Source organism: Sciurus carolinensis, chromosome 7, assembly GCF_902686445.1.
Source record: "Sciurus carolinensis chromosome 7, mSciCar1.2, whole genome shotgun sequence".
NCBI lineage: Eukaryota > Metazoa > Chordata > Mammalia > Rodentia > Sciuridae > Sciurus > Sciurus carolinensis.
This window is the reverse complement of record NC_062219.1, coordinates 61,577,662-61,718,892: the sequence shown is the minus strand read 5'-3', so window position 1 is coordinate 61,718,892 and position 141,231 is coordinate 61,577,662. Positions and strand designations below refer to the sequence as shown.

Here is a 141,231-nt window from a genome sequence, read left to right as displayed (position 1 = left end):
TCCCTCTCTCTCTCTCTCCCTCTCTCTCTCCCTCTCTCTCTCCCTCTCTCTCTCTCTCTCTCTCCCTCTCTCTCTCTCTCTCCCCCTCTCTCTCTCTCTCCCTCTCTCTCTCTCTCCCCCCCCCCTCTCTCTCTCCCTCTCTCTCTCTCTCTCTCTCTCTCTCTCTCTCTCTCTCTCTCTCTCTCTCTCCTTGCTGGTACCATACTCCCAGCTGCTTTTCTTCACCACACTTTTCTGCCATGATGTTCTGCCTCCCCTCCAGCCTAGAGCAATGGAGTCAGCCATCTATGGACAGAGACCTCTGAAACCATAGGCCTCAAATAAATTTTTCCTCCTCTAAAGTTGTTGTTGTAAGGTCTTCTGGTCACAGTGAAAAAGTTCAAACATCTACTGATGCCCCTTCAATTTTCAAGAGAATGCTCACCTGGATCTTTCTTTTCTTTTTTCTTCTCTGGCTTCCACATATAAGAAAAAACAAGTGATTCTTGACCTGAATCAGGCTTATTTAACTTAGCATGATGTTCTCAAGTTCCATCCATTTTCATTTTTCTTTATGACTGAATAAAACTCAATTGTGTATATATACCATGTTTTCTTTATCAAGTCAAGCACTGATGGACATCTAGGCCAGTCCCACAGTTTGGCTACTGTGAATTGTGCTGCTGTAAACATGGGCATGCAGCTATCACTATGGTATGATGAATTTAATTCTTCAGGATCAATACAGAGGAGTAGTATAGCTGGATCATGTATACTGGTTCAGAAGTCAAACTTGAATTTGTCTTTTTCTCTTATAACGTTAATGTATGTCACATATTTTGTGTTTCCTTAAGTAGAAACGATGTGCCTGTGATACAGTTCTAGTCTCTTAAGTATGGTTAGTTATTCACTGTTGATAAGAGACATTTTGTTCCAAATTTTTCCAGGTGAAATATCAAATTTAGGAGTAACTTGTGGTCCTTATAATTGAAAATTTGATTGGAAATTTGCCTTGTAGAACAGAGGAGGTTTGTCTTCTTTTTTTGTTCACTTTTGAATTCCTACTAGTTATTCTGGACTGAATTATTTGATGGTGGAAGTACAGGCTAACTGGGAAACAAAAAACATCCAAATCTTTGGAGACTATGGCATTGAAGGTAATTTCTTGCTCATATGGCAAGCCAGTGGAGGGGGGTGACCGTAGGGATTTTCCTCCATATTTCTGAGACTTGTGACATCACTAGGGAAAATGAAATAAATGCTTGGTCTCAGGGTACTTTCACACATGCTTAGGATTCAATCAACAATAATAACAAAAAAAAAATCGTTTCTTACTATTTGGTCATAAGAAGTGCTAACAGGAAATTGTAGTTATTATCTAAGATCATTTCTTTTAGGGTTTGTATATCCATAAAACCAGCCATCCAGTTCAGTGGGCAATGTCTTCATTTGGTAATAAGGAGCAATCAAAATGTCTTAATGTTCTTCTGGATTTGGCTTTACAGTCATTTCCTCATGATTCCAGGCCATCCCTGCTTTTAGAGGCCAGAAGTTAAAAAAATTTGAAATGTAAATCATTTACAACTCAGGGCTATGTTTCCGAAAGGTCTGGGAATTATCCCTTTGAAGTGAAATCATCCAGAGAAAGACAGTGTCCCTGACTCCTATTCTCTGTGGGAAGTTAGGGAACTACTTCCAATTTAGCAATCAGATAGTTTAGTCCTATTGACCAGCTTTTCCCCTAATGTGCTCCAGTACTTCTCCACTACATTTAATGCCTGAAACCTTTTCTGCTTTGTTTTGGGAGAATTAAATTTGATCTCTCACCCAGTTTGCTTTAGTCTTTAACAAAATCTTGCTTACCTTTTTTTTTTTTTCTATTTTCTTTTTTTTTATTGTAAACAAATGGGATACATGTTGTTTCTCTGTTTGTAAAGGCATACCATTTCCAGTAAAGGCATACCATTTGTGTAATCATAAATTTACATACGGTAATGTTGTTTGATTCATTCTGTTATTTTTTTCCCTCCCCCCACCCCTCCCACCCCTCTTTTCCCTCTATACAGTCCTTCCTTCCTCCATTCTTGCCACCCTCCTTAACCCTAACCCTAACCCTTACCCTAACCCTAACACTAACCTCTCCCACCCCCCATTATGTGTCATCATCTGCTTATCATCGAGATCATTTTTTCCTTTGGTTTTTTGAGATTGGCTTATCTCACTTAGCATGATATTCTCCAGTTTCATCCATTTGCCTGCAAATGCCATAATTTAATCATTCTTTATGGCTGAGTAATATTCCATTGTATATATATACCACAGTTTCTTTATCTATTCATCAATTGAAGGACATCTAGGTTGGTCCCACAATCTGGCTATTGTGAATTGAGCAGCTATGAACATTGATGTGGCTGTATCTCTGTAGTATGCTGATTTTAATCCTTTGGGTATAGGCCAAGAGGTGGGATAGCTGGGTCAATGGTGGTTCCATTCCAAGTTTTCTAAGGAATCTCCACACTGCTTTCCAGAGTGGCTGCACTAATTTGCATCCCCACCAGCAATGTATGAGTGTACCTTTTTCCCCACATCCTCTCCAACACCTATTGTTGCTTGTATTATTGATAATCACCATTCTAATTGGGGTGAGGTGGAATCTTAGGGTAGTTTTGATTTGCATTTCTCTTATTACTAGAGATGTTGAAATTTTTTTCATATATCTGTTGATTGCTTATAGATCTTCTTCTGTGAAGTGTCTGTTCATTTCCTTTGCCCATTTGTTGATTGGATTATTTACATTCTTGGTGTAGAGTTTTTTGAGTTCTTTATATATTCTGGAAATTAGTGCTCTATCTGAAGTATGAGTGCAAAGATTTTCTTACACTCTGTAGGCTCTCTCTTCACATTACTGATAGTTTCCTTTGCTGAGAGAAAGCTTTTTAGTTTGAATCTATCCCAATTGTTGATTCTTGCTTTTATTTCTTGTGCTATGGGAGTCCTGTTAAGGAAGTCTGATCCTAAGGTGACATATTGCAGATTTGGACCTACTTTTTCTTCTATAAGATGAAGGGTCTCCAGTCTGATTCTGAGGTCCTTGATCCATTTTGAGTTGAGTTTTGTGCAGGGTGAGAGATAGGGGTTTAATTTCATTCTGTTGCATATGGGATACGAATAGGAAAAGAAGAACTTAAACTATGCCTGTTTGCTGATGACATGATTATATATTTAGAGGAACCGGGCAATTCCACCAGGAAACTTTTAGAACTCATAAGTGAATTCAGTAAAGTAGCAGGCTACAAGATCAATGCTCATAAATCCAATGCATTTTTATACATAAGCGATGAATCTTCAGAAAGAGAAGTTAGGAAAACTACCCCATTCACAATAGCCTCGAAGAAAATAAAGTATTTGGGAATCAATCTCACAAAAGAGGTGAAAGACCTCTACAATGAGAACTACAGAACACTAAAGAAAGAAATTAAAGAAAATCTTAGAAGATGGAAAGATCTCCCATGTTCTTAGATAGGCAGAATTAATATTGTCAAAATGGCCATACTACCAAAAGTGCTACACAGATTCAATGCAATTCCAATAAAAATCCCAATGAGGTACCTTACAGAAATAGAGCAAGCAATTATGAAATTCATCTGGAAGAATAAGAAACCCAGAATAGCTAAAGCAATCCTTGGCAGAAAGAGCGAAGCAGGGGGTATCGCAATACCAGAACTTCAACTCTACTACAAAGCAATAGTAACAAAAACGCCATGGTATTGGTACAAGGATAGACAGGTAGATCAATGGTACAGAATAGAGGACATGGACACAAACCCAAATAAATAAAATTTTCTCATACTAGACAAAGGGGTCAAAAATATGCAATGGAGAAAAGATAGCCTCTTCAACAAATGGTGCTGGGAAATTGCTTACCTTTGTTTATTGCAATTTTTCTTTGTCAAATCCAGCCAATTTAATTCAGAAAGATTTGTTTAAATAAAAGTGCTTTTTAATCACTGTTTTAATTACCCTATGAACTTCGTTCTTCTGGGGGATGTTTCGTATTTTTAGAATGTTTTATCACTTTTTCTATTAATTTCAAAATATAACATCACAGAACAAGTACTGTTTTTATATAATAGGATGAGACTTTTCTTTTGAAAACACAACTACCATGTGCATTAAATATCTATAAATGTTGATTTTCCTTCTCTTAGTATTACAACTCAGTCCTAAGGAGATTTTCAAAATGTAGACAAAGATTTAATCAAAAAGCTATTCACATTAATGGTATTATTTATAACAGCAAAATTATGATACATTTAAGTTGCAGGAAAATACTGCAAAGTAATGTTAAATAAGACAGTAATCAAATTGCATAATCAGTATAAAAATGTAAACAGTGACTATCTTTGGTTGGTTTATTATAGGTGAGTTTTTTCTTTGTGTTTTTCTGTAATTTAAAATTTAAAAATCTATTTAATAAAAATGAATATTGTTTAAAAATATGTCACCATATAACAATTTTAGTGACTGTCCTAAAAGGAGGGTATTCTACGAGGAAAATATTCAAGAACCTTGCCTTTCACGTCACAGGCTAAGAAAAATGAACAATGCATTTTAATAAAATTTTTCTCAGAATAAATTATTTTCCAAATGGATACTTGAAATGTTTCTATACATTAATATTCACAAACCAGCATTTGTTATAATTATCTACCTTTAAAATTTATATTACAGACTTTTAAGAACTTTGCTAGTTTTGTGTGTAAGAATTTTTTTTTTGTATAAGTCAGATTCCAATTTATAGCAAAAACACTTTAACTCCAAAATGAACAGTGCTAACCATGCTGAAGATTTGTTTATTGTTATGTTTGTTTCTTTAAAAACTTAATTACATCCTACAAACTAGAACATTGTATTTTCCAAGGTTCTAAGTGGAAAAAAATAAATGTCTTCTAAGGGGTTTTTTATTTTAATTGTGGCTTGAGTATTTTACCCTAAAGTATAACTTCTGACCACACAAAGGCCAGTCATGAACTTCCTTCTTACACCCAGGGGGTTATGTCTCTGTCATTTCCTTCAGTATCTGGGGTAACACCTTTTCTGAACACTGAGAATTTGCTGACTAGTCCTTTACCTCTGCCTTCCTCGTGAGACAAGGTCACGGTCAAGCAGATTAACTTGTTCTGGCTTTATAGGATTTGTTTTTCAAACTGGAATGGGCTCTCTCATTTCTTGCAGGTCTGTGACTTGTGAAAGAGAGTGAACTAACCAACACAAATAGGGTACTTAATCTTCATTTGTCAAAGTTGTGGGTGCTCTGCTTCTTTGATTTACATAATGAAAAGTTAAATAAATTTCTGCTAGATTCAATTTTTAAAAATATTCTATTTTTAAGGTGTACAAATATTGAGTTTTTATAACAGCTGGTAAGAATAATAAATAGGAAAAACAATTTAATATTTAGTTGAATCTGCTGTGTAATAACATTATTTGCCTTGCTTATGTATTATTTTCGTTTCCAATTTAGCTATAGTAATTACTAGAATATTATAGGATGGTCATATATAATTTTGAGAAAATCATACAAATTCATGAGGTGGAAAATGTGTTTTAATTAGATCCACCAGCTTAAGAAATCTTAAAAATACACATAAAATTAATTTGTATATTAAACATGACTAAATTCTGTCTATTAGTAAACGTATGCAGACTAGGCTTATATTTGATTAAAAATTGTAATTCCTTTTTTTTTTCTATACAGCTGCCTTATTTAATTTCACTGACTATTCCCAAAGGTAATCCAAGACATTTCAACAGTTTTTGAGTTTTGAAATTATTATGTGCTCTTTTCTATTTGATTGATGATATGAATTTTTTTGGCTAAATAATTTATTTTTTTGTTCCAACATTACTGAGGTAATTGAAATCATAAAACAATCAGTTATAGAAATTACTTATGTTAGGTTTTAGGTTTGAAATCAAGAGCCATTTACTGATTCCTAATAAATGCACATTTCTATACTCATTTGTATTAGAGGACTGTGATGCTTGATAAGTAGCAAGGAAATAGGATGCATAGTCTTTTATGCTTGAGAAATAAGGTTTCACCTCAAAAGAACCATTTCTCCTTCATAAAACAGAAATAACATATAAAGGGATAACTTAAATTTGAAAGAAAGAAAGAAAACAAAGAACATTTACAAAGGTAGTATTCTGCCTTGTTACTTATATCACTTAAAGTCCTGCAGGAAATGAAGGGGATGGAGTGGTTACTAGAAATTAGAGAGAATGGCAACTGAAGGGCAGCAGGACCAGTCAGGATCTATAAATTAAGGTCAAGGAATTTAGCTGTCACTGTCCTGCACCTGGAGGAGAGGAGGTCAAGGGAATGAATCCACATCTCTCCTTCCTTCCATTCTTCCTCTGCTGCTGGTATTTTTCATTGCCAAACCCAAGCAGAATGTAGACTTCAAGTCAGCCTCCTGGGCACAGAGCAGAGCACATGGAGAGAAACTTTAGAAGGCAAATGGAGGAGATTCACATGACATGTAGCATTTGACCTATCAGAGAAGAGTTTTGAAATAGTATGGATGTGTAACATGTCTCTTCAGTGATTCTATGATGTAGATAAGGCACACTTGATGTTATTAGCACATTTGAAATGCAAACGACTTAGTGTTAAATTACCCAACACAATATTGGAACTATTTTGGAACAAAGTCCAAAAGACAAAGCGTATTTTGCACATCCAATGGAATAGAACAAGATTTATTAGTGATCCTCAGTTGTCACGAATCACTATGCATGTGAACTTATGAACCACAGCATTTGGGATAGACTTACAGCAAACGCCTCAAGTTCAGTGGGCAGGGTAAGGTATATGGGACTATGTTAACACTAGCTAAGCAGAGGTTCTACAGTTACACGGTTTTCTCACCCTCCTGTACTATTCCCAAGGTCAATACTTTGTTTGCCATGTCTTTATCATTATGCAGTATTGTGAGAAAAATTATTTGTTTTTACTCATGTTTAGTTGATGGCAGTCTTAAGTTGAGCATGGCAAAACATGTTAAAGGAAAAAATCTTAATTTATAGAAATGAGTCAGTATTATGTTCCAGAAAACTAGAGTAATACAATTATTTTTAAAAGTTTCTTTAATTATTGAATATATCTTTTCCATATGTAATTTAATTTTAGAACTTCAAATTATGTTACTTTTGAATAATTAATTTATAGTGGTAAATGAATCTTTAACTTTTATGATCTCATTATGAATAATTAGTAATAATTTAATTACTAAAATATTCATAAAATAAAATATTAGACAAGCAATACTAAAGCAAAATTCAGGAGAAATTAATATCTAGCAACTTTTTAATTTCCTAGTATTTTCATGGACAAATTGATTTATCTGAATAGGAAAATATCATATATACCATAGAGATGTTCCAGGGAATAGCACATATGTTACATATTATGACATATGTTATATTATAAATTAAATGAACCTTCCTTTTTATTTTTTTAACTATAGCAGCTAGCAGTATAAAAACACTCTAAAATGCTTTTTTAAACTATCAAAAACATAATGTTATGTTTTTGGAGTTAATTAAATTTTGTTTTCTTTTTGCCTCAAACCACTATAACTCTCTCTCCTTAAAGATTCTATTTGGTTTTTCTTTACTTTCTCTTGAATACAATCTCTCTAGCTCTCTTATTGACACAAATTATACATATTTATAGGTCTATATGATGTTTTGATGTATGCATATATTGCTTAATGTTTGAATTAGTAGCATATTCTTCTTCTCGGTCTTTGTGGTGAAAACACTCAAACCCTTTCTTCTAGCATTTTTGAAATAGACAGCTATCTGTAATCACCCTACTGTTGAATAGAACATCAGAATTTCTTGCCCCTAACTGTAACTCAGTACCCATTGAATAACCTTTCTTCATCCTTTCCTCCACCCTACTCTTTCCAGCCTCTAGGAACTTGTATTCTGCTTTCAACTTCTATGAGATCAGCCTTTTTAGATTGTGCACGAGTATGATCACTCAGGTTTTGTCTTTTTCTGAGTGAATTATTTTCCTTACATAATATCCTCCAGTTTCATCTATATTTTCATAAATGATAGGATTTTTAGCCTTTTTAAAGGACTGAACAGTGTTCCAATTCTCTACCTACCACATTTTCTTTTTTTTTTTTTTAGGTTAAAAAAAAAAGGGGGTATATTTAGAATTAGACAGCTGGACTCTGTTTAGATGATCCCAATTTTGTTGGCAACATCCAAAGCATCATAATCAGGAGCCAGTGGAACGAACGCCTTCTTCTCTCCATCAGGCCTAATCAGGGTGTTAACCTTGGCCACATCAATGTCATAGAGCTTCTTTACAGCTTGTTTGGTCTGGTGTTTGTTGGCCTTGACATCCACAATGAACACAAGTGTGTTGTTGTCTTCAATCTTCTTCATGGCTGACTCAGTGGTCAGGGGGAACTTAATGATGGCATAGTGGTCAAGCTTGTTTCTCCTGGGGGTGCTCTTCCGAGGATATTTGGGCTGCCTACGGAGCCGCAACGTCTTGGGTCGCCGGAAGGTAGGTGATGTGTGGATCTTCTTCTTTTTATAGCTGTGGACACCCTTCAGCACTGCCTTCTTGGCCTTCAAAGCTTTTGCTTTTGCTTAAGCTTTGGGAGGGGCAGGAGCTTCCTTCTTAGCTTTCGGCGCCATCTTGGTGAAAAGGCTACCTACCACATTTTCTTTATCCATTTTTCAGTTGATGGACACTTAGGTTGGTTCCATTTACTGGCTATTATAAATAGTGTTGCAATACACTTGAGAGTGCAGAGGTCTCTTTGACATACTGATTAAGTTTCATTTCATTTACTCAGTAGTGGGATTACTGGATCATATGGTAGTTCTAGTTTTAATTTTTTGATGAACCTCCATACTGTTTCCCACAATAACTGTACTACTTCACATTTCTATCAACCATGTGTAAAGGTTCCCTTTTCTCCACTTCTTCCCAGCACCTGTCTTTTTATTTATATATATATATATATATTTTTTTTGGTTCTATCATATTCTTTTTTATTATTTATTTATTTATTTTTTTTTTTATTGTAAACAAATGGGATACATGTTGTTTCTCTGTCTGTACATGGCGTAAAGGCATACCATTTGTGTAATCATAAATTTACATAGGGTAATATTGTTTGATTCATTCTGCCATTTTTCCCTTCCCCTCTCCCCTCCCACCCCTCCCCTCCATCTATACAGTCCTTCCTTCCTCCATTCCTGCCCCCTCCCTAAACCCAACTCCAACCCCAACACTAACCCTTCCCACCCCCCGTTATGTGTCATCATCCACTTATTAGCGATATCATTCTTCCTTTGGTTTTTTGAGATTGGCTTATCTCACTTAGCATGATATTCTCCAGTTTCATCCATTTGCCTGCAAATGCCATAATTTAATCATTCTTTATGGCTGAGTAATATTCCATTGTATATATATACCACATTTTCTTTATCCATTCATCAATTGAAGGACATCTAGGTTGGTTCCACAATCTGGCTATTGTGAACTGAGCAGCTATGAACATTGATGTGGCTGTATCTCTGTAATATGCTGATTTTAAGTCCTTTGGGTATAGGCCAAGGTGTGGGATAGCTGGGTCAAATGGTGGTTCCATTCCAAGTTTTCTAAGGAATCTCCACACTGCTTTCCAGAGGAGCTGCACTAATTTGCAGCCCCACCAGCAATGTAAGAGTGTACCTTTCTCCCCACATCCTCACCAACACCTGTTGTTGCTTGTATTCTTGATAATCGCCATTCTAATTGGGGTGAGATGGAATCTTAGGGTAGTTTTGATTTGCATTTCTCTTATTACTAGAGATGTTGAACATTTTTCCATATGTTTGTTGATTGCTTGTAGATCTTCTTCTGTGAAGTGTCTATTCATTTCCTTAGCCCATTTGTTGATTGGATTATTTGCATTCTTGGTGTAGAGTTTTTTGAGTTCTTTATAGATTCCGGAGATTAGCGCTCTATCTGAAGTATGATTGGCAAAGATTTTCTCCCACTCTGTAGGCTCTTTCTTCGCATTGCTGATAGTTTCCTTTGCTGAGAGAAAGCTTTTTAGTTTGAATCTATCCCAGTTATTAATTCTTGCTTTTATTTCTTGTGCTATGGGAGTCCTGTTGAGGAAGTCTGGTCCTAAGCTGACATGTTGAAGCTCTGGACCTACTTTTTCTTCTATAAGATGCAAGGTCTCTGGTCTGATTCCGAGATCCTTAATCCATTTTGAGTTTAGTTTCGTGCATGGTGAGAGATATGGGTTTAGTTTCATTCTGTTGCATATGGATTTCCAATTTTCCCAGCACCATTTGTTGAAGAGGCTATCTTTTCTCCATTGCATGTTTTTGGCCCCTTTGTCTAGTATGAGAAAATTGTATTTATTTGGGTTTGTGTCCGTGTCCTCTATTCTGTATCATTGATCCACCTTTCTATTTTGGTACCAATACCATGCCGTTTTTGTTACTATTGCTTTGTAGTAGAGTTGAAGATCTGGTATTGCGATACCCCCTGCTTCACTCTTTCTGCCAAGGATTGCTTTAGCTATTCTGGGTTTTTTATTCTTCCAGATGAATTTCATAATTGCTTGCTCTATTTCTGTAACGTACATCATTGGGATTTTAATTGGAATTGCATTGAATCTGTATAGCACTTTTGGTAGTATGGCCATTTTGACAATATTAATTCTTCCTATCCAAGAACATGGGAGATCTTTCCATCTTCTAAGGTTTTCTTGAATTTCTTTCTTTAGTGTTCTGTAGTTCTCATTGTAGAGGTCTTTCACCTCTTTTGTGAGATTGATTCCCAAATACTTTATTTTTTTCGAAACTATTGTGAATGGGGTAGTTTTCCTAATTTCTCTTTCTGAAGATTCATCGCTTATGTATAAAAATGCCTTAGATTTATGTGCATTGATCTTATATCCCGCTACTTTACTGAATTCACTTATGAGATCTAAAAGTTTTCTGGTGGAATTTCCTGGTTCCTCTAAGTATACCATCATATCATCAGCAAATAGGGATAGTTTGAGTTCTTCTTTTCCTATTCGTATCCCTTTAATTTCTTTGGTCTGTCTAATTGCTCTGGCTAGAGTTTCAAGGATGATATTGAATAGAAGTGGTGAAAGAGGGCATCCCTGCCTTGTTCCAGTTTTTAGAGGGAATGCTTTCAGTTTTTCACCATTTAGAATGATATTAGCCATGGGTTTAGTGTAGATGGCCTTTACAATGTTAAGGAATGTTCCCACTATTCCTATTTTTTCTAGTGTTTTGAGCATGAAGGGGTGCTGTATTTTATCAAATGCTTTTTTCTGCATCTATCGAAATAATCATGTGATTCTTGACTTTAAGTCTATTGATATGGTGAATGACATTTATTGATTTCCTGATGTTGAACCAACCTTGCATCCCTGGGATGAAACCCACTTGATCATGGTGCACTATCTTTTTAATATGTTTTTGTATGCGATTTGCTAAAATTTTGTTTAGAATTTTTGCGTCGATGTTCATTAAGGATATTGGTCTGAAATTTTCTTTCCTCGATGTGTCTCTGTCTGGTTTAGGAATCAGGGTAATATTGGCTTCATAGAATGAGTTTGGGAGAGTTCCCTCCTCTTCTATTTTCTGGAATACTTTGAGAAGTATTGGAATGAGCTCTTCTTTAAAAGTTTTGTAGACCTCGGCTGAGAACCCATCTGGTTCTGGACTTTTCTTTGTTGGAAGACTTTTGATGACTTCTTCTATTTCATTACTTGAAATTGGTCTATTTAAATTGTGTATGTCCTCCTCGTTCAGTTTAGGCAATTCATATGTCTCTAGAAACTTGTTGATGTCTTCGAAATTTTCTACTTTGTTGGAGTATAGATTTTCAAAATAGCTTCTAATTATGTTTTGTATTTCTGTTGTGATATTTCCTTGTTCATTCCGAATTTTAGTGATTTGGGTTTTCTCTTGTCTTCTCTTTGTTAGTGTGGCTAAAGGTTTATCAATTTTGTTTATTTTTTCGAAGAACCAACTATTTATTTTGTCAATTTTTTGTATTGTTTCTTTTTTTTCAATTTCGTTGATTTCAGCTCTGAGTTTAACTATTTCCTGTCTTCTACTACTTTTGGTGTTGGTCTGTTCTTCTTTTTCTAGGGCTTTGAACTGTAGTGTTAGGTCATTTATTTTTTGAGTTTTACTTCTTTTATTAAATGCGCTCCATGAAATAAATCTTCCTCTAAGTACCGCTTTCATAGTGTCCCAGAGATTTTGATATGATGTTTCTTTGTTCTTGTTTACCTCTAAGAATTTTTTAATTTCCTTCCTAATATCTTCTGTTATCCATTCATCATATAGTAGCATATTGTTTAATCTCCAGGTGTTGGAGTAGTTTCTGTTTTTTACTCTTTCATTAATTTGTAACTTCAATCCATTATGATCTGATAGAATACAAGGTAGTGTCTCTATCTTCTTGTATTTGCTGACATTAGCTTTGTGGCATAATATATGGTCTACTTTAGAGAAGGATCCATGTGCTGCTGAGAAGAAAGTGTATTCACTCTTGGTTGGATGGTATATTCTATAAATGTCTGTTAAGTCTAAATTATTGATTGTGTTATTGAGATCTATGGTTTCTTTGTTCAATTTTTGTTTGGAAGATCTATGCAGTGGTGAAAGAGGCGTGTTAAAATCACCTAGTATTATTGTGTTATGGTCTATTTGGTTTTTAAAATTGAGAAGGATTTTTTTGACATACATGGATGAGCCACTGTTTGGGGCATAGATGTTTATGATTGTTATATCTTGCTGATTTATGCTTCCCTAAAGCAGTATGAAATGTCCTTCTTTATCCCTTCTGACTAACATTGGCTTGAAGTCCACATTATCTGAAATGAGGATGGCTACTCCAGCTTTTTTGCTGAGTCCATGTGCATGGTATGTTTTTCCCCATCCTTTCACCTTTAGTCTATGGGTATTTCTTTCTATGAGGTGAGTCTCTTGCAGGCAACATATTGTTGGATCTTTCTTTTTAATCCAATCTGCCAGTCTATGTCTTTTGATTGATGAATTCAGGCCATTAACATTCAGGGTTATTATTGAGATATGATTTGTATTCCCAGTCATTTGGTTCATATTTAAAATTTTTGACACATCTTGGTTCCTCCTTTATTTGACAGTTCCTTTAGGATAATTCCTCCCTTTGCTGATTTGCTTCTTTGTGTTTTATCTCTTCCTCATGAAATATTTTGCTGAGAATGTTCTGTAATGCTGGCTTTCTTTTTGTAAATTCCTTTAGCTTTTGTTTATCATGGAATGTTTTTATTTCATGGTCAAATTTGAAGGTAAGTTTTGCTGGGTATAAGATTCTTGGTTGGCATCCATTTTCTTTCAGAGCTTAAAAAATGTTGTTCCAGGCCCTTCTATCTTTTAGGGTCTGGATTGAAAAATCTGCTGATATCTGTATTGGCTTCCCCCTGAATGTAATTTGGTTCTTTTCTCTCACAGCCTTTAAAATTCTGTCTTTATTTTGTATGTTAGGTATTTTCATTATAATGTGCCTTGGTGTGGGTCTGTTGTAATTTTGTGTATTTGGAGTCCTATAAGCCTCTTGGACTTGATTTTCCATTTCATTCTTCAGATTTGGGAAATTTTCTGATATTATTTCTTCAAATAGATTGTTCATTCCTTTGGTTTGTTTCTCTGTGCCTTCCTCAATCCCAATAATTCTCAAATTTGGCCTTTTCATGATATCCCATAGTTCTTGGAGATTCTGTTCATGATTTCTCACCATCTTCTCTGTTTGTTCAACTTTGTTTTCGAGGTTAAATATTTTGTCTTCAATATCTGAAGTTCTGTCTTCCAGCAGTTCTATCCTATTGGTTATGCTTTCTATGGAGTTCTTAATTTGGTTTATTGTTTCCTTCATTTCAAGGATTTCTGTTTGGTTTTTTTTCAATATCTCTAACTCTTTATTGAAATGATCTTTTGCTTCCTGAATTTGCTCTGTTAACTGTCGATTGGTGCAATCGTTCAATGCCTGCATTTGCTCTGTCATCTCATTGTTTGCTTCCCTAATCATTTTAATTATGTACATTCTGAACTCCCTTTCTGTCATTTCTTCTGCCATGCTGTCATTGGATTTTATTGATGTAACATCTACATTTGTTTGGGGCATTTTCTTCCCTTGTTTTCTCATATTGTTCAGGAATCAGTGGGTCATTAAGATATTGCAGATTTCCTCTATCGACTTATAATGTCTCTGAAGATTGCTAGTATATCCCCTCTTATCCTTCAGTAGCCTGAAGTCTTGGAGGAGGTTGATAATGCAGAGCTCCACGAAGAAGCTGCCTCTCTAGGGGTGGTGACCCTCAGGTGGCGTATATTCCCTGCTAGTGGGCAGAGGTGCCTCCACTTGTTGACCAATGGTCATCCAATGGGGAACTAGGCTGCGGGCTGAGGCAAGGCCTGTTTGTGCCTGTGTCTCTGGTTTTACCGTCCCTGTGGGAAAACCTCACCCGGCCGGGAAGACTCACTCGGTGGGGACGTCTCGCTGGTCAGTTGCCCTCCTAGAGGTTCCCCTCAATCTACAACTACCACCTGGGCTGGGCTGTCTTCCTCTGCAACGATCCCAGGGGCCCGGAACTACGTCCTGGGCCTGGGAGCCTCACCCTTCGCAGGCGAGTCTCCTTAGGCTGCCTCTCCCAGAGAATCTGCCCGCCGCCCTGGAAACTTCGCTCCGCCCCTAGGCGTGTCTCTGTGCGGCTCTTCCAGCAAGAAGCCACCTAGCTCCTGGGACCCTGCTCTGCACCAATCGCCTGGCTATGCAGCCCCTCCTCTGAGCCACCACCTGGAGCCCCGTACAATAGCTCCCGATCCCCAGAGACCCGCCACACACCTCCTCCTCCGGACAGCCGCCCAGTTTCCAACGCAGTCACTAGGAGCCCAAGCAACTCACTTCACGTCTCCTCCTCCCGCCAACCGCCCATAGCCCTAGGCAGTCACTCCAAGTCCAAGTGACCCGCCCTGTTCCTCCTCCTCCTCCTCGGGGTAGCCCCCCGGGTGTTCAGGAGCGGTGGCTCCGAGACCAAGTGACTCACCACGCTCCTCCTCCAGGCAGGCCACCGGTGTTCAGGATCGGTCACTTTTAGTCCAATCAACTCACCACTCGCCTCCTCCTCTGGCAACCACCTGTGGCTCTGATGCTGTCACTCCTAGACCAAGCGTCCCACCGCTCTCCTCCTCCAGGCAGGCCACCAGTGTTCTGGAGCGGTTGTTCTGAGTTCAAACAGCTCGCCACACAGCTCCTCCTCTGGCAACTGCCTGTGGCTCTGATGCAGTCACTCCTAGGTCAAGCGACCCACCGGGCTTCTCCTCTTCCTCCGGACAACCCCGCGGTGTTCTGAAGCGTCGTTCTGGGTCTAAACAGCTCGCCACGCAGCTCCTCCTCAGGCAGCTGCCCGGAGCCCCAGTGGTTGCTCAAGTCCAAGCGCTATGCTGAGCCACCTCCTCTACGATGATCCCAGTTGTCCGTGTTTACCGCTCCAGCGGGGGGAGGGGCATCTCGCCGAGCAACTCCACTTCACAAATTCCCTGCGTTCCGGGGCTACCGCCCCATCCGGGACGCCTCCCCAACAGGAGAGACTCACCCGGCGGCTTTGAGTTGGTCCCAATTCTCTCACTATCTCCTCTTTTGAATCTTGCGTCCTGGAGCAACGTGAAATGCAGCCGCCCTCTAGTCCGCCATCTTGGCCCCCCTCTTTATTTATATTTTGATAATAGACTTCTTACTGGATTGAGGTGATATCTCATTGTGGTTTTGATGTGAAATTCAAATGATGATTAGTGGTGTTGTTGATCATTTTTTCATATACCTTTTGGCCATTTATATGTCTTCTTTGAAGAAGAATGGTCTATTGCCCATTTTTAAAGTAGCTTATTGACTTTTTGAGCTTCCTTATATTCTGGATATTGACTTCTTTTCAAAAGTATAGTCTGAAAATATTTTCTCCCATTCTGTAGGTTCTTCCTTCAGAACCTTCCTTGTTTGTTTTCCTGTGACACAAAAGGTTTTCCGTTTGATATAATCTCATTGGTCAATTTTGGCTTTGTTTCCTGTACTTTTGGGATCTTGTAAAAATAAAATCCTTATCCACCCAATGTCCTGAAGCATTTCCCTTGTTTACTTCTATTGATTTAATGGTTCCAAATCTTATATTTAAATCTTTATCCATTCTGAACTGATTTTGGCAACTAGTTACTGATAGGGCTCTAGTTTTCTTTTGCTAATGTACACTCAATTTTCACAGCATCATTTATTGTCAAGAACATCCTTTCTCCAATCCCTCCCTTAGCATCTTTGCTAGGGTTCAGTTGACTAGATTCTGAGTTAACCTCCAGCTCTGTATTCTGTTCCATTATGCACATTATGCAACAATTTTTTTTTTTTTTCTCACTGAAGTCAATTTGAACATTTTTTTGTTTGTTTGTTTGTTGTTGTTCCAGGGATTGAACCCTGGGGGCACTTAACCACCAAGGTATATCCCCAGTCCTTTTTTATTTTTTATTTAGAGACAGGTCTCACTGAGTTTCTTAGGACCTTGCTAAGTTGCTGAGGCTACCTTTGAACTTGTGATCTTCCTGCCTCAACCTACTGAGCTACTGGGATTACAGGCATGTGCCACTGTGCCTGGCTGAACATTGTACTTTTCTAACTTATTGTTTTGGTTTAATATTAAGTAGCCAAAATGATTTCAAACTTTTAAAAACAATCCGTTTTATATGAGGCAATTTCTAGTGAACTTGTCACTGCTATTGTTTGACAATGGCTATGTAAGATGAAGCTTCCAAATCCTGTGAAGAGAACTTTCTGCTGTTCTCTGATTTGAACATTCCATGACCCCCTTTACTTCAAACCTCCCAGTGCTCAGCAGCCTGATGCATGAAAAGTACTTGATTTCAAAGAGGTTTTGAGAGTGGGCAATGTAAAACAGAAAAACAGAAAAAAAAAAAAAAAAAAAAAAAAGAAAAGAGAAAAAATATGGAAAAAATAAAAAGAGAAGAGCCTTGAAGGAAAATTGAACAATCGTTTTTGTTGAAGATCAATATCTTTTCTACTTCCCATCCAGTAGGTGGGGTTTTCTGGAGTTTGCTGGTAACTCCACCCTCAGATTGGTGATAGCTAGTAAGGTGGGAGGATTAGACTTGGAGGCAGGACTCCTGGAGGCAGGGTATAGTAATTGCCAGTCCCACTGGAAGACTGCATCCCAGGATCTCCTTTGGGATCCACTTGTGTGACACAGGAGCCTGGTCTTAGCCCCTTACCTCACTTGTGGACCCCACAATTCCTGGCCTCTAATTTAGTCTCTAAATTATATCTCTCCTGCCCCAACCCTTTCAAATTCCCAATCAGGCAGCTCTCTCCCCGGAGGTCCTGGCGACTGAGCACTGGGATCTGTGCACCTATGGAGGGAAGTTGTTCCGTATAGGGCAGATCAGGACCAGGTGTTGAGAGCTGTGGACCAGCCGCATGGCTGAAAGCACTGGGTCTTTTTGGTGAGGGGTTAGTTGGGACATTGGGGATTGAGGGACTGGAAGGTCCTGTTGGTTGCCAAACCAGTCAGACCAGGTATTCGGTGGATGCTGTATTGGGGAGAAAGTCATGGACCAGGCTGATGTTAGGTCCCAGCAAGTGCTGCCCAAGTTGTCTCTGGGATCCTGGTGGGTGCCAGGCTGGGTGAACTGAGATCAAGATGTCCTCACACCCTCTTCCAAACAACGAGCCCCTTGCCAGTTTCCCTCTTGTTCCTGCAGTAAGATGATGGCTATTAGCACTCCTAGCAATGATACCTCAGATATAATCAAAACTGCAGGGACCTTGGTGATGTTCTTTCAGGTCCTGGCCATTATCCCTAGATGAAAATGGCCATGTCCTTGGTTGGTGGTGGTGGTGGGAGCTAACCTGTAGGTACCTGGATATTGGGTTCCTAGCATCTGACTAGTGTTCCAGTATGGACACTGCCCTAACTAAAGATGGTGGTGGTGGTAGCGGAGGTAATCCAAGATGGCAATGGAGGTGTCCCAAGATGGAGGTGACCACTTTCAGAGATGTGGCAGCAAGGGTGGGCCATGCAGTGGTGTTGGGCAGCTTGTTCGGAGATGAAGTGCTGTGGAGGGTAGTGCTACAGCTGTCTCTACACCCTGTTCAGTGTCTCAAGATGGAGGCTGCCACGTGAAGTGGGTGTATGGAAGGTTCTGCAGTGACCCAAGATGGAGGCTGCCATGCGTTGGTAGATGGGGGCCCGCAGTGCAATCCTGTGGGTGCAGCTGGATCCATGGGGGAACAGGCAGTAGCAGCATCTGTGGGGGCCAGGTCAAAATTATTCTTAATGCCTTTAGCTTGCATCTCCATGTTTTTATCCATCCCAATAATTCTCAGGTTTATTCTCTTGAAGCTGTCCCAAAGTTTTTGTAAATTCTGATCATGTTCTGTGTTTTCTCCTTTAATGCATTCTGTGTACTCAAGTGCATATACCCTGTCTTCAAGGGTTGAAGTTTTGCCTTCAAGGCCTGAAGTTCTATTATCTATGCAATCTAACCTGTTAGTGATGGTTTTAAGTGAATTTTTAATTTGATTGTGTCTTTTATTTGTAGGAGTTCTTACTGGTTTCTTTCAAATGTTTCTATTTCTTTATTGAAGTGGTCTTTCATCTCCTGTATTTGCTCTCTTAATTCCTTCCTTAAATCTTCCTTTTGTTCCTTGAATATTTTAATGATTAATTTTTGTATAATTTTTTTCTGGGATATTATTCTCTTCCATATCACTAGGATCCTTTGTCAGACTATGAATTTGGGAGGCATATCTGCTTGCCTGTTCCCTACATCTTGGATTTACACATTAGTTGAGATGGATTCCCTCCCTCTTTTTTTACGTATGTCCTTCTGTGTGCAATTATTTTATTTGCTTGAAACGTCTTCCCGTTTTTGATGTATAAGTAGATGTCAAGGGGTGTGACGTCAGGTCCCTCTCTAATTGTTCCCTCTTGGGTCCTTGTTATTGATTCATAGTTTTTGTCCTCTCAAATTTTTGAGTTGGGATAATGTTAAGGCTCAGGTGGGGCTAGAATATGTGTGGGAGATTCACTATTGCTTGGTTGATATTTGACTATTTCTTGGCAGGAGGATCTCTACTCTGTGACCTTGAAATGTCCCAATCTCTTTCCAGGTCCTCTTAGAGGGAGGGAGAGCCAGGAATGCTGCTAATATAGCAACATATTGACAGACTTAAGATAAATATCTGGTTATCTACTATTGCCACCTATATAGGAATGGTGGGGTTAGCATTTAGAAATAATACCAACAAAAAAATCATGTTCAGGCATTTGACAATAGATGTTTTCTATGTTGTCTTAGAAATAATCACAACAAACTGAATGGGGTAGGAATTAAATAAACTAAATAAGTACTATTATTTAGTGCGATTATAGTTTCTTGCATAAGAAAAAACATAGTAAGAAGGAAAGAAAAAATTTGAAGTGTTTGAAAAAATGATCAGAGGAGAGGCAGGAGGTAGGTAGCAGGTATCAGCTTTAAAGAAGGAATAAAAAGTTAACTGAAAGTAATGAAAACAAAGAAATAGAGGAGGAGGGAACAGGACATTTTGGTTTTTACTGGGGGAAGAGAGTAAAGAAGAGGAGATAGGAGAACCTAGAAATGAACTTATATAAGATCAAATATAAGCAAATATAAGATCAAACAACTCAAACCCTCATATAATTGTACCCCATCTAAGTCTAATCTAGGCTAAAAAATGAACACATGCAGGATAGAGCTATTAATGTTTAAGTCATGAGAATATATGTGTGTATATATTATGTATTTTAAAACCTATATGCACAGTAAGAATATACAAAACCACACATGCGTACTCACATACACACATAAACATCATGCATAAGGAAAAAAAGTGACTAATAATACAATATGATGAAATGATGTTTGAAAAATTGAAGAAATGTTAAAATTTAAAAATAGTAAAAATGTGGGGATATGGAGAATAAAAGAAATAAGATAATTGAAAAAAGAAAAATGGGGAAAAGCCCCCCCCCAAAAAAAAGAAAAAAAAAAGGAAAAGAAAAAAATTAGGAAAAATAGAGGGCTTGTTTCTGCTGTGGTGGTCAAATCTGTTGCCTGGGATGGATTTTCAGTCTTTACATTTATTTTCCTCTGTATTTTTGGTCACCACCTTTGCCTTCCTCACCTAGCTGCCAGTTAGGTGCCAGCTAGCTCTCAGTACCAATCCCAGTGTGGGTCAGATGGACTGGGGAGTGCTGACAAATTGTGAAATCCTGAAGAGGGGGTGACTGAGAGTTTTAGATAGGAGTTTCCAGTTGTTGGGGTTCACACATCCATGGGTTTTGGTGCTCTCTTGATAGTTATTTGAGATTTGGTCCACTCCCCATATTGGTGTAGAGTTGTTGATCTCTGCTGGGCTTCTGGGTTTCTGAGATTTCCAGAAAAAATCCACTTGTAGGGCATGGGGACTAAGCCTCCTCAGGTTTCACCTTCAACGCTATGAATGTGCAGATGTGCTTGCATGGTCACAGTAAGCTTCTCAGTTAAAGCCCTTATGTGGTGCCAGCAATTATGGAAGTTTCCTCTCTTGGGAGCTAGAGGCTGAATTGTCCAGGTCAAATTTTCTTTGTGCTTGTTTCTGTCTCTGGTTCCCACACCCTCTGGAAATTTTTTCATAGGCTGCTGGGTCCCCAATCACTTGTATCTGTTCGCAGCTGCACAAGTTGTGCGAGGGCAGCTTTCAGCGCCCCGGCAACATTCTCCTCACCTGCCAGCATGTGACCACCAGGGGCTTTCTGCACCTGGAGGACTCCCCACCCCACAAAAGACTCCCCCCACCGCCCACGCCAGACTGCTTTGGATTTGCTTTCACTGAGCCGTTTTTCCTATTAACTCCGCGTCCCTTCAAACGGGCCTTCCTCTGTAGACCAGAGCGGCTTGCCCAAGTCAATCTTTCTTGACTTTATAATTTCTTTATCCACCTGCCTCTGGTCTCTGTAGTCTGCACTCCCCGCTCCCCTCTGCTGACTGGCGCAGCTGGCGGCCAGAGGTGGCAGGTCTCTGAGGTATTCTTTATGTTCAAGTTGCTAACCTTCTGTGGCTGTATGAATTTTTGTTGTACGGTTCAGTATCAAGTTTCAGTGAGGTTCTACCTTGCGGAGGATCAGTCTTCCCGCTTTTTAATTCTGGTGCAGAGGAACTGCGGAGCTGTGCTTTCTTCTTTCTCTAGTCTGCCATCTTCTCTCTGCCCCTCCCCCTTCATTCTTTTTTTTTTTTTTTTTTTTTTTTTTTTTTTTTTTGATGGAAGGAAAGTTTGTCTGGAGCTCCCTGTAAATGGGTTCTGAGGTGGAAGAGTTGAGGAAATTCGCAGAGAGATGGTTTAGTTGGAGAGCTCTCTGGAGCTACCCCTCCAAGAAAGTGAAAAAAGACCTTCAGAATTTCTTTCCGGTTGAATAAAGAGGCCAAGTTTTGTCCCTGCATTAGCCAGTCATCAGCTAGCAGCCACGTCTGAGTGAGATAGTTCCTTGTGAAGGACATATGTAAGTGACCAGGCTTCTATGGACATCTATGAAGAGTCTGTAGTAGATAGCCCCAGTGGCCATGAGGGGTACCTCCAATCTAAAGATGGGGTCTAGGTAGAGCACCACAGAGTCCACCACACGTTTCCTTTCCTTACCTGACTCCAAGATGAAGTCTGAAGTGTAAATTGCCTTTACCTGTGAAAAGACAAAGAGGAGATTAGGGATATTTCCCAATGAAAAGAGAAGAAACCCATCTCTGTGCCATGTAGTCAGGGTTTTCTACAGTGAGTGTCACTGCCAAGTAGCTCTCTTTACACAATTTTGCTCTTTTATTTACCCGAGTTCCCAAATGCTGGTCATTATTGTGGAAAACATTTTCAGTGTAATTTCATTGTCATTAATACCTAATAGTGATCAAGTCATATAGTATCTTGCTATGTGAAAAGATGCAACTTCTAATGCAGTAAGTGTAGCATAATTCAAAATTTAGAAATATATTTATGTGTAATGTATATATTTAAATATATAAGAAAAGCTGGAAAATAACATGCTGAAATAGTAATGAATATTCCTAGATGGTAGAATTATCAGTGATTTTAATTTTTTGTTTACTTTTAAAATTAGAATTTGTATGCTTTATTTTCTGTGGCAAATGTTATTTATAAAATCACAGATAAACAAGAAATGTTTTTGAAAAATTATGTAATTCTTTTTAGTACACATTTTATATACATTACTATATATAATACATGTTTCTTCTTATGACATAGGATCGCTTGTCTTTTGGGATTCATTTTACAGATGTGAAAACTGATTTTTCAAAAAGTTCATAGACAAGATCACAGTGCTATTGTATTGTTGGGATCTGTCCTACAACTTGGGCCTTTTTGTGTGTGTAGGGGGGGCCATCCCAGGGATTGAACTCAAGGGCACTGGACCAACTGAGCCACATCCCCAGCCCTATTTTGTATTTTATGTAGAGACAGGGTCTCACTGAGTTGCTTAGAACCTCACTTTTGCTGAGGTTGGCTTTGAACTCCAGATCCTCCTTCCTCAGCCTCCTGAACTGCTGGGATTACAGGTATGCTCCACTTCACTGGGCACAACTTGGGTCTAATAAGCAAAATCCAGTACTTTTAAAAATATGTCTTTCTTTTCCTTAATTACATCACAGTAATTATGCTTATCATCTTGACAATTAATGACCATCTTCATTTATGCACAGGCTTTTGGGTTTGCTTCATATGTAACCTAGGCATCTTCTTGCTTCTTAAAAAATTAAAAGGAAAAGGGCCTATGATTACAGCAGTCAGTAGAAAATTATTCAGACACAAGTATTCATTAAATTCAACTGACTCTCCCTTTTCCTAGTAAGTTTCTCAGATTTGAGCCTAAGGAAAGTATAAAGTTAATTTTTGCCAAAAACCGTTAAGGTATATTTCATGCCTTACCTATTAGAATATTTTGGATTTTACTTCTTACCCATAATATAGCAATATTAAAGAACTTAAGAATCCCTACTTTAAAGTTTTCTGCATAAATTTTAGATCGCCTTAATATTTCTTATACTTACATTATAATTTTATACTAAAATGATGTTTTATATTAAAAGTTATGTATATACATGAGAAATTTGTCTAATCGACTCGGTTAGTTTTCCTTTAAGGACTGTGCATGAGGAAATAGTTCTCATTGAAAGCCAAAGTGTTCTCCTGAGGTGATATAAAATAATAGAATTTCTATAAATAATTTTAAGGCATAGTTTATAATACTCCGAATGATTGTTTTATCACAAGTTTAAAATTGGTGATAATAGTATTGAATACAAAAGAGCTAGATATTCTTTACTCTGAACACAGCATGAACAATTTATTTTTGTGGTCATAAATAAAAATTATCTAGTACATCATTGATGTATCATGACTTTCAGGAGAAGACCATAAGTTCTCTCTGTGTGTTGAAGCGTTTAGAAGAGCAACTGACGGATGACACGTTAGCAGTTTTGCTTGAGGTGATAGCAGGAAGTGAGCAGAGGCTTCAAGGAGTCAGAGCATCACAATACATGGAGCATCATGGAAATAGAGGTGAGGGAGTAATGTGAACTAAACGCACAGCTGTGGAACCGAACTCCAATTCTTTGGGTGGTGGTGCAAGTTGGGAAATAATATTAGATAAAAAGGATCAGACCAAATCACAGTGGAACAGGAACACCAAGCAGAAGTTGAAGTTTGGCATGTGGTAAAATGTCTAAAAGTACTTAAGTACTCACAGTACTTAAAAAAATCCAAACTTGTTTATTGATCAACATAGGGTATAAATCTCTATTCAGAATTTTCTCTCTAATTTACTTTCAACCTTTTCTTTTTAAAAATTTGTAAAAAAGGAAGAATTTATAACCAGAAGGACTGTAACGTGACTGTGCATTGTAGAGATGAGGAAACTGAATCCTGAGGGACATGAACTGATTGGTCCAGGGGTATTCAGGGATATAGGGCAAGAGTCTCCTTTTGGTTCCAACTTTGGACCTTACCCCTCACTAGCTTCGTGACATCAGGCAATGATTTTAATTTCTGGAAAGATAGATTTTCTTTTGTGCAGTGGTGGGGATAATAACACTTGCCCTACATTTGTGAAACTTCATGTGTGGCTTATGTGAGATTTAAGATGCTTTGTCAGTTGCACAGTATTATACAATCATAAGGCATGATCATGATCCATAGGCAAAGTGAACTATAGTTCAGCCCTCCACCCAATTTTCCCTGAAATTCAATCCTTTCACCAAATGTCACGGACTAAAAGGAAAATTGGTCCCCATAGCCTAAGGGGAGGCTGAAAAGGTAGGTGATTCAGTTATGAGACGTATAAAGATATTGAAGGAAAGAGTAATGCAAGTAATTGCATCCAATATCTTGTACTACAAAGGTCTTATGTTCTTTTTGGATAAGGTTACTTGCTTTGTAACTGATACTTTTCAGTTGCCACATTTTTATCATATTAATTGTACTTGTAGATATTTTATCTTTCTGCTTTTATTGAAAATGTGATCTTTATGTTTTTGACTAGTTTTTATTTTCTATGGTACACAAATGAATTATTTTGTATTTACTTACTAACCAGCCACCTCACTTAATTCTCTTATTAATTATAAAGATTTTGGCATTAACTTTTTTGAAGATATGAAAATAGACAATTATGACTTTTAAATAATGATATTGGTCTTTTATAATTCTAATACATATATAACTCATGATTTCATATTTTTCCCTTCAGAGGGACATTTCTATTTCACTCACTAGAATTTGTAGGAAAATGAAGGTTATGTTGATGCTGGTAGGCATGGTATTCTTATTCATGGCTTCCGTGAGAATGTCTCCATTGTTTCACCAAGTGCGACATTGGCTATTAATTGATCATATATCTTCTTAAATACCCTTCAATTTTTTTACTAGCATTCTGGAAGCTATTAATGTGCTGATAAAATTTTGCCCCTTTGACTTATTATTATTTTATTAATTGTGTTGAAATAAGTATGTTAACATGACTGTATTGATAGGTTTTTCTTATACTGAATCATCCTTACAATACTGGGCTTGGTTTCTAGAATATCTTTCTTTCCTGGCTTAGTTTCTGTATTATTTTTCTCTCCTCCTCAGTCTTCTTTGCTGGTTTTTCCCCCAGACCTTTTCACAAGGGAGCTCTTGAATTTTTTCTTCTAATTTAATTGAAATTATGTATCTTTTGACCAACATCGCCCCAATTCTTGTTACCCTCACCTTCAAGACTCCAGGGATCACTATTTTATTTTCTGTGTCTTTGAGTTCTATTTATTTTATACTCCACGTATAAGTAAGATTATATGGTATATTTGTCTTTCTGTGCCTTGTTTATTTCACTTAACATAATGTTCTTCAGGTTCATCCATGTTGTTCCAAGTGACAGGATTCCCTCTTTTTTAAAGGTTAAATAGTATTCTACTGTGCATGTGTACCACATTTTCTTCATTCATTCATCTGCTGATGGAACTTAGGTTAAATCCATATGTTGGCTAGTGGGAATACTGCTGCAATGAACATGGAAGTGCAGATTTCAACCTACTGATTTAATTTGATTTGGTACTCAGTGGTGGGATTGCTAGATCAAATGCTAGTACTGCTTTTGATTTTTTGAGTAATCTCCATACCAGTTTTTAAAATGGCTATGCCAATTAACGTTCCTGTCAAGTGTGTGAATTTTCCCTTTTCTTCACATCTTGACTAATACTGATTATATTATGCCTTTTTTGATAAAAGTTGTTTTGTCAAGTGTAAGGTGATATCTGATTGTGGTTTTAATTTGCATTTCTCTGATGATTAACAATGTTCAGCATTTTTCATATGTCTTTTGGCCCTTTGTGTGCCTTCTTCTCTCAGTTGGGTATGTCCTTTGCTATGTAGAAGTTGTTTAATGTGGTACAATCCCGTTTGCTTTTTGTTTTTATTGCTTGTACTTGGGGGTAATATTCACAAAGTCATTGCCCAGATCAATGTCATAGAGCTTTCCTCCTGTGTTTTTTTCTGGTAGTTTTATAGTTTCAGTCCTTGTTTTCAATCCACTTTGAGTTGTTTTTGAATATGGTATGAGATAAGGGTCTAATTTTATCTTTCTGCATGTGGCTACCTGTTGGGGGCTATGCCATGCAGACTACGCCAAGATAGCACCTGGCAGCCAGCCATAAATTGTTTTGATCACATCGCCGGTGAGGAAGTCAGTTAACATAAACACACTAAGGTGCTTATATATTCAAGTGAGTCCATGCACACAAGGTGTGCACATGTGTTCCTGAGTGCTTCTGCTCATGCCTGCTCGTTTTGACCTTTGCCGTGATTTGACAGCTGGCTCCTCAGCTGATCTTCGCTTAACTGGCATGGCCCTACCCTCCTCCTCCTGGAGGGAATATAAGCAGGCAGTAGGCAGAAGGCAGAAGGCAGAAAGCAGTAAGCAGTAGGCAGAAGGCAGAAGGCAGATGGCAGATCGCAGATCACAGATCACAGAGCGTAGGACTAAGAACATACCTCTAGGTGGCAGATCACAGATCGCAGTACGCGGGACGCACCACTAAGAAGCACCTCTGATGAACAGCACCTTTAGTATGCACCTCTAGCACACACCTTTAGTTCGCAGGAAGCAGGACGCACCTCTAAGAAGAAGCAGCAGAATTCTAAGAAGAAATACATCTCTGATAAGTGTAGCAAGCCTGTCTTTCTCTAAAACTCCCTCTCAAAGCCTCTCTTCTTCTAAAATCAAGCAAGCCTCTCTTCCTCTATAAGCTAGAGAATAAGCAAGCAAGCAAGGAAGCAGCTCAGGAATAGAAGTAGTTTATTTCCAGTTCACCTCCAATAAATACCCGCGAGATTGTTGCTGCAGGCGGTAACAAATATCCGCGGGATTGTTGCTGTGGGAGGCAACAGTTACCTAGTTTTCCCAATGACACCTATTGAAAAGGCTCTTTTTTACTGTTCTTGGCATCTTTTTAAAAAATCAACTGAGCATAAATACATGTATTTACTTCTGGGCTGTCTATTATGTTCTATGGTCTATATGTTGTTTTTTTACATTAGTACCATGCTGTTTTGATTATTGTAGCTTTTTAGTTTATTTTAAAGTCAGGTCTCATGATGCTCTATCTTTGTTCTTTTTGCTCAAGATTTCTTTGACTCTTTAGGGTCTTTATGGTTTCATAAAAAATTTACACCTTTTTTCCATTTCTGTGAAAAACACTAGTGGAACTTTGACAGGGACTGTTTTTGCTGGTTTCTTCTCTCTAGTGACTTATTGTTCTAGTGCCTCAAACTCAGACTTTATTTTTTTTTTCTTAAAATCTAGACTTATTGATCGAAACATTGTCTGTGTTGACAATATATCTCCAGTTCAGATATTTTATGAATTCTCTTAGTAGCATAAATTTGATTTAAATACAACATTTTCAGCATGTTTCTTGATCTTCCTCTTGTAAATTTTTTTAACCTGTAGACTTTCTACTTAGAGGTGATAGCAATTTCCTTCTTCCTATTGTTGGAAAACCATGGAGTCATCCTTTCTCCCTCTCTCTCCAAATTATTGACATTTCCTGTGGGCTTTCCTTTCAGAATGTGTCCAAACTCCCAACCACTTTTCACCACCATCAAAGGCACCATCCTGGTCCCTTGTCTGCCATGTGTAATACTCAATTTTCCCTCAGCTCATTCTTTCCCACTACAACCAACTACCCATTCTCAACACAGCAGCCAAAGGAATTAGTTTACCATATAGATCATATGATTGATCTATGCATTTATTGTATAGTTCTATATGCTTTTGCTCTGATCAATTTCCTGAGTGTTTTCATTTTACTGAATAAATGCTAAAGCCTTTATTATGTAGCCTTAGAGGATCTGGCTCCATTAGTTCTACCTATCTCCTTCTCCTTACCTGCTATGCTTTGTTCTTCCCTCTACTGGCCGCTTCGTTGTTCTTTGAACTTTCCAAACATAATCTGGCCTGAGGGCCTTTGTTCTGGCTGTATCCTTTGCCTAGACCACTTACCTCCAAGTATTTATGAGGATAACTCCCTCATCTTTTTCATGTTTTATTCAAATGCCAGCAAATTAGTGGAGGTCTATTCCTTATCTCTTTATTTAAAATTGCTACCCACCCTCTGTTTCATTATTCCTGGTCCTTTATCTTTTTCTAGTGTTTCTTGTCTGATAGCACTTGACAGTCTCTCTAACTTACTGCATTTACTTATTTATGACACCGATTATTTATTGTTTTATTCCCCTGTTATAGAATAATTTTCAAGAGGCAGAGATACTTGTTTTGTTTGCTGATATATCCCAGCTACTGAAAATTATGATTCACATTGTAGATGCTTAACAAGCGGTTGTTGAATGAATAGATGAGTGCATAGCACCCCAGTTAGTCATGCCAGATCTTTCCTCTGATTCACTACAGGATGTGCTTTACAAATGTTTTGTTTAGGATTTTTGCATTTATGTTAGTGAGATTGCTATTTTAATAACTTTTTCCTGTGAAAAAATTAGTCATGTTTTAGTAGTATAATTATGATAGCTTTTAAAAAAATCAACTTTTCAAGATTTTTCCTACATTGGGAAACTTAAGGTAGTGTTGGAATGGTCATTTTGAAGAATGAATTCTGCCATAAAGCTGAGGTTGGCATCTGGTGGACAACTTTTTCAATTTTTTACACAATTTTTTTCTGGATAGTTCTTTTCATCAATAATTCTGACTTTAATATTAGTCTAGTATTTACTTATAGCTGAAAAATATTCTTTGCATCTGAAGTTATATATGCTTTCCTATCCTTTAAGTTGTGTGTGTATTGTATTTTTTTCACAAACTCATAACTTTCTTTCTTGGATGTACATTGAGATTCCAAAGTATAAAGTTTTAATTCCTGGTTTCCTTGTATATAATTTTTTTCAATGCCTGAATGTAGCATTTTTTCAACTGGAAGTATTACAAGACCCAGGAAGTAAATTTAATGTATAAAATGTTTTATATTGTGAATAAAAAATAAAATTGTGGTTTCATGATATTTATTGATTTTTTTTTAACACTGAGAAGGATTCTAAATCACCTTGGTCAATGACTGAGGCTTGACGTATATGTGTACTTGTGTGCGTGTGTGTGTGTGTGTGTGTGTGTGTGTGTATGTCAAGGCCCCAGTAAATGATTTCCCTAAATTAACACACCTAGTTTTGTAGTTAAGATTTAAAAAGAGGGCATTTTAATTTGTTTTTAAAAGTCATAACTTTTTTTTCAATTAAGCATTCATCAAAATGTTGCATTGATAAAATGATGTTTGGTGTGACATGTGGCATTTTAGCAGATGGTTTTCTGACACAGTGTTTTAGGAAAGTAATGTGATGACATTCTGCATTTGCTAGAGCAGACAGACCGTTTTTAAGATGTTAAGGCAGTTTGTATGAAAGAAGACTGGAGAGCTGAAGTTGGGAATTATGACCATTGCTGAAGTTTACCATTCCTCCAATTCTCAAATTATATGTGTGTGTGTGTGTGTGTGTGTGTGTGTGTGTGTGTGTGTATATATATATATATATTTTTTTTTTTTTTTTAAACCAGTACTGGAGTTGTTGGCAACATCTGTGGACATTTTTGCTTGTGACATTGAGGGTGAGTTCTATAGGCATCTGGTGCTTAGAGGCCAAGGATGCTGCTAAACATTCAACGATGCACTGGGAAATGCCCCATAACAACAACAACAACAAAATTATCTGGCTTCAAATGTCAACAGTGCTGAGTGAGAAAGCTGAGGGAAGGTAATGACGACTTTCATTGTACCAGTACTATATTTGCATGCTTACCATCACTTCAAAATGAGTACTGCATTGTGTTTTTAATGCAACATATTTCAAAGTGTGTGCTGTGAAATATGAGTTCTTGTAGATACTTTGTGAGAAAGGATCAAATATGTTTGGAGAACAATGCATATTATATTCCTGTCTTGTAGATTCACAATGAAAACAGCACCAGAAAGGCTCTGATAAGTCCTGCAGTGAGAATGCACTTAACTTTGCTTAACCCTTTGTAGTCTACCTTTATTGTATTATGGAACATTTTTGATATAGCCTCTATGAACTTTTCTGAGAAGAAATATAGTCACTATGATTTGAAGTTATCAAAACCCTTTCACATTGGATATCATTGGATTCTAACAATTCTGAAAGACACAATTTTAAAATAAACCTCAGTCTTTCTTTTCAAAGAAATCCTCCTATCCTAATTTATTCTTTCTCCTTCATTTTCTAAACCCAATTGGAATTTTCCTGTCCATTAGGTTGAATTTTTAAAAATATTTCTTATAATAAATGAATTATTATTTTAGAAAATGCAAATAAGCAAAACAAAAATTTCCCTGAAGCTCCTTTACTGTCAGTCCTTACATTTCCAGATTTTTTTCTGTCAATATATTTTGAAATAAAATGTCACTCTAGAAATGATTTTTATGAACCTATAATATGATCCAATATCTCTAACATTTTAGCATTTTTATTTTAGTAGTTTTTTTATCTCCTAATTGTAACAGATTTTAATTAGGTAGTTGGGTATTTAATTCTGTGTGGCAATGTGAAGCTGTACTTAATTAGCCCTTTTTCTTTTGCAGAGGTTCTAATTTTCAGAAGACTCTTAATAAATAGCTTTGCACATTTGTATTTTTATAGATTCTTAATTATTTCTTTGGGAAAGTTCCTAGAAGTGGAATCGTTGCATTAATAGTTTTGGAAAGGCATATTGTCAGGGATGTGGTATTTGGTGGCCATGGATGTTTATTTTAAGGTTTTGGTACTAAAAATTGCTTTCTAGAGAAGATAACTTTAGAGTTACAGTGAGTGACATTAGGTCTTGTATTCTTACATCACTCAGATTTTTATCACTTTATTTCACTTTCTTGCAGTTTTCTTTTCTCTTTTTTTAGGCCTAAACTCTTGCTTTTGACTTTCTGCTTGTCACAGTGCTGCGCCTACCTCCATTTCTTTGCTCGCATGGGCTCAGTTAAAATGTTTTTCTAAAAAGTCATCTCATGTCAATCAGAACCAAATTTCATACTTCACAGTTTGACATGACCTTACATTGCATCTAATTGCATCATATATGCATGTCCTAGCTATTTATCCAACTTATAAACTCTACTGAAGCCCAGTTCTGAACATTTACTCTTCCTCAGTCACTGTGGTAGGCCTAAAGTCTACAAGAATAAAACATATCTGGTCTTTGCTACTGAGCTGCATATCGTTTGCAGAAATAGAAAAGCTAACTATGAAAAGTGCTGTGGCAGCAGTGAATAAGTGACTACAGGAGGGCACACCAGGGATTTGTGGAGCTAGGGACATCTTCCTGGATGAAGGCTCCTTTGAGGCAAGGATGAAAGAGTTCTGAGTAGTGAAGAATGAGCAGGTGAAGACGGGAAAGCTGGGTGTTGCCCATATTTTTGTGTGTGTATCACATCAAGGAACATATACTCATGTGAACTTGTAGGAACTACATGCATGTTGGAGGAGCAAGAAATGAATCTACAGAGAAGCAAGTTGCACAATGCCTGAAGGGCTGTATGAGTGATGCTAAGACATTTGAACTTTATCCTGCTGGTACTAAGATTATGGACAGTGGATTGACTGGGACAATGGATTCTGGGAGTCTGTGCTTACAATCCTTTGCGTACCCACAGCACCAAGCACAGGGCTAGCTCCAAACCTGTGTGTGTGTGTGTGTTTTAGATTATTAGTCTATAACTGATTTGTTAAGGATTATTGAACCTCTTATTTAATTTTCTTGGGCTTTAGTGTCCTAATTAATAAGAAAATGATATTTACAACTATACTCATAGTACAGGACTTAAAATAATAGGAATGGAACATGGAGCATATTATTTAGTAAACATGTGTCTTCAGTAGTAGAGATTTTTATATTTTCCCACTTCTACTTGGTCTGAGCATGTTTATGACATGCTTACACCCTGCTACTTCTACCTTGTGCTCATTTAATGAGATTGTGATCTGTAGGACTGATCTATTTAATCATTTGAGTTTCCTTGGGAGAATGTTCACTTCATTTTACACAAGAGAATGATGAATAGTGTCAGGTAGACAGGAAAGATCTTTCTCAGAGAAATATTTTTGTCAGGAATTGAGAATCATTTTTATTCTATAGAGAGAAAAGAAAGTTTTGTTTATGATATTTTAATTTTTAGAAATTTAATTATAGCTTATAATATCAAACTTTGGATTTTGAAAACAACATTGATAACAATAGACACCTTTAATTCTTTTTCTCATATGGGGATTTACACTCAATTGAAGAACTCATTGTTTAAAAACAAGGGCCAAGATTGCTTTTATTTGCTACTTTACTCATATTTCAATCAGTTAAAATACTTTACTATTTTATAGAGACAGCTTAATATTTTTGTGTGTGCAAAGTTAAGATGCCGGTAGCTAGCTCTGCCTAGCTGGCTAGCTCTGCCTAGTTACAGAATAATTACTACACTGACAAAGAGTACTCAGTAACTGAAATTACTCAGGAGAAAAAAATCTTTAAATTCAAACTGCTGTATTATAATTTCAAGCAAATTGTATTTACCTTCTTCAAAGGACTTTATGAAAAGCCTTTAGCAGTCTCATTCTCCCCATGAATTTGTTACTGCTCACTATATGGATGGAGAAACTGAAGTTAAATGATTTTCTCAGAGTCAAAAGAAATGGATATATGAGACCTGGTATTGAGAAAAGATATTATTTTGTAGAAAAGCATCTAGGTCTTTACTCAGACCACTGGTCCACACCCACCCATTCTTCCTGCAGTGAGAATGTACCACAGCACAGATGGGCTGACTGGGACAATCAGGCTAATTTCAAAGAATCTGTTTTTGTTGATCATTCTGAAGACTCTTTCAAGCAATCAGATATTGTGACAAATTCTACATGACTGGCCAGTCAGTGTTTTTAGAAGAGACAGTGACGTGTCTCCTGTTTGTCATATAAACATTCGGGGAGGCAGTAGATATCATCTCAAGGTTAACTACACTTACATACTTTCAAACTAGTGATTGCTATCTGACATAAGTTTTGGAAATGAGGGAAAGCGACAGTTATCTACTGGCATTTAAACATTAGAGATATTTGATGATTTATGTTTCCCTAAAGAACTAAAATGGTTCATTAGCAAAATGTATTTTCTGCTTATTAATAGGAGTACCAATTTATTGTTAAATCTTAGTAAAAGATAATTCCCCTTGAATGCACTTATTTTGAAATTTGCAGAGTTTTATTTACCTTGTATTCTTTGCCACCCCCAATGACTTATGTTGAAAAATATATTTTTCTGAATATTTTGGAAATATTGTTGTATATAGAGAAAAATGGAGAAAAATGAACCATTTAATGCTTCAGCTACATTAATAATCATTACCAGCAGAGCCCAACCTGGCAACTCTGACAGTAACAGTCTTCAGCGAGGATCTATATCTTGGATGAAATGTGCAAGTATACCTCTCATACCCCTTAATGATCCTTGCATGACTAATACGCAGTGACATTTAAGGAGCACTCATCTAAAACCGTTCATATTCATTTTGAAAATATTCATCTGCGGCACATTCACCAGCAAGAAATGCAGCTGAAAAATCATTAACCCCTTTTTCATTGATGTTCATAGAATGTTACAGGAATTTGTACCTTCTTATCACATTTTGCTCACATAACCACCAGGATACCATGTAGAATAGATTAAGGAGTTTAAGATACAATTAAAGACATTATTATAAATGCAATCTCTAAAATGAGGAAGAGCTTTTGGGAGGTCTAAGAAATGTGGAAAACAGAATAATAATAATAAAAGTACAATGGGAAATAGCCTGAAGAGGACATTTAGAAAAATGACTAGAATAATAGCATGACAAAGGCACTCAGACAAAGGAGTCTGTGGAACCAACTGGGTTGCTGTGTGATTCAGGTTGACACAGAATGATTGAAAGTGTTCAAATGCTTGTGTGTGTTAATATGGCAGCCACTAGTCTCATCCTGACAGGCTTCAAGTTATTTTAAAAGAGTGCATTTGGAAAAACATCAGGAGTGAAATTGTCCCGTTTGATTTCATTGATTTCACTAATAGTGATTCTCCTTTTAAAATTTCCAAGTCCATATTTTGTGTAGAGTTTGCCTGATCTGTCCTTCTCTACATATAGATGTAATATATGTACATGAAATATCTTCGTTTAGCTACCTGATTATGCTTTTAACTTTACATCCTGAATTCTAGGATTTCTGATGGGGGAAACATGTTATAAAGCTTTGTTTTTCACTCCTAGTGAAGAAATTTTCAATATTTCTGTCAGATGTGACCAGCTTCCTTCTGACAGGGAAAAAATTTATTACTTTTCAAAACATCCCACCATATTTTTTGATCAATTAATAAATGCAATGTTCTATAAATTTAGTTCTCTAATTTCTGTCTTCTGGTTCCCTGTGAATTTAGGCCCTATTCAAACATTCTTTCCTTAATGTCATGTTTCTGTCCAGTGTGTATCTCAAATCTTCAATTGTAATACCATTATTTTCGTAGATTTATCTCCTGCACTTGTCCCTCATTTCCTTAATCCCAGTGCTTCGTATCATGACTAGGATAGCTCAGTAAATCAGCAAGCATTTGTTGAAGAGATGAGTGAATATCTGTTTTCTATCTGATCATAATTATTTCTACTGCAGGCCTCTTGCCTCCCACTGGTTCTGGATTGAACTCAACTACTCCATGAAACTGACCTGCCCAAACTGTACTCTTTGCCTGAAACATATATCTCCAACCAGGTTTCCAATGACTTGCTCTCTTCCATTTATAGGATGATCGAATTTAAACAGAAAGTTTAAATTTCACCAGACCAAAGATGTTACCTTCTAACCCTAGTTTCAGGTCCTGAAAGAATTTGATATTTCATAGGCATGTAATCAGTACCAACTGACATGTAAAGGAATGTTTATGAAATTTCACAGTATTATTTCTATTCTTCACTATATATTTTTTCTTTTTTTATTTGTTCTTTTTAGATATATATGACATATTTTTATGCTTATATGTATGTGTTTTAATTTCATGGGTCTTAAAATATCCATTTTTTTCTTTTAAAATACCCTCTATTTATTAATCACTAGACCTAAAGCATATGAAATGGTGATATGTATTTTATAGAATTTTTTCAGATATGAAAATGATAAGTGACAATATATTCTTGTAATGTTATATTCAGGAAGATATCTGCAGGAGGATGTGCTTCTCAGTAATTGTAGTCAAGTAATCAAGAGTCAGGACAAATTGGAAAACAGAGTACATAATGGAGACAAGCTGAGTTACTAAGTCTATATATACCCCATTTTATAATTAAAACAAAAATAAAGGCAGGTGTGTAAGAATGAGTGCAAGCAAGGGAGAATGAGCACATGTGCTGGATGAGAAAATATAGAAGATTTAGTTGAGATCCTAAGTAAAATTTTGGAATTGAGGAAGAAGAGGAAACATAAGATCAAATCTGAAAAGTAGTTTAAAGTGTGATTGTTAAAACCAAGAATTTAGTGCCATGAATAGAGGAAGATGCAGCTGGGAGGGGGGGAGCAAATGAGGAGGAAGTAGAATTAGTCACAGATGTGAGTACTTAGGGAATTCAATACTTGTTGATTTGCTCTTTGGATGATGGTAGATCCACAGGTTGAGCAATCTGTATTAGGACTCAGAATCATGGAAGAAGGAATTGGAGAAAAAGCTTAGTCTGGAACAGTGGTTCTCAGCTTGGGCTGTACTCAGGGATCACCAGACGAGTGCTACAATATGCCTGGGTCCCACTCCCAGAGTCTGTATGTGATTAGTATGTGAAGATTCAAAAACTGTCTGGCTTGAATGTGGGGAAAACGGTACACTTATACATTGTTGGTGGGACTGTGAATTAGTACAACCACTGTGGAAAGCAGTACAGAGATTCCACAAAAGAATGGGAACAGAACCATCATATGACCCAGCTATCCCACTCCTTGCTATTTATACAAAAGAATGAAAATCAGTGTACTATAGTGGTACATGCATAGCAATGCTTATAGCAGTATAGTTCACAATAGCCAAATTATGGAACCAGCCCAGGTACCTATCAACACATAAGTGCATAAAGACAATGTGGTATATATACACAAGGGAGTCTTACTAACCATAAAGAAGAATGAAATTATATCATTAACTGGTAAATGGATGAAATTGGAGAATATCATGCTAAGTGAAATAAACCAGATTCAGAAAGACATGCTTTGAATGTTTTCTCTCATATGCGGAAGCTAAAGAGAAAGAAAAAAGAAAGGAAGGAATAAAAAAGGCATCACATGAAAACAGGAGACTGACAGAGTAGAGGAAGGGAATTGACAGGGAGGGAGGAAAAGAGGGCATGGGGAAATATTGGGGAATGAAATCTAAATTATGCTGTCCACATACGAATATACCAAAATGAATCTCTCTCTCACACACACACACAACACACACACACACACACACACACACACACACACATCTTGCTAGCTTTCACATATGAAAGAATTATATACAATTATTTACAATTATTTGTATATAAATTATTATAATACACTAAGTAAAATAATAATAATAGAAGGGAGATCAGTAGAATAGAGCGAGCAGATCAGAGGAGAGAGGAAAGAAGGGAAAGGTACCAGGGAATGAGATTGATCAAATTATGTTACATGCCTGTATGAAGTTAGCATAATGAATCCCACTATTGTGTATAATTATAATGCACCGGTTTTAAAAAGCTCTCCAGTTTATTCTAGTGTGCAGCCAAGACTGAAAGTCATTGCCTTAGAATTACAGAAGGCCAATAATGTTTTAGAAAAATAGCTAAAAAATATAGCTATTATTCTGGACACCTTATCATGGTCTAACCTGTACTTAGTGAGGAAAGTGAGATTTTATAGGGAAGGAAGTGGAAAACTAGGATTAGAAGTCACTTAACCTTGGGTTAGCAGTTGATATTCTTTTTATAGGAAAAAGATGAAAAGAAAGAAAAGTAGCATAGTTAAAGGAAGCAGAAAGTAAAACTAAAAGCAGAATCATCATTGAAATCTCAGGTAAGTTTCATTTATTCACTCATTTAAGAACTGCTTACTGAGTATGCTGTACCCCCAGCACTGAACTTGGTATTATAGATGCAGCAGTAAAATAGAAAGTAATAAAGTCATGGTTGCTGATCTCATAGACCTAAAATTTTCTTGTGTGTGTCTGAGAGGAGAGAGAGAAGAGGGAAGAGATGATAAGAGGGAAAAGAAGAAAGGAAGAGAGGTGTCTTGATAGAGTTGTGGGTGTGGTAAATGACACAGGTAACTAATTGGAATTAAGTAGAGGAGAAATGAATTTTTGAGAGAGAGCTGTATGTGAAAGAAACCAGTCAGAATTAAACATGGTTGAGGTATAACGTGATCCTTGGGTCCTGAAATACCTTGCTGGCTCAGAGGCCAAAAGGCCACACTTGGGTGAGAGTCTATAACATAACATCAAGAGTTCCTAGACTTTGAGCAAATGTCAAATATTTCTAGTTCTCCTTTGTTGGTGATTCAGATTTCATGATTGATGCTTCAGCATTACCTAATCTATCTTGACTGATTTCAGAGGCTGTTGCAGAGAATTAGTGAAAGATAATAGCAGTAAATGGAGGAAAAACTCTAATTCAAGATATATACTAAGGATAAAAAATATAGGAAGGCTGAATACTAGGATGTGGGGAGGTAGGGAAAGGAATAATCAAGAAGTAAAGTTAAGTTGCACAGGGTGCTTTGTTTTGAGAAGGGCAGAACAAAGGAGAAGGGACAAAAATTGTTTAACTTGGGACATGATGATATTGGGATGTGTAATAGTTTGTATCTGAGGTGTCAGTCAAAAGCTACTGTTAATGCAGGTATATTCAGAGGTGAAATGATTGAATTATGACAGGTGTACCTAATCAGTCCATTCTAGTTTGAATGGACTGGGTGGTAACTGTGGAGAGGTGGGGCAAGGCTGGAGAAGGTGGGTCACTGCGGTCTACACTGGAAGGGTTGTCTTCCTGCAGTCCCTTCCCTCTGTCCCTCTCTGCTTCCCGACCCCACCATGAGCTGAACAGCTTTCCTTTCCCTGTGATGTGTAGCTTCACCTTGAGCCCAGTGCAGTGGAATTGGCTAACTATGGACTGAGACCTCAGAAACCATGAGCCACAAGTTAACGATCCCCCTTATAAGTTGTTCTTTCCAATTATTTTGGCCCTAGTGATGCAAAAACTAACCAAATCAAGATGTATGTGAAATATACAATTAAATTTGTTAAGTAGGAATATGGACATGTAAGTATGGGGTCAAAGTTAAGATTTGTGTTGGAAATTGACATTTCTAGAAGATAAACATATAAATAATATTTTCAGTCAGAGTGCCTACAATCCTATAAGGAGAGAAAGAAAGTTGAACCAGGACTGAGTATTAAGAATTACCAACATCTATAGGTTTGTTATGGGAGAGTAAGAGCCTGCAAAGGAGACTGACAAGTAATCAATAGAAAAGAAGAAGGAAAACTCAGGCATGTGGAGTCCTGCACTCAGTGGAGGAACAGAGTCGTTAACTCTTTTTAAAGCTTCTGAGAGGTTAAGGGTAAAGTGTTCACGAGAGGACTGGGGGCAAAAACCAGGCTGAAGTAAGTTGAAAAAGGAGGTGAGAAAGTGGAGGCAGCACCAGTAAATGCCTTTTTTGAGAGATTTGACTGTGAAGGAGCGAATGGAAAATTTTAGGGTTGAGAGGTTTTTTGTTTGTTTGTTTGTTTTTTGATCCATGATACTGCAGCACGATTGAATAAAGGTGGAATTGATGCAATAGTCAGGAGAAAATTGCTGATGCCAAAGGAAGAGGAATTGATCAAAATAGTGAAGTCCTTGAGAAGGTGAGAATGAAGGATGGCACCTGTGAACACCAGAAGAATTACTTTGACAGGAGGGAAGAAGGGAGAATGGGTGCAGACACTTGTAGATTTGAATGTTTGGAACTGAGAATATAAAGCAGATCGTCAACTTTATTATTTTCAGAATAATGAAGTGAGACCTTTATAATAGAGTGAGGATGAAGTATGTATAAAATTGTTTTTGGTGAATTAGAAAGTAATACAACTTGAGAAACACAAAAGTGCCAATCAGTAGAGAACATTCCCTCGAGGTTTATAGGTAGGAATTTAAGGTGAAACCAGTCAGGTTAGTTGAGTCATTTTTCTATAGGAATGTGCAACTGTTCAGGCATAGCAGGGATACACCATCTGATTCATGATATTGATGGAGGGAGAAAGGAGTGAGGGACTTGAGTGCAATTTTAGGGCAGTGATTGAATACTGAGTCTTGAGTTTATGGGCTGGACAAAGAGGGTAGTGAGTCCAGGTGGGAGCTGACAGAAGTGAATTGAGTAAAAGGGTTAAAGAATGTGAGTTTGCATTGTGGCTGAAGAATAGGCTGGCATGGGCACTTCAGAGATTGAATTGGAGAAGTAGGAGGATTGAGGCTGAGTTTTCAGAGTATTGCAGCTTCTTTTTATGAAGTGGAGCAATGGGAGTTGGTGACTGAGATGGCTAGCAGTCACTGGAGATGAGGAGGTTGAAGAATTCAGCAGCTGTGGCCCATCAAGTGGCTGTTGATGATACTGAAAATGATAACGAGAGTATGTTCTGAGGAAAATTGTGAACTAGGAGTTAAAGCATTAAACAAATAATTTTGAATGAGCAACTCTTTGACAGGTGATTGTAACCAGTATGGGGACAGAGTGATATAACTGGTTAGCAGGAGATCAAAGGAAAGCGAGTCTTTCTAAGAAGAAGGAAAAGTTGGGTGGGGAGCAAGAATAGCAACCACCAATTCTCCTGCCTAAAGGAGCAGCAGGTGGGAATGGAGGGTGAAACCAGAGTTTTTCCTCAAGAGGGCTCTAGGGCAGGTGGTATCTAGGCTCCCTTCAAACCTTCCAAGAAGAGGTTAAGGAGTGTTTGCTGGTTTCTAGAGGAGTTGTAGGGAACACAGTGGGAGGGTTTGAACAACTGTGGAGAGCAGAGATAGGAGACTGGGTCTGTTCAGGGACTTTGTGGGGTGATAAAGTCCATGATCATGTATAATTGGGAAAATTTCAAGAATAGAATCATTTACAGTAGTCATCTATTAAACCTCCATTCTGGCTTCACAATTGCCTTCATCATTACTTTTCTGGTCCCAGTTTTCCATCTATATTTCTGTTACATCCTTTATTTGTTTTAGGAAGAGCAGGTTACACACATTGGCATTTTGTACCCACACTAGATGTCACTGTTGCTTGCCTCCTAATTCAGTCCTACAGTTTATTCAATGGGATTGTTCAGTGTGGCAGTGATCACCCTGGGCCACCCTTTGCTTTACACACACACACACACACACACACACAAGATTTAATGAGACTCTGGTGCTTATAAAACCACTGAGGTGTTAAATAGCTTAGGGTTAAACAGAGCTTCTTATGTATGTATTCCAAGAAACTGATTATTTAGCTTTTTCTTTTTTTTTTTTTTCTTCTGCATTTAGGAATTAAAAGACTCAGAGAACTCAGACTGAAATTCTTTGTAGAAAACACATCTACTTCCTCCTGTGAAAATATGGCATTTTACACTTAAATTTGCACTCAGTTAATGAGCTACCTCCTTACCCTCTGTCATGGGGAGTGGGAAACCTGAGGCGAAATTACACTTAGTTGCCTCTATCACCTTGATATGTGGTGAGTGAATCTATGGCCTAAGAGAGGTGTGGTATTACCAGAGGAGGTTGTCTTTTATGGTCTGATCTAGGGGAACAGACCAGGATGGTGGTTTCTTAGCCCAGGGAGCATGAGAGAGACCTGCTGACAAAGGAGAGCCTAGGTGGTTACTTGGGAAACTGGCAGAGGCTGCGAACATTGAAGTCCCTTTTACTAGCAGAACAGGAGTTGGTGGCTGTGGAGTCATTTTTTCTTTCTTCCTGGCAGTGTCCTATTCAGCAAAGGAGAAGAACTTTCAGAAAAGGAATTGAGGGGTGGGTAGTAGAAACCTTTACCTTTTGGGATTTTGAAAGATGATCCTTCATTCATTCAGTCAGGCAGTCAGGTAACAACCATTTATCGGGTAACCACCATGTGTCAAGCATCACTTGAGGTACTGGGGACACACTGGAAAACAAACCTGAATTGGCTCCTGCTTATATGGAGCTTAATACCATTGGGGGAGGTGAGAGTCAGAAATAAATATGCAAGATTTTCTCGAAAACCATTTCTGCAGACAATAACACAGAATAAGAAGATGGAGATTATTTGGGTGGTGGAGACATCTAAATGGGCAGCTGGCTGATAGATATAAGAATGAGATGATCTGATGAAAAAAGAGGATTTGTGCAGAGGGAAACTTGACAGAGGTCGAACATCAGAAAGTCCTTGACTTGTCCACAGAAGGCATGAAAGGCTGGAAAGGTCTGCACACATTGGCAAGAGAAAAAGGGTTTGAAGTTAGGATAAAGAGGTGGAGGTTGAAGAAGAGTATGGGGGACTTTGTGGGTAACATATTCCTGGTTTAGATTTTATTCTAAGTTGCAGAGGCAGGTGACTTTTTTGAGGAGTGGTAAGGCGATTTGATTTGTTTTAAACCAATTGCTTAGAACATTACTAGAAAATGGTGGTGACCCAAGTGGACAGTAGGGTGACTTGTTAGGAGGCACAAATAATGGGTTAGGGGAGGATGATGGACTGGACCAGCTGCCCAGGGGGGTGAAGATTTGAGATCATTTCTTAACAATGGGCGTCATCTTGTTGTCTGTAGCTTGAAGCTTTAGAGTGGTTTTTCTTCAGTCAATAATTAGTCTAAGGTGAGGAAGGTGGTCAGTGGGCAGTGGAAGGACTTGACAACCTAGTCTTAAGGGACAGAGGAGGATTCAACAGTATTTCTCTAATTGCTGCATTCATTGTCTAAATCATAAAGTCTTTTTTATTCTAGAATAAACTGGCTATTATTATCCTCAGAATAAAGGTTAGGGATTTTTGTTTTTGTTTTCCTTTCACTAAACATGACAGGCTAGAAAACAACTTCCAGAAACACAGCACTGATGTTTTCTGGGGGCTGGGGAATAGGGCAAGGCTGGGCTCACTAGTGGAATCCCTCAGGGGCCGAGAAGAGAGAGGATGCTAATTTGAGCTATGTTAACCTTCCCAACAACCCTGTGTGGGAATCTAGGAAGGACTGGGAGGAATATTGGAGTGCATGTTTGTGAGAGCATGCCCACTACGTGTCAGTATAATGGGCTTAACCAGCAGAGGGCCTCTGTCACGTATAACCTCCTCTTGTGTGTTAGTGCAGTGCTCACAGATTTATATCCATGCTCAATCCAGTGTCACGTTAGCCTGTGATCCAAGTGATATCAGTATACACATTCTACAGAGGAGGAAGATGAGATACAGAGTGGTTAAAAACACATGACTGGTCAGTGATGAATCTGAATTGGAACCCAGATCTATGGTCTTAAATATCTCGTTGTGTTGTCTCCCAAAACCTTTTACTAGTTGTATTTTTAAATTATGTTTTAGGAATATTTATACAGAGTTGGACATCTGTAAATTTTTCTCAGTGGTTTTTTTTTTTTTTTTTTTTTTTTTTTTGTAAAAGAAAAGTTTTTGTGTTAAAGAGAAGGAAGTCCATTCTGTTAGCTTTAGTGATCAATTCTTGGTCACTAAATCTTTGTTGGTCTTGTTACATGATGTAATAGCACCACTGTAGAAATATTTAATAACTGTTGATCCTAACTTACCTCTAAAATATTTTTATCTGACCAATGCTTAGAATTATGAGGTTTTCACAATACAAATAGACATATGAGAGGGGGAGCATATTCCTATCAAGTATTCATTTTTTACACATAGAACAAAACACAGGGATGCAGGGCTGACAATTTACAATAAGGAAATCCTTCATATGTCAGCCAGGGTTCTTCATTACAAATATCAGACATTGACTCATTAATTTCAGCAAAAGAAAGATTTGCTGGTAGTATATCAGGAAGTTCCCTTGTTTGCTGAGAAGCTGAGACTCCCTGTAAACTGGCAGGAGTGCAGGCAGGCAGGTTCAGGAGCAAGAACCTCAGTGAAGGTCATCCTGCAGGAGCAGGCTGGTAAGGACACCCCTCTAGGCTCTGCAGCTATCACACAACTTAGCCTCCACACTGGTAGATGCCTCTTGGAGTGCATTCCAAACTGTCGTTGCTTCTTCCTGTCACTTGTGCACAATTCAAAGTGGCAAAGTGGCAGTGACAGGCGGAGGTTGCCTCTGACTGCCTTAGATTTTTCAGAAAGAGGAAGCCTTGCCTTTCCCCAAGTTGAAAAGAGTTTCAGATGCTGTATGGTTGAAGAAATGGTAAAAGTCTAAACTGAAAAAATAAAATATCTTAGGCAAAAAGTATTCATATAAAAATTTTAAGGTATCTTCAAAAAGCAACATAATGAAAGAAATTACTTTTCTATAGCATAAGCTTCAATTATCTCAAAATAGCTACTGAGCTGGGGAAGAGTGGGGGGGTCACTTACTCTCCATTTGCATACAGATGATCTCGCCAGCCATTTGGTTTTGCATTGAGAATTCCAATATGACATTCTGCAGTGATTGGAACAAAGACCGAGTTTGCATCTTCCTTCCATTTATTTCATTTATTTCTGATAGGCTTTGTGGGAGTAGTTGTCTCTAATCCAAGCCATCAGAAAGCCTTTTACACATTCCTTCTGGCGATGTCTAATTTTCAGCACGCTTGGAGTAATCGGTTTGCATTTTTTTATTGAGCTCATTCAAAAGTAACTCCTCCCCCCAAAGGAATGTTATGTTTTTGAATTTTATTGTTCTACACAGAGATTAAGCATTTGTATCACCATATTCTGAAATGTACTCTGCCAACCTATTAGTACCACCATAAAACTGATGTGGCAAAGTTTTAATTCATGTAGTAATTATAGTGTTTACCCCCCTAGCTTTAGAAATAGAGATCAGAGGACATGCAAAAGACCATATGAGATCTTTAATCTAGCATGTTTACTTTTATTATACTGGGATTTTATGATCATATGATAGAGGGATAGTTAAACTGGGCTAATCAAGTTGAGTCTATTAAAAATGAATAAAATGCCATTATTGAAAAAACAGCCAAAATAAAATTAACAGTGCTAAATGTTATGGAAATGGCAACTGTCAGCATAAAGCATAAAGGAACTCTAATAGAATTTTTAAAAAATCTACTTAAAGTTACCATCAATCTTGTCCTAACAGGGACCACTCAATATAGTATCTGTATAGTAAGACTTGATTCAACAAATCATTTATGTCCCATTCACTTGCAAGATCCATGACATTTATATAACCCCATAAACATAATTTGATCAATTTTATTCCCAGAAAAAAATTCACATTATCCCAGATCCCTTGGTCCTCCTTCTCAAAACATATTAACAACCCAAAATTCATTTTTATATTATATAAATACATTATATAAAGAGCCTGAAAAGTCAAACTCAGATAAAACCTCTTTGAAAAAGGATCAAATTACAGGAAAAATTAGAAAAAAATATAGGATTAGTATATACAAAGTAAGTAGAAGATTCAAGCAGGAACTTTCTTAGCTGCGTATGTTTTATTTATTTATACTATTAGAATGTCAGTAATTTTATTAAATATTGACAGTCAAAAGAATTCATTTTGGTTTGTACACAAAGATCATAGAAAGTAAACTATGTGTAGAAATAATGAGATGGTAATCTATGTAAAGGATAGTTCAAACATTTTTAAAGATTTTGTTTTGTTCAGGAGGATTATAAAGTATTGAACAAACTTAAAATTTACAAAATAAAAATTTTTTTAGGATCTAGGAATAACTCTCAACAGAATAGGTACAAGACTTTTATGTTTTTTATTTGTCTTTTTAATTATACATGACAGAGTATAATTTGACATATTTATAAAAACATGGAGTACATTTTATTCTAATTAGAATCCCAGTCTTGTGGTTGTACATGATATTTTAAAGAAAACATTCTCATTTGAAAGAATTAAACACATGTTAAATATTTTATACTCTCTGTACACACTAGTTATTGATTCTGAACATAATAATAATTTTTCTCTTCCAACTATTTCTTATGTGCCAAGTACAGTGCAAAATTTCATTTAGCATCCTTCATTCAATTTAGTCTTTTCATAGCCCCATGGTAGGGTTCATTAACTGCATTTGTATATTTAAGAAAGCTGAGGCTGAGGGAAAAAAAATGGTACATTGGGCTGTTACCTTGCCTTCAATGTCTATTCTGTATTCTTGCTGCCTTCTCATCCTCTTGCATCGCACTTCCTTTAATGACCATGGAGAAAAGCCAGACTTTGTCTTACTATGTGCTATAGTGTTTTTTCCAACCCTTTATATACCATGCTTAGGACAATGTCTGAGCAGTCAGAAATCCATAGAAATTACAAAGTTCTTGATTTTTCCCAGTCTCACAATAAATCTCCAGGAATAAACACTAGAGTTTCTTTATCATGATGTTTAGGCATTCATAATATCAGAAGTGGGGTTCAACTTTGAAGTGATGCTGCTTAGGCCACCTTAGTAGGGTGGTGATATTAGGGTCTTCTCTTAAAATCACTACTAGGAAATAAAGGCCAGAAGAGACCATACTTGACCCTTTTCCTCATAGGATAATGAGAATTTTCCACCTGATATGCTGCACAGCATCTTAAAATGCTAAAAACAGAAAAAAATGGTTATAGTGGGCCTCACACCTAATGGAACTCCCATACATTGAGAGGTATCTGCAGGATGGGATGAAAACTGATGTTAAGCCGTAGGTGTGTTTGTTTTCTTTTATTCCCCAAATATATTTCACCCTTGACCTAGAAGCCGTTAGTCCTTCTTCTCTAGTCTATATCTGATACTTCTTCTTTACTGTGGGAGTGATTTGCTGCATTTGTTTTGACATGCATACAATCTTAAGTTCTTGGAGTTGAAGAAAAATCCATGCCCTTACCATGAAACTGTCTTATTCTGTATTTTTTTTTAAAAAAAGGTCCAAAAATTCACTTAGCAGAAAGTATTATTAATTTGTCTACTAAAAATATTCCTAATGAGAAAAGAATTTTAATAGAGGCATTATAAGCCTTTTTCTCATAACATTTGAGAAACAGAAGTATAGAATAGATATTATAGATATAGTTCTGTAGTTCAGCTATTAGGAAATCTGGTCTGAAGTTGCTACAGGAATCCCTTTATTGTATTATGATGTCTTTCATACACTCTGGTATTGTTTGAGGACATTACATTACATCATATTACATTATTAAATTAAATGTTTGAAAACGTTTTGAGGAGATGAGATAATCTTGCCAAGGAAGAAAGGCTGTAAGAAAAAGCACAGCACTTAGAGGAGATATCTATATTCAAAATTGAATCTGAACAATTGTTTTTGCTGTTTTCCTATTTCAAGTGCTGCACCTGGCATGCAGTATCTGCATTACATATCAGTGGCATCATTTGAAATTTTATTTTAAGCTGGGTAAAGTCCACCTGAAGAACATTTTCTTGTTTAGTTAACATTGTTGGTCTGTTCCTTTATACTAACAATGTATTAAATATTGCATCTTATTGTGTTGAAGTACTATTTAAATTAAGGGGAGCATATATGTGGGGGTCACCATATCATTTTATATGGGATCATCTTGATGCCAATAAAAAATATTTACTGACCTGCGTTTATGCATGCACATGCTACAGTGCAAGTTTATAATGATAAAAACAATACCACTGCCCTCAAGAAACTACTCATGAAATGCAGTTGTCAAAAATTTCCATATAATAAGGAATTTGTTATCACAGGCTCATGGTACTGTCAGAATAGAAAGACAGGACTGCTGTCCAATCTGATGACCTAGACAGTTTTCCTGGATATCTAAGCCAAGTCTTGAAGGGTCAACAAAGAGCTTTTTCCATTTTTCAACAGAGAATTGTTATGATTACATGCCTTTCAATATGATCTTTTTTGTATAAATTGGGAATGGATATTTTGTTTCTTTTATTTACCAATTTTTCATTCACATTGTCAATAGAATGTTTTACCCAGGCATAATTCAGTTACATTTTTCTGCAGAAGCACAAATGACTGGTAACTCTTGGTTATGTTCAATTTTCAGAACTAGTATAGATATCTTTTATGTTTCAGAGCATAAGGCAAGGAATTGAAGAGTAGTTTTTGTTTTCTAAAACTGACATTGAAAATAGTTATCAAAGAGGGAGCCTAGAAGAATGGGGGACATGGGAAGGGCATTGACTGAAACAGTTCTGACATTTCTGCCCACTACCATTCCTTTTTTTTATCAAGTTCAATCACCGTACGGTTTCTAGTGTATTCCTAATATCTCAACTTCTCTTGGATGCATTATTTTCTGTACTATTCTTATCTCATCTGAGGGAATTTAAAGCCTTAAATCCATCCAAGTCTGAAAGTTGCTGAGACTTGCTTGTTAAATGGCCTAATTCTAGAAAGCAAAATAAACCTAGGTGATCCTGTATTTGTTCCTCTTTTCTGCTTCCATTATGTCATTGTATGACTGAAGTCTGCATCAATAATCTAAATGCATAAAATGCATCCCTTTCACCAACATTTTAAAATGTCTCTCTCCCTTTCTGTAAGAAATTTTTAGTTTTAATTTTTATTAATTCTTTTCCAGTCAAAAAATAATACTTGTGTGTCTTTAGGGGTACAGTGTGATATTTTGATTCATATATACATTTAGAACAATTCAATTCAATTAATATGTCATTTTTTTTGTGTCAAGGACAAATAAACTTAATCCTCCAGTCTAGCTAAAACTTTGTAGCCTTTGAACAACATGCCCCTCCCTCCCTTCATTTCTTTTGTCATTAAAAAGAGAAAGACAAGCAAATATTATATATCTTTTAATATGAGAATAAGCACAACTTATGATATACTAGTCTTGCCAAAATTTTAAAAATTAATTTGGCTGGGGGTGTGGCTCAGTGGTAGAGCTCTTGCTGAGCATGTGCATGACCCCTAAGTTCAATCCCCAGCACCAAAATTCAACCACCCCCAAACTTGATTCTAATAAATCTATATATGCAAATTCAGTTATCAATTTCCATTTAATGAAGAATCTGTTATTACATACTCAAGAGACTGTCAGAATAGAAAGACAGGAGTGCTGTCTAATCTGATGACCCAGATAGTTTTCCTGGACACCGAAACCACATCTTGCAGGGTCAAAAGAGAGATTTTTTTCCTTTTTCAACAAAAGTTGAAAACACAACAAATAAAAAAAACTAGAAGAACATGTTCAACAGTGTTCACCATGATTCAACAGTGATGTAATCAGAATCACCTAGCATGTAGGGAACTCCACAGGACATTTATTTTTTTCAATTAATAAATTACAAGTTATGAAAGAACAATCTAAAATTATAGGAAACTTATGTGCTCAGTTAATCATAATGTGTTTATTTGGGTCTTGGGTCACATAAATAAATAATGGAAAAAAAATCATTCATCGTAAATGGTATTTATGAGGCAGGTGGATGTTTAAACACTACTTGCTTATTAATGATTTTAAATAATTTTTAAAAGGTGAAAATAGTAATGAAAGAGTAAAGAAAATCTTATAATTTAGATATACAGTTTTTAATATTTTGTACATGAAATTATGTGATGTTACTGGGTGTGTTGGCACATGGCAGTAATCATAGCCACTTAGGGTGCTAAGGAAGGAGGATCCCAAGTTAGAGGCCAACAGGGCAACTTAACAAAAACCTTTCTCAAAATCAAATAAGAAAAGGGGTAAGGATATAACTCACAGGTAAAGCACTCCTGAGTTTAATCCCTAGTACTTGAAAAAATAAATAAATAAAAAAGAATGAAAGAAAAAAATGAAGGAAAAGAATGAAAGAAATTGTATGATGCCAAAATCATGTGAATAATATAAAAAGGAAATAAGTGGATTAAGGTTTCAAAAAGTATAAGTTAGGGCTGGGGATATAGCTCAGTTGGTAGAGTGCTTGCCTTGTAAGCACAAGGCCCTGGGTTCGATACCCAGCACACCTCCCCAAAAAAAGTATGAGTTAATAATATTTGAAGCTAAGAGATGAAAAATAGGGTAAGTGATCTAGTTTTGTATATACTTTAATTTTTCCTGTAAAAGTCACATAAAAAGATAAAAGGCACATGTTCCAAAGTTTTGAAATTTAACCATAAGATAAGGAAAAGTATTACTGTCAGAGAAAACATATGAGGAGTTCTTTGTAAAGACTGACATTGAGGAAATTGTGGGTCATTCATGAGTAACTCTATCTGAGTTCAGGACTTAGGAGAGAGGTCCAGGTTGGAAATAGAGAGTTGAGAACGGTTAGCATAAAGTCTGTGATGAAATCAACTATGGAGAAAATATAAAGTAAATGGGGAAGAGAATAGAGAAAGTAGAACCTTGGGAATGACAACATTTTGGAAATGAGCAATGAGTAGAGGAAAAGGAACCTATAAAAGTAGGAAGATTGCCAAGGACAGAAGATGTTTCAAGATAAGAGTATGATAGGGAACTGAACCCCAAGAAGGCCAAGTAAGGTAATGACTGAAAATTTTTTATTGCACTTAAGTATGTTCCCTTTTTTTTGTTTTGTTTTGTTTTTACTTTGTAAGTAGGTATTTAAAATCCATTAGTGGGTAACAAATTATGTAATGATTATTTTAGGTGTTAGAAATAGCAACAATATAACAGCAAGAAGAACAAGAATAGTGACATGTTGTTTATACAGTACCAAGCATTGTGTATTAACTCACTGTATCAAATCAGAGTCCTGGTAGAAAATGAACACAATGTGGATAACTGAAACAAATTTTTATAGCATTAATGTAGTTAAAATGAAAGAAAACCAACAATAGGATACACTCTAGGGCCAGCAGTGACAGGTCTTACCACTTCTTTTTTTTTAAATTAAAAAAAATTGTTCTAATTTGTTATACATGACAGTAGAATACACTTATACATTTTGATAAAATCATACATAAATGGTGTATAATGTCTCATTTTTCTGATTGTACATGTTGTAGGATCATATCTGTCATGCAGTCATATATCTACATGAGTTAATATAAACTATGGAACCAACCTAGGCATCTTCAACAAATAAATGGATAAAGAAAATGTGGTCTTAGGGTTTTCAAGATGGCGGACTAGAGGGTGACTGCATTTCCTGTCACTCCAGCACTCAGGATTCAAGAAGAGGAGGTATTGAGAGACTTGGGACCAACTCAGAGCTGTTGGGTGAGTCTCTCCCACTGGGCAAGGCTCCCTGGACAGGGCAGTAGTCCTGGAACTCAGGGAACTTTGTGGAGTAGAGTTGCCCAGTGAGACTCCCCTGCTAGAGTGGTGAACCTGGACAACTGGGAGCATCGTAGAGGAGGGCTGCTTAGCGAGAGGCTTTGGTGCAGAGCGAGGGTCCCAGGACAATGCGGCAGGACGAGACCACAGACAGCTTCTCGGAGGAGGGACTCCCAGCGAGCAACTTTGGGGCAGGGCAAGGCTCCCTGGCCCAGGTGGTAGATCTGGATCCCTGGGAACATCACAGAGCAGGGCTGCCCAGCCCAGGCAGTAGTTCTGGACCACAGGGAACTTATTGAAGGAGATCTGCCCAGGGAGACTTCCCAACTGGGTGAATATTCCCCAGCAGGTGAGGCTTTCCCACCAGGGTGGTAGAACCAGAGACACAGGCCCAGACCAGCCACCCCCAGTCCCAGTCTAGTCCCCCTTTGGCTGACCATCTGTCAACAAGTGCAGGAACCTTTGCCCACTAGCAGGGAATATACTCCACCTGAAGGCCACCACTCGTAGAGGGGCAGCTTCCTTGTGGAGCACTGCATTATGAAGTTACTCCAAGACTTCAGGCTACTGAAGGCTAGATGAGTTATTGGAAATCTACAGGGACACTATAAGTCAATAGAGGAAATCTGCAATATCTCAGAGTTTCACTACTAGAGGGGTAGATACCTGACCAATATGAGAAAACAAGGGAAGAAAATGTCCCAAACAAGCCTAGATGCTACATCAATAAAATCCAATGACAGCAAGACAGAAGAAATGTCAGAAAGGGAGTTCAGAATGTACATAATTAAAACAATCAGGGAAGCAAATGAGGAGATGAAGAGCAAATGCAGACATTGAATGATCACACCACTCAACAGTTAAAAGAGCAAATGCAGGAAGCAAAAGATCATTTCAATAAAGAGTTAGAGATACTGGAAAAAAAAAACATATATCCTTGAAATGAAGGAAATAATAAACCAAATTTTAAACTCCATAGAAAGCATAACCAATAGGATAGAACACCTGGAAGACAGAACCTCAGACATTGAAGACAAAATATTTAATCTTGAAAATAAAGTAGACCAAACAGAGAAGATAGTAAGATATCATGAACAAAATCTACAAGAATTATGGGATATCATGAAAAGACCAAACTTAAGAATTATTGGGATTGAGGAAGGCACAGAGAAACAAACCAAAGGAATGAACAATCTATTCAATGAAATAATATCAGAAAATTTCCCAGATCTGAAGAATGAAATGGAAAATCAAGTACAAGAGGCTTATAGGACTCCAAATACACAAAATTATAATAGACCCACACCAAGGCACATTATTATGAAAATATCTAACATACAAAATAAAGACAGAATTTTAAAGACTGCGAGAGAAAAGAATTAAATTGCATTCAGGGGGAAACCAATACGGATATCAGCAGATTTTTCAACCCAGACCCTAGAAGCTAGAAGGGCCTAGAACAACATTTTTCAAGCTCTGAAAGAAAATGGATTCCAACCAAGAATATTATACCCAGCAAAACTTACCTTCAGATTTCATGATGAAATAAAATCCTTCCATGATAAACAAAAGCTAAAAGAATATACAAAAAGAAAGTAGTCATTACAAAACATTCTCAGCAAAATATTCCATGAGGAAGAGATGAAATATAATGATTTAAATCAGCAAAGGGAGGAAGTACCCTAAAGGAATAGCCAAATAAAGAGAAACCAAGTTATGTCAAAAAACAAAAATGAGCCAAATGACTAGAAATACAAATCATATCTCAATAATAACCTGAATGTTAATGGCCTGAACTCATCAATCAAAAGACATAGACAGGCAGATTGGATTAGAAAGAAAGATCCAACAATATTCTGCCTCCAAGAGATTCATCTCATAGAAAGAGATATCCACAGACTAAAGGTGAAAGGTTGGTAAAAATCATACCATACACATGGATTCAGCAAAAAAGCTGGAGAATCCATCCTCAGATCAGATAATGTGAACTTCAAGCCAAAGTTAGTCAGAAGGGATAAAGAAGGACATTTCATACTGCTTAAGGGAAGCATAAATCAGCAACACATAACAATCATAAATATCTATGCTCCAAACAGTGGATCCATATACATCAAACAAATCCTTCTCAATTCCAGGAACAAAATAGACCACAACACAATAATACTAGGTGACTTTAACCCACCTCTCTCACCACTGGACAGATCTTTCAAACAAAAACTGAATAAAGAAACCATAGATCTCAATAACACAATCAATAATTTAGACTTAATAGACCTATATAGAATATACCATTCAACAAAGAGCGAATGCACTTTCTTCTCAGGAGCACATGGATCTTTCTCTAAAATAGACCATATATTATGCCACAAACCTACTATTAGCAAATACAAGAAGATAGAGATACTACCATGTATTCTATCAGATCATAATGGATTAAAATTAGAAATAAATGACAGAATAAAAAACAGAAATTACTCCAACACCTGGAGATTAAATAATACACTATTGAATGATGAATGGTTAACAGAAGACGTCAGGAGGGAAATAAAAAAAATTCTTAGAGGTGAATGAGAACAAAGATACATCATATCAAAATCTCTGGCACACTATGAAAGCAGTACTTAGAGGAAAATTTATTTCATGGAGCGCATTCAATAAAAGAAGAAACGATCAACAAATAAACCACCTAACACTACAGTTCAAGCACTAGAAAAAGAAGAGCAGATCAACACAAAAAGTAGTAGAATACAGGAAATACATAAATTCAGAGCTGAAATCAATGAAATTGAAACAAAAGAAACAATCGAAAAAATTGACAAAATAAAAAGTTGGTTCTCTGAAAAAATAAACAAAATTGATAAACCCTTAGCCACACTAACAAAGAGAAGAAGAGAGAAAACTCAAATTACAAAAATTCGGAATGAACAAGGAAATATCACGACAGACACGAATGAAATACAAAACATAATTAGGAGCTATTTTGAATATCTATACTGTAACGAAATAGAAAATCTTGAAGACATCAACAGGTTTCTACAGACATATGAATTACCTAAATTGAACCAGGAGGATATACACAATTTAAATAGATCAATTTCAAGTAACAAAATAGAAGAAGTCATCAAAAGTCTACCAACAAAGAAAAGTCCGGGACCAATGGGTTTCAGCCTAGTTCTACAAAACCTTTAAAGAAGAGCTCATTCAAATACTCCTCAAAGTATTCCATGAAATAGAAGAGGAGGGAACCCTCCCAAACTCATTCTATGAAGCCAATATTACCCTGATACTTAAACCAGACAGAAAGACATGGAGGAAAGAAAATTTCAGACCAATATCCTTCATGAATATCGACACAAAAATTCTCATGAAAATATTAGCAAATCACATACGAAAATATATTAAAAAGATAGTGCACCACGATCAAGTGGGTTTTTTCCAGGGATACAAGGTTGGTTCAACATCTGGAAATCAATAAATTTCATTCACCGTATCAACAGACTTAAAGTCAAGAATCACATGATGATTTCAATAGATGTAGAGAAAGCATTTGATAAAATACAGCATCCCTTCATGCTCAAAACAGTAGAAAAAATTGGGATAGTGGGAACATTCCTTAACATTGCAAAGGTTATCTAGGCTAAACCCATGGCCAATATCATTCTAAATGGTGAAAAACTGAAAGCATTCCCCCTAAAAACTGGAACAAGGCAGATGCCCACTTCTATTCAACATTGCCTTTGAAACTCTAGCCAGAGCAATTAGACAGACCAAAGAAATTAAAGGGATATGAATAGGAAAAGAAGAACTCAAACTATCCCTATGCTGATGATATGATTATATATATATATATATATATATATATATATATATATATATATATATACACACCAGGAAATTCCACCAGAAAACTTTTAGAACACATAAGTGAACTCATTAAAGTAGCGGGTAACAAGATCAATGCTCATAAATCCAATGCATTTTTATACATAAGTGATGAATCTTCAGAAAGAGAAGTTAGGAAAAAAACCCCATTCACAATAGCCTCGAAAAAAATAAAATACTTGGGAATCAATCTCACAAAAGAGGTGAAAGACCTCTACAATGAGAACTACAGAACACTAAAGAAAGAAATTATAGAAGTCTTAGAAGATGGAAAGATCTCCCATGTTCTTGGATAGGCAGAATTAATATTGTCAAAATGGACATATACCAAAAGTGCTGTACATATTCAGTGCAATGCAATTCCAATTAAAATCCCAAAGACGTACCTTACAGAAATAGAACAAGAAATCATGAAATTCATCTGGAAGAATAAGAAACCCAGAATAGCTAAAGGAATCCTTAGCAGAAAGAGGGAAGCAGGGGATATCACAATACCAGAACTTCAACTATACTACAAAGCAATAGTAACAAAAATGGCATGGTATTGGCACCAAAATAGTCAGGTAGATCAGTGGTACAGAATAGAGGACATGGACACAAACCCAAATAAAGACAATTTTCTCATACTAGACAAAGGCACCAAACACATGCAATGGAGAAAAGATAGCCTCTTCAACAAATGGTGCTGGGAAAACTGGAAATCCATATGCAGCGGAAGGAAACTAAACCCCTATCTCTCACCCGGCACAAAACTCAACTCAAAATGGATCAAGGACCTCGGAATCAGACCAGAGACCTTGCATCTTATAGAAGAAAAAGTAGGTCCAGAGCTTCAACATGTCGGCTTAGGACCAGAGTTCCTCAACAGGACTCCCATAGCACAAGAAATAAAAGCAAGAATCAATAACTGGCATAGATTCAAACTAAAAAGCTTTCTGGCAGCAAAGGAAACTATCAGTAATGTGAAGAGAGAGCCTACAGAGTAGGAGAATATCTTTGCCACTCATACTTCAGATAGAGCACTAATTTCTAGAATCTATAAAGAACTCAAAAAACTCTACACCAAGAATACAAATAACCCAATCAACAAATGGGCTAAGGAAATGAACAGACACTTCACAGAAGAAGATGTACAAGCAATCAATAGATATATGAAAAAATGTTCAGCATCACTAGTAATAAGAGAAATGCAAATCAAAACTACCCTAAGATTCCATCTCACCCTAATTAGAATGGCGATTATCAAGAATACAAACAACAATAGGTGTTGGTGAGGATGTGGGGAGAAAGGTACACTCATACATTGCTGGTGGGTTTGCAAATTAGTGCAGCCACTCTGGAAAGCAGTATGGAGATTCCTCAGAAAGCTTGGAATGGACCCACCATTTGACCCAGCTATCCCACTCCTTGGCCTATACCCAAAGGACTTAAAATCAGCATACTACAGAGATACAGCCACATCAATGTTCATAGCTGCTCAATTCACAATAGCCAGATTGTGGAACCAACTTAAATGCCCTTCAGTTGATGAATGGATAAAGAAACTGTGGTATGTATACAATGTATTATTACTCAGACATAAAAAAAATAAAATTATGGCATTTGCAGGCAAATGGATGAAATTGGAGAATATCATGGTGAGATAAGCCAATCTCAAATAACCAAAGAACAAATGAAGTTGCTGATAAGGAGATGATGACACATAATGGGTGGTGGGAGGGAGGCAGGAATGGAGGAAGGGGAGGCTGCATAGAGGGAAAAGAGGGGTGGGAGGGGTGGGGGGGAAGGGAAAAAACAACAGAATGAATCAAACACCATTACCCTATGTAAATGTATGATTACACAAATGGTATGCCTCTACTTCATGTACAAACAGAGAAACAAGTTGTACCCCATTTGTTTACAATAAAAAATAACTAAATAAAAATATTCCTATCTTCTTTTATAAAATTAAAGATATCTGCTGATTCAAATAAAAAAAGAAAAGAAAAGAAAAGAAAATGTGGTCTTACCACTTCTTAAAGTGCAGACCACACTGGTGAGGGAAGGCCACCAAAGAGGACTTGCAGGCTTAGGAATGCAGATATTACCCAATTGTGGCCTGCAGTAGAAGAAACACCTGAATCAATACACTTATTTTTTCTCCTTCAATCAATGAATTTTCTGTTTGTTGCTTGAAACCCACTTGGAATTCAGCATAAAAACCTGGTGGATGCAGTTCATATGCCTCCATAGACACACAATAGAGAGGAGAGGGCAGGAGAGTAGATTGGGAGGAAATGCAAAATGTCTATCCCCCTCATTTGCTCTTTAGGATTCTGAACGATTGGCATATTCCTACTGTTCTACAGAGGAAGAAACGTGGCATAGAAACATTATTACTTTCTTGTAGTCATGTAGATTATAAGTGGTGAAGCTAGTTGCAAGTTTACTCCATTGGCATTTATTCTTTCTTCTTTACTAAAAGAAGTGTTTTACTTTGTAAATAATGTTTCAGATATATTGTATCCAATATAGCTTGTAGTATTTTCACTGTTTTTTGATTGAAAGACTACTCATTTTCCCAGATTTTTCTTTATCCCTATATTTGGAAGGACATTTCTTAATTTCCAAATATGGATTTTTTAGCTTTGTTATTGATTTCTCCTAAATTTATTGGGATCAGAAAATATGATGGTTTTTACACAAGCCCTATGAAATTTATTGAGACTTGCTCTATGAATATTTATTTGATGGATTTTGTAATGTTTTCTGTGAGATTGATAATAGTGGATACAGTTGTCTCTGTCCCTTAGCATCCATTGGAGATCGGTGTCAGGTAGATAACCAAAGTCTACATATTATCACGTCCTTTACATAAATGGTGCAGTATTTGTATGTAACCTATCCATTTTCCCCAAATACTTTAAATCAACTCTAGATTACTTGTAATGTCTAATACAGTGTAAACACTTTTAAATAGATTTATACTGTATTGTTTAGGGAGAAATGACAAAGAAAAATGTCTGTACCTGTTGAGTACACAGGCACTTTCTTCCTAGATATTGTCAATCAGTAGTTGATTTAATTCAGACATACAAAATCAATAGTTTAGAAGGACTGACTATATTTTGCAACTGCTTTAGTCTTTAACAAAATCTTGCTTACCTTTGTTTTTTTTCTTTCTATTTTCTTTTTTTTATTGTAAACAAATGGGATACATGTTGTTTCTCTGTTTGTACATGGAGTAAAGGCATACCATTTGTGCAATCATAAATTTACATAGGGTAATGTTGTTTGATTCATTGTTATTTTTCCCTTCCCCCCCACCCCTCCCACTCCTCCTTTTCCTCTATACAGTCCTTCCTTCCTCCATTCTTGCCCCCCTCCCTATCCCTAACCCTAAACCTAACCCTAACCCTAACACTAACCCCTCCCACCCCCCATTATGTGTCATCATCTGCTTATTAGCGAGATCATTCGTCCTTTGGTTTTTTGAGATTGACTAATCTCACTTAGCATGATATTCTCCAATTTCATCCACTTGCCTGCAAATGCCATAATTTTATTATTCTTTATGGCTGAGTAATATTCCATTGTGTATATATATATATATCACAGTTTCTTTATCCATTCATCAATTGAAGGGCATCTAGGTTGCTTCCACAATCTGGCTATTGTGAATTGAGCAGCTATGAACATTGATGTGGCTGTATCTCTGTAGTATGCTGATTTTAAGTCTTTTGGGTATAGGGTGAAGACTGGGATGGCTGGGTCAAATGGTGGTTCCATTCCAAGCTTTCTGAGGAATCTCCACACTGCTTTCCAGAGTGGCTGCACTAATTTGCAAACCCACCAGCAATGTATGAGTGTTCCTTTTTCACCACATCCTCGCCAACACCTATTGTTGCTTGTATTCTTGATAATCGCCATTCTAATTAAGGTGAGATGGAATCTTAGGGTAGTTTTGATTTGCATTTCCCTTATTACTAGTGATGCTGAACATTTTTTCATATATCTGTTGATTGCTTGTACATCTTCTTCTGTGAAGTGTCTGTTCATTTCCTTAGCCCATTTGTTGATTGGGTTATTTGTATTCTTGGTGTAGAGTTTTTTGAGTTCTTTATAGATTCTAGAAATTAGTGCTCTATCTGAAGTATGAGTGGCAAAGATTTTCTCCCACTCTGTAGGCTCTCTCTTCACATTACTGATAGTTTCCTTTGCTGCCAGAAAGCTTTTTAGTTTGAATCTATGCCAGTTATTGATTCTTGCTTTTATTTCTTGTGCTATGGGAGTCCTGTTGAGGAAGTTTGGTCCTAAGCCGACATGTTGAAGCTCTGGACCTACTTTTTCTTCTATAAGATGCAAGGTCTCTGGTCTGATTCCGAGGTCCTTGATCCATTTTGAGTTGAGTTTTGTGCCAGGTGAGAGATAGGGGTTTAGTTTCCTTCCGCTGCATATGGATTTCCAGTTTTCCCAGCACCATTTGTTGAAGAGGCTATCTTTTCTCCATTGCATTTTTTGGCCCCTTTGTCTAGTATGAGAAAATTGTATTTATTTGGGTTTGTGTCCATGTCCTCTATTCTGTACCATTGATCCACCTTTCTATTTTGGTACCAAAACCATGCCGTTTTTGTTACTATTGCTTTGTAGTAGAGTTAAACATCTGGTATTGCGATACCCCCTACTTCCCTCTTTCTGCTAAGGATTCCTTTAGCTGTTCTGGGTTTCTTATTCTTCCACATGAATTTCATGATTGCTTGCTGTATTTCTGTAAGGTACATCATTGGGATTTCAATTGGAATTGCATTGACTTTGTACAGCACTTTTGGTAGTATGGCCATTTTGACAATATTAATTCTGCTTATCCAAGAACATGGGAGATCTTTCCACCTTCTAAGATCTTCTTTAATTTCTTTCTTGAGTGTTCTGTAGTTCTCATTGTAGAGGTCTTTCACCTCTTTTGTGAGATTGATTCCCAAGTATTTTATTTTTTTCGAGGCTATTGTGAATGGGGTTTTTTTCCTAACTTCTCTTTCTGAAGATTCATCACTTATGTATAAAAATGCATTGGATTTATGTGCATTGATCTTGTAGCCTGCTACTTTACTGAATTCACTTATGAGTTCTAAAAGTTTTCTGGTGGAATTTTCTGGTTCCTCTTAATATATAATCATGTCATCAGCAAATAGGGATAGTTTGAGTTCTTCTTTTCCTATTCGTATCCCTTTAATTTCTTTGGTCTGTCTAATTGCTCTGGCTAGAGTTTCAAGGACGATATTGAAAAGAAGTGGTGAAAGAGTGCATCCCTCCCTCGTTCCAGTTTTAAGGACAATACTTTCAGTTTTTCACCATTTAGAATGATATTGGTCATGGGCTTAGCATAGATGGCCTTTACAATGTTAAGGAATGTTCCCACTATCCCTATTTTTTCTAGTGTTTTGAGCACGAAGGGGTGCTGTATTTTATTGAACGTTTTTTCTGTATCTATCGAAATAATCATGTGATTCTTAACTTTAAGTCTGTTGATATGATGAATGACATTTATTGATTTCCAGATGTTGAACCAACCTTTCATCACTGGGATAAAAACCACTTGCACTATCTTTTTAATATAATTTTGTATGAGATTTGCTAAAATTTTGTTGAGAATTTTTGTGTCGATGTTCATGAAGGTTATTGGTCTGAAATTTTCTTTCCTTGATATGTTTCTGTCTGGTTTAGGTATCAGGGTGATATTGGCTTCATAGAATGAGTTTGGGAGGGTTCCTTCCTCTTCTATTTTATGGAATACTTTGAGGAGTATTGGAATGAGCTCTTCTTTAAAGGTTTTGTAGGATCGGCTGAGAACCCATCTGGTGGCATAAAATATGGTCTATTTTAGAGAAGGATACATGTGCTGCTGAGAAGAAAGTGTATTCATTCTTTGTTGGATGGTATATTCTATATATGTCTGTTATGTCTAAATTGTTGATTGTGTTATTGAGATCTATGGTTTCTTTGTTCAATTTTTGTTTGGAAGATCTATCCAGTCATGAGAAAGGTGTGTTAAAATCGCCAAATATTATTGTGTTGCAGTCTATTTGATTTCTCGCATTGAGAAGGATTTGTTTGACATACACGGATGAGCCAATGTTCGGGGCATAGATATTTATGATTGTTATGTCTTGCTGATTTATGCTTCCCTTTGCAATATGTAATGTCCTTCTTTATTCCTTTTGTCTAGTTTTGACTTGAAGTCCACATTATCTGAAATGAGGATAGATACTCCAGCTTTTTTGCTGTGTCCTTTTGTATGGTATGATATTTCCCATCCTTTCACCTTTAGTCTGTGGGTATCTCTTTCTATGAGATTAGTCTCCTGCAGGCAGCATATTGTTGGATTTTTCTTTTTAATCCAATCTGCCAGTCTATGTCTTTTGATTGATGAGTTCAGGCCATTGACATTCAGGGTTATTATTGTGACATGATTTGTATTCCCAGTGATTTGACTCCTTTTTGTTTTTTGACATGATTTGGTTTCTCCTTTATTTGGCTATTCCTTTAGGCTAGTTCCTCCCGTTGCTGATTTGCATCATTGTTTTTCATCTCTTCCCCATGGAATATTTTGCTGAGAATGTTCTGCAATTCCGGCTTTCTTTTTGTAAATTCTTTTAGCTTTTGTTTATCATGGAAGGATTTTATTTTGTCGTCAAGCCTGAAAGTAAGTTTTGCTGGGTATAAGATTCTTGGTTGGCATCCGTTTTCTTTCAGGGCTTGGTAAATGTTGTTCTAGGTCCTTCTAGCTTTTAGGGTCTGGATTGAAAAATCTTCTGATATTATTTTTGGTTTCCCCCTGAATGTAATTTGATTCTTTCTCTCACAGCCTTTAAAATTCTGTCTTTATTTTGTATGTTAGGTATTTTCATAATAATGTGCCTTGGTGTGGGTCTGTTGTAATTTTGTATATTTGAAGTCCTATAAGCCTCTTTCTTGTACCTGGTTTTCCTTTTCATTCTTCAGATCTGGGAAATTTTCTGATATTATTTCATTGAATAGATTGTTCATTCTTTTGGTTTGTTTATCTAAGCCTTCCTCAATCCCAATAATTCTTAAGTTTGGTCTTTTCATGATATCCCATAATTCTTGTAGATTCTGTTCATTTCTTCTCTGTTTGGTCTACTTTATTTTCAAGATTAAACATTTTGTCTTCAATGTCTGAGGTTCTGTCTTCCAGGTGTTCTATCCTATTGGTTATGCTTTCTATGGAGTTTTTAACTTGGTTTATTGTTTCCTTCATTTCAAGGATCTCTGTTTGGTTTTTTTTTTCAGTATCTCTCTTTATTGAAATGATCTCTTTCTTCCCATATTTGCTCTTTTAACTGTTGATTGGTGAGATCATTTAATGCCTGCATTTGCTCTTTCATCTCTTCCTTCAATGCCTGCATTTGCTTGTTCATCTCCTCCTTTGCTTCCCTGATTGTTTTAATTATGTTCATTCTGAACTCCCTTCCTGACATTTCTTCTGGTGAGCTGTCATTGGGTTTTATTGATATAGTATCTAGGTTTGTTTGGAACATTTTCTTCCCTTGTTTTCTCATATTGATCAGATATTATTGGGACTCTGAGATATTGCAGATTTCCTCTATTGGCTTATAGTGTCCCTGTAGATTTCCAGTATATCACCTCCCAGTCTTCAGTAGCCTGAAGTCTTGGAGGAACTTGATAATGCAGTCCTTCCGAAGAAAGCAGCCCCTAGCCCACTACTGGGTTCAGGGTGGGGGGCTGGTTCTGTGTGGAAATCCTCTCAGTGGGTGGTCCTACTCCTAGAAGCTGGGTATAGACAGGGCCTCCCCCGACTGAGGGAGCCAGGTTGGTCGGGGAAAGCCTCTCCCTGTCCTGCCTTGGTCCCAGAATCTGCCTGCAGGTCGGGGCCCCACAGTTGGGTTCAGGGCTTGGGGTTGGCTCTGTGCTGAAAAGCTCTCACTGGGCGGGCCTGCTCCAAGAAGATGGCTGTGGACTCTGCTTGCTGCTGGAGATAGCAGGGCTGCTTGGGGAAGTCTCTGGCTGCCCTGCCCTGGTCCTAGAAGCTGCCTGTGGGCCGGGGCCCACAGCTGGGTCCAGGGCTTGGGGTTGGCTCTGTGTGGAAAAGTTCTCACTGGGCGGGCCTGCTTGGAGAACCTGGCTGTGGACCGGGCCTACCATGGGAGGGAGCAGGGCTGCTTTGGGAAGTTTCTTGCTGCCCTGCCCTGGTCTGAGAAGCTGCCCCAGTCCGGGCCTGCCGCCTGGGCCGAACTTTACCCGGTGGGGGAGACTCACCCCGCAGCTCTATGTTGGTCCAAGCCTCTCATTGTCTCCCCTTCTTGAATCCTGAGTTCTGGAGCGACAGGAGATGCAGTCACCCTCTAGTCCGCCATCTTGGATCGGAACCATGTAGTGACTTTTTATCTACAATCTATTTTCCTTTTGTCTATACTAAGAGAATGACCCAAGTTTCTTTTGATTAGTGCTTGATTGATATATCTTTCTCTACCATTCTACTTTGAATATTACCAGATTCTATATCTTAAATGTACCTTTTGTAAACAGTAGTTGTAAAAAATTCCATAGCAGATATCCAAGAAATTGTAAGTACTCTATGTTTTTTAAGTGGAATTTTATCCTTTTTACATTTATTGTAATCATGAACATTTGGGTTTATTTCTATAGTTTGTACTTTTTGATTATTCTACTTCTTTTATGCTTTTATCCCTTTCTTCCCATCTTTGGATTAAATTTCTCAGAAACCTTTTTTATTCTACCAGTTTGAAAGGTAATTCTTTTATGAATTTAAATGATTATCTAAAAATTCAGCAGGTGTATTTTCAATGTCCAAATTTAATCACTATTTTCACTCTCCTCCAAAACAATGTACAGACCTTAAAGTCTTTAAGTTCAATTACTCTTTCCTAACTTTACATATTATTGTCATGTATTCATCTTTTAAAAGTTCCATAATATTCCATTATTATTTAATTCTGATTAATATATATTTTGATTTTTCTAGCTATTTACCAATGTCTCTGTTTCCTTCTGCTTATCACATTTTCCACCAGGATCACTTTTGTTTTGCCTCACGTGTATCATTCAGAGTCATTCTAGTGGTGTTCTGTTCGTGAGTGAAACCTTGGGTTTTCATTGTATAATAGTATCTTGTTTCACCTTTTTCTTATAAGGATATTTTTACTTAATCTAGAATTCTAAATTAATGAATTTTCTTTCTCAATGCATTGAAAATATTCTTGCATCTGGCTTGCATTGGGCTACTGAAAAGTGTGTTGTAGTTTCTTCAGAGGTAAATCTTTTCCTTATGTTTTAAGATATTCTCTTTATTCTTCTGTCACTTTTGTGGTGATTTGTCTAGGATTGAGTTTAATCATGGAGTTAAAGGAATAATTTGAGACCTAGGAGAAAGGTAAGTTTATGCAGAGACTATTTGTATTTTCTTCTAATTCCATTCCAGATACATTTCTTATTCTCTCCTTCTCTTTTCCCTCCCTCCTTCCCTCTCCCTCTCTCTCCCATTCGTTTCCTTCATTCCTTCTTTCTGATGCTGGGGATTGAACTCAGAACCTCATACATGCCAAACATGTGCTTTACCACTGAGTTATACTTCTAGCTTAGAAACATTTAAAATTCTTAACTCTAGATTTTTAGATAAAGTGGGTAATATAAACTCAAGCAATGCCTATGTGAGGACTATATCATGATTACAAATTCTCAAGAGTATTCCTCATTTACTAGAGTCACTGCAATTCTCTTTGCAGTCCATTTTTGATGGATGGATGGGTGGATAGAAGTGCTTCAAACTCACTCTCACCTTTCCACTGAGCTTGCAGTTCTTTGGAGTTCAACTTTTTGGGGAATTTCTTTTCACATTCCATCTAAGTTAGAAAAATCCCCCCCCCCCATCTATTACTCCAGATTTCACAGCCATAAAAAAAACAGAAGTAAAAATGGATCAGCATTCAAAAAATCCTCACAAGGTGAAGTTGACTTTCATGTTTCCCTTGTGTCTTTTGGGGTTTTTGCATTCACTCAATATTACTTTCTTGTGAACTCATAGATAAATTTAATGTTTTTAAAACACATTTGATCCAACATTTCATTTTGATCCTTTTTTTGTTTTGTTTTGTTTTTAGGAGTTTCAATCAGGGTATTTTCCATATTGCTAGAGAGTGAGTTGGCAATAAAATAACAAATGGGGAATCTTGATACGAGCATTTCAGAGGGTGAGTAGGTGGTTTAAGTAAGAGGGTCATAGGCTGAGGAGGGAGTGGGAAGGGAGGCTGGGTGGTAGTGAAGGCAGGGGGTCTAGGGCTTCTCTCATAGGCCCGGTGCAATCTCCTTCCTCCATTCTTGTGTTCTCAGAGTCCGCATCTCAGTACTCCACAAAGATGAGAGCCAAGTAGCTATGATCTTCGTCTTTATCATAGATTCAAACACTATGGACACCATAGAACCCACTGCAACCAAATTTTACTATGTTCAAGCTTCAAAGACAAGCAGTACATTTTTACAACTTCTCAATTTCACTGATCACTGAAATGCTCCATTCCACTCTTGATTATGTTTCAAGCCTTATAAAACCTTGTGAGTTCACTGCCAGTCTTGGGTTTCTTTGGGCTAAACTGGCCTTTTTTGGAAGCAGACTTCTCTCTGACAAGAGATGCCATTTCCAGATATGTGGATTCAGCATAGCTGAATGGAACAGGCAGCTCAGCAGGAGCGGCAGCAAACCGTAAAATCCACAATTTTAAAGTGTCAGGATCAGTATTTCATGGGCCCATCCTGTTACTCTAAAATCAGATCAACTGGGAACATACTTTCCAGCCAAATTTTGACAGGTGCAGCTACTGCCGCAGCTCTGCTGTTCTTTCTCTAATCTGCCCATCTGCTCCCAGGATTCCTCTGTTTCTCTTTGAAATATTCCCTCTTCTGCTTTCTTTAGCCTCAAATACTCCACTTTGTCATTTAAGACAAAGTCCACACAAACAAGTCAAAGCAGACAGGAACAGAGCTATTATATGTAATTAGAGTAGTAAAGGCAGCCAGTCTGAATAATTCCATCTTGCAAATTGGTTTTCTTGTCTACATTAGTCTAATTATCCAATATTCTCTGCATTTATTAGGATTTTGCTGTCTGTACATAAGCAAATAAGATCCTAATTAAGTTGTTAGTAATGGATAAAAAAATGTTTAAATGGATTTATTCTTATAAAAGTTTTTCATGAGCATCTTCTAAGTACTAAACATCATTTTTTTCTTTATAGCAGCTAGCCAAAACATAGTTCTTTTTCTCAAGAGCTTATAAAAAGCAATATTTGTTGGTAATGTTTTTAATATTATTAAACTTGGGCATGAATTATTTTATTGAATTTTTAGTAAGTATCAAAAATAAAAATTGCCACATTGCTGGCTATGTTGTGTACTTTGTAGGCTATACTAAAATAGCTTACAGAGTGTATGAAAACAGGGAGTAGGCTCTATTTGGCCCGGAGGTCAGAATTTGTTTAGCCTTGCTTTAGAACAAACATATAAAAGTGATTTATTATTCTCATTTTTCAGAAGAAATAGACTAGGAGAAGTTTGTCCGAAGTAGCAGGGTTTTAACATATTTCCAACATTCTCTTGTACTTCCTAAGAGCCTATATGTTTCTTCATTTTCTGTTGTACAGGATTCTAAGAGGGACAGAAGCAAAAACTGCAGTTAGATGAAAAATTAGGGGAGTTAGAAAATCCAAAATTCACAGCATCCACATGGCTATGTTTGTAGTTGGGAAATCATGTAGTTGGTACTTTCCTACCTTCCTAAAAGTGTATCTGATTCCAAAAGCATAGCTCAACTGCATCCCAGATCCCAAGAAAAAGGATGAAATGGATCAGATGTGTCTCCCACGACCATTTTTCTTCTTAGTTATGCCCCCTTAAGTTCACAGATTTCTCTACTTTTCCTAATCTCCTGGGAAACCCATACTCAAGGAAATATATGGTATATTGAGTTCTTAAAGAATGATGAGGCCAAGTTATCCTTCCCAAGAGTTTGCATTTTCACTGAGAATAAAGCACTGTGCCAAAATATTTAATATCTGTTGCTCTTTCAAGCATCCACGAGTAATGCAGGTGAGGGGAACATTTCTGAGGTTCCTATAAACATATTACCATATTTCCTATCTGTCCATGAAGCTGAGTTTAAGTCAATGTTCCTGAATTATAAAATATTACTCAGTTTACTGGTAAAGTGTTTCCTACCTTGCTGTAGTTTTTATTTTTTAACTACTAAAACAGGCAAATAGGGCCTAAATACTTGTATGTATAAAGTTAAATGAAATATAGACTGTCCCTGAGTAACATGATTCAACTTAGGATTTCTCAATTTTAACTTGGTGCAAAAGCAATACACATTCAGTGGAATTCATACTTTGAATTTTGAATTTGTGATCTTTCCCCAGGCTAGTGATATACAGTGCAAGACTCTTTCATGGTGCTGGGTTGCAGCACAACCACAGTTCCCAATGAGTCATCATGGGGGCGACAACAAATACTGTGTTGCCAAGGGTTTATTTATTTTTTATTTATTTTTTTATTTTTGGCTATCATGTTTGGTGTTTTCACATCATACCTGCAAAGCACTCATCTGTGTGTCCTGCTTCTAATGTATTAATTGCTTTCCAATTGATTCTATCTTCAACTTGATGGAGATGGGACACGACCCCATCGTTAAGTCGAGGAGTATCTGTAAAAGTTTGTATTTTAGTTTGCATCATAGTTTTCAGGTAGTTTTATGCCAGAGTACATTAAATTCATGGTGAAGTAGCTGTAAGCTCAAGAATAGTGCAAACAATAAGACAGTACTATCAATATCAATGATTCACACAATACAGAGAAATAATCATCCTGGTCATTCTCTATCAGTGTCAAGAACAGAAGTAATATGTGAAAATAGGTTGACAGAAAATTGTATGTGTGTATGTGTATGCATCACATGTGCTTGTATGTATGTAGAAAAAATAGCAGTGTATCGATTATCTATTGTTAATTAATAGGCTACCCCAAAACCTAATGGATTAAGGTAACCATTTATAGTTGATGATTCTTTGATTTGCTGTGTTCAGTTATTGGCTCTTCTGTTTCTCTTTCCTGGAGTCACTCCTGTGTCTGCAGTCATCTGTGGTTCAGAAAGACCTGAATGGTGCACAGTATTACCATTTACATGTCTGGGAGTTATCTGGAACTGTTGCTCAAAGGGTCTTGGTTTTCCTTGGTATAGTTTCTCCAGCAAGATAACTTGGTTTTCTTATATGGTAGTGGAAGGATTCCAAAAGAACATGCTCCAGTATACTAGCACATGCTGTTTCTACTTGTATCATATTTGATATGTCCTACTGGTCAAGCCAGGCATACACCATACTGTGAGTCAATATGAGGAGATTCACAAAGATGTGCATACCAAAAGGTGTGTTACATTGGGGATATTAGTATGGTTATAAGATCTCACTCCAAAGTGGTATGTTAAAAAGTTGATCTATATATTTTTTTACTATCTCAGAACAAATAGATCAATGTTCTGTGTTTCACAACTTTGTATAGCTGATTCCCAGTGTAACTGTTTATAATATTCTGTGCTATGATTATTTGAATAATTACAGTTGTTTTCTTAAGAGATAATATTACATGGGGATGGGGGAGCACATAGTGAATTTTGGTTAAAAAAAAAAAAACTTGGGTTTCAGTTGTCAACTCTTGACACTTGCTATCTTGGGCAAATTTTAAATCTAAGTCTCAATTTTCTCAGCTAAAATACTGGAAAGTAAGTTTGGAGGACACAAGGTATATTGTATGAAAGTGCTTCTCTGAGCAACAGGCACATATTAAATACTGAAAAGTATTATCTCCTATTATTACTTAATAAGAGTCAGGAAAATTTTCCCTGTGTATTCTTCCTAGATTCTTCATCTAAGTATCTGTCAAATTAGTTCTTCCTTATCAGTTTAAAAATAATTAAATTATTATTATAAGTAGGAACCACCACCACTTATATTATAAGTAGGAACCATTGCCTGTTCTCTATTGACCCAGTCTCCACCAGGACCCCACTGGTTTGAAATACACTTCACTCTCCCCCTAAAATGAATACATTCATTCCCTTCTGAAATGAAGTTATTTTACCTGGGAATCATAAAAATTTTTAGATATTTTTGCCTTCTCATTTCTTTCCATCCTATTCTTTATAAAACCCAACATTAGAAGATTTAATGGGAACAATAGAAATTTGGTGATCAGAGGATACGTATGGACATCCCATCTCTGTCACTGTTAGATATCTCAGTCTGAGTTTCAGTTTTTGCTCTGTAAAATGGGAATGATAAGAATATAGCACCTGCAGAGGCTGTGATAAATCAAAGGCATAATGTTAATAAATGGCCCAGCCAATGGGTAGACTGAATGAATGGTAGCCCTTTTAATAAATTCAAAGGTACTTTCACAGGGTTATATGACTTCATTATCTAATCACAGTCCCAAAACAAATCTTATGATACCTTGGTGTATAAGACTATTTCTGCTGCCAAGGCTATCACTGTAAATTTTAATCAAAGATTCCAGATAACTGTGATTACTTTGCATTTCTGTGTCAAGATTGCCTCAGGACATATCCAAGAACAAATAGCCTACTGTCGGATGGAAATATGGAAACAGACTTTGGAACACTAGCATGCAGCTAGCTCACCATGATTGTTTCTGAAACACTGCAAAGTTACTCCAAAAAACACAAAAGACAGAAGGAAGCATCAGGGAATAGTTATGGAAAATAATCAAGAGAAGATAAATTAGCTTTAGTAACTTACTATAATAATGTTCTTTTAAGTGAATATAATTTTGAATTATATGTTCTTTTAAGTGAATATAATATTATATTTAGAATTTTGAGAAAGCCCCATATAAAACAGAACAAATATTTAAGCACAAATTGAGCAAAACCTATGTTTTTCCTCTATACTAAAACATGACCTGATTACGTCCAACCTACATTAAAGTGGCATTAACTCTTTGTAGCCTTCATTCCAATTAATGATAACCTATTAGACTGATTGTATCGACTATCTTTCTGGAAACATGAGGATTTGGGAGGACCAATTTAGAGTGGAGTTGAAAGACATAATCCTTATCCAACCAGCCCATTTGAGGCTTCTTGACTGACCTGAGAATGCATCTGTAGGAAGCAGGGCCTCTTAAACACAGAATGAGCAAAGGGAGGTTCAGAAGAAAACTAAGGGCAAATAGGTGGACCCAGGGCTGGCACAAGAGGCCAGATCCCTAGGGGCTTGTATTCTACCACAAGAAGATAGATGATGGACAGTAAATATATTAAGTAAATGATTACATAATAAATTGGAGTCCAACAGAAACAAAAATGAGAAAGGCAAGGGGTGTCCAGGGTGCCAGGTGGGAAGAAGAAAGAAGATTGTAGAATTAAACTGGATGATCAGGATAGGCTTCATGAAGAAGACAAGCAAAGGCTTAAAGGAGACAGGGAAACCAATCATTGACATCCAGAGGCAGAGAGTTCCAGACAGAAGGAACAGTAAGTACAAATGCTCTGATGTGCTTGGCAAGTTCAGGTACCAGCAGGGAGGCCAGTGTGAAGAATAAATTGATGAGTTGAGTGGTAGGAGAAAAGGTCAGAGGCCAACTGGGAGCTGTACAGAGCTTTATGGGTTATTATGAGGTATTTTACTCTGTGTGAAATTGAGAGGCTTTGCAAGGTTTTGAAGAAAGTGGCAGTGCATGACTAATGTTTTTAAAAATCCATCTGGCTACTAAACTGGCAGTAATCTGTCAGGGTGGGGTTAAGGAAGTAGGGATAGAAATTCAAAAAACAAGCAGGAGGTTGTGCAGTAATCCTATTAGGAGATGATGGTAACTCAGACCAGGATGCTAACAGTAGAGATGGTTAGAGGTGTTGTATCCCACATATATTTTTGAATCTAGGATCAACAGGATTTCCTAATGGAAATTAACAAGGACTTTTTGGCATGTCAACTTCACTTTAGTGTTGTCTATCCCTGTGTCCAAGTTTCTTATAATCAGCTGAGCAAACAATTATAACTCTTTGCAGCTGCTCAAGGCAGAACCCTGAATCATTCAGTGATATATTTGACCTTCTGGCGGGCTGGACTGAAGCAGGAGGATCTGAGAGGGATGGTTTTTGAACACTGACCTACATTTGTAAGATAACTTCCTAGGTTGGGGAATGTCTGTAAGTAATGGAGAAGAGACCCCACCAGACAAAGAGGTAACAGATGTGTCAGATGATGAGAGAAGCTCAGGAGGTATAAGGATGAGGATGGGGTTCAGAATGCTTTGTGTTCCATGAATCCTTTGATTTATACCTATTCAAGTACATAGGGCCTCTTTATTCCTCAATTTATAACATTTACATTAAAGGAACTGGTGGAGCTACAAAATTCAGTGAATATAACTTAACAAATTACTTGCTTAAACCATAAGTTTGATTTTTGGCTACCTCAGCCCTGAAAACTTAAGAATTAAATTTTTTAGCATTTTCAGAAAGACTCTGGGTATTTTTTTCTGAAGCAAAACTTTTAGTTATATCTATTTTCATGTACCTTTCTATTTTGAATGCCATTATTATTGACTTAGAAATTCTTGTGAACTGGACATTTCTGTCTCCTTCAAATTCACATATTGAAATACTGACTTCCTTTGTGGTATTGTGGTATTAGGAGGTGGGACCTTTGTCAGGTGATTAGGTCATGAGGGTTGAGTTTTCTTGAATGGAATTAGTGCCATATAAAAGAAACTTGAGAGCTCACTGGTCCTCTCCCACCATGTTGCAGTCTGTGACCTGGAAGAGGAGTCTTACAGACCTGACCATGTTGTACCCTAATCTATCTTCCAACCTTTAGAACTGTGAGAAATAAATTTCTGTTACTTATAAGCTACCTGGTTTATGGTGCTTATTATAGTAGCCATGCTGGCAAAGATACAAATTTCTTCTTTCTTTTATGAAATATTTTTCATTAATTCCTCACCATTTGTTTTCTTTTCTTCCCTTTTTGTTCAACTTTTATTTTATCCAATGAATAATCATTCTTTTTTCCCCTGAAATTTCCCCTCTTCTTTTTAGCTTTTTTATGTTCCATTTTCCACTACTGATCTTATCTAAAACATCATGTTTATATAATTTTCTTTTCTTCTCCTATCATATAAAATGCACTAGTGAAGATCTAAGCAAAGTCATGAAGGTTTTGTTTATTTTTCATACACCCTCATTACTGACCCCTCTCTCCAACTCCTTTACCCTTAGGACCATCACTTTCAACTTTTCTGCATTTCCCAGGCATCCAGGGGTCCCATGTATGCCCAAAACAGCAAAGGACCTCAGAAAGGCAGTACAATACAATGGCTCAGGATGTATCCTCTGTATGTGCAAGTGTAAGTTATATAATATAATCATACCTTATCATTGGATTGTTGGGAAGATTATATGAGTTGTATTTGTAATATGTTTAGAACAGTACCTGTGACAGGGTAAGCACAGTGTAGGTATAAAACTGCTATTATTGTTTTAGTTTTCTATCCCAAGGATTATCTGTTCCTTGTCCCATTATTCCAGGGCCATCTTGTATGATTTCTAATTTATCGATAGTAGGGAAACAAAGAACATGGACTTTGCCTTTGGAGACCTGCATATGAATTTCTTTACCTGACTTTTTCAGTGGTATTCCAAGGGTTGATTCCCCAAATTTCTTTAGTTTGGTTTCTTTATTCATAAAATATGAACCACGATATTGACTTCAAGTGTTGCTATGAAGGTTAAATAACAATGGCTTAGGTGTAGGATAAGCACTTAATAAATGTTACATTTTTTTTATTTATTGTAGTCATTTTTGAAATAATTAAACTTTAGACCAATGGTCTTTGTTTGATATTTTTCATAAAAGAAATTGACACAACTGATTTAAACAACCATGTTGTGAACTAAATGTGTGGTCACTTATTGTGTGTCAATTCGTCTTCTATGTCATTTCAAGTTAGGATTTTTTTTTTTCACAGTGCCGAGGATCAAATCCAGGGCCTTGCACATGCTAGGCAGGTACTCTACCACTGAGCTATACTCCCAGCCCTTAAATTAGGACTTTATTGAGATAGTAGTATTTTCAAACCCCTCTATTTTATCTTTTTGGCATAAGATTAGAATTTCTTTTTTCTTCAGTATTAAAAACTTATTGTTATTTAACATTTTTATTTTGGGTATATTTCTTATCTTTGAAATATTTTACAATTTTTTTCTGTTTAAAATTTTAGTTTTATTTCCATATTTGTAATCTGGGCTTGACATACCTGGATGCTTTATTTTCTTTGTTTCCATTGCTCAGTTTTGTCCCATCCATTCTTCTTTGTAGTGTTTCTTGACCTTGTTCATGAATTCTATAATAAGGAAGCACTTATGTTATTTTTCTGCCTGGTTCTTTTTTCCATTTGAAAAAATGTAGGCATTTCTTCCATCAATCAAGCTACTCCAGGTGCATTTTTATATGTTTTCCTTATTAGTTTTGTAGCATGTGGTACTATTCTTTTTCCCATAGATCCCTCCATGTTTTCATGCTACATTATTGAAAGATGCTTTTTATCTGTGAAATTGCCTTTTCCCTTTTAGTTTTGCATTTGTTATTTATATAGTTTTTATATGCTCTTGAATTTACCCAATCTAATATTAGCCTTAACTAATTTACTTTGAATTCTACTTTTTCTCTACACAAAACATTTCAGAGACAAACAATTGAATTCAAACAACTATTTAGTAAACCATCATTATTATGAGGTTGTTTTTTTTATTGATTTTACATTTAATAAATTCCTTTAAAAATGTCTTGCTGTTTAAGGAATTTAAACACATAGGGTACTTTATGTTTCCATTTCTCTATTTATATCCCATAAATATTTTAATCAAAACTGGTGATAGATGTTTGACTTATAGATGCCAACCAAATTAACATAGTTAATTTTCCAATTATTTGGAACATTGAAATATAAGAAAAAACTATAAATTCAAAAGTAAACAGTGTAATCCTAAATTTGAGAAATGGAAAAGAAAATCTAGACGATGTAAAGATGTAAGGCTACTCTGTCCAACAAAGCCCTCCTGAGCTAGTACCTGTTTCTATCTTGGCTCTTTGCTGTGAGGATCTGCTGGGATTTCTGGGGTAAACTCCGGATGGCGGTGGTGGTGCTCTAGGGCTCCCCAAATGGTGGCCTCAGGATTTTCTCATTTGCATTCTAGGCACAGTCAGCTTTCAATCAAAAGATAAGCCACAGTTTTTAGGGGGAATGCTTTCAGTTTTTCACCATTTAGAATGATATTGGCCATGGGCTTAGCATAGATGACCTTTACAATGTTAAGGAATGTTCCCACTATCCCTATTTTTCTAGTGTTTTGAGAATGAAGGGATGCTGTATTTTATCAAATGCTTTTTCTACATCTATTGAAATAATCATGTGATTCTTAACTTTAAGTCTGTTGATATGGTGAATTACATTTATTGATTTCTGAATTTTTGAACAAACCTTGCATCCCTGGAATAGAACCCACTTGATCGTGGTGCACTATCTTTTTAATATATTTTTGTATGCAATTTGCTAAAATTTTGTTGAGAATTTTTGCATCGATGTTCATGAAGGATATTGGTCTGAAATTTTCTTTCCTCGATGTGTCTCTGTCTGGTTTAGGTATCAGGGTGACATTGGCTTCATAGAATGAGTTTGGGAGGGTTCCATCCTCTTCTATTTCATGGAATACTTTGAAGAGTATTGGAATGAGCTCTTCTTTAAAGGTTTTGTAGAACTCGGCTGAGAACCCCTCTGGTCCTGGACTTTTCTTTGTTGGTAGGCTTTTGATGACCTCTTCTATTTCATTGCTTGAAATTGGTTTATTTAAGTTGTGTATGTCCTCCTGGTTCGGTTTAGGTAATTCATGTCTCTAGAAACTTCTTGATGTCTTCGAGGTTTTCTGTTTTGTTGGAGTATAGATTTTCATAATAGCTTCTAATTTTATTCACTCATGTCTGACTTGATATTTCCTTGTTCATTCAAATTTTAGTAATTTGAGTTTTCTCTCTCTTTCTCTTTGTTAGTGTGGCTAAGTGTTTATCAATTTTGTTTATTTTTTCAAAGAACCAACTTTTTATTTTGTTAATTTTTCCGATTGATTCTTTTGTTTCAATTTCCTTGATTTCAACTCTGATTTTAACTATTTCCTGTCTTCTACTACTTTTGGTGTTGATCTGCTCTTCTTTTTCTAGGGCTTTGAGCTGTAGTGTTAAGTCGTTTATTTGTTGATTTTTACTTCTTTTTTGAATGCGCCCCATGATATAAATCTTCCTCTAAGTACTGCTTTCATAGTGTCCCAGAGATTTTGATATGATGTATCTTTGTTCTCATTTACTTCTAAGAATTTTTTTATTTCCCTCCTGATGTCTTCACTAGAACAAGGCAGGGATGCCCTCTTTCATCACTTCTATTCAACATCGTCCTTGAAACTCCAGTCAGAACAATTAGACAAACCAAAGAAATTAAAGGGATACAAATAGAAAAAGAAGAACTCAAACTATCCCTGTTCGCTGATGACATGATTATATATTTAGAGGAATCCAGAAATTCCACCAGCAAACTTTTAAAATTCATAAGTGAACTCAGTAAAGTAGCAGGTTACAAGATCAATGCTCATAAATCCAATGCATTTTTATACATAAGTGATGAATCTTCAGAAAGACAAGTTAGGAAAACTACCCCATTCACAATAACATCGAAAACAATAAAATACAAAAGAGGTGAAAGACCTCTACAATGAGAACTACAGAACACTAAAGAAAGAAATTAAAGAAAATCTTAGAAGATGGAAAGATCTCCCATGTTCTTGGATAGGCAGAATTAATATTGTCAAAATGGACATACTACCAAAAATGCTATACAGATTCAATGCAATTCCAATTAAAATCCCAATGACGTACCTTACAGAAATAGAACAGGCAATCATGAAATTCATCTGGAAGAATAAGAAACCCAGAATAGCTAAAGCAATCCTTTGCAGGAAAAATGAAGCTGGGGTTATTGCAATACCAGAACTTCAACTATACTACAAAGCAATAGTAACAAAAATGGCATGATATTGGTACCAAAATAGACAGGTAGATAAATGGTACAGAATAGAGGACGTGGACACAAACCCAAATAAATACAGTTTTCTCATACTAGACAAAGGGGCCAAAAATATGCAATGGAGAAAAGATAGCCTCTTCAACAAATGGTGCTGGGAAAGCTGGAAATCCATATGCAACAGAATGAAATTAAACCCCTATCTCTCACCCGGCACAAAACTCAACTCAAAATAGATCAAGGACCTCGGAATCAGACCAGAGACCCTGCATCTTATAGAAGAAAAAGTAGGTCCAAATCTTCAACATGTTGGCTTAGGATCAGACTTCCTTAACAGGACTCCCATAGCACAAGAAATAAAAGCAAGAATCAACAACTGGGATAGATTAAAACTAAAGAGCTTTCTATCAGCAAAGGAAACTATCAGTAATGTGAAGAGAGAGCCTACAGAGTAGGAGAATATCTTTGCCACTCATACTTCAGATAGAGCACTAATCTCCAGAATCTATAAAGAACTCAAAAAATTCTACACCAAGAATACAAATAACCCAATCAACAAATGGGCTAAGGAAATGAACAGACACTTCACAGAAGAAGATGTACAAGCAATCAACAGATATATGAAAAAATGTTCAACATCTCTAGTAATAAAAGAAATGCAAATCAAAACTACCCTAAGATTCCATCTCGCCCCAATTAGAATGGCGATTATCAAGAACACAAGCAAGAATATGTGTTGGAGAGGATGTGGAGAAAAAGGTATACTCATACATTGCTGGTGGGCTGCAAATTAGTGCAGCCACTCTGGAAAGCTGTGTGGAGATTCCTCAGAAAGCTTGGAATGGCCAGATTGTGGAACCAACCTAGATGTCCTTCAATTGATGAATGGATAAAGAAACTGTGGTATATATATACAATGGAATATTACTCAGCCATAAAGAATGATAAAATTATGGCATTTGCAGGCAAATGGATGAAATTGGAGAATATCATGCTAAGTGAGATAAGCCAATCTCAAAAAAACAAAGGATGAATGATATTGCTAATAAGTGGATGGTGACACATAATGGGGGGTGGGAGGGGTTAGTGTTAGGGTTAGAGTTAGGGTTAGGGAGGGGGACAAGAATGGAGGAAGGAAGGACTGTATAGAGGGAAAAGAGGGGTGGGAGGGGTGGGGGGAAGGGAAAAAATAACAAAATGAATCAAACAGCATTATTCTATGTAAATTTATGATTACACAAATGGTATGCCTTTACGCCATGTACAAACAGAGAAACAACATGTATCCCATTTGTTTACAATAAAATAATAATAATAATAAAAAAAGAAAGCTTGGAATGGAACCACCATTTGACCCAGTTATCCCACTCCTTGGCCTATACTCAAAGGACCTAAAATCAGCATACTACAGAGATACAGCCATATCAATGTTCATAACTGCTCAATTCACAGTAACCACATTGTGGAACCAACCTAGATGTCCTTCAATTGATGAATGGATAAAGAAACTGTGGCATATATATACAATGGAATATTACTCTGCCATAAAGAATGATAAAATTATGGCATTTGCGGGCCAATGGATGAAATTGGAGAATATCATGCTAAGTGAGATAAGCCAATCTCAAAAAACCAAAGGACGAATGATCTCGCTGATAAGCGGATAATGACACATAATGGGGGTTCGGGGGGTTAGTGTTAGGGCTAGGATTAGGTTTAGGGTTAGGGTTAAGGAGGGTGGCAAGAATGGAGGAAGGAAGGACTGTATAGAGGGAAAAGAGTGGTGGGAAAAAATAACAAAATGAATCAAACAACAGTACCCTATGTAAATTTATGATTACAAAAATGGCATGCCTTGACTCAATGTACAAACAACATGTATCCCATTTGTTTACAATAAAAGGAAAGATAAGCCACAGAGAAAGTAAAAATATTTTCAAATTATATACCTTATAAAAGGCTAGTATCTTGAATATAAAAAGAATTCTCAAAAGACAATAATCAAAATTGAACATATTCATTTCAACAATGAGTAAAAGAAGTGGACAACAGCTCGGCTTGCATAGAACTTGCCTTGTGTGACCACGGGCTCGGGTTCGAATCCCCAGCACCTCGGAAAAATGAGTAAAAGAGGGTGTCTCTCCCTGTGCAGATGACCCACATTCTCCCTTGCATGTGTCTCTGCTTCTCTAAATAAACTTTTGTTTGTGTCCCTGAAAAAAATGAGTAAAAAAGTTTTTAACATACACTTTGCCAAAAAATGAGGTCTGAATCACAAATAAACATACACAATAATTCTAAATAACATTTGTTATTAATGCAAAGTAAATTTGTAATATGTCACCAGTACACACTTGCTAGAATAGTTAAAATACAAAATGAAAACTGACAGTAGTAAGTTCTATCAAGTATGTGAAGCAATTTTTATTGTTTCTTTGATGATGTGGGTTGAATCCAGGGCCTCCCTCATAGTAAACACGTGCACATTCTATCACTGAGCTACCCCTACCCTGCAACTGGAACTCTGAGCACTGCTGATAAGGAATTCAAAATTGTGTAACCTCTGTGGAAGACAGTAGGTGATTTCTTATGAAGTTGAGGGTATGCTTACCATAAGTTTTAGTATTCCCATTCTTAGATATTTTTGAGAGAAATGAAAAAAAAGTACACTAATGTTTATAGCAGTTTTATTTATTCCCAAACCAGGAACAACCCAAATATCTTTCAGCTGGTGGATAGATAAACAAGTTGCTGTGCATCCATAAAATGGAATACAACTCATCCATGAGATCGACTACTGATACATGCAATGATATGAATAGATCCAGAACATTAATTATATTGAGTGACAGAAGCCAGTTTGAAATGGCTTTTTATTGGATGATTTCATTTGCATGAGATTCTCAAATAAGGCAGAATCAGATCAGTGATTGCCAAGTAATGGGGGTAGAGAGAGGATTAGATTTTGGAGATGCACAGGGGAGTTATATGGGGAGAGGATCTATCATGTTTGTTTTGATGAGGGTTACAAAATTCTATGCATTTATCAGAACTCAGAACTGATCATAGACTGGTACATAATTGTATTACATATATGAATTGCATTTCAGTAAATAAAACTAAAAAAATTAGATAGATGATCTGTAAAATCTGTAGATTAAAAATGGATCAATAACATAAAAAATCAAGTAGTAGCAAAAATTGTTATCATAAAATACACTCCTATCCTACTTTTCATCTTCTTAATGTTCTAAATATCATTTTAGGGCAAAACATTTCATACATATGACTCATGAGAGTTTTACTTCCATTTGTGTTGCCAGCACATTTCATATTTAGGAAATAATATTTATTAAAGAGCTGTTAATATATAAGCAAGTAATAGATTTTCAGTAAATCTCTTTTAGTGGATATTATCTGCCATATTCTATTGTATTTCAACAATATAATTATAGCCCCACATAGTTCTCAAGGTTTATAATTTCAAGTTGACCATAAAACTGGACATGCTTTATTCTGTATGCTCACCATCTGCCATTCTGAGAATGTACATCCATTTGTTTTGCTTCTGCTATTTTATTCATGAAGCATAGCTTTAGTGGTTCATATGCAGAATCTTTTTATCACAGTTTTTACTCAAGGATCTGGAAAGGTACTGTAGAAACTGGTTTCCTTTTGAAATTTTATTCATCAACTGGCAAAGTCAGTGATCCAATGGTGTATCTTTCTCTAGGAAAATAAAAATGCATATATTTCTTTCGTAGTTAAGGGTTAAAATAACTTGGGTGCTTATTTTTTTCTGATTTTAGGGTATTTCAGGAGTTGTATAAAGCTATTTCCTAGTAATATTCCAATCTAACAAAAATTCACTTGATCTTGAGTGGTTTGGTCATAAGCTGTGCTTCACCTATAGGGCTTTTTTTTTGTAATTGGAACATTATAATTACACATAATAGTAGAATTCATTATGTCATATCTATACATGTGCATGATTTGATCAATCTCATTGTCTGGTGTCCTCTCTTTCCCTTCCCTCCTCCCTGCCCGATATCTTTGATCCACTTTACAGATCTCCCTTTTATTGTTATTATTTTATTATTGTTTTAATTAGTGCATTATAATTACACACACACACACACACACACACACACATGGTGTTCATTGTGGTATATTTTTAAGTGGACATAGCATAATCTATAGTAGATTTTGTTCTTCAGTTCTTCTCCATGCCCTCTCCTTCTCCTTCCCTCTTGATCCCCTGCCTCTGCTCTATTGGTCCTCCTTCTATTTTCATGAGATCCCTTTCTTCTTAAATTGCTATTTTTCCTCACTCTCTTTTCATATGAGAGACAACATCCAACCCTTGACTTTCTGAGTCTAGCTTATTTCACTTAGCATGATGTTGTCCTGTTCCATCTATTTACAGCAAATGACACAATTCCATTCTTCTTTATGGCAGAATAAAACTCTGTTGTGTGTATATACCACATTTTCTTATCTGTTGAAGGGCACTAAGGCTGGTTCCATAACTTGGCTACTGTGAATTTCACTGCTATAGACACAGGTGTGCATATGCTACTACAGTATGCTTAATTCTTTTGGACAAATACCAAAAGAGTAGAATAGCTGGGTCACCTGGTATTTCCAAAAATGTGAACTGGTTCACAAATTTGCATGTTATCCTTGTGCAAGAGCTGTGCTAATCTTCTCTGTATTGTTCTAATTGTTCTATACATGTTGCTAAAACAAGCACCACTTATAGATTTCAATGTAAAGTGAGACTAATATCCTTAAATGGACCTACCAGTTCTAATGACTTTCCTACCATAGGAGTGAGACTAATAGTAAACAAACCAGTAATTTATTAATTTATTAATCTAATCAAATATTTACAATACCATTGAATTCCTAGGACCACAAAGTGAGTGGCTTAATTAATGAACTTTATTGTGTCACAGTTCTGTACTCCAGAAATCCAAGACCGATGTATTGGCAGACCACTTTCAATCTGAAGCTAATATTTTTCCTAGTCCCTATTCTTATAACAACTGAACTCATCTTTACCTGGTGTTTTCTCTGAATGCATGTCTGTGCCCAAATATTCCCTTTCTTGTAAGACACTCGTTATATTGGACTGGGGAAACATCTTAGTCTAGTATTATTATATTATTGTGCTAATACAGTATTATTATTATATTATTATTATTGTATTAACATAATATACAGTATTCTTGTATTATTAGATCTACAAAAACCCTATTTCCAAATAAAGACACATTCTAAGGTACAGGAGGTTAGGATCTAACATGAGTTTTTGTAGCAATTAAATTCAATCTGTAACACCTGTATTCACACATGTGACGTTATGTCTGAAATCAGAGGAAGAGACTTCAGCCAAGGTTAGAAAAATGTGCTAACATGATTTCTAAAGCATAGCCTCATACTACTGTAAAACTAAGACTAAACATTGGAAGCAGACCACCATCCATCCTGACTTTAGTGTTTAGAAGACAGCTTCTAACTTAATTTGTGATCATATCTACTTAACAGATAAGACATTTTGATTTTTGTTGCTAATGATGCTATATTGCTACTTTCATTTCATTTTGAATTAAGCTGTTCTTTAGGCAATTATAGACTTAGATCAGATCTATATAATGAAAGATCAGTACCAATGCTTATGTTTTAACTTTTCCTTTATGCCAATAAAATGATAAAAAGAATGGATTCATAGATTTAGAAGAATATTCTGTTTAAATAATTTTCTTTGTCCAAACCCCTTATCCTTCCATGCAGTTTTTACTATTAGCTTCTGGTCATTAATTCTTTTCTCTTTCTTTTTCTCACAGCATGTTGTAGACTTGGTCCTTCTCTGCAAGTGTTTGATGAAAACACATAGGAAGAGGAATTTAGGAAAACGCACATGCTGGATATAAAATGTCAAGCGAGCTTTTGCTCTTCTGCTTCAGTTGACATTTCCAGGCAATGTACTTTATTTCAGTGATTAATTTTCCTTTGCTGTATTTATTCTTATATCAAGTAGACATTATTTTCTTTTTATTTAGTCTCCTTCCATGTAATATTTAGTAATGTCATTGTGTCTCTACTTATTTTTAACTCAGGTAATTAGTATTAAAAATTCTTTCATTTTGTATGTTGCAGTTATCTCTCTGCACATCATTCCTTTTTTTTTTTTCTTTCAGACTTTTTGAACTCAGCAGGTGAAACTAAACTGCTTTTGGTGACATTGTAACTTCATACACAGGAATGATTACTCTTTAGGTTAGATCAAAACTGAGGGTTCATGTAAGCTATTCTCAGAAGCTAGGCACAAACAGAATCTTTTGCTGTTTGAGGTCTGGCCCTTAGGCAGCCAGAAAGTCACTGAAGGTCATTCAACTGAAATAGAACCCTCTCTGGGGTGTCACTGCTCCTGATATTCAATTAAGTCATTCAGGATGTTCACCTGGCAAAGGGAAGCTTTGTATTGCTTCTGTGTAAAACAGAAAAAGTAAGGGAAAGCTGGTCTACTTGAAAATTATCAGGTTTTATATAAAGGCCAAAATTGGTTGTTAGTGTCCTAGAGGATGAGAGCCAACCACCTAATTTTGTTATGACATCTAATCCATGCACTGTGGTTATTTGTTGAGGACCAGATCAAACAACTACTACTACTCGAATTCACATCCTCTGAACCATTGGACTCCCCATTTGTGGAGGCTTAGTGCAAATCCACTGTGGGTTTCTTCAGTTGATATCCTTACCAGAGTATCGACAGTGATTTTTTTTTTCAACAAGAAAGTGTTGATGAAGACTTTCTATTGTTATGAAGAAGAGAGAGCACTGCCATTCAGCAGAATATTACTGAATCAATCAAAGAGGCAAGTGGACTAGTGATGGAACAGGATTTCAAATATTGTTCCTGGGAGCCCAGTGGTTCCATGGAGATGCTTCAGGATGATAAAAAAAGCAAAGTACTTCCCACCTAACAATTAAGGTTGTAACTGCCAAGGAATTCATTCATTCATCATTTTCTCATTTCATATAATGATATATTTTTTATATATCACTTAACATTTTATACAGTGGGATTCTTTATAACTGCTCAGATTGCTTGGGTAGGGAAAGGCAGGGTAACAGCAAATCCTGGTTCTAGCCATTCCATCACCAGGTAAGCAATTTCAGGCACATTCATTTTGCTCTTATTACTGAAAAGTTAGGTTCAGAAATGGGTCTGAGTAATAAATGCATATAGTTATTTAGAAGAAAGAAACCACTATAAAAGTAATATTATAAATGTTTTATTTTGCATATACTTTAATATTTAGGTTACTATAGCAAAATAAAGATGAGGGAATAGCATTTTTTAGACTCTCTTCTTTCTTAAAATTTAAATTGACTTTTTCTAATCTCCCAGAACACTTCACCAATTGATGCACTTCTTTTATTGTCTATACCTAGCCTTCCATAGACTTTTAAAGTTTATTTTTAACTGATACATAAAAAAATAAAAATTGTACATATTTATGGGTACCATGAGCTGTTTTGATACATAAATACATTTTGTAATGTTTAAATAAGGTTAAATATATCTATCTCCTCAAATGTTTATCATTTATGTATGGTAAAAACATTCAAAATCCTTCTAGTTTTGTGAGATAGAGAGTACAATATCGCTATGTACAGCAACCCTACTGTTCTATAGCACACCAGAACTTTTTTCTCCTACATAACTTTAACTTAGCATTGATCAACTTTTCCCACGTCTGCTCCTACTTTCCCCTGCCTCTGGTAACCACCATTATATTATCAACTATGAGATTAATATTTCTAGATTTCACATATGAGTAAGATCATGTGGCACTTTCTTTTTGTGTCTGACATTTCACTTAACATAAATTATCTCCATTTCTATCCATGCTTTCAAAAATGACAGGATTCCATTCTTTTTAATGGTTGACTAGTATTTCATTGAGTATTTGTACCACATTTTCTCTACCCATTTTTCAGTTAATAGATACTACAGCTGTTTCTATTTCTTGGCTATTGTGAATAGTCTATAATAAATATGGAATTGAAGATGTCACTGACACATTGATTTTGTTTCCTTTGGCTATATACACACTAGTGGGATTGCTGAATCGTATATAGTTCTGTTTAATTTTTTGAGGACCTACATGATGTTTTACATAATGACTATGCTAACTTACTTTCCTACCGACAGTGTGTAAGCATTCCCTTTTCTCCACACCCTCACCAGCACTTTTCATCTTTTTTGTTTGTAATAAAACCCATTCTTGGTGAGATGAGATCATACCTCACTGTGATTTTGATTTTCATTTCCCTGATGATTAATTGAACATTTTTCATATACATGTTTCTGTCAGTTTTTTTGTCACTGTGATCAAAATATCTGACAAGAATAATTGGAGGAAAAGAAATTATTTGGGGCTTATAGTTTCAGAAGTCTCAGTCCATAGACTGGGTCCAAGTTATGGCAGAGCATAAAAACTGAAGGGTGTGGTGGAGGAAAGCAGCTCAGAACATGGTAACAAGGAAGCAGAGAGAGAATGCTACTTATCAGAGACAAAATATAATCCCCAAAGGCATGTCCCCAATGACCCACCTCCACCAGCCACACCTGCCTGTCTACAACTGACACCTAGTCAATCCCTATCAGGAGATTAATGCACTGATTAAGTTTAGGTTCTCATAATCCAATCACTTCACATCTGAATGTTCTTACATTGATTTATGTACATGAACTTTTGGAAGACACTTCATATCTAAACCACAACATACCTGTTTGCTATTTGTATTTCTTTTGAGAAATGTCTATTTAGGTCCATTGCCTATTTTAAAATTGTGTATTAGTATTATTATCCTTTGCTATTGAGATTTGAAGTTCCTTACGTATTGTGAATATTAACCCCTTGTCAAAGGTATATTGCAGATATAGTCTCCCTTTCTGTAGATTTTCTCTTTTGTATGTTAGATTATTCCCTTGGCTTGGTAGAAGTTGTTTAGTTTAATATAATCCCATTTATCTACTTTTGCTTTTGTTTCCTTGCTATGGGGTTTCTGTCCAAAAAATTCTTGTCTAGGTCTTGAAGACTTTATTTTCTTCTAGTAGTTTCATAGTTTCAAGTCTTACATTTAAGTATGTACTCCATTTTGAGTTGATTTTTGTAACTGGTGAGAGACAGGGATCATTTCATTCTTCTGTGAGTGGATATCTAATTTTCCTAGTACCACTTATTGCAAAGATAGTCCTTTTCCTAATGTGTGTTCTTAGCGCCTTTATTGAAAACCAGTTGTTTCAGTCAGTTTTCTTGCTGTTGTGACTAAAGGATCCAACCAGAACAACTGTAAGGGAGGGAAAGTTTATTTAAGGAGTTAAGATTTTAGAGGTTTCAATCCATAGGCAGCAGGCTTCTTTCCTTGAGGCTCAAAGTGAGGCAGAACATCATGGTGGAAGATGGCAGAGAGAAGCGGCTCACATGGTGATCAGGAAGTAGAGAGAGAAAGAGATTCCACTCCCAGATACAAAATATATACCCCATAGCCACAGCCCCAGTGAACCACTTCCTCTAGCCACACCCCAACTGTCTCCAGTTACCACTCAGTTAATCCCATCAGGGATTAATTCACTGAATAGTTTAAAGCTATAACCCAATTATTTCTTCTCCAAAGCTTGCATTGTCTCACATGTGAGCTTCTGGGGACACCACATCTAAACCATAATATCAGTTGACTATAGAAGCATTGGTTTATTTCTGTATTCTCTGTTCTGTTTAATTGGTCTATATACTTGTTTTTATGCTAATTCCATGTTGTTTTGATTAGCACAACTTTGTAATGTGTTTTAAAATCAGATGATGTAATGCCTCCTGCTTTGTTATTTTTGCAAAGATTGGTTTAATATTCAGTGTTTTTTGGTGGTTCAATATAGATTTTAGGTTTGTTTTTTTCAAATTCTGTGAATCATATCATCAGTGTTTTGATAGGGATTGCATTGAATTTGTGTATCATTATCATTTAGATAGTATGGACATTTAATAATGTGTTTTCCAATTTTTGAACAACACAGAATGTCTACATTTTTATAGTTTTCATTGTAGATATCATTCACTTTTTTGGTTGAATTTATTCCTAGGTATATTATATTTATTGTAAATGGAATTGCTTTCTTGATTGCTATTTCAAATAATTCATTATTAGTGTACAGCATTGATGTTGTTTTTTTGTATGTTGATTTGGTAGCCTGCAATTTTGCTAACATCATTTATTCTAATAGTATTTTTGTTGGAGCACTTGGGGTTTTCTATGTATAAAATCATGTCATCTGAAAACAGTGAAAATTTGACTCCCTTTTTTTCCTGATGGATGCCCCTTATTTCTTTCTCTTGCCTGATTGCTTTGACTAGGACTTCTAATATTATGATGAATAAAAGTGTAGAAAATAGACTTTTTAGATTTTTTTTCCTAAAGAAGGGTTCATCTTTTATGACTACTGAACTAGACTACAAATTCTCTGAAGTATTTCTTTAGTATTTTTATTACTTTATTTCTTAATCATTTGCTCCTTTTCCATACCTAGCATATTATAGGCACTCTTCAAATTATTACTTAATGCATAATTGAAAGAACTTGTGAATGCCAATAGGCAAACTATTTTATCTTCTAATCACCTTCTGATATTCTGTTTTGTTATAGCAAATGAGTCACTAGAAACCTTGAGCAACATGGCTAACATGAAAATGAGAGTTACGCTAGATTTAAGCTGTGTACAACTTTTTTTTTTCTTTTCTTTTCTTTTTTTTTTAAGGCTGAAAGTTCTATTCTTGCTCTGTCCTGGATTCTGAGCAGTAATGACCTACTATAAACAGAGTAGCAAGTAGGCCAGAAGAGCCTGCCTTTTCATCTTGTGTCTTTACAGTTGGCACTTTGGACTTCTGATGTTAGTTTAGACTTTGTGATAGCTCTCCTTCTTTAGAGTCCTACATGACATGTGGAGCAAAACCAACACAGCAAAGTCCCACACGTACTTGGTTCTTTGCTGCATGGGATGTACAATTATAAAATAAATGAGGAAATTCCCTCCTTTGACTACTCAAAGAAGCAAAATTACAAATACAGATGTAAAGGATGATATGTGTATACAACTGCCAGAGAGACATGTTATACCAAGATCCAGGGTCACAAACACCATTTATGTAATATGTAGGGTCATATTTTCTATCACTTTTTCCAGAAGTATGAAGACTTAGAAATATGTATATAACCTGTGACAAGATTATAAGAATTTAACTTTCCATCTGATGATTACATATTTAATGAGTACTAGGTGTAAGATGAATATACTTAAAAAATGGGAAAAGATAGAGGTCTTATTTTCAAGAAGCTTACAATTCAAAACTGGGTCTAGACAACAAACAATGGCAACAGAAGAAAAAATGAGAAAAGTTTAAATAATTTATATAGAATTTGAAAATTAGAACCTAATTAGTATAATTGAAATTCATGGAAAGGATGGCATTTAAGGGGGCTGCGAGAGAGAATGTTGATTGGTTAGAGTGAAGGTTCTAAAGGAAGCAGTGAATGGAAAAAGCAATGACTGGAAGGTGACCTATGTTTTGGAGGATTATTGAGTAGATGAATGCATTTGGAGCATAGAGTGCACTGGGGGAAGTGGTGGGAAATAAAGGTAGAAAGACATGATGGCCTTAGTGCAGAAGGACCTTAATATTACATTTACTTGAAAATGGGAAACTATTGAAAGAGTTTAAGGAAAGAAGAGTAGGTCTGGTACTATGGTTCAGAGAATGTGGTCTGGCAGAAATTGAACTAGAGAGAGATGAGAAGGGAGAAGATGAATTTTGAAACTATTCCAGTACTCCAGTGCCTGGATTAATAAGAAGTGGGTATAATTGGAGAGTAAAGATTTAAGAAGCATCACATAGAACCCAGACAAAAAGCAAATGGAATTCTCAATGGTAATTGAGAAAAGTAATAAAGGAACTATTTTCAAAGGTGTAAACAGGATGTTAGAACCACAGGGAATAGAAAATGCAGTTCTTTGGGACTACTTAGAACAGTGACCATCACCATGCCTATGTTTAATGGTTTGGAACAGAAATATGACTTGAATCCAGCAGAGACTTGTATAGATCAAAATCATCTCATCCCCCTTCCCCTTCCTTTCTCCTTCTCCTTCTCATTATTATTCTTCCCCCTTCTCCTCCTGCTCTTCCTCCTCCTTCTTTTTCTTTTTTTCTTCTTCTTCTCCTTCTTCTTCCTCATTTTAATTATATAGAATAATGGTTTTCTTTGTGGCATAGTTTTACATGAAAATAATACACTTTGGTCATATCAACACCCCTGTTACCCTCCCTTACCCTTCTCTTCCTCTCCTCTACTCCCTTCCTTTTCCCTGTTTGTCTCCAATGACATTCATGCCTTCTTTGTTTCTCCTATATTCTACATATAAGGGAAAACATGCAATACTTATCTCTTTGTGTTTGCCTTGTTTCACTTAACATTATGATCTACAGTTCTATTTTCCTTCACATCACATGATTCCTTTCTCTTTATGACTGAATAATACTCCTGTGTGTGTGTGTATGTGTGTGTGTGTGTGTGTGTGTGTGTGTGTGTGTGTGTATCATGTGTTCTTTATCCATTCATCTATAGATGAGCACTGAGACTGATTACATAACTTGGTTATTGTGATCATGTGATGATAACCACAGGTATACAGTGTGATACCTTTAATTCCTTTAGGTTTGTACTCTGATGCTTAAAAATGTTGAACATTTTTTTCATGTAATTATTGACCATTCATACTTCTTTTGAAGTCTGTTCAGTTCATTTGGACATTTATTGATTGGGTAGGTTGGGTGTTGTTTTTGTTTTTGCTTTGGTGTTAAGTTTCTTGTGTTATTTATATATTCTAGATGTTACTCCTCTGTCAATTCTTGTTATCAGTTCCTGAATTATTGGATTTCTATTCAGGGAGTATTGCATGTGACTATGTCTTAAAGTGTTTCCCTTTTATTTTCTTCTAGCAGTTTCAAACTTCCAGGTCTTACAGTTAGGTCTTTGATCCATTTTGAGTTGATTTTTGCAGAAGGTGACTGTGTTAGCTTCTTATTGCTGTGACAAAAATACCTGACAAGAACTACTCAGAGTACAAAAGATTTATTTTGGCTCATGGTGTCAGTTCGTGGTCAGCCAGTTTCATTGCTATGGCTCTGGTGAGGTAGAAAGACAAGGTAGAAGACAGCTGTTCAGCTCCTGGCAGCCAGGAATCAGGAGGGAGGGAGGGAGAGCAGGAGAAAGAGAGAGAGGAGAGAGAACTAGAGTGCGCATGCCAGGGACAAGTCATAGTCCACAAGTGCATGTCCTCAGTGACCTACTTCCTCCACACATGCCCCACCTGCCTGCAGTTTCCACCTTTTCCCAGTAGTCCATTCTGATTATTAATCCATCAAATGGAGTAATCCATTGATGACTTTACAGTCCTTACAATCAAATTACTTCCCAAAATCTCCAACTCTGGACATTGCTGCTTTGAGGACCAAGTCTTCAATGGATGAGATTTTAGGGAATGTACTAGATCCAAACTATAAGAGTGAAGAGATATAGATTTAGTCTCAGTCTTCTACATATGGATAAAATTTTCCCAGAACCATTTTTTAAAGGGGCTGTCTTTTCTCCAAAGTATGTTTTTGGTACCTTTTCCAAATATCAGATGGCTTTTTGGATTTTTATATGTTTCCTCTATATCTGTTTTTATGCCAGGAGCAGGCTGTTTTTTGTTATTTGTGACTCCATGATGTCCATTTTGCTCACATATCTTTAGAAGAACAGCTTAAGATGATTTAGTGGTTGTTCCTACCCATTAAATAGCCTGAGGAGTGGGAGTACAGACCAGTCTTCAGTGACCACTTGGGTCCTCTAGCCTTCAAAAGTGAATGGCTGAATAGGTACAAAGAGTACCTGAACACCTGAAGACCATCTGAAACTTTGGCTGAGTACCAGAAAACTCAGGAACTGACGAAGTAATTTGATTGTGAGGACTGTAAAGTCATCAATAGATTACTCTATTTGATTGATTAATAATCACCCCGAATTCCCTTTTGGTCACAATTGTTTTCAAAAGTGTCCTGCTCTTCTTTTTCAATATATTCAGCATCTCTGTAGAAGTATAGATGGAGCAGAACCTCCTATGGGCGTTCATGGGAGATGGTGCCACACATGTGCAAAACTTCTTAGGCCAGTATCCACCATATCATAGCCATGGAGTGAACCCCCTCACTGTTGCACAGGATGGCAATGTCTTCACAGTACAAAGGAGAATCTGTTACACAGGGCAATGGTGGGGAGGTTGACATAAGATGCCTCTGTGAGAGGTTAGTGATTAGCTCTGGGATCATAATCTCTAGAGGATGTAGCTTCCAGAAGGCTGCCCGGATCTGGGTAGTGATGATTCCAGGAGTAAAATGACCAGAAATAGGAATGGCTCCAGTGGCTGCATCAAGCTTCAGCATAGCCCGCAGGCCATGATTTCTGATGACTATGATATTGGCATCAGCAGGTTTTTCAATGGTAACAGTGGCACAAGCTGTTACAGAAACTTCTCCCAGGTCCTCTTCAGATTTATGATGTAGATGCCATCACTTTACCTTTGGTAGATGTACTATTGCATCTGGAAATCAAGATTATTGCCACCTCATTGGGTTCCTACTGCAAGAAATTTGAGGGCAACCTCTTTCTTCATTTGCAGGACATCATGGGGCTCTGGTCAATATGATAGTTTCCCTTTGAGTTATGATGGATTCAAGAATAATGTCATATGGACACTCTCCCTGAGGAGGATGGAAAGCTAGAGCATAAATCTTTAGTAGAGGGATACAGGTAATCCATGGGAACTTCTTGCTTGGAATCTCCATTGGCCAGCCAAAAGAGCAAGCCAAAAGAGCAAGAGAACTGTTAATGTCATCCACTTAAGTCAGCCTCCCAGGACATAGCACAGGGTAAAGTATGAATGAGAGCTGTCCTGTGAAGTCATGGACCAATGAAGGGAACTTCAGGTGAGATGTCAAACAGGTGAAAATGCAGATTTGGGGCACAGAGATCAATGAAGGGAGCTTCAGATGAGATGTCAAACAGACGAAAATGAAGATTTGGGGCACAGGGAACTACTGGGGTAACATGAGCAGGTTTCAACTGCAGAAGCTACGAAAATAGATGAGATAATGGGGAAAGAGGATAGAAAGAAAGAAGACATAAATTTCTAGGATAGAACTTTGAGGAAACACTACATTTAGAAGACAGGAAAATGAAGAGAGAGCATGGAAGGTAAGGAGGAATGGAGGAAAACAAAATCAGGGTCAAGGAACGTAATGGGAATCAAGGAAGAGCTGGTATCAGAGAGAAGGAGGGAGATAAACAAGATAAAGAAGCCCAATGCAAAGAACAGATTAAAGAGTTGAGACAGAAATATAATCTCTAGTTCCCTGCAATTGATAGTAATCTGTTGATGTCATCTATATTGAACTTGGACTTCTCTAGTGCCTGTATTTTGAATTTGGGGAGATAAGAAAGTGACTAAAATAACAGTGATTATAAGTGGAGGGGTGAAATGAGGATCAAATAATGATATCTTCACTGTTTCACTTACTTTCTCCTTATCCTCTTGTTTCTTCTCTTCATCTTTCACATTTCCTGAGCATCCAGCATATATTAAACATTTTACCAACTTGCATCATCCAACTTATTCCTCAAAACAACCCAGTGAGATTGGCATTATCCTCACTGTAAATGAAAGAAAGTTTCAGAGAGGCCATGGATCTTGCCTACAGTCATACATTTAATAACGGGTGACCTTATTTTCAAAACTAGAAGCTTCAAACTTCAAGGTCCACATTATCTTTACAGTGTGAAGTGCTGTATTTCATACATAGTAGTTATTCATCAGATAACTGAAGAAGAAATAAATGAACTGTGGCATAGAATACTGCATAAGAAATAGTCAACCTGGAATCCAGTGCTAGCTTTGCTATTAAATGCTATGTAGCCTCTGTTAATAAAACGTGTTTGATCTGCTTTGAGAACAATTACACTTTAAGGAAAACACTTTCCTTAAAGAAAGTTTGTGTATAAATATTACATGAATCATGAATATTTTCACTAATGCAAATATTGGTGTCAAATTATATATCTTCTTTGTATGATTTTTAGAATAAAATGGTCCTTATCATGTCATCCTTAATGATTTTATCCCACGGAGATGGATGACATAGTCCTAGATGTTTTATGATGTGCCATAAGCATTGTTCAGTTTATATCATATAAATCAAGATTTTGCCAATTACTCATGATGTGATCATAGTAAGGTGCTGTGAAATCAGTGGCATCAGAGAGTTCATGCTATAAGATATGGCAGAATCCTGAGTAAATAAGGATTGATAGGAGTCCTCTGACCAGTGCCATCCTCCAAAGGAAAAATGAAAGTGCCCACTGTTCATTTTTATTATGCTTGAAAAATTAAAGCTGAGCAATCTGGTTTGTTCTTAACATGTTTGCCTTAACTAGGAAGTATCTGAGTGTTTTTTTTTTTTTTTAAGTATCCCTGCCAACACAGATAACACTTATTCTTCTATTCATGAACTTTTGCTATACCCTTAAGAGAACATCCTCTGCCTACCATATGATATTTAGTAATAATTTCATATGATTTTTGTATTAAATGCATTTTTAAAACTATAAAAGTTTTTGGATAAGGATCTTGACCATTTTTTAAAACTTGTAATTTAGGCAGTTTACAGATTACCTCATTTCTCCCATTTTTCTGTTTCTTTTTTTGCAAGTTCTATATAGCCCTACATAGTGCTGCCTTTAGATTATTGGAACATATTGTACAATAATTAACAGCAACTGCAGAATGAGAAATATTAGTTGGTTAAATTTTTTTGGTTTTGTTTTTAAAATAGCATTTATTTTTTAAATGTTAATGTGTGCATTACAGGAAAAATAAAAACACAAGCAAAGAACAAAGTCATCCAGTCACAAGCAGCTTAGTTGGACGTGTCCCTCCAGGTTGTGCGTCCCTCCAGGACTATGTCATCCATCTCCTTGGGATAAAATCATTAAGGATGACATGATAAGGACCATTTTATTCTAAAAAACATACAAAGAAGATATATAATCCCACTTTGTGTGATTGAGATCATAGTGTGTATCATGCTTTTCCACACATCATGAATATTCACCAATTCAAAATCCCAAAGCTACATGAGTATTTTTTATGACCAAGAATACTAGTTGGTTTAATTTTATGGCAAATGTGAAATTAACAGGGTTACAGAGAAATTCAATGTTCAAATAAGAGATCAATTGCTCTAGAATATACAATTAATCAGTATTCAGAACATTATATTCTTTCATTATAGTAACAAATAATATCCATACCCACATTATTATATACCAATACATGTGTTAAAATTGACATGGCTATGAAGTTGAAAAGTCAGGTCTTCTAGGTCTCAAATCTTATTTTAAAAAATCATTTTTGTGTATGAATGTTCATAGAGAATTTTGAAAACAATTTTTTTTTCTTTGAAACTGGGTCTCACTATGTTGCCTAGACCAATCTTGAATTCCTGGGTCCAAGTGATCCTCCAGGGCTCAGCCCCCTGAATGCTGGGACTATGAGTGTTTGCCACCACACCTGGTTATAATCTTGTTTTTATGTTCATTTGTAGACACTTTCAAAGTTAGCCTTTACTTCTCTTCTGTTTATTCTATTTGATTTCTCTGACTGACTTCAAAGAAGTTTTTTCAGGGGAAAGATGAAGTGATTCTTGCATATTGCTAAAAAAATTCATTACTACTTTAGAACTATTATGATGGATTTTGAGGGAAACATTAGGAGTTAAATGAAGGCTAATTTTTCAAGCCGGTAATAGTCATATGTAATTTAAAGATGAAAACATAAAAAGTCTGGATAATTATGACAAATTTGATGTAGTATTAAAATACCAAGGAAGGAAGAAAATTCTGTTTCTCCTTTATTGACACAGTAGACCCTAAAATTCTATTATGAAGAAAGGCTTGAACTTGATTAAAAAAATGCTAATGTGAAAATTTTTTAATTTATTAAATGATGCTTATTTTTCCTGAATTCACAGTCTTCTAAATTATTCACATGGATAACTTCTGAAACCAACCAACTTATTTACTCAGGAAAAAGTATTTTAAAAGAGATCATATTAGGACATTTTATCTCTAGAATTTATTATTAATTAGCATAGTGTTCAACACAGGCATGATCATAATGAGTTGCTGTGAAATCAGTGGTTATGTGGAATCCAGACAAAAGAAGAGTCCTATCCCAAAAATGCAAAAATAAAATAAGTTGAGCATAGTGGTATCATTGTTATTTCCTCAATATCATCTTCTTGATATGTTAAGTTCAATTAAAAAGTGAATAGTTTCTCTCAGCTGTCTTGCATAATTTGACAATAATGACATTTACCTATTTGTTTGTAACTGTTATTTGAAATATTAAAAAACATCTAAATGCCTTTTATGTCCATTTCATTAGACACTGGGATACAATTCATGGTACTAACTTCCATGAGCTAATAATCTACAAAGTATTTATGAAAAGATGCAGTCCAGTGTAGTTTCTGAGAGAAAAGAGATTTGAATCATAAAAGAAATTATCCATAAAAGCTTAAAAACATTTGTAATATTACTTGAAAAAATTTTGCTTTTGACATGTGCTGAAACAGAAACCAGCTTGGGAGGAGAGAGAGTAACACATTAGACACTAATTAATTGTGGGACCTTGGGCTACTTTCTGAAATTCTTTGGGTTTTAATTTTCTAAATCATCTTCCAAATAAAGTAAGAATTTAAAAATGGTAATAAATTTTAGAATACTGTATCAGATTATACTTTCATTTAGAGTTAGTGATGTTGGACATTTTGGTGATACCTAAACGTCATCATGCCGTTAATCAGACTTACAAGTTGGTGGGTGTTGATTAGATACAGATCTTGGAATGGAAGAATGTTGGTTAAACATATGAAGAAAGTGAACAAACACTGATAGTCTAGGTCTTGTAGACTTAAGTACATGACCATTCCTGAGAGAAGTGAAAATACTCTTTCAAGTCAGAATCCTGAAACAGTATGAAGTCAAGTTACTTTCTTAATATAGAATATTACAGAAAATTTCTCTGTTTCTTTTTGACACTGAACCATTCCCTGACAGTATTGCCTGAATGTGCTATATTCTCTACCAGATGTGCAAACTTCTGGAAAGTTAGAACAGAATGAAACACAACTTTGTATTCTCTGTAGTGAATATGTAATGCTTCTCCCAATTTAAGGTGCTTGATAACTGCTGTTGAATGAAAAGATGCTAAGGTAAGCAAGTAGGTGTTGGGATGGTGTGTGAAGGAGAAACTGTTGGATAATGTTATCATTAAACTCACAAATATCCATTGGCTTACACTTCTCTAGGATCAGCAGTGTATATTCTATGTTGGAAATGTGGAAAAGGTATCAAGGAAAGGAGAGTTGCTTCAGCTGTGAAGGATTAGCCCGTGTGAGAAAGACTCAAAGTAGTGGCCATACTCACCTAAGAAAATATGAATAAGTTGAAGGAGAAATTATACTCATGTTATGAAAGAATAGGAAAGACAGTTGAATGAATCAGACATGACTTTCCTATGTAGAAATATGAATTACACCAGAGTGAATCTCCACATCATGTACAACCAAAAGACTGGGATCCTAATTAGAATAAGATGTACTCCATGTTTGTATAAATATGTCAAAATATACTCTACTATCATGTATAAATAAAAAGAACAAATTTAAATAAACAAAAAAGTTAGATGATCAAAGCTTGAAAAGAAAAGAACTTTCTTTTATAAGGTAGAAAGGTAAAATTTGACTTTTGGTAAATATTTTTGAAAATATCTGAGTTTCATGTCATATATTAACTCAACTTGAAAACATTATACTAAAATCATGTGCTTTTAGTTTACAGCATGCTTTTAGGTTTTAGGCACATTATTTCATTTGTTCTAATTTAATTCTCATGCATATCTAGAGATAGGTAGATTGGATATTATTGCTTTTTACTTCCAGAAAAAATAAACCTGAAACTCATTTAAACATTTTTCTCAGGATCTCAGGATTTATAAGTAGCAGGTGAAATCAGAACATAGGTTTTTTTGGCTTCTGCTCTGGTATCTGTATACCAGGCCCTGGTCCCTGAGAAGTGGAAATGAAATCACTTTCTGTCTGAGAATTCTATATTCTCAAACAGTATATAATAACATCCTTCATACATAATTCAACATTACATCTAAATTGGACTTTTGTCTCATATCTAATAATATATTTGTGTAACTACATTAAAGGTAAAAAATAAATTTAGAGTCATAATTATGAGATCTCTTAATCTGAATTCACTTTCCTAGAGTTCATGTGATTCTGAAATTTCAAGGATAAAATTGTGACAACAGTCCATATTGTGATTCTGATGGATATTTCTCTCCTTCTGCCTTTAAATGCTTTAAATTTGTGAAGGAAAGGCACTTTCTCTCACTGGTGTGCCTCCTTACTTCAAAAGAGGAGGCAGCAGCCCATTGAGAGAGGTGGCTTGGCTGCACAGCATGAGCTGTCCAAGCTAGTTGGAAGCAGTAGCTCAGGCAAAAAGAAAAACTTGAGAATTTCAATTGCCAGCATGAGCCCCCAAATGGAATTAACAAGAAACAGATAAAAACTATAGACTATAATTATATTCTGTCAAAAGGATCTGTGGCAGCAGACTTTTCCTGAAGTTACCGTCAAAAGAGAAGGAAATGGCTAAAAGTATAATTTTCTCTTGTATTATTTTTTGCCACTTTAGTGATTAGAAGAATTTAAGCAAGTGCACAAAGAAAATTACATACTGGGTCAATGAAAACTAACTTCTATCCTCAAAGGAGAGGTGATGTTGATGGATTTTCCTGAAGTCTAATTATGAAATAATCCATGGGGCATCTTACTAAAATAATTCACATAAGTGAAAAATTCAGTGGATCTGTTTGCAGCCCTTCTAATGTATAAGGCATTGACTGGGTGTTCCAGTCTTGTCTCTAAAGAGTTTGCAGGCTAGTGGAGCATGCACATAATAAACACCTTTACGAATGATAGAAAATGACAGTCTTCTTTAGAATAAAGAAAGGATGGGAAATCAGAAGTAAGAGGCATGGTTTGTGGTTGGAAAATCCAGGAGAATTTCTTAGATCTCAGCCAGGTTTGAATAAGTGGAAATGGTAGAGGCATTATAATTAAAATATTATTGGTGGAGGAAACTGTGAGAAGTGAATCCAACCTGTGGCAAAAAAAAAAAAAAATACATAAGTGTCATGTGTTGTACACAGTTCAGTTTGACAGAGCACAAGTTTTGTGATTAGTAGGAAAGTAAGATTGGAGAGGTCAGCTGGAGGCCAAGAGGAATATGGATTTTATTGTGTACACAGTGGAAAACCACTCAAGGTTCTTGAGCCGGGAATGAAATGATCAGAGTTGTGCGTCTGAAAGATTAATCTGGCAGTGAACTGTAAGGTGTATTGAAGGGAGAACAGACTTGGAGGGGGATTACAGTTAAAAGGTTATTGCAGTTATCCTAGAAATGTGATAATAAATGTCTGACTTAGTAGAGGTGGTAGGAGTAGAGATAAGTGAATGAGTGAAGCATGCTGTTCATTCACTCAGTATGTACCAGATACCCTGTACTCTATGAGCCTTTGAAATAATATTGGTGAGCAAAATAGAAATGGTCTTTGTCTTGATGAAGTTACAGTACATAGCAAAGGCATTTTTAAGATTATCTCATGCTTACATAATTGCAAACACAGAATGAGCTATGAAGGGAGTATGCTTGGACTGACTACAAGAATATGTAGTTGAAGATCTGACCCAGGCCTGTGCAGGTGGGCAAGATTTCCCTGAGGAAATACCATTTGATATCAAATAGTATGAGTAAGAATAAAACAGAGAATAAAAACTGTGCAACTGTGTTCTAGCCAGAAGAACCAGCATATTCAAAATCTTGAAGTGGGAAAGGATCTGGCATTAAGTCCAAGCAAGTGCAAAGAGGTCAGTGAAGTTGGGGCAAAGGAAACATGAGGGAGGGCAGTGTGAAATCAAGGTCTTGTAGTTCAGATTAAGCCTATGTCTAAGAGTAAGGGGTTTAGATCTAGGTATGAAGTGAGAATTGCTTCTACTAAGTTCATTGCAGGGGAGGAAAGAGGAGTAAATTATTCAAGCCTTATTGTAGCCTAGATGTGGAGTAAGAACGAGGAATTCCTTGGCACTTCTGTTGATTCATGAAACCATTTAAAGAACTAGGGAAAAACTATCATTTGGTTTTTGAGAGAAGACAACTTAAATTCCCTTTGAGACACCTACATGGAGAAATCTGTTAAGCAGCTGGATATACAGGTCTGGAACTGGAGACATTTGGGAATCTTTGTGAGGGTGATAACACGGGAAAGAGAAAAATCGCCAGGCAGATCTTTAAGTGTGTGATGCAGAGAGTGGGAAGAGAAGAAGGACTGATTCCAAAGACTCAAAAATATCAATATTTAATGACCCAAAAGAGGAGAGTGAGTCTGTAAAGAGAGAAGGAAGAACCACAGACTTCTGAAGGATAACTAAATGAGGGGGGCATCCTAGAAGTAAAGCAAGGAGAATATAAAAATAGGAAGGAGTGATCCATGGTGAATGACAAGTACTGTTGGTGGTTAAGTACTGAGTGGTCATCTAGGAGGAGAATTGAAAATACCCATCCCATCTAGTTATTACTTGGATGTCATTAGTTATCTCAGAGTACTTCATTGAGGCCTATCATGCCTACTGAAACACTTGAGTTGGCATCACTGGGCCACAGCAGAGCAAAATCAAACTGTGGGTGGATGTGGGTTGAGAAGAAAGGAAAGTAAGTGGTGAGCAGAGAAAATACTTAGAAGAAGTTTAGGTATGAAGGAGACAAGATAGGGTGGTAGCTAGAAAAAGAAATGGAATAGAGATTTTTAAAAAGAGTTACCTCCTTCAGAAAATCATTTGAGTCACTTTGTGATAAGTGTTAAATGTACTATAATGTCTAAACAGAAATAGAACAGTACAATCTTGTAAAAGCAAAGTAAGCAAATACTCTATTCATGAGGGATAAGTTAGTATAATTGAGGATTACATTTTTTTCAAGACTCCCTGGAAGCCAATGCAAATAGGAAAAGACTGTGGGTCATATAAGCCTCATTATCCTATAGCAATAACACAAATAGCTAATATTAATGAGTAATTTCTATTACACATGTTATATCTCATCTAGTTCTCATTAAAGCCCACAAAGTAGTTATTTCTATAACTTTTATTTCCCAAATGAGGACACCTGGGCTAAAGAGGGTAAATCACAAAGATCACCAAGGTAACAAGCAGTTGAGAATGCTTAGGATAAGCCTGGGTACTTTGACTCAGAGCCCACACTCTCTCTCAGCCATGCTACACTGCCTTATTATGCTGCTTCTTCAGGGAAGACAAAGCTCCCTCTGGTACCAAACTCTGAAAGGAATTGGTCATATGGGATCTCACACAACAGGCAAGGAACAACATGATGGAGAATGTCTATTTGCTTTAAACTACTGAATTAGCATTGATTTTTTTGACAACAGTTAAGTGTCCAGATGAATCGGAACTTGTACAGCTACTTCCTGGAACATGTCTGACTATGTAATAACAGTTGTAGAACCCCTCTGTCCTGTGAAGGGAGTTAGGTTGTCCAGGCTGTGCTTCTAATCTCAACTTTAAAACCCTCACTCACCTGTTTTGCAGGTGAGTTTCCTAGAAAAGCTTTCCCTTCTGTTGAGCTTCTTAGAATTGCTTATATATTGGGGTGATCACAATGTCTTTTTTCTTTCTTTTGAATCATAAAAGTAGTTCATGGTATAAAATTTAGGAATTCAAAGAAATAAAAGAAGTCAGAGGTGCTCACAGACCCTTTACCTCTGGCAACATGGAGCATCCTTGCTGTCTTTATTTGTAGAGTTACATATGCTTAATAAATATCTTTTGGTTTAGGCTCTGTGCCAGTACTTTGTATCATTTGATTATTTATACAAATGAAATAATACTAAGTAATGCTTTGTATATTGCTTTTTTAACTTCTATTTAAAAATAATTTTAATAGCCTTAAATATTTCTCTGTCATGCTTTATGAAATACCTGAGTGGTATTTCATCAGAAGGGTGATTCTACCACGTTAGGAATCAGATTTTAGTCCCATGGTTTTGACACCTATGGATAATGCTGCTCTAAAAAAGAATTGTACATACATTTCTGTGTATAGGTATGATTTTTTTCCTTAGGAAAGTTCCTGGAAATTAAATTACAGTGTTAATAATAGTAATCTGTTTGCTTATAAATAATAGACATTATGGTAATCTGCTTGCTTAGAAAGAACTTGTCTTCAGGGTAGTTTGTCTTAGATTAAATGTGATTGCCTGTAGAAAATGGCACAATGTTTTACATTTAGTAGTCATTCAATAAATGGTTATTAGTCTAGATTAGCAAAACATAACATATCATAGAGCTTAGTTATAGTGGGTATTATTGTCAAAGAACAACTTTTTAAAAAAACCTTTTATTTTCTAATTTACTTACACAATTTCTCTATTTCTTCATGGTATTCCATTTGATAAGAATAATGAGAAATAATTTTTGGAGATTTTTATTTGGCAGGCACTGAACTGAGCATTTACTTGTGCAACCTGTCTTTAACCTTCACATGCATGAACATTGTTATTATGCCCATTTTTCAGAGGAGGGAATTGAAACTGGAAGGTGCTACATGATAAACCTAGATTTACATAGATTTTAAATGGTAGAGCTAGAATTCAAAGCAGGCACATCAATGCCAGAGTCTTCCCATTTCACAATTGCTCTGCGAGAGAAGGAAAATAATGAGAATGAATGACAATATGTATAATTCTGTTTCTTGTTAACTAAAAACTTAGTGCTAACCCCAGAGTTAGATGGTGACAATTTATTTGTAGCATATTGAGTAATAATATTTCTGTATGTTTTTCTTTTTTTTTCATCCTAAGTTCTTCTTCTTTACTTCTATCAAAATGTATTCTTATGGGGGCTGGGGTCTTGGCTCAGTGGTAGATACCTAGCATGTGGGAGCCCCTGGGTTCAATCCTCAGTATCACATAAAAATAAACAAATTAGATAAATGCATTGTGTCCATCTACAACTAATTTTTAAAAAATCTATTCTTAAGAATGAGTTTCATAAATTGTTTATTTAAAGTTCCATAGGTTTGCAATTATATTTTAATAAAGTGAGTATCTAAATTTACTTATGTAAGTCTGGTTATGGCATTTTAAATGTTTGATAAGATGGTGGAATAAAGAAATTTGGGTGAAAGGGGATCCTTTATAAAGCATATTTTGTATGCAACCAACACTCTTCCTACTCAGAACACCAGCCTTCAACCTTGGTCTCTGTTTTCTCTTTCTTCCCTTCACCCCTTCCCTGACTTCTTCTCTTAGCCATTTTCTTGAGAGAAATTCAGAGAAAGTATCTTTAGGAAAAAAATGAAATTGAATGCATCAGTGCTTTTGAGAGTAAGCAAAGTGATTGAAAAGTGATGTTTATATTCATTATTTTCTATATTTTCCAGCGTTTGGTCTATAGTTTCAGAACTTTTGATTCCCAGGAAGAGTGGTATGCTAGGCTGGTTCAAGCGAGGAGTGATGGAGACAGACAGCAGCAATGGTAGGAGGGACAATGAAGCTACAAGTGTCAGTTATCCTAGGAGTGTGCTGGTGTAACCCTCTGACTGACACATGGTCCTTCATCCCAATGGAAGGATTGACTTGAATTAAGAGAATGTTTAAAGAAATGATGGCTGTGCAAGGTTTCCTTCTTCTGGTGCCTGAGAAACTTATTGACCTTAAAGCTTTGCCATGGTTGTTATTTCAAGGAGAGAAAAATGTGTGTAGGAGTGGAAATTATTCAAGGACATCATCTTTCTTGATTTTTATCATTTCTTCCTCCAAGTGGGAGGAGGGCAATTTTGTGACATTGGAAAATGTGCAAGTAAATAAATTCATATTTGCTGACTTTATATGCAGTGGCCCTGGTAATATCAAGAAACATCCCAAAACCATCTAAATCAATTTTTGACTTCTAGTATAACCAACTACCTAACCAACTAAACAACCAAAGGAACTTTACTGGATAGAGGAGGCAAGGTGTCAGAATGTAAATGTTGACTCTAAAAGGCTTCCACGAAGATCATGGACAAATTAGCAGTTTATTCTGAGGTTATTAGATTAGGCCCTACAAAAGCATAAACAGCAAGGCCTGTTTATGAACATACAATAAAGATTCACTATTTCTGGGCTGTTTTTCTTTTTTCTTTCTTAGACCATGGATCCAATCAACTGAGCCAATTGACCCAGACACACTACTGATTTTTCTGTGAAGGAAGTTAACTAGCAAAGAGGAACAGAATTAAATTCTTGATTCTATCTTTATGAGGGTGCCATGTTTCACTTAGAGTCTTAATTTTGTGCATTAGTTTGTAGAACGTGATTGGCAGACTTAAGGTAGAAGTAAGATTTGATTCCTTCCTTCATAACAGATGAAGCAAGAGGAAATAAACCTCTTCCAATTCCAACCGTATAATGTCTATATTGTCATTTTAAAGAACTGTGTTCACTATTGAATAATTCAGATCAAAAGAAGTGAGGTGATAGGCATCTTTGAAATATGAGTGGTCATGCTTACTTTCATAGCTTGTACAAATTTTCTGCCAGTTTGGTTTCCAAACATTTTCTACACTCACCTCCTCCACATACTCTCCCCACCAAATCTGTAATTACAGCTGCCCTGAGGAAATGCTTCACTCTTAATCTCATTATCAAAGTTGAGCTGGGATTGATGATCAGGTTGCAAAAATGTGTGAGGTCAAGTATGAAATCTAGAGCCAAGGAATCTTTTCAGTTCTCTGACATGTCCTTGTTGTGTGGACCTCAGAAAATCTGTTAGGAATTCATAAGTTTGAAGGAAATAGTTTCTAGAACAAAGTACTTGTATGCAGAAAGAAAAAAAAATGCAAAATGGTGTAGAAACACAGATCTCCCAAGTTCAGCTATGCTGTTGGGCCTCCTCTGATGCCCACACACAGCCCCGACCCTTGGATGTGTCCCAGACTGGACACACAGAAATATGTTTGTAAATTCTTGCCAAGCAAAGGCAGGAGAAGGGAGCCATCTGGTGTGGGAGGTACATGCCGGTTAACTCTATCAGGAAGCAGGTGGCTGAGCTGCAGGAGGTTTCCAGGATGAGAACTAGAGAAAGTGCAGACTTCATTGGTATGATGGACACTGGGACATCGGTGTAAGAGACAGAAGCTGACTGAACTGAGAGGAAGAATTTCAGAAGGAGAAACTGCCTCTTTTGCTCTGTTTTCACTTTGGCTAGCATTCAAGTTTTGTTTCGCAAGCATTTATTGAGTGCCTACCACATATAAGACTCTGTGCCTTTTGGGAAATAAATAAGAATAAATGTCATCGAAGATAAGGAAGAGTAATTCTTTAGGGAAGAAACAATTCTAATGGGCATGATGCCTCATAACACCCTAAATGCCTGTGAGAATACAGCACACACTGTGTGGCTTCATCCTGAGGCTGTGTTCTTTCTCCTTCAGGAGGTTGCAATGTAAATACACAACTCGAATCAAACAAAACATTAGGTTTGTTTTAGAAAGAGGGATATTCACTGTATTTTAAACATGAAAGCATTCTCTCTAGTGTGAACCCTCTGTCCCTCCCATACACATGCATCCTTCCTTCTCAAATGCAATTGACTTTACAATTGTTATTGTGGACTTATGAATTGTAAGGTTACAACAAGAAGTGCAAAAGAAATATAGAAAATTTATGAACTTATATCTTTAATATAAATAGATAAGAATTAATTGTTGTGGCAATCCCTTTATTTAATGAATAAGTCAAAGTCGAGAGCAATTAAATGTCTTGCTCAAGGTCATACAACTCATTAGAGTTAGAATTAGGGGGAAAAAACTCATTAGAATTAAAATCAGGGAAAAAAAATCATTCTTGTGCCTTTTAATCTGGGAGTTGATGAAAAAGAAATATGAGCAACATGAGAAGAAAACAAATACATTTTATTGGAATATAAGAATGAACTCCAGCTCCCTCCTTCTTACGTATTGACTGGGAAACCTAGTGAGGCTCAGCAAATTCCTTTCGTACCTTCCTTCTGGCTCTTCTGCTATACATAATGCTTTTAATAAGTTAACCATTATGTTTGAACATATGTGTGGCCTTTAGTAGTTATTCAGTGAAGCATTAGATTTTTGTTTGTTGTTTAACATTCTACTAACAATATATTTTTGATTGTTTTCTGAATTAACTCTCCACAGCTAAGCTTTTTGAAAGTAAATTTGGCTGAGGCTGGAACACTAGGATTATTGCAGGTTAATGTGAAAATACTTTGTGATAGGTAAACTTTGCATGATAGTCTCCCCAAATATAGTGTCATGCTTAAACTACAAGTCACTAACTTCCTGGGCTGTACTATATATGCAATAAATTAGACACAGTGTCACTAAGAAGTGCCACTTTAAAAGGAAATAGTAAAGAATCAGGATAATCTTGATTATATTTGTAAATAACTCTGTTCACATCTAAAATTCTGTACATAGCGTAACTTCTTGAAAAACATTATTTTTAGTCATGTATATATGATAAAATGAGGAAAGATTAAATCAGAGGGAAATTTTGGATGTAAGGGAGAAAATGTATTTGAGGATGATTGTAAGACATATATATATAAATATACATATATATTCTTATAATAATGCGTTTTATCAGAAAAAAGTGACAGAAAATCTAAGAATATGCAATCAATGTTTCAGGAAAAATTTAATTAGTTATAACTTACTTAAGAATCTGCTTTTGTTATGCATTTTATCTATAACTTGTTCTTACAAAGACACATTTGAGGAAACAATTCTTTCTGCAATACATTGGGTGGCTCTAATGATATGAAGACACTGTCTTCCTGATAGGCTATAAATAGTGAGGCCCTGGTGAAAATAATGCAGTTTATTTCTGCTGCCTAGTCCTTTGTGTGCTCTGGATCTGTACATTATAACTTTACTTTGGGTCTACCAACCATAGGTTAGGATTCTCTATACGGAGGTAATCTTATATTAGAGTTAAGATTTTATAAATAAATCCTTGAAATACTCTCCATGCTCCTCTATTAGCTGACTTTCATTGGATACTTATTGCCTTCAAATCACTAAGTGCCTACCTGCATAATATCCCTTACCATCCTCACAACAAGCTAGAAGAAGATTGCTTTTCTTATACCCATTTTACAGATGAGAATCTGGTGCTTAGAGAAATGAGGTTAATTGCCAAAGCCACCCATCCATGAAGTGGGAAAATTGAGACTGGAGTCCATTCATCATACCCAGAGACTGTGTTCATCAATGCACACTGGTGCTTCAACAGATTCGGGCTGATTATGTCAGCAACTCGACTAGTAAATCAGGACCAACAGTGATCGGTCTCTATTGTCAATGGGGCACAGAAAAACTACTGAAGGAAGATGTAATTCCACACAAGCATTAGAAGAGAAAGTGAGGTCATCAAGTGACTTATTAAAAGGTAGTGGGCAGACCAGCAACATGAGCCTCTTCTAGGTGTTTGTTAGAAATGCAGACATTTTATGTCATCCCAGAGTCCCTCAGTCAGAACCTAGATAACAGTTTGCACGTACATGGACCAAAGAGTTCCGCATCTCAGAGTGTTCAGGGTCGAGGAAAGCCAGAAGTGTCCACCCTGCCCTCTTCAACCAGAAAAATGAAGGTATGATATTTTTCCTTTCATTTTGAGCTTTTGCTAAATATGAGACTCCAGAATTTTATTTGAAAAATAAATTTTGCTTCTTAGAAAAGTTGAACAGTACAGACTATAGCTGATCATGAATTTATACACCAGGAAAGTGAAATTCAATGAATGACATGCCTCAAACAAGTGGTTGGCGGATCTCAAACTGGAACTCACAAATCAGTTTTCTGCCTTTCAATCAAAAATATTTAAGAATGTATTATGTAGAAATAGGGACTGGTTTTATAATCAAAAGGCCAAGAATTTACTGAAGGGTTTGTCTAGAATCAGCCAGGTGATTCAGAGCATACAACAGAATTCTCTGTGACTTAGTTTCCATGGATATAAAAGTGAGTGCTGATGTCTGTATTTATGTATCCACCATATGTTTACCTTTGATGATGTAAATAATATCAATTCCTGAAATGTCATATTTCTAATTCAAGGTTAAAAAGTAATATGAAAACAATGCCCTAGTAAAAGAAATTAATTATAATAGAAGAGTTTTTTTTGTTTTTGTTTTTTTTTTAAAATTAAGACTGTTTTCTCTCCTGCTCTCACCAGTGCTCTGTGCCACACAAGCAAATATTTTTCTGGTTGTCATTTCTTTCAGGAACTGGCATTAAAGGATGAAGAATCATTCTCTTCCTTCCCATTGTTATGTCTTATTTTAAATTTTCCCACTGGTAACTTTCATGACCATAAATAACAACCGATTTGTGTTTATCCACCTCAAAATATATATATACATATATATTTTTTATTATAAACAAATGGGATACATGTTGTTTTTCTGTTTGTACATGGAGTAAAGGCATACCATTTGTGTAATCATAAATTTACATAGGGTAATGTTGGTTGATTCATTCTGTTATTTTTTCCCTTCCCCCCACCATCCCACCCCTCTTATCCCTCTATATAGTCCTTCCTTCCCCCATTCTTGCCCCCCTCCCTAACCCTGACTCTAACCCTAAAACTAACCCCTCCCACGCCCCATTATGTGTCATCATTCACTTATCAGCGAGATCATTCTTCCTTTGGTTTTTTGAGATTGGCTTATCTCACTTAGCATGATATTCTCCAATTTCATCCATTTGCCTGCAAATGCCATAATTTTATCATTCTTTATGGTTGACTAATATTCCATTGTATATATATGCCACAGTTTCTTTATCCATTCATCAACTGAAGGGCATCTAGGTTGGTTCCACAATTTGGTTATGGTGAATTGAGCAGCAATGAACATTGATGTGGCTGTATCTCTGTAGTATGCTGATTTTAAGTCCTTTGGGTATAGGCCCAGGAGTGGGATAGCTGGGTCAAATGGTAGTTCCATTCCAAGTTTTCTAAGGAATCTCCATACTGCTTTCCAGAGGGGCTGCACTAATTTGCAACCCCACCAGCAATGTATGAGTGTACCTTTTTCCCCACATCCTCGCCAACACCTGGTGTTGCTTGTATTCTTGATAATCGCCATTCTAATTGGGGTGAGATGGAATCTTAGGGTGGTTTTGATTTGCATTTCTCTTATTACTAGAGATGTTGAACATTTTTCCATATGTTTGTTGATTGCTTGTTCTGTGAAGTGTCTGTTCATTTCCTTAGACCATTTGTCGATTGGGTTATTTGTAGTTTTGGTGTAGAGTTTTTTGAGTTTTTTATAGATTCTGGAGATTTGCGCTCTATGTGAAGTATGATTGGCAAAGATTTTCTCCCACTCTGTAGGCTCTTTCTTCCCATTGCTGATAGTTTCCTTTGCTGAGAGAAAGATTTTCAGTTTGAATCTATCCCAGTTGTTGATTCTTGCTTTTATTTCTTGTGCTATGGGAGTCCTGTTGAGGAAGTCTGGTCCTAAGCCAACATGTTGAAGATCTGGACCTACTTTTTCTTCTATAAGATGCAGGGTCTCTGGTCTGATTCCAAGGTCCTTAATACATTTTGAGTTTAGTTTCGTGCACGGTGAGAGATATGGGTTTAGTTTCATTCTGTTGCATATGGATTTCCAATTTTCCCAGCACCATTTGTTGAAGAGGCTATCTTTTCTCCATTGCATATTTTTGGCACCTTTGTCTAGTATGAGAAAACTGTTTTTATTTGGGTTTGTGTCCATGTCCTCTATTCTGTACCATTGATCTACCTGTCTATTTTGGTGCCAATACCTTGCCATTTTTTTACTATTGCTTTGTAGTATAGTTGAAGTTCTGGTATTGCAATAACCCCAGCTTCATTTTTCCTGCAAAGGATTGCTTTAGCTATTCTGGGTTTCTTATTCTTCCAGATGAATTTCATGATTGCCTGTTCTATTTCTGTAAGGTACGTCATTGGGATTTTAATTGGAATTGCATTGAATCTGTATAGCACTTTTGATAGTATGACCATTTTGACAATATTAATTCTGCCTATCCAAGAACATGGGAGATCTTTCCATCTTCTAAGGTTTCTTTAATTTCTTTCTTTAGTGTTCTGTAGTTCTCATTTTAGAGGTCTTTCACCTCTTTTGTGAGATTGATTCCCAAGTATTTTATTTTTTTCGAGGCTATTGTGAATGGGGTAGTTTTCCTAACTTCGCTTTTTGAAGATTCATCACTTATGTATAAAAATGCATTAGATTTATGAGCATTGATCTTATATCCCGCTACTTTACTAAATTCACTTATGAGATCTAAAAGTTTTCTGGTGGAATTTCCTGGTTCCTCTAAGTATATAATCATATCATCAGCAAATAGGGATAGTTTGAGTTCTTCTTTTCCTATTCGTATCCCTTTAATTTCTTTGGTCTGTCTAATTGCTCTGGCTAGAGTTTCAAGGACGATATTGAAAAGAAGTGGTGAAAGAGGGCATCCCTGCCTTGTTCCAGATTTTAGGGGGAATGCTTTCAGTTTTTCACCATTTAGAATGATATTAGCCATGGGTTTAGCGTAGATGGCCTTTACAATGTTAAGGAATGTTCCCACTATTCCTATTTTTTCTAGTGTTTGAGCATGAAGGGGTGCTGTATTTTATCAAATGCTTTTTCTGCATCTATTGAAATAATCATGTGATTCTTGACTTTAAGTCTGTTGATATGGTGAATTACATTTATTGATTTCCTGATGTTGAACCAACCTTGCATCCCTGGGATGAACCCACCTGATCATGGTGCACTATCTTTTTTATATGTTTTTGTATGCGATTTGCTAAAATTTTGTTGAGAATTTTTGCGTTGATGTTCATTAAGGATATTGGTCTAAAATTTTCTTTCCTCGATGTGTCTCTGTCTGGTTTAGGTATCAGGGTGATATTGGCTTCATAGATTGAGTTTGGGAGAGTTCCCTCCTCTTCAATTTTATGGAATACATTGAAAAGTATTGGAATGAGCTCTTCTTTAAAGGTTTTGTAGAACTCTGCTGAGAACCCATCAGGTCCTGGACTTTTCTTTGTTGGTAGGCTTTTGATGGCTTCTTCTATTTCATTACTTGAAATTGGTCTATTTAAATTGTGTATGTCCTCCTCGTTCAGTTTAGGCAATTCATATGTCTCTAGAAACCTGTTGATGTCTTCGAAATTTTCTATTTTGTTGGAGTATAGATTTTCAAAATAGCTTCTAATTAGGTTTTGTATCAGTCGTGTCTGTTGTGATATTTCCTTGTTCATTACGAATGTTAGTGATTTGGGTTTTCTCTCATCTTCTCTTTGTTAGTGTGGCCAAGGGTTTATCAATTTTGTTTATTTTTTCGAAGAGCCAACTATTTATTTTGTCAATTTTTTGTATTGTTTCTTTTATTTCAATTTCGTTGATTTCAGCTCTGAGTTTAACTATTTCCTGTCTTCTACTACTTTGGGTGTTGGTCTGTTCTTCTTTTTCTAGGGCTTTGAGCTGTAGTGTTAGGTCATTTATTTTTTGAGTTTTACTTCTTTTATTGAATGCGCTCCATGAAATAAATTTTCCTCTAAGTACTGCTTTCATAGTGTCCCAGAGATTTTGATATGATATTTCTTTGTTCTCATTTACCTCTAAGAATTTTTTAATTTCCTTCCTAATATCTTCTGTTATCCATTCATCATATAATAGCATATTGTTTAATCTCCAAGTGTTGGAGTAGTTTCTGTTTTTTACTCTTTCATTTATTTCTAATTTCAATCCATTATGATCTGATAGAGTACAAGGTAGTGTCTCTATCTTCTTGTAGGTGTGTCTTGCTGCCTGGGCAGGGCAGCCTTCCCAGGCAACGTTCCAGGGACCCGGACCTACCTCCTGGGCCTGGGAGCCTCACCCTTCACAGATGAGTCTCCTTAGGTTCCCCCTCCTCAGAGAATCTGCCCGCAGTCCTGGAACCTTTGCTCTGTCCCTCAGCTTGTCTCTGCAGCTCTTCCATCAAAAAACCGCTTAAGTCCTGGGACCCTGCTCTGCACCTAATCGCCTGCCTATGCGGCCCCTCCTCTGGGCAGCCGCTGAAGCCCGGTGGGTTACTCTGAAACCAAGCACTGTGCTGAGCGGCTTCCTCTGCAAAGTTCCCAGTTGTCCGTGTTTACCGCTCCAGCGGCGGGAGGGGTGTCTCGCTGGGCAACTCTACTTCACAAAGTTCCCTGCGTTCTGGGGCTACCGCCCCATCCGGGACTCCTCCCCAATGGGAGAGACTCACCCGGCAGCTTTGAGTTGGTCCCAAGTCTCTCAATATCGCCTCTTTTGAATCCTGAGTCCTGGAGCAACATGAAATGCAGCCGCCCTCTAGTCCGCCATCTTGAAAAACCCCTAAAATATATTTTTTAACATTTTCCATCTCAGCTGCTGTTTTCTACTATATGTCAACTATTAACTCTATACTTTGTAGGTTTATTTTAAAATTGAAGAGCTAATAAACAGCATTTATGGTAATATAAAGATGCAAATATTGTTCATGCATGTGGCAGACATACATCAGGGTGGTCCCCATGTTTTTGCCTTTCCTTGAGTGTGTGTGAGACCTGTGCTTTGCTTTTTATAAATATATATGTAAAAGAGTTGTGTTGTTACACCCATGACTGCATTATAGTGTGTGTGTGTGTGTGTGTGTGTGTGTGTGTGTATGCATGCTGTGTGGTCTTTGTCTGGAAGCCATCAAGAAAATAGTAGGGCTGGGCATGTAGCTCAGTGGTAGAGCATGTGTGCAGCATGGGTAAGGCCCTAGGTTCACTTTCTAGAAGCAAAAATAAAATACAAACCTTAGTTTTAATACCACAAAGAGAGGAACTCTTGTCACCCAGAATGAGTTTGTAAGTAGATTCTCTCCAAGTCCAGCCACCAGATGAGTATGCAACCTGGTTGACACTGAGATCATAGCCTTGTAAGATCTTGAGGGGAGGATCAGCTGAGCTCTGCCAAAACACCTGACCCAAAGAAATTGTTATATAATACATATGTACAGTTTTAAGACACTGTTTGTCATAACTCATGCAACAGTAGGAAACTGATATAATATAGATCCAAGAAGAATTATTTTATCCTTAGAGAAGCAGATATAATTTTTATTTGTTCCATACTGAGAACCCAGGGCCTCACACATGCTAGGCAAGTGCTTTACCTCTGCCAACGAGATGTGATTTTATGGCACCAAATTTGTGACAATCAAAGAAAACTTCCAAATATTAAGGTCTTTTTCCTTCTTCATTGCTTATTTATGTTTAGTCGACTCTCGGTTGCAGTGGGGTGAATTAAACATACATTCAGTTCTTGACAGATTATTGTTTGGTTTGTACAATAATCTTCCTTTTATTTGTTCAGCACTTCCTCCCTTACTTTCCACTTTGTCTCTTTCTACTTAAATGTAACCACTTGTTTGCATGTGTTCAGTATATGTGCACCAAAACAAGAATTGTCTCATAGTGCTTTAAATTATAGATATCATTGTTTCTTACTTTTCCTCCCAGCACTATGTACTTTAAGATTCATGGTATTGTTATGTTTACATCAAATTCCTTGTTTCAAAAGGCCACACAGTACTCCCTGGTGAGTATTTCCTCTCATTTATCCTCTCTCCTACAATGGGACACATTGAGATCTTCAAATTCCTGATATCAGGAATTTGAAAAAGGCCATTTGTTGAAGTTTATTCTTCCACAAAAATTTATGGTGATTATTGATTAAATAAAATCCAACTAGAATTTTGATTGGAATTGCAATGGAAATATAGATTAATATGGAAAACCTAACATTTTTATATTATTAACAAGTGCCTTCTAAAGCATAGAGAAAGTCTGCTTTTATTTACAACATCTTCTATGTTATCAGAATTTTTAAGTGTTTCTCATAGAAAATTTGTGTATTTTGTGTATGGGAATTAATACCCACATTGTTCTGGATACTTTTCTCTCTTCCCTTTCTTCCTTCCTCTCATCCTTTATTTTTTTCTCTTTTCTTTCTTTCTTTCTCTTTCTTTCTTTCTTTCTTTCTTTCTTTCTTTCTTTCTTTCTTTCTTTCTTTCTTTCTCTTTTGTCATCTTCCTTCTCTGCTTATTCTATTGTGTTTTATTTCTCTTAACTAAATGGAGAAAAAAAAATCTTTGTCTTTTCCATTTAAACCATGTGTCTTCTATTTCTTTTTATTCTTTATAGAGTTATCTAAGACTTCCAATAGTGTTGAATCAGCAGTACCTAAGGCATTGTTTTTGTCCTTGATCGTTAAAGGAGATGCATGTAAATTTTCATCTTTAAGTACAATGTTTCATGTAGCCTTAGAAAAACAGCCTAATCACTTAAAATTGACATAACACAGTTATTGAGTATAATTTGATAAATTTTGAGATATGTATATGATTGTGAAACCATTACCACAATCCGTAATACTAAAACTATCTTTCATTAATTCTCCAAAGTTACCTTATTTCCTCCCTTGTAATTTTTCCCTCTTATACTTCCCTGGGTCTTCTTTCCATTCCCTTTCCCTTGCTCCACATCCAAGCAACCACTGATCTGGTATTTGTCATAATACATTAGTTTACATTTCCTAAAATTTATATAAATGAAATTACACACAATATACTATTATATGTTATTTCCCTTAGCATATTTAAGGTTCATCCATATTATTGCACATATTAGTAGTTTATTTCCTTTATTTCTTATTAGTATTCTGTTGCATAGATATGCCAACATTTACATGTTCATCTTTGGTAGATATTTTGGTTTCCAGGTTTTAGTTTTTACCACATAGCTGAACATTTGTGTGCAACTATTTTCAAGGACCTGTGTTTTTAGTTCCTTTGGATAAATACCTAAGAATGACTAGGTCACATGGTTGGTACATTTTTGATAAGAATTTTGTCAAACTTTTTCAAATAGATTGTACAATGTTCTATTCCCACAAGCAGATCTTCACTGACTTTAGGTATTATGAATTAAAACTTTTTTTTTAACTCATTCTATGGGTATATAGAGGTTTCCTATTATGGTTTTAATTTGTAGTTCTCAAGTTTTTAATATACAGATAGTTTATTTGTCATCCACATATCTTCTTTGGTCAAATGTCTGTTCAAATATGTCACACATTTTATTTATTTATTTATTTTTTGCTTTTTTATTGTTAACTAGTTTTATATGTTTTAATGACATATTCTGATATAAGTACTTCTTCAGACATTTGCTTTTAAGACATTTTCTCCTAGTCTGTGTCTTGTCTTTCATCTCTTAAAAGAGGGTTTCAAAGAACAGAAATTCTTAATTTTCATGAAGTCCAGTTATCAATTTGTGTTTTTATAGATCACATTTTTGGTATGTCTAGAGAAATCTGTGTTAACATCAACACCATGAACATTTTTCTTTGCTTTCTTGTAAAGGTTTTACCATTTTAGACTGTGCATTTAGACCTGTGATGCATTCGAAGTTAGCTTCTATTTATGTTGGAAAGTATGGGAGATTCATATTTTGCATATGGACACCCAACAATTCCAAGACCATTTGTTGAAAGATTATCCTTTTATTCACTGAATTGGGTTGCACTTTTTTAAAATTTATTTTTATTGTAAACAAATGGGATACATCTTGTTTCTGTGTACATGAAGTAGAGGCGTACCATTTGTGTAATCATACATTTACATAGGGTAATGGTAACAGAATGGGTTGCATTTTTGTTTAAAATTAACTGACTTCTTATGTGTGAGTCTCTTTTTGACTCTTTATTAGGTCTGATCTATCTTTTTCTCCTTTTTTTATGCCAATATTACACTTGAGATTAATGTATTTTTATATTAAATCTGGAGCTGTGGTAATAAATATTTTCTAACTTTTCCTTTTTTCAAGGTTATTTTGGCTATTCTACATCCTTTGCATTTTATATGAATTTTAGACTCAGCGTGTCAAATTCTATAAAATTGTTGACCAGAATTTTGATAGGATCATATTTGGTATATAAGTTCAGTTTGTGAGAAATGGCATCATAACAATTTTGAGGGTCCTGATTCATGGACACTACTTTTATTTATGGAAGTTTTCTTTATTTCTTAGTGGTGCTTTGTAGTTTTCAATGTGTAGATCTTATATACCTTTTGTCTAATTTTTTCCTAAGTACTTCATTTTTTTCTGATGCAATGTTGAATGGTGTTTTAAAAACTTCCAATTTGTTATAGTTCATTGCAAGTATATTTATATGTACTACATTGTATCCTGTAAATTGCTAAACTCACTTCTTAGTTATAGTATATTTCTTGTAGATGCTATAGAATTTTATTCATAGCTATCATGTTACATGTAAATAAAGACAGCTTGAGTTATTCCTTTCCAATCTGGATACCACATTTTCTGTTTCTTGTCTAATTGGACTTTCTAGAAACTCCAGTACTATGTTAAATAAAAGTGGTGAGAACATAGATGTCTTTGCCCTTTTCCAGATCTCTGATTGCTTGTAGGAAGAGTGCTCTATGCCAAAGCAGTATCTAGCCCAATTTCTCTAGCCCAATGGTCAAGCCTGAATACAATAAAGCATTTCTAGATAAAATTGCCTCCCTTTATCAGCAAACTTGATCAAATTTTAAGTTTACTTCAAATTAAATTACTTTATATGCCCTGTTGCTAGATCCAATTCTAAGTTTTTGTTTGTTCATTTATGGGAACTGGAACATATTTTCCCATTAAGCAGAGTAAAGCTTTTTGGTCTAAAATTTTTGGTTTTTACTCTTCATTTTTTTTATTCTCTCCAAAGCCCATGTGCATATAACCAACATATAGGGTGTATAAAAAGATTAAATTTAAAAATATTTTTACTACTTGCCACATTTCCAGCATTGGATGGATCTTTATTTTTTATTAGAGCATTATATCTATCTCTAATATTTGGGTTCCTTTTGTTATAATCATATGAACAAGGAATTTAATTTCAATCCCCATTCCCACTACCATTCTCCCCCTCCTCCCTCCAACTTCTCTCTCTCCTCTACTCTACTGCTCTTCCTTTCACTCCTTTATTATTTTTGATTGGTGCTTCCTACATATACACAAAGGAGATAGTCCCTTTGGCACATTTATATTTGTACATAACATGATTCTGTTGGATTGTTCCCACTTTTCTATCCCTTTCCCTTCCTTCCTCCCTCAAATTCACCTACTTGTACTCCACTCTTCTTCCCTATGTCTTTATGACATCCAATCCTCTCTGCCACTGGCTTCTCTCCTTATTTTGTTTTAACTTTCTCATATGAGATACACATTTGACCCTTGCTCTTCTGAGTCTGGCTTGTTTCACATTGAACGATTTTCTCCTTTTCCATCTATATCTATTTACTGGAAATGCTGTTATTTCATTCTTGTTTATGGTCGAGTAAAGTTCCATTGTTTTCCATTTTCTTGATCCATTTATCCATTTATCTGGGTTGATTACACAATTTGGCTATTGTAAACTGTGCTGCCATTTAGGTGATTTTATTACTATAGTATGCCAATTTTAGTTCTTTTGGACAAATACTGAGGAGTGGGATATTTAGATCATTTGGTGGTTCCATTCCTAGTTTTTTGTGAGGAATCTCCACACTACTTTCCAGAGTGCGTATACTAATTTACAGTCCCATCAACAATGTAATTCTTTTCCCTCACATTCTCTTCAGAATTTATTATTATTTGTATTATTGATCACTGCCATTCTAACAGGGCTGAGATGAAATCTTAGTGTAATTTTGATTTGCATTTCCCTGATTAACAGAGATGTTGATCATTTTCATATATTTGTTGGCTATTTGTGTTTCTTCTTTTGAAAAGTTTCTGTTTAGTTATTTTGACCAATTATTGATTAGATTATTTCTGTTTTAGGCATTGACTTTCAAAATCTTCATATATTCTGGATATTAATTCCCTGTTAAAGGAATAACTAGCAAAGATTTTCTCCCATTCTGTAGGTTCTCTCTTCACTTTCTTAATCGTTTCCTCTTTTAAAATTTTCTTTTTTATTTTTACAGACTGGATTTTGATTCATTGTACACAAATGGGGTACATCTTTTCATTTCTATAGTTGTGCATGATGCAGATTCATACCATTCACGTAATCATATAGGTGTATAGGGTAATGATGTTTGTCTCATTCCACCATCTTTCATACTTCCCCTCCCTCTCATTTTCCTCTGTGTAATCTAAAGTTCCTCCATTCTTCTCTCACCCCCCACCCCAATTATCATCATTCACTTATCAGAAAAAATATTCAGCCTTTGGTTTTTAGGGATTGGCTTATTTCTCTTAGCATGATATTCTCCAATTCCATCCATTTATCTGCAAATGCCATAATATTCTTCTTTTTTTTTTTTAGGTTTTTTTATTATTTTTTTTTATTTAGCTTTTAATTTTTTATAAACTGCATTTTGATTCATTGTACACAAATGGGTACATCATTTTGTTTCTATGGTTGTACACAATATAGTTTCATACCATTCGTGTAATCATACATGCACAAAGGGTAATGATGTCTGTCTCATTCCACCATTTTTCATACCCACCTCCTTCTCATTTCCTTCTACATATTCTAAAGTTCCCCCATTATTCTTTTATTCCCCACCCCACCCCCATTATATATCATTCTCCACTTAACAATATTTTTATTCTTTATGACTGAATAATATTCCATTGTGTATATATACCACAGTTTCTTTATCCATTCATCTGTTGGGGGGCACCTAGGTTGGTTCCACAATTTAGATATTGTAAATTGAGTTGCTATAAACATTGATGTGGCTGCATTACTGTAGTATGCTAATTTTAAGTCCTATGGATATAAACTGAGCAGTGGGATAACTGGATCAAAAGGTGGGTCCATTCCAAGTTTTCTGAGTACAATCATATGATTATTTCAATAGATGCTGAGAAAGTGTTTAATAAAATACAGCACCCCTTCATGCTCAAAACACTAGAAAAAATAGGGATAGTAGGAACATACCTCAATATTGTAAAGACTATGCTAAGCCCATGGCCAACATTATTCTAAATAGAGAAGAACTGAAAGCATTCCCTCTAAAAACTGGAACAAGACAGGGATCCACCTCTATTCAACATTGTCCTTGAAACACTAGCCAGAGAAATTAGACAGACCAAAGAAATTAAAGGGATATGAATAGGAAAAGAAGAACTCAAGTTGTCACTATTTGCTGATGACATGATTCTATATTTAGAAGATCCATAAAACTCCACTAGAAAACTGCTAGAACTAATAAATGAATTCAGCAAAGTAGCAGGATATAAAATTAATCATTTCCTTTGCTGGGCAGAAGCTTTTAAATTTGATGGCATCCCACTTATTGATTCTTGGTTTTATTTCTTGAGCTTTAGGGGTCTTGTTGAGGAAGTTGGTGCTGGATCTATATGATGGAATGTTGACACTATGTCTTCTTGTAGAAGTAGCAAAGTTTCTGATATAATTCCTAAGTCTTTGATGCATTTTGATTTGACTTTTGTACAGGACCAAAGATAGGAGACTAGTTTCATTCTTGTACAAATAGATATCCCGTTTTCCTAGCACGATTTGTCATTTTTTCTCCAACATATTGCTTTTTGGTTCCTTTGTGAAGTATCAGATGGCTGTAAGTGTGTGGATTTGTCTCTGTGTCTTCTCTTCTTTTCCATTGGTCTTCACATCTATTTTGACATCAATAGCATGCTGTTTTTGTTACTACAGCTGTGTAGTATAATTTGAGATCAGGTATTGTGATGCCTCCTATATCACTTTTCCTGTTCAGAATTGCATTGGCTACTCTGGGTCTCTTAGTCTTCCAAGTGAATTTAAGGACTATTTTTTTCTAGTTCTGTGAAGAATGTCATTGGTATTTTGGTGGAGATTGCATTGAATCTGTATATTGCTTTTAGTAGTGAGACCATTTTAACAATATTAATTCTGCCTATCCAAGAACATGGGAGATCTTTCCAACTTCTGAGGTCTTCAATTTCTTTCTTCAGTGTTCAATAGTTTTCATTGTAGAAATCTTTCACTTAGATTCATTTCCAAGTATTTTATTTTATTTTATTTTGACAATATTGTTAAGGGTATGACTTTTCTGATTTCTTTCTCAGCTAAATTGCTATTGAAGTATAGAAAAACTACCAATTTATGAGTGTTGAGCTTATATCCTGCTTTTTTCTAAATTGATTTATTAGCTCTAGGAGTCTTCTAGTGTATTTTGGGGTGGGGCAGTATTCTAGATATAGGATTATGTCATTAGCAAATAGTGATAGTTTGACTTCTTTTCCTATTTGCATTCTTTAATTTCCTTCTCTTGCTTTATTGCTCTAACTGGGGTTTCAAGAACTATATTAAATAATATGGTGAGAGTGGACATTCTTGTCTTGTTCCTGATTTTAGAGAATAAGCTTTAAGTTTTTGTCCTTTCAGTATAGTGTTGGCTTTAGTTTTGTCATATATAGCCTTTATAAAGCCGAGTTCTTTCTATCCCATTTCTCTACTATTTTTAACATGAATAATTGCTGTGTTTTATCAAAGGCTTTTTCTGTGTCTATTAAGATTATTATGTGGTTTTTTGTTCTTAATTCTATTTATGTGACAAATTACATTTATTGATTTGGGTATGCTGAACGCACCTTGTATCCTTGGGATGAAGTCCACTTGGTCATGGTGTATTATCTTCTTAATATGATTTTTTTTTTAATCAGAGGCACTTAACTACTGAGCCATATCCCCAATCTTTTTTTTTTATTTTTTATTTTAAGACAGGGTTTCACAAGTTGCTTAGGGCTTCACTAAGTTGCTGAGGCTGGCTTTGAACTCACAATACTCACGCCTCTGCCTCCCAATCCCTGGGATTACAGGCAGGTGCCACTGCACTAGGGCTTAATATGTTTTAAAATACAATATTTTAAAATAAAATATTTTATTAAGGATTTTACATCTATGCTGTATTAGGGATATTGGCGCAGTTTTCCTTCCTAGATGTGTAGTTGTCTGACTATACTGGCTTCATACAATGTATTTGTGAGTGTTCTTTCCCTTTCAATTTCATGGAATAATTTGAGAAATACTGGTGTTTTTGTCTTCTTTAAAGGTCTGGTAGAACTCAGCTAAGAATGCATCTGGTCCTGGATTTTTCTTTTTTGGTAGGCTTTCAATTGCCATTTTAATTTCATTGCTTGATATTGGTATGTTTAGATTTTCTATATCCTCCTGGTTCAATTTGGGCAGGTCATCTATGTCTAGAAATTTGTTAAAGACTTCTAGATTTTGCAGTTTATTGGAGTAAACATTTTCAAAATAGTTTCCAATGATCCTCTGAATTTCAGAAGTGTCTGTGGTGATATCTCCTTTTTCTTGTCTAATTTTTTATTTGGTCTTCTCATTCTTTTGGTTAGTGTAGCTATGTTTTTAATCAATCTTATTTATGTTTTCAAGGAACCAATTCTCTTTTGCATTGATCCTGTATATATTTTTTTAATTCTCAATTTCACTAATTTTGGCTTCAATTTTTATTATTTCATGTCTTCTAATGATTTGGAGGTTAGTTTGTTCCTCTTTTTCTCAGGTCTTGAGGTAGAGCATAAGCTTATTTATTTGAGATCTATTTTTTTTTAAATATGAGCATTTATGCAATTAATTTTCCTCTTAGTATTGTTTTTGTTAGGGTACAGACAGATGAGGATGGTAGGAACATGAGGTTCAGAGAATAATTCTATAAAATGGGCCCGCTGTGCTGACCCCCACATGCTTTCTTTCCAAGAAGCAATTTACCTGCAACCCTGCCTGGCCTAAGGGAACATTCCTCTGTCTAACTATTCACTGCAGGAGAAATGCAGGCCCAAAATAATGTCAATAAGAGGAATCCAAGTTACCCTCAAGGGGAAAACTTTTGTGACCAGATCCTGAAACTCTGGAAGATAAGAAAAATCCTCCTAACCATCAAATCTGTAAGAATGTATGGTTAGGAATTCAATTAGATTTGGTCAGCATGGGCCAATATGACCTAGAGTTGTCATGGCAGTGGGTGATAGTCTGATGTCATCTTGCTGTCAGCCAAAAGTTCAGAGGGGGACCTGGGTGGGACTCTCTGGAAACTTCTCTGGGATCCCCATTAAAACTGGAATACAGGAGAGGCATGTTTTCCCTCTCTTCTCGAGTGAATCTACTCCCTTGAGAGTGTCCCTTTCCGTTTTCCCATCACTTAATAAACTCATTCCTGTTACTCCAAGTGACATGTCTGAAATATTTCTGACTAGATTGCAAGAACCAGGGTTTGAAGATGGTCTCAGCATTGCCTCTGTTTCCTGCAAGGCACCAGCTCTATAACACTTTCTTGGTGTCCCAGAGATTTTGATGAGTTTTGATATGATATTATATATTTTTTCACATCTATCCACACTATAGGTACATACTCCCCTACACATACCCACATAAATCATACATAGTAAAAAAAGTAAAAATATAATGAAATTATGTTTGAAAAAAATTTTTAAATAGCTAAATTTTAAAAATAACTTAAAATGTTAGTATGAAGAAAAGAAAAAAAGAGGAAAGAAAGCATAATAAAGAATAAAAAATGAAAAATCTTGCTGAGAAATAAAGGATGTATGTCCACTGAGGTGGTCAAAACTGTTGGCAGGGATGGATGTTCATTTTTGGTATTTGTTTTGGCTTTGTAACCTATGGTTCCAGGACTGGGTGTTGTTAGACCCAACACCTTTTTGTTCCTTTCTTAGCTGCCAGACTTCATGGCTGGGAATCAAAGTTGGTTGTAGTAGATCTCAGCTTCCAATTCTCAGTGAAACCAGAATTTTGAGATGAGACTGGATTCCCCACATCACCAATTTCCTTCTGGGTTCTTGTCTCAAAAATTTGAATAATAAAATCCCTGGAGAAGGGAAAAGTAAATAGAGTGGGATTTATTTAAATGAGAAGAGATGAGAACTTCACCTGTGGGAGGGACCAGATAGCCCATTTTGGTGTGCTACCTTAGGGGCTTATATGGTTTGGGTAGAGCATAGAGCAAAATCTATGTTAAATAGGATACTTTTTGTGTCCTTTAGCCTGAATTTTAAACCTTCCAGTAACTCTTAATCTGGATTCACTTCCATCTTCCATTTTCCTGCCTGTCAAAGGAGTTGACTGAATGAGTTCCTGCAGGTGAGCCTCATGTTCTTTTATATTTGAAATAGACCTTGATGGTGCCATTAATATTTCTACTTGTTAGCCTCCTGGCATGGTTTCTGCATTTGAACAAGACCTCAATTGGGGCCCACCACTTCTGATTGCTGACCATGGACTATTCTTATTCACCAATGCAGAGTGGAGTAGCACAATTTGGATGTTGACAAATGGTGTGTTTTCATGATAGGAGTTTTTCACAGTTCTAAATTGGAGGTTCTAGTAACTAGGATTTAGTCTAGATTGAACTTTGGAACTCTCGGTGGGCGTTTGAGAATTGCTCTACAACCAGTATTGAAGCCGGGATTCTGGTCAGTGCAGGATGTCTAGAACTCTGGGGTCTCTGGTAAAATCCACTTGTATGGCATAGGGACAAAACCACAGATTTCACCCTCATCATAATGAATATGAAATACCGGATTTGCCCTGGATGCAGATGTTCCTGTGCATTTACTTTACTTCCAGCAACAATGGGAACTTTTTCCCATGGTATTCAGAGCCTGAATGGTACAGGCTAAATTTTTGTGCCTATTTCCATCTCTTTGATTTAGGCAGCCCTGTGGGAATTTTTGTTTAGCTGCAGGGATTCCCGATCTGATTTGTCTCCTGGCAGTGGGAACACTGAGGAGGGGGGCTTTGACAGCTGGTGGGGCGGTGGTGTTGCGGGAGCATGCACTTTCCCTGGTTGTGAATAGGTAGTGGGAGATGGTTTTCTCCAGTAGTGTAATCACAACAGGTGGCCACCTTCTCTGGTACACCTTCTCTGGCAGAGTGAGTGTGTGCTTTCCCTGGCCATCGGGAACACTGCCAGGATCCCAGCAGTTATTTTCCATGCCCAGAACACTTCCTCTCCTGTGGGAGTTATTTTTGAATTTACTTCCCCTACTGACTATATTTATTAAATTCAACCTCTCTCTCTAATTCACAGGTTTCCCCAAGTCAATTCTTTTATTCTTTACATTTCTTATTAATTTGTTATTTAATTTCTTATCCCATCTCCTCTGTTTGTCTGCACTGCCCCTCCCCTTGGCTAAACCACCGGCAGCCAGGCTTGCGCTTCTCCAAAGAAATATTTCTTCTGTTTGAGTTTCTGACTTCTGTGACTCTATAGATTTTTTGTTTATTTGTTTGTTACAGTTTAGAACTAAGTTGCAGTGAGTTCCCCCAGTTCCCACCTCACTGAGAAGCCGTCTTCCTGCTTCTAAGTCCTGTGTTGAGGAACTGCTGGGATGTTCAACCTTTCTTTAGTATGCTATCCTCTCCCTCTGGCTGGAGCTTTTGCTTATAATACTAGGTAAGGCAAAGGTTCTGGAAGGTGAAGAAGCTCTTAAGTACACTAGAGATAGATAATACTATATTTTCTGGGTGGAATTCTGGCATTATTCTTCTTTGACTTGAGGTCCTTCTATATTCAATGACAGATTTGCCATAAAACAGAGAAGGACCCCACACCCTAGCACAGGTGAACAGGACTGAAAGCAGAAAGAGGGTCAGAACAGAGTCCTTTTGTCCATCTGGGTCCTAGCATTTGTGTTGATGTTGTGGCTTTAGTGTAGAGTCAGAGAGAGGGCCTACTAGAAGTCTGAGCCCTTAGCAAACATTTGTTGTTTGAAGTGCTGGGACTTGAACCTAGGGACTTGTGCATGCTAAGCCCACACTCTGCCACTGAGCCCTAGTCCCAGCAGCAAACTTTTATTTTCAAATTTTTCCTGTAATATGTGTTCAGTAAAAATGAAAAAAATACTAAATGTTTAAGGAGATGAATATGTTAAGTGCCCTGATTTGATCACTGCACACTGTATTCATGTACCCAGTTGTCATACTACCCCATAAATTTGTACAATTAACATAAAAATAAGAGTGCATCCAAAATGGGCTTTGGGTCACATGTTCCTTTATATGAGACTATTTCTTTTGTAACAACAAAAACATTTTTCCCACTTAAAAACCTTTGCTGTAATAATATATCTGGGCAATGATTAACAGTGGTTCTGAAAACTATTATGTAAAAGTTGAAGAAAGAACTTTGTAATGGTGGGATTTGGCAGATCTTCATGAACCCACATTAAGTACAGGAAGAGAGAGATGGATTAGATCAGCCCCCTATCATCATGGACTTTATAAACTTGGGTGAGGACAATGGGGTGGATGTGGGTTGGGCAGACATGTAATCAAATATGCATAGGAATTATAATATGTATTATGTAGACCACTGTGTCATATAGGGGTGCAGGGACAAAGGAGATGGTAACTAAATGCCTTAGTGAGAACAGGTTAACTCAAGAGAGCTGGTATGATGCTTGGGTTTAGCACTGAGATGCATACTGGGGTTCTGGAAGCAGCCTGTTCTATTCCTGATTGCACACTCAAAACACACCCAAATTTTTACCAGCAGCACTAACAAATCGTAATTTATTAATTATTTGTAAAAAATTTTTGCTTAATAGTGCTTATCCTGTTTGAGCGTATAAGCTCCCATGGGGCTCTTGTTCATTGTTGTATACCAAGATTCCTTCAACTTTTTCTCTGTGGGAACACATTCACCATTTTAAAACTTTTATTATGTAAAATTTCAAAGATACACAAAAGTAAAGAATGTTGTTTAATGACTACCATGTACCTGTCAGCAGACTCAATAATTACCATTTTTTTTGCCCATTTGATTTCAACTGTCATCCCTTATTTTTTAAGTATTTTAAAGAAAATCCATGTTATTTTACTTAATTTGAATCTCTAACTGAAAAGAGTGTCTTTTACATAACATTGTACCACCTAAATAATTAACTATCATTTCTTAATGTCATTTAATATCCAGTCCACATTTGAATTTGCCTAATTATCTCAAAAATATCTTTGAAGAGTTGCTTTGTTAGAATTCAGAATGAAACAAGATTCACTCATTACATTCTCTTGTTATCTCTTCAGTAACTTTTATTCTATAATTGTTTCCCCAATCTTTTTTTAATTTCACTAATTCATCCTGGAGAAGGTCCACATTCTGGCTTTGTGGATTATGCTTTTTGGTGTGCCACTTGACTGACTTATCTATTCTATATGTCTCCTATAAATTGCTTGTTAGATCATGGAGTTCAATTAAATGCAAGTTCTGTTCTACTCTTTTCTCATTAATCCTGTGTTGGGGAAGGTGGATATTTGCTGCTGTGTCACATTCACATTGTGAAGTATATGATATCCTATTTTTCCATGTTTTGGTCCCCATAGTGTTTTGGAAAAACTTAATTGAAGTGGTGGCAATTGAATAGGGGATTGAAAGATCTTTGCCACATGTCAAGGAGAGGGGTAACTTCCAGTTAGAGGGAAGAGCAAAAACAAAGGCATAGAATTATCACACTAGAGCTGGTGTGAATACTAACAAGTTTTGTTTCTCTTCTTATCAGATTTAAAATTGATAATGCACTTCAATTTGAAGATTGAATTCTAAACTCAATTTCATTCACCATTACTTTTATAATAATTGCTTTTGAGACAGGGGTGTTTTATACTCTGATTAAACATAGGTTTTGCTATTTAAGTAACTCTTACCAACCAAGTTTTCTTTTCTTTCTTCTCCCCTAATGGAGAAGGTTTACAATTTTTATCTGGAGAGAGATTTTGTGACTTGTGGCTTATAGAGGTCAAATCTGAAAAGAGGCCCTCTAGTTTAATATCATATTTGATCACTTAGTGGCACAAAAATAAATGGAATATACTAAATTTTGCACAATTAAATCACAGGCTTTGTTTCATGAAATAATTGATCCAAGGGGTCAAGAAAATAATTTGTTGTGTAAAGAACACCATATAATTGATCAAATATATTCTGGGATAATGTTATATCTCTTTTATTGAATCATTTAAATGGTTAACAAACAATAAGACTGGATAGGAGATAAAATGCCGGTAGTAATAGGAGAGACTATCATTCAATTATTGTTTGCCAAGGAGGCTTAGAGTTTAGTTATATAGATTAATTACAATTTGAGGACTGTGGTAAGGCCATATTATATAGAAAAGATTGGTGGATGCCTAGAAAGGTCTCTTCCCTGCCCTGGAATACTACCTGATGGACTTATTGGTAATAATTGAGATTTCATTATTAAAAGTAATTGTCGATTACTAGAATAAAGTATTCTGGGACCTGTTTCATAATAACTAACATTAGCAATTAGTTTTGGTGGTGTAGCCTATCCATGAGAGGATAAATTAGGTGTCAGTAGAGCAATGAGATTGGGCTTGTCAAGATGAAGCAAAAGGAAACTTCCAACGAAGATGAAGCCTGAGAGTGGAAATTGGCCAAGAGTAGTTGTGCTGTGAGGTTGTTGCCTCGGTCAGGGTCTACAAGTTCTCTCATAACAGCAAGGGACATGGTCACAGGTGGGTGTGTTATGTGTTTGTGGTTATGATATTTTATTAATGACACTGGCTAAGTTGAGAGTTGAAAGGATGACTCTCCAATAACTATTTGGTTGATAAGTTCTCATAGTTACACATGAACTAGTCTGCAGTTACACAAGAACTATTAACATATGTAATAATGCATGATTTGTATGGAGTAGTCAATTCTGGACAAAAATATTGTGTGAATTCCTTCTGCAAAGTAGAGGTGAAACTGTTCCCTGGGTATGTAGGTCCAATGGTCTGGTGGTGGAGAGAAATGACAGTGCTTTGTTTACATCAGTGTTTTCCCCAAATAGAGAGATGGATCCATAAACAGGAGAGTAGACAGGGTCAAACCTCTGATAGGATTAAGTTAGAATCCAGATGTCTGCCAGTTCAGGAGTCAGCTGCATAAGAGGACTTGGGTCTGGGTACTTCTGAATGTGCTTCCTTCGGACAGGCACACTTGGTTCAAGGGGTCATCTTGGGTTGTGTGAAGTTATGTGAGTAGTGCTATTTACTGCTAGTAGCCAGACAAATCCCATGCTGTTGTGTTAAACAATAAACTTAGTGTGAATGTCACCTAGAGACTCACAAGGTCACTTCACCACTCAATTTAAAGTGTGGCTGTGCTTTAAGTAATGACCTACCCTGTGTTCTGTTCTGAATTGGTGTTTGGGGACATAAAACTTCTCAAACAAATAGCCACTGAATACATTTGTAGTAGATGAGGAAGATTTATCACTATAGATTGAGATTCAGGGCAGTATTTTTCTTAATTATAAACATAAAATGTGACTGGAATACATTCCCAAGCTATTCATGATCAAATGGGTATAAATGAATCTGTGAGTTGTGCAAGTAAATAAAGTAAATGTGATTCTGTATTTACCTGTCTCTGACATAAGAGTCAAACCGAGCTACTCATAGAGTGAAAGGGGAAAGAGTGAGGAATAGACATAGTAGTGAGGTATGGAGTGATAGGGAAGTATGGGTAAGGCATGGGTGTACTAGTCTGTAATAGAACTATTTCAGAAGATAATGTAATCATTCAAGAAAGAATTTTAGTGATTAAGATGTAAAAAGTACAAAGAAGCTTTCACTTCTTGGTTCAAGAAGGCTTCTGTTAGTAATCTCATAAAACTCGAATGGTGAAGGCAGTAGATAAAATACAAGGGCTCTCACCGGCTCTGCTGGTTCCCTGCTGCTCTGTATGTGCAATCACTGACAGAATAGCATTCTCTGTGTGCTAACTTCTTTGTGTTTTCTATTACACTCACTGTGCTTCCTTCTTACTAAACAGCTGCACCTCATTTATTCCTTTAGTAAGCATCTCTCACACACCTTCCATATGCCACATACTGTGCAATGGGCTGAGGATAAAGACATGAAGGAGACGCAGACCCTGTTCTCCAGGAGTTGGAGTCTAGGAAGGTGGCTGGCTTATAGTACTCTTTAGAAGGGCTACTGCTTGGTGTCGCCTATTTCAGATAAAAATAGAAAATATGCGATTCCTTCTCTCTCCTTTCTCCCTGTGATGCCAAACTCCCAATCAGCAACAGTTAGGTTTCCAAGCTTCTATCACAGACTATGTCTATTTTTATTCTGGCCAAGGCAACCACCCTACTCAGTTCCTCTCTTTTTTTGTCCCTTTCCCTCCTAATTATTAGCTCCTAAAAATAAAATTGTTTTCTTTGCTGAAACTAGTAGACCACTGATTTCAAAGTTGCTTTTCCCTTCCTACCCATCCAAACACATTTTAATGTAAGGAATGCATTTAATAAAAAAGTGACTTTCTAAATACTTTATAAACCTACTCACTGAACATGTATATTAGGGGTACTGATTTCCTAAAGGGATGTTGAGTTTATGTACTTTATTTGATTAAAACAAAGCAGCCACTAGTTCCTGAAACTGATGACATTTAGGAGAGTTTTGAAGGTTTTACTATGACTGCCTCATATAAATGGAGGCTGAATTGACAGAAAGGAAATTCATGTTTGGGGGGATTTGGTGACTTTCTCAAAGGCCATTGTGTCAAAACTGAAAAGGAGTGCACATTCCATAATCCACCCATCATTCCACAGAGGAGAACAAGATGGATGTGCCACTACTTCCCTGAAGCGGTAGACATCTGTTCACTAGGTCTTAGGTCTGTAATTTGTTACAGGTAAGATGTCACCTACCTCTGTGCTGAGATTTCAGTTGATACTCTCTGAATTGGAGGTTTCCACTTTTCACTGTATTGGAATCTGCTTGATGAAAACATCCTTTAGCTTTCTAATATATGTTAGGGAAAACAACTTTTAAAAACCCAACTAAGAATTTATTTTAAAAAGTGGGGGAGCCTAATCTTTTTTCTTCTTTGGAGAATCTGCAACATTGTGGATTCTTCATTTACTCTGGTTGGTGTAATGATCTATAACAAGCTCTCGTTGCTTGAACACCATGCCTTCAAGTACAGACTGAATATCTACAATCATCCCTTTTAGAACCTAGTTAGTTTCTGCATTCTTTGGTCATCCTATTCATGAAAATATAAATTGCTTCCTGTATGTCACTACCATTGTATTTGAAAGATATTATATCACTACCATATATATCTGAAAGTTTGAACAGAACCAATTGAAGCAAATGTTCTATGTTTTTATATTTTAGGAATTATAATCTGATATCCTTTCAGTTTTTTTCTGTTAATGGATTAATTTTCCTCTTCTGATGGCATGACCTTTATGCTACTTAGGAATCTAGAGGTGATGGAATTGTATTTCCAAAGTTATCACTTCTTTTTATATTTTAGCCTTAGTTTTAGACAGAGTCAGAATTGGAAAAATAGTATGCATTCTATTCTTACGTGTATGCATGCTCTGTAATTTTAAGAATAGCATACTCCCTTTTTGCAGCTTTGATTTATTGAGAGAAGCATTTAAAAATATATTTTATCATAACAATGCACTATCAAATCTTTTCTCAAGTGTGCAAATATTTCAACTGAAGGTTATAAAAGATGATTGGTAAATTTAAAAAGCTAGAAGGAAAAAACTTTCAAGTAAACAGAGACAAAAATTTTAGTGAAGCACATACCTGCAAATTATAAAAGGACAAAGAGCAACATAAACACTTTAATTTTATTTCAAGCACAAATGGAGACTATTTACTTATTGAAATATAATACTCGAGCAGTGTCCTACTTTTTCATTTGGTACTCAGAGAAAGTAGTACAAAGAATGTGTTCTCAATTTATGGAGCACTGCTCTTGAAGGAGTGACTCAAGATATTTAGTCTTAACTAGGTCTCCAGAAAACACAGCTGGAAGCACAACTCTGGGAAGTATAATCTGAAGATGTCTGAGAGGAGAGGAAGGGGAGGTGGTGGATGAGGATCAGCAAATATCAGGTGATCCTTACCAAATTGTCATGGTGTCAGGAAAAAACAGCCAGTTGTTTGTTCCTGTAGATGAAATATGTTGTACAGAACCACTGCACAATCTACCAGAGGAAGGAGGGAAGAGGATTTGTTCACTTTCTCCCATCACGGTCTCTTATATTTTGGATTTTGTCACCCTATCCATTAGACAGTCCCTGGGGACTCCCAATCCTGCATCCAATGACTTGACACTTCACTAGAATATGGAGGAATGGGAGAAGCCAGAATTATGGGCTGCTTGGAGACTGAGCTGCCCAGTTCCTGCCTCAGTGGGTGTAATAGAAACTTACATAGCCTAGTCCTAACCCTAGGAGTGTCAGAGACCATTGGTAGTGCTAGAAAGTAGGGCAATTACAAGGCTCTTAGAGCCCCAAAGGCAACAGAAAGCAAGTCAGGCTGTGGAAATCAGCCCTCTTCTTGCACCATTCAGAGCTGCTTATACTCTCCTGTGATACTTTTTAATGTAGGACCTCTATTTTTGTAAGGTACCTTCATTTTATCTTCAAGAGGGGAGCTATAAATCCAGCCAATATTACAGATCCTCCTGTAAGATGGTGGCCATCTACAAGCTCTGAAAAATAACACTCTCTAAATTAGACCACAGTCCCCTTTACTGTTGCCAATCCTGCTCTTGTAATTAATATTCAATATCTTTCTGAAGTTTTTTTGCTTTGGGGGATTTTGTTTGTATGTTTTCCATTTTACTTTGAAAACCCTCCTCAAGAAGGGGTCAAAATCCTTAATTGCATTACCTTACTAGGATGTGGTTACTGCTTGACCACCAACAATTCTCATTGAACACGAAAGTAGTAAGAGAGCCACAGTGAATTCCTTATTCCCCATATTCCTCCTGGCCCTAGTGTTTTGTAAAATGAGTTTGCTAAGGTAATTTGGGTTTACTTAGCTACCCAAATACCATAATTTCTTTATTTATGCCTGCTTATTCACTGTCAAAAGGAGTTCAAATGCCAGATGGTTGTCACAGGCTCCAATTCCGTGGAAATCTTAATTGAGAAGTGGTAACTACCCGACTCCTGGGCTCAGGATTCCTTACTCCAGATCTTATAATTTTAGTTTGCTCAGATTTTGTAAGCAGATCACTGATAATAGTGGTGGAAAGGATGCATGCATTCCAGCTGTTGGGAAGACAACATCATATGTTTGTTTTATATATTGCATCCTGGAAGACAGTGCTACAGCTCTAAAATGTGTTTTCCCCAAGCTAATATTTTAGATGAGCTTTTAACAGACGTTTCACTTTTGTCTGATCACAGTTGTAACAATGCTTTCATAGTTTTTAATTCATGTTTTAAAAAAAAAATGAATCTTAAGGCCTGAAGTGGTATTGCAAGGGTATCATGCTGAGGGAGCAAACATTCTATGTTATTGGATATTAGTGCTAGTGGGGGTCAGATTTCAGGATTCACAAAAGACACTTCAAAGGAGTGCAGAAGTGGTTGGAGGAGTCCAAGAGTTTTGGTTCTAATTTGGTAATCTGTGGGAACTGAAGATGTTATAGTTCCTGCTTCACTGGGGACACAGAAGACTAGCGATAGCCTGTTCATTATTTTGGGGTAAGAGTGAGAAAATGACAGGGCTCAGAGGTTAGGTTACGGTGTCAGGAACTGAAGCTCTCTACCTTGAGCAGATGGCAGAGGATCTGGAAAGAAGAAAGAGTCCAGCAAATCTGGAGAAGAACATAAATTGGATTTTGTACACCTTCTAAAAACCTTTCATTACTTATAATCCTATATAACTGTGTGAGGTGGCTAGAAGTCAAGTAGATAGACATTTGGCTTATGGTTCTGGAGGTTCAAGTTCAAGAAGTCCCTTAATGAATTTGGACCCCTGCTTGAGGGTGGCAAATCAGGATGGGTGTGCATGTTAGAATAAGTGCTTACATTTAGAGCCAGCAAAGAGGGAGGCAGAGGGAGAGGGAAAACGAGAAAGAGAAGGAGAGGGAGAGGGAGGAAGAGAGGGAGAAAGGGAGAGAGGGGAAGAGAAAAAAGATAGGGAGACTATGAAACCAGAGTCCTACCTCTTTGGGGGACAGTCATGAAAATCATAGCATTAGGTGCCCTTATGCAACTCTTCATCCCTTCTGGCTTCAGAATCCTTACCTGAAATGAAGAATAACTATTATCTCTTTAAGTTCCACATCACATGAGCTGACCCTAAAACCATATTGTACCTGCAAAGTATTCCCTTTTAAGGATCATTATTATCTTCAAGTGCTTGCCTCCACATTGAAGGGACTGATATAAGGTGGAAACAGCTATTTGTTGTGGAGTGAAGACTGGGGCTTACAAGTAGAAAGATGGAAACATACCAAGGGCAGACACAGGTAAAAAGAATTTTTAAAAATTTATCTAAGGAATAAATACTATGAAACATTATGCTGCATGAAGCTGATAAATATGTATACATAGAAGGAATAATGTTTAAAAGAATCAAGGACCAAGGCTTAATATACTATCTTTTTAATACCACTCATGCTCACTCTTTCAATTAGTTGTGCTAAGTCATTTAATCTGAAATTCCTTTGCTCATGAGCTTCAGTGTTTGGAGGTCATCTGCAGTGGATGCCTCTGCCATTGTTTGGCAGCTGAGTACCTTGACCTGGAATCCCTGCAGCCTTTCTCCCTCAGAAAGCCTCATTATGAAGAAAGCTGTCACTTCAGTCCTCAGGTTCTGTTCTTTGAAACAGCTACTATGGGGACAGCATAGGTTTGTTTCGTAGTTCATTATATATTTATGTTGATGAGAGTCCTCAAATTATCTTTTAACTTCTCATTATCATTTAATATTTCCTACTTCCACTTTAAGTCAGACTACAAAGATGCAGGGAGCCTCTCATCATTTCTTTTGCTAGTACTCCTTGGATTCATCTTCTAAGCAGAGGCATGATAAAATAACTGGCCAAAAGTTGTTATAGTCAGTTTTTCCTTGGTTGATTTTTAGTGTTTAGGCTTCTAGGTTTCTTAGTTGTTTGGTGAAATAGATTCTTTAATGATATTGCTTCTGTTAAATTCTGACATTCTTCGATTTTTGTTTATTTCTTACCCATTTTCATACATCTTAGCAATTTTTCACCTTTGCTTTTCATCCACTGAATTTTTAAAATTTAAGTACACAGATTTTTTAAAAGAGTTCTTTCTTGTTCTCTGTTTATTCTGTTTCCATTAAGGCTGATTCTTGATTTACCATTATAAATTTCTCCAAGGAATGTTCATGTATTTCTTATTTCACTGGAATGTTTCTGTGTCTAACAGGTTTGTGTCTTTATGGTGGACACTGCAATGTGATATTCAGAACAGTCACAATTATGAGTGTCACCTTTATGATGACTGTTGTCACAGGCAGTTTTTTATCTGTGAAGTCTTAGAAAGTTCAACTGTTAAATTATGAGGATGTTATTTTTCTCTCAAATGGACTGATACTGTTCCTTAAAGGCTCCGAACTCAGTCTTCCTCCTTGTGATTTTATAATTTTGTTTGAAATTGATTTCCAGTATGCTAGTTATACTGCTATGTGGTCTACTACTAGCTGCTACTTATTAAACATTTATTATGTGCCAGAAGCTGTTCAAAGTGCTTCCCATGCATCAAGCAATTTAACTTCCACAGCCACAGTACGGGGCAGGTATTATCAGTATCTTCAGTTTCATGAATGAGGGAAGCAAGGTTTAAGTAGATTAGGAATCTTGTTCCAGGTCACAGGGTCACACATAGTGAGGATGGAAATCCATCATCACAGGAAGCTGAGTCCAAGAACATATTCTTCACAATTTCATAGTCTACCTCCTGATACTAGGGGGCAGAATTAGATTCTAGCAAAAAGTTTTGTGGAATTTATTTTGTGGTGTGTGGTAAGGGCTTTATATTGTTTTGGTTTATCTGTGATTATGTTTTACTTTGTTAATATGAAAAATAAGAACTAATTAAATCAGACATAGAGAGTTATGTAATTATTAGTTACTTGGATAGTTTACTATATTTAGAAGAGGAAAGTGCTGAAAAAGAGGTGTTTAAAATTTATTTAACTTTTATCCATAAGTAGATGCAATGGTGTCATTTTAAAGAACTGAAAGTACCAAAATTTCATTACTGTATGACTGACTTTTTAAAAAAGCTATATAGTTGGAACCAGTCTTGTTAAAACAAAAATAACACTATAAGCAGTTTTAAATACCTTATATTTCAAAAGCATTAGGTTCAAATCCTAACTGAAATGGCATTTTTATTAAAAATGTCTGAATGCTTTGTTTTCATGGTCAAGTGGCTGACTACACTTTCAAGATTTATTTTCATCTAGAATTCTATTTAAGGAACATGTTCTTGAAAAAATTTAAAGAATGTTTGTAGTAGATGATATTCCGATTGCTTTGTCCCTATGTGTCCTTTCCAAATGTACTTTTGAATATGGCATGTTTAGATTCGGACAACATGGGGTTTCATTCGTTCCTTTGTCATTACTCATAGCTTGAAATTTAGAAATCCTGAATTCAGGAAAGGAAGGAAGCTAATCAGTTTATACTGAGCGTTAGTTAACATTTCTGTGTGAGTAGGAGTAGCTGGGTCTTTTATTTTTAATTTATTTTTTTTTATTTTTACAGACTGCATTTTGATTCATTGTACACAAATGGGGTACATCTTTTCGTTTCTATGGTTGTGCACAATGTAGATTCATACCATTCGTGTAATCATACATGTACATAGGTAATGATGCCTGTCTCATTGGGTCTTTGTACTGCTGAGGAGAATTTCACATCCAGTTCAAGCATATGCAATGTCTTGAGTCAGGTTGTCGACCTGCCCTCAAGCTCTAACATGCTTCCAAGCTGCTTGGACTTAGAAGAGCTCCATGAGCTCTATTTTTTAAATATAGAAATGAGGCAGTGGTTTAAATATGCAATTTTTTTCTGTATTTCTCAGTTAATTATCTATTTTTCCAAAAGCAATTGGTGCAGAGATTTTGTTGGTGGTGTAGGATACTGAAAAGGGAAAAGTGGGTAGCATTACTTTTATTTAATATTATTGTGATGTACAGATATGCAGTAGGATCAGCAGTTACCCTACCCTTTCCAAATATATAGAAAAGACAAAATAAATATTATCTTTTAATGGCATCTGTAAAATCTTATTTTCTGAATCCTTACTCCAATTAAGAAATAGAGATGACATTCATTTTTGACTCAATGCTTCTCACATATAGACCTCATAGATGATATAAACCCATAGGTTTGAACTGATGTGAAACTAGTAGAGACACAACAATGAAAAACAAAGCTGTGAATAGTTTTTCCCAAGTGAGCTCTAGGAAATTACAAGAATCAATAAATACAAGAAGGGAATTGGATCACAGATGACTAATTAAAAATTGCCCTCCTTATAATTGAGACTTTCCTATTTCTTCCGTCATTCCATTTAATAACTATCTATTGGTGACCTATCATGTGCTAGGCATTTAACTTGGTTTTGGAACATGTTGAATTTTGAAGTCTTTTCAGGACCTCTAGTAGTATTTTCTAGATATTTTTCTACAAATATGGTTCTTCTCCCTGTTTTTTCACATATCATTAGTTGGTTTCTTCATTCTCCTAAATCTATAACTAAGTCACTCTTAATTCTCCTTTTTTCACAGTCAGTGTTCCTTCTGACATCGGTTTATTTCCATAATGTAAAAGTTGGTCTAAAAATACTTAAATGAATGGTGACTTAGTTTATTTTAGTATATCCACATTAGAATAGTATTCAACAATTGGTTTAAAAAATGTTTGAGGGCAGTAACAAAACTACTGGAGGCCTAAAGCCCACAGAAAAGCTTTATGTTAATTGGATTTAATGTGAAAATGTAGAAACTAACTGAAATAGTCTTTTCAAAATACTTTTACTTACTCTAGAATTATTTAATTCAACAGAGATTATTCAATATAAAGTTCTCTCATCTATATAAATTACCTCCCACCCCCAACAGTTTATGAGATAGTGTGGGCAAAAGCACAGAGTTCCTGTCTTATGTCAGTTTTCCTGGGGAACAGGCTCTGGTGAAGGGATTTGCATGCAGGTGATTTATTGGACATAATTTTTGGAAAACACCCATGAGGGAGAGGGGTCAGTTAAATTGGGTAGGGGGAGCGGTTGCAGTTGCAATGCTTATTGACCCCATGGGGATCACTGGGACTGGGATGGACTTTCACAGGTAACCCGATTTGAGGCAAGGGTACTGGGAGGTAAACCTTGACACTGAACAGACTTTGTATTTAAGTTGCCCCCGGGGAGGGCATAATCTTGGGTGAAACAAGTCTTTGGTTGATGGCAGTTCCTGTAGCAGAACTCAGTTGTGAACGATTATTTGTGAACATTTCTGGCAGTGGAGTTCCTCTGTCCTGAAAGAGGAACCCGAGTAGGATACCAGTATGCATAATAGTAACCTCTACATGGTGTCTGCGATAGGTCAATCACCCTGTAGAGTCTCTCTCCCCTTGGTGAGTATCTAGATTATCACTGTGGAGAGGATCCTGTCTAAAGATCTCTCATCAGAGCAAGGTTTAGAGCTTACAGAAGAGCAATAGGCAAGTGTCATGTGTGCTTAAAGCTCAGGGTTTTATACTATACAATAAACTCTATTGTCGGTTCCAGATGTGAAAGTGTGAATAGGTTGGAGCTCTGTAAATATTTTGTAGCTATGTAAATATTCTTCCTAGTCAGATAGTTCTTATGTGGTTGATAAAATACTGATAAGGTATTGTGTCCAGAGCTTAGTGTTTTAATCTGTATGCATAAATACTCTACCATGGTAAATCTTATAAATCTATGAAATTAATATATGTGGGATTATCTAATGTAAAGTTATCTCATCTATATAAATTAACCCCCCCACACACTATAATTTATCAGAGGCAAGATAGTATGAGCAGAAAAAAAATTGACTGTAAAACCATATGCTGTGTTATGCCTAGAGGGGACTCTTGCACCTTGAGTTTATTGTGTCTCTTGATTCTGTCCAGAGGTCACAAGGAATGATGAACCTGTACCATCTGGGTTTGTGTAAGTACACTCAGTGATGTTTGCACAATGAGGAAATCACTTAGCAATACATTTCTCATGTGGTAGCCCAATCATTAGGTGACACAGACTGTATGTTTATCTGTGTGAATGACTGCACAGAAATGTGCTGGTTTACAACATGAATAAAGTTCAGAAGAAATATGCTTAAATTTTTGGATTGATGAAAGATACCAGGGAAGATTTTCTACATTATTTCCTAATTTCTACACTTCTTGATTGACTATTTTTTGATAAGTTGTGTTACTTTTATAATTTAAATGAAGCAATTTTTCAAATAGCAATCAAGATTTATTTAAATAGAGCCAAATAGAAAAAAGTTCTAAAAGTAAAATCAATTAAAAACTATAGCTTCTCAGCACTGAGATGTAGAAGGATGGACAGAGAAATGTTAGGGAGGAGAAGGGTTAAGGAATTTACCCTAAGGTGGTGAACCACATCCTTCAGCAAAGTTGAAAAGCACATCTTAGTGTCTGAGTATAGCATATATGTTGTACCTGAGAGCAAGAGTCCAAACGAATCACTGCTGGAGAAGAAAAATGAAAATTTTCTTCCATTGTTTGGTGATAGAAATTGCCTAAGCCTTGAAAGCAGGCAGAGGCAGAAAGATTAAAAATCAAGACAGGAATTCCTTTTTTAAAAAATTAAATTAAATTTTTAATTGGTACATTAAAACACAAAAATTATACACATTTATGGGTAAGGAAGAAATTCTTAATTCTAGACTCAAGAATTCCTGAAATTGCATACATCATTTTATGTGTATTTGCATATGTAAATTTGTGGCAAAACTTTAATAAAATATTTAAAAGGTGGATGGATGCAATAAAAGTAAGGAATTTCTTTATGACTTTGGCTCAAGACTCTGTCCAGAAGCATCATTTTATTCCTTTGTAATTCCTTTCTTAAAGAATATTTCCAGCTGCTGTGCCTGTCCTGCAGATTTCCCTGCTAGGCCTGGGTGGATAATGACGTGCTACGACCTCCCCATCTACCAATGCATGGCAGCCTCCATATCCCCCCGTCATGTGGTAGCTTGCACCTTGGGACATGGGACGTGGGAGAGGGCCTGGAGACAACCACCTGCCACAGCATGACCCGCCACAGCACTGAATTTCTGAACAGGCGGCCCAACAGCTCTGCACAGCCAGCCCTCAATGCCGCATATCTGAAAGCATCAACAAATTTCTGGAGACATATGGTCTACCCAAACTGAATCAGGAGTACATACAAAATCTAAGCAGATCAATTTCAAGCAATGAAATAGAAGATGCCGTCAAAATCCTTCCAACCAAGAAAAGATGGGGACCAGATGAACTCTCAGTCAAGTTCTACAAGACCTTCAAAGAAGAACTAATACTAATACTCCCCAAAGTATTCCATGAAACTCATTCCATGAAACTCATTCCAAACTCATTCTATGAAGCTAGTATCACCCTGATACTAAAACCAGACAAACATACATCAAGGAAAGAACACTTCAGACCAATATCCCTGAAGACATAAATGCAAAAATTCTGGCAAATCACATAAAAACATTTAAAAATGCATAATGATCATGTGTGGTTCATCCCTGGGATGCAAGGTTGTTTTTACATTTGAAACACATCAACAGCCTTAAAATTAAGAATCATATGATCATTTTAATAGATGCAGAAAAAGCATTTGATAAAATACAGCATCCCTTCATGTTCAAAAAACTAGAAAAAATAGGGATAGTAGAAACATACCTCAACATTATAAAGGCTATCTATGCTAAGCCCAAGGCCAAAATAATTATAAATGGAGAAAAAAATGAAAGCATTCCCTAAAGGGATATGGGCAGCAAAATAAGTACTCAAACTATCACTATATGCTGATGACGTGATTCTATATTTAGACTCTTCAAAAATTTCACTAGAAAACTTCTAGAAATAGTAAATGAATTCATCAACGTAGCAGGATATAAAATCAACACCCATAAATCTAATGCATTTCTATTAATAAGTGATGAATCCTCTGAAAGAGAAATTAGGAAAACCATTCACAATGGTCTCAAAAAATGAAAGACTCAGGACTCCATCTAACAAAAGAGATGATAAACCTCTACAAAGAAAACTACAGAACACTAAAGAAAGAAATTAAAGACAATCTCAGAAGATGGAAAAATCTCCCATGTTCTTGTATAGGCAGAATTAATATTGTCAAAATGACCATACTACCAAAAGCATTGTACAGATTCAGTGCAATTTCAATTAAAATCCCAAAGTCTTTTCTCACGGAAATAGAGAAAGTAATCATGAAAATCATTTGGAAAAATAAGAGACCCAGAATAGCCTCCACAATACTTACCAAGAAAAGTGAAGTAGGTGGCATCACAATACCAGAACTTAAACCTTACTACAGAGCAATATTAACAAAAACAGCATGGTATTGGCACCAAAGTAGACAGTTAGACCAATGGTGTAGAACAGAAGACACAGAGATAAACCCACATAAATATAGTTACCTCATATTACACAAAGAGGCCAAAAACATACAATGGAGAAAAGAGAGCATCTTCAAGAAATGGTGCTGGGAAAACTGGAAATCCATACTTAGCAAAATGAAATTAAACCCACATCTCTTACCCTGCACAAAACTCAACTCAAAATGGATCAAGGACTTGGGAATTAGACCAGAGACCTTGCAACGAATAGAAGAAAAAGTCAACCCAAATCCTCAACGTGTGAGCTTAGGACGAGATTTCCTTAACAAGATTTCTAAAGTGCAAGAAATAAAATCAAGAATCAATAAATGGAATGGATTCAAACTAAAAGTTTTTTTTCTCAGTAAACAATAATGTGAAGAGAGAGCCTACAGAATGGAAAAAAAAAAAAAAAACTTTAACAAAGGCACTTCAGATAGAGTACTAATCCCCAAGATTTAGAGAACTCAAAAAACTTAACACCAAGAATACAAATAATCAATAAATGGCTAAGGAACTGAGCAGACACTTCACAGAAGAAGATATTCAATGATCAACAAATATATGAAAGAAGGTTCAACATCTGTAGTAATTAGAGAAATGCAAATTAAAACTACCCTAAGATCTTATCTCACCCCAGTTAAAATGGCTATTATTAAGAATACAAGAAATAATAGGTGTTGGTGAGGATGCAGGGTAAAAGGCACACTTATATGTTGCTGGTGGGATTGCAAATTGGTGTAACTACTCTGGAAAGCAGTATGGAGATTCCTTAGAAAACTTGGAATAGAACCAACATTTGATCCAGCTATCCCACTCCTTGGCCTATAACCAAAGGATTTAAAATCAGCATACTACAGTGACACAGCCATATTAATGTTGATAGCAGCTCAATTCACAATAGCTAGTTGTGGAACCAACCTAGATGCCCTTCAGTAGATGAATGGATAAACAAACTGGTGTATATATACTTAATGGAATATTACTTGGCCTTAAAGAAGAATAAAATTATGGTATTTGCAGGTGAATGGATGGAGTTGGAGAATATCTTAGTAAGTGAGGTAAGTCAATCCCAAAAAACTGAAAGCCAAATGTTTTCTGTGATAAGTGAATGCTCATACATAACAGGTTGGGGTGGTAAGGGAAGAATGGAGGAACTTTGGATTGGGCAGAGGGAAATGAGGGAAGGGGAGGAGGCAGGTGGTGGGAATGATAGTGGAATGAGACAAATATCATTACCTTATATACATGTATGATTGCACGTATGGTGTTATTCTACATTGTGTACAACCAGAGAAATGAAAAGTTGCACTCCATTTGTATACAATGAATCGAAATGCATTCTTCTGTCTTGTGTAACTAAATAAAAAAAAAGAAAAAAAGAATATTTCCTATGACAAATCTTAAAACGTGCTTTAAATCATTTTCATATTTTTCTTTTTAATTTGGAGACAGAGTTTAGAATTAAATTTTTGTTTCAGTTTCTATATTTCTTCCTGGTCTGGGTTTTGTGATGTAATTATCTTAACCCTTTATTTCTCAGTTCTTTTTCTTCTAATTTACTTTAATGATTCTATATATTTGTATATCAGTTTCCTTCAAATTGTTTCTGGAGGCAATAAATTAATGAATAAATATTGATTATAATAGACATGAATGAGGATCAAACCTTTCATAAATGCTTTGAAGTTTTACTTTATAACTTTTTTCTCAAATTCAGTACAAGATTAAGAAATGTCAATAAATGTTTGCGTTTCTCTTGCATGTGACTAGTAAGAAACATGACATTGTGTACAGAATATGCTTATGTACATACATAATATTTAAAGACAAGTAGGTCTGAAAGTGTTATAGAGCATCACTTTGTCTTCTTAATTGCGTACTTCTATTCTTAATCTGAAGATCCAGTAAAAAGGGTTATGTGACTCACATCCAGTCACATCATCAGCTACTGTTTGAAATAAGAGTTGAAGTTATGTAAACTGTCATCAAGGCTGGTACAAATTTGCATTTAAGTCTTAAAAACTCTTGAATCTGTGTGATTTAGGAAGCCACTTGTTCTTCTGGATCACAATTCCTTATAAAATTTAAGTTATTTATGAATTAGATAATCATGAACTAATTATAAATTTGGTTGAATTAAGACATAGTCCTTTTCTTGTTATGTAGCATGATACCTGTATTAGTTACCTTTTCATCACTGTTACTGAAAGAGTTTACAAGAACAACTTAGAGAAGGAAAGGTTTAGTTTGGTTCACAGTTTCAGAGGTTCAGTCTATTGTTGACCAATTCCCTAACTCTGGGTCCAAGGTGATGGAGAACATCATGGTAAAAAGGTAAGTTAGAGGAGAATAACTCAGTTCATGACAGCCAGGAAGAAAAGAAAGAACTTGAGAGCAAGGAGCCAGGGATAATATAATTCCCAAGGAAAGAACATCAGTGCCCGACTTCCTCCAGCTACGTCCTACCTGTCTACACTTAATACCCATTAATCCATTCAAATTATGAATATGTCAAAGGGATTAACCCACTGATTAGGTTACAGGTCTCATAATATAATTATTTCACCTTCAAATGTTTCATTGTCTCTCATACATGAAATTTCAGTAGACAACTCATATCCAAACCAAAATATTCTATGCCCCACCTCCAAAAGTTTATGCCCATCTCACAATGCAAA

General features: G+C 36.2%; 1 non-coding gene and 2 pseudogenes across 1 annotated transcript; all 3 read right to left on the bottom strand.

Annotated features, from left to right (window-relative positions):
- Positions 1–8,235: 8,235 nt before the first annotated feature.
- On the bottom strand, positions 8,236–8,706 carry LOC124989556 (60S ribosomal protein L23a-like; annotated as a pseudogene).
- A 71,602-nt stretch (positions 8,707–80,308) lies between these two features.
- LOC124989880 (U6 spliceosomal RNA) lies at positions 80,309–80,411 on the bottom strand. The gene has a single exon (XR_007109688.1). It is a non-coding gene; the product is annotated as a U6 spliceosomal RNA (small nuclear RNA).
- A 9,368-nt stretch (positions 80,412–89,779) lies between these two features.
- On the bottom strand, positions 89,780–128,094 carry LOC124989229 (40S ribosomal protein SA-like; annotated as a pseudogene).
- Positions 128,095–141,231: the final 13,137 nt, after the last annotated feature.